This window comes from Monomorium pharaonis, chromosome 7 (assembly GCF_013373865.1).
Source record: "Monomorium pharaonis isolate MP-MQ-018 chromosome 7, ASM1337386v2, whole genome shotgun sequence".
Lineage (NCBI taxonomy): Eukaryota > Metazoa > Arthropoda > Insecta > Hymenoptera > Formicidae > Monomorium > Monomorium pharaonis.
This window is the reverse complement of record NC_050473.1, coordinates 19,082,823-19,227,001: the sequence shown is the minus strand read 5'-3', so window position 1 is coordinate 19,227,001 and position 144,179 is coordinate 19,082,823. Positions and strand designations below refer to the sequence as shown.

Genomic DNA, 144,179 nt, shown 5'->3' with positions numbered 1-144,179 from the left:
TCTTCAATGATTCTTAAGTGTGGTCTATAATACATGGAGTAAGCACAAAGTAAGAAGTAAGAGTAGGAGCAACGATTTGCCATATAATTTTCTACAATTTGATGAAACTAACGACATTGTTTACACTGTTCGTAGCTATTCCTGTGCTCTGATTGGCCGAGCGTAAGCATAAAATATGGAGTAGGAGTAGGAAATGAAATTAATTTATTTCATTTATGCCCTTATGTCTACTGTTACTTTTTACTTCATATATACTCCATGTATTGTAGATCACTCTTCACTACTTTAACATCTCTACCCCCGCTCCTCTCTTGGAAATATTTTTAATGATTTTATTGAAAATCTTAATTGACTCATTTCATTGAAATTTATTAAGACTTATTAAAATTTAATAGTTTTACTACAACTTTTCAAAATTTATTTTTTTATAACAATACAATTTAATTTTAATGAATTTTAATAAATTATACTTTAATTAATCTTATTGAATTTTAATAAAAAATGGCCAATTGAGAGAAATTTTTAGTAAAGATTTTAATAATATATATTTTCATTGGAATAGAAAGTATTTGCATATTGTTTATTTAAAAAAATTGTATATAAATGTTATAACCAGTTACAATGCTCTTCAAAGTTTTTCAAAGAAAAGAATTACACTTGGTTATTCGTATCAAATCGTGTGTAGAGAGATGGTTAACATTGAATTTAATGCAACAAAAGCTTTGAGCTTGAATTATTGAAAAGATGAAGCCTGCCCGCGATTTGCTTCCTTCAATCTACCTTTTTTTACAACTGCACTACATTATACCTTCTACATTTAGGGTGAATAAATGTTCTTTTTTGTACTTTTCATCTTTCCTGTCTTTTCCTCCAATGTCTAAAATTATGTACTTATTTCAATTTAAATAAATAAAAACAATGTGTTGAATCTACACAAAAACAAGCCACGTTTTCACTTAAATTTAAAATAATGTCCTGTTATCTGTTTTCTAATCTTTGCCATTGCGTTAATGTTGATGAGACTGTTGTTATGCAAGAATTTTTTAATTTATCGATTAATCAGTTTATAATTCAAAGAGTGCAAGCAAAAACAAAATGGCATATTATTACGAATTATCCTAAAATAAGAAACATTTACATATAAAAATGTTATTTTATGTAACAAAATTAATTTTTATTGGATAATTCTTTCATTATTTATGTTAAGTTATGATTGTATGCATGAAAGAATTATGCAGTGTAAAAGAAAAAAGATATATTTATTAATCAAATTTATATATATATATATATATATATATATATATATATATACATACATACATAAATGCATTAACTTGGTGGATGTTTTTGTTTCAGATGGTTCCATCTAATCAGCCGGTAAGATCACATAAACAATTATATATGTACATTTTGTCGAGGAATAAAAGATTAACAATTAAGATTCTAAATTACAATGCCAACAATTTAATTGGTTTACGGTTGCGTTAATAATAATACGCTCAGTGCATTTTACATTATCGTAGTTTCATACATTCTGTAAAATTATGTTCCAACATAACTGAGCAATAGCAAGTGTGTCTCGAACAGACACCATACTTTCTGTGAGGAATGTATGGTCGATTTCTGAGATACAAGTCTCACGTTAAACCTTTGAAGCACCAAAATATATATCGAACCGATTCTTTTAAAACTGTGTATTCAAAGGTTTTTTGGAACGCTGATTATGAATTTAAAAAATTAAATATTTAAAAATTAAAAAAAGATTTATAATCAGCAATAAAAAAAATCTGGAAATTATTTTCACAAAAATCAATATTTTTTCTTGTCCGCCATACTGCATCCACTATTTTGAATTTAAAATTACAGTGGAATTGTATTGTTAGACTTCAGAAATACAGACAAATTTTTATTATATTTTGCATAAAACATTTTCTTCACAAATGCTAAATTGGAGATGGAGACGTCATTTGAAATACAAAATGTAAAACTTTTGAATCACTGATTTCAAATTTGGATTTAGCGCATTCTTATTTTATTAGTAAAATGCTGTTGGCACAATAGAAATAAGTTTTATATTTTTTATCGACTAATATTGTCGTGTACCTCCAAAGTCGTGTTTCAGAGAGTTAAATTGCATATTCTCTTATAGTCCCGTTTTATTTATAACAATCAACGCATACGATTCTCGAGAGCGCGATCGATATCTAATGACTTAATGATAATGTGCATGGTTTTTTTCCTCATGTCTCGCAGAGGAAGACAAAGATCTTTGTCGGCCGACTCCCGGAGAATTGCCGCAACGATGAGCTGCGACAATTGTTCTTGCGCTTCGGCGAGGTGACCGAGTGCGACGTGATGAATCGATACGGCTTCGTCCACATGGCGCGGGAGGAAGACGCGGCAGCGGCAATCAAGGCGCTCCACAATTCCAACTTCAAGGGGGCAACGATCAACGTGGAACAGTCAACCGGAAAGTCACGCGGTGGCGGAGGTGGTCGCCGAGACGACCGAAGAGGTGGACCAATGAGAGGTGGTAGAGGGGGACGAGACGGTGGTAGAGACGCTCGTCCTGGACCTTACAATGATAGAAGAGGTTGGTATCGTTTTGTGCATTTTAATATTGCAAGAGCTGTGGCACACACGAAAAATTTAAGCGATTAAATAGTCAATCAGTCGAGAACTGAAGACAGCAATGTAAACGACAGCAGATCCGAACTGTTGATTTCCTTACGGTTTTAAGTTTTATTGCTTAAGTTTTGTTTGTGTCATGGTTTTAAATTCCGACAAGACTATTTTCTCATTTAATTTTTCTCAATCATATATGTACACTTGTTTCATACACAGGAAAAGATCTCCACAACTTGGAAATTAAAAAAATCTAAACTTGGATAATACTATTTATAAGTTTGAAAATATTGTATAAAGATATGTAATATAAAAAAAGGCATCGCACAGGACATTGCCATGAATATCTATAAAACGTAGTTTTTAAATTTATGGAAGGTACATAGAGGCTCCTGATTTGTAATAAACATTTTTTTTTAGTGTCTGAATTTAATCTAAAAAAGTAAAACTAATTCCTGAAAATTGCTATATTTTTGTTTTTGTTTTATTATAAAACAATTACATTTTGATAAGTTTTCTAATCGTTAAATTTTATTTTAAAAAGTAAATTTTTTTTCTATGAAATTATGTTTTATCTTTTTGTTAGTGAATAACTTGTTTCTTTCCACCCCTCCTATCCTGCATAAGCGTAAAAAAATATAAGATTTATCTTACCTAAAGACCAAATTCTGCAAGAATACATTTTGGTAGAATAGAATTTGAGAAAATAGTATGTTGGAATAAAAAATGACTTTAAAAAAATCTGAACACATTGTACTCAAAAACCAATTTTATATCTCGACGTGCTTTGCAGTTCTTCCGATCCAACTCGTTGGTTACGATGGATCTGCTGCAGGTGGCGTCGCGACCGGGTACACCGATTACAATCGCGGAGCTGGCGACTTTAGCGGCCGTGGGACAGACTTCGGTGCCGGCTACGCCGATCGCGGGGGTTACGGTCAGAACGTGGGTGGCGCGGCGATGGGTTACACTTCGACGGCACCAGGGATGGGCGGCGGATATGGACCAGCTGCCGGCGCCGTGGGAGGATACGGGCCGACCGGTGCGGCGGATTACGGACGAACGGCCGATTACGGTCGCGCTGACTTTGGCGCCAGAACAGACTATGGTAATCACGGTGGTGAGTGGTGTTTGTGGAGCTTCAACAGTATGTGACCCCGTCTTGAGCCACACACTCTGTTTGCGTTTCGACAATTGTGGAGCGTAAACTAAAGTTTTTCCTTAACCCGCGAGATGTTTAATATATATACTTGGTTCAGCGAGCGATAAGGTCAGAGTGGGGAAGGCGTACCGTCTTACTTGATACTGTATGGCGCACTCGGCTCACGGCTATTATCTCACTACAGAATTGTCAAATTATTAATATTATTTTATTTATAATATTTATTAATATTATATCATTAATATTCCAGGCTTCTGCCATTGTTAATTTAACTAAGTGTTTTAATAAAAATGTACTCATAATATGAAATTGAGCCGTTTGACAGTATTTAACTATCAACATGCCAAATATTCCGGTGGCCCTGTGTATTTGTTGCTAGCAATGGCAGAATATTAAGACGCGAATAGTAAGATGATGTGGTGGGGATTGCCCCTGCGTGAACCGGATGAAAATTCGTCTACTCCAAACGGCGTCTCTCGCTGAACCAAGTACAGACGAGTATAATCCTAGCCTCGTGATGAGAGATCGCTCTCAGCTCGTATGAATTTGTCGTTTACATTTTACACTGTAACACTACAGGTATTATTCTGCTTACGATTATTAATTGTATAATACTTAATATTATATTAAGAATTACATTTAAAAAAATAGTATATATTATTTTTAATTAGTGTTTAAGCTAAATATTAATTTTATAATAGCAAATATTAAGGATTATAACTTAAAGAAAAATGTTTTGTTATTTCCTAAACAGAGGTCTGTAGTCGTAATAATTATTTTAGCAATAAAATTATAAGTATTCTTTATGCAAAATAATTATTTTCCGTAAACTGACTTCAATCAATTTGATTTGGTCAGTCCTGATACGTCGTAAGTAGAGAGATACCTGTGTATGAATCATTAAAAATATTCTGTTGTATACATCCTACTGAGATTTCCAGTTTTTTGCATTTCTCATTTGACACACATGTTACTTTGTTGACTTTGTTAGTTTTTGATGGTAAAAGTTCCGTGAGACGAAAGGGATGCACAAACTTGCCAAGTGAAACAAACGCGAAGAATCAATATAATTCAGAATCTTAATACGCACGTTGTTTACAGTAGTTGGTGGCGGCATGGCCGGTGATTTTAATCGTGGCGCACCTGGTCCCGTAGATTACGGTCGCACTGATAATTTCGGTGCTACCCGCACGGTTGATTATACAGCGAGAAATGATTATGATCGAAGTGCAGCTGGGCCAATGAGAAACGGTGGTGGCGCTGTTGCTACTACTGGGTATGGGACTGGTTACACTGATGTCGGATATGATGAGAGCCACTGGTAATGTAGCTGTTATATATAATTTTCATTTGCTCCTTTCTTAAATCTAGCAGATTATAATTTTCGAATCTGTTGCATTTTTAATCTGCGCTAATAGTTGCCTCTCAAACCAAAATAGATCTGCAAGAATATTACAAGAGGGAGGGATCTAGGTTTTTTTTATTTATACTTTAAAAATCATCAAGTTGTGAATGGGGTTATTCAATTTTGGTTTGTGAAGTTGCAACATTAATCAAGTTTTTTCAAGTATAAAATTTATATAACGTTTAATTGAATTTCTTGCATATATGTAAATATAATATTAGAAATTTATTATATTATTCTTTTATTTGTGAGAAACAATTTTCACATTTAATATAATAAATTTTATTACGATATTAATTTTTTAATATAATTTAGATTTAATTAAGTTTAGAACTAATTTTTAAGTGCAGTGAAATGTAGATTATTTATTTCAATAATTTATTGGCGTCTCCTTATTATTATTAAGTACTTATTTTAGAAATTAATGATAGTATTATACATTAATCCATAATTATTGAAAATAGGAAATTAAAAATAAAATTATATAAAAAGAATTTTATTGGTAGCGCTTGTTGGAGGCAACAATTTTAATAATTATCTACATTATACTGTACGATTTTATTTTACCTTTTTTTATTACAACAGCCCAATACATGTGAGAAAATCTTTTATTATTTAAATTAAACATCTTTTACTATATATAAGATTTGAATGTCAACCCTGAAAAGAGCCACTTTTTTCATTATACATATTTATAATTGCGTATAGATGTGGATCGTGCAATTTTCAGTGTTTAGACAACCAAATCTTTTCCTATTTTTAAGAATCTAAATTTAAGTTTTATATTATTATATTGTTATATAAAAAATAATTATTTAGATTTTTAATTTTAATGCAGTTTAATTATTATTAATACATTAGATCTACTAAAAATATTAGTATATAGGTACAACTTCATCTATAATTGGCAAAACGATAGTTTAACGCAATTTGCAGAGCACACAATTGAGTTTTGTTTAAACTGCCGTTAGTTAAGTTTTAGTATTATTTGAAAAGCTTTTTTAAACGCAAAAATTTTGAAGCAATTAAAATATTACATATTGCAGAAAATTGTTGCTTCTGTAACAAAATAAAAAATAAATTTTATATTAATGAATAATATAAAACAAAAATATCAAACTTTGCCCCTTTGATAGTATGAAAATAATAGAATTAAATTGTGTACGACAGGGGTTATCCGGGCGGGCCAGGGGATATGATGGGTGGGCCTGGGGGGGTAAATCAGGGAGCTTCAATGGTCTACGAAAGGAGAGATGGTCTACCTGGTAATGATATGCATCCATTTGACAGGCCAATGAGCACTGGACCTAGCTACAGCACAGGGGCACCTAGTTACAGCACTGGCCCAGGACCACAAGCTGATATGTTTAGTAGAAGACCTGGCAGTGCCGTGCCCAGTGGCGGATATCCACCGGTTGCTGGCGGGTGAGTTAAATTTACAAATCGTAATATTTCTAAGAAGAACTTTTTTTTCCCGGGGTGTTTATCACCAAAAACGGCTAAATAATGGATTTTTATATGATTTTATTTATACTAGGCAAAAAATTTCTAATCTTGCCATTTTAAATAGAAATTTTTTTTACAAAACTAGATTAAACACTTTTTACTGACATCTAATGGTGTCTCGTCTATTGTATTGCAGTTATGCCGAGGGTTACGATAGACCAGACGCATATGGTCCTCCACGTGGCGGCGGACGGTAAGTTGCACTTTTGTTATCTCGTAATACTAATCTGTTTTATTGACAAAACTGTGCGGCTAACTGAAAAAAGTTAACACACGTTGACGTTTGAAAAGCGAAAGAGAATCCATAATAATGCGTACGCTTGTCAATCTGGCGTCTTCAACTCTTCTTTGCGCCTATATTACGCCACCCTCGTTCTTGCCTCGATTATATATGTAACACACATGCAATTTCTATATATGCGGATTCGACGCGCAGGTTGAATATATTTCTGTAAAAGTATAAGGTGTGACACTTAGCGCGACATTCTCGGCTATTACACGGAGGCGTTCACCCGTCCTTACGCCATGCACCCGTCGTTTTTTTTGCGTATACGTATCGTTGCTTCCGTCGTCAGTACCCGCGTAGGAAGCCGACGTTTTTGTCTTTTATGAGTGTAAAAGAGAACAGAGGTTGAACAATATCACCGAAAGTCCCATAGGTCTACTCATGCAATTAACATGCGTACTGCATTTTTAAATACTACGTATTTATTTGTCATGTATGAAATTTTCCAGTGTTCTTCATGTATTCGACAAGTTACATTTGTTTCAATTAATTGCAATAATGCTTTGATATTTACATGTTTAATAAAAACGGTAAGTTTTGTAAAGAATTACGAAAGGAAAAGAAAAATTATTTGAGAAACACTCAAATTTTCGTGGAATCTTCCAGTTTATTAGAATAGAATATTATAGACTAGAATAGATTATTACGTAATTTTATATGCAGCAGGTTTGCATTGATTTGGGGACTTTTCGCCGTTATGACGGGGTACGTACCCCTGATATATCACCTCTCTTCTTTTACGTACTCCGCGTTCTCGAGCACGACGTTCGTTCAAGATGCGCTCCATGCGATCAGCCTGCGGCAATTCCGTAAAGGCGAGATGCGCTCGGTAAGGCGGAAACTTCTCCCGCAAACACGAGAAAGAAAAAAAAAAGATACATCTCCGGTTACGCGACTGGCTTCTGCGAGCAATTCCGCTGCAGCGTGAGTTTCTGCAATCCGTGAAGACACATCTCCGAAGGAGACGGGATCTTCGACATCCTCGCACACCTCTCGCACACTTTCGTCGCGAACACAAACCGACTATCGCGACACCCTGCGCCTCTGCGCACCGCAAAGTTGCAGCCTGCGAAGCCTACAAACGCACACGTCCTTCGCATTTGTTCTCCGCCTCCTCCCCCCTCCACTCTCTAAGAGCTTTCTGAGACGCGATCCGAAACGCTTTCCTCAATTCTACCTTCGAAAAAAAAAAAGAAATGCGTTGCGTTGTAGCTTGTCCTGCGTCCAACGGCGAACGTCTGACAAAGGTCTTTTGACGTCGCGAGACTTGAAACTCTTCTGTTCTCTACGGAGTTCGAGTCGATTTTCAAATGCACTTGCGACGGTGCACGATTGCGACGTGTCGACCAGCTTCTTACATGTATGACAGCTAGCTAGAACTGGGTGTAAGCTTCAGTTTGATTGACTTTCTTGAGTTTTAAGAATTTATACGTCATTCCCACGTTCATACAAATCGGATTGTTCACAAATTTTTACACAAAATACGCCGCCATAACGTGCTAAATAATTATGATGCGCGTATATGTTGTAAAAATTCGTGTTCGTCATCTGTGGGCGATAAAAATCCAGCATTGTTCCTCCTGAAAAAAAAATGTAGCAGGAATAAATTCGATAACGGGTAACGATGATAAAACACCCAGATCTGGTGAGCTGTGGCTCTCGACAAATCTGCGTTATATGCGCTGCGACGTGGAACGAGAAAAAAGAAACCAAGAAACATCCACAAGGCTTCCTTAACACCATACCTGTGCCGAAATTTGTAATTTCGAATCGAAACTTTCAAACTCCCGCATCTCTGGACGCGTCTCGTGATGATCGCGCACGCCAGTGTTACATCTTATACTTTCCTTCTTGCTCCTTGCGCACAGCAAGGCGATCACGTGATTAATTCTGCGATTTTTCATTTTCTGACCTTTTAGCTTCCCAGGTCCGGCAGACGCGATGCCACCGAGGTACTAAGCGTGTACTAAACGCACTAGCGCATGCGAAAGGCGACCGAAAAACGAAAAAAACCGTAAAAAAAAACATCGCCGCCTTTCAGCAGCGATCATTCGCTTATCGGACTCGATTACCTAGGAATTGCCCTCTGCGTCCGTCGTTGAGTCCACAATTAATTATAATGAAAACTATATAAAACTTACAATAGAACTTAATAACGTTTAATTATATCGTAAAGTAAACGGTAAGGCTAAGAAGATAATCAATAGATGATATATAAACTATTAATTGAATCTAAACCCAGTTTTTTTAATACACTATGAATTATTAGTTTATACATAAACTGATTAATCAATTTATTATTGATTAAACTCGTTGTGCTAGCTCATTATATGTTTGAAGAGAATTTTTCGACATTACATTATTCGTACAGTTTGTTCAAGATTTTATTTCCTTGCTCTTTTTTTCTATGAATAAGATAAAGTCCGGTGTGTGAGTCTAACATTTTCCTCAATTTAATTCTCTCAACACCCACATTATAGAGTATAGATGATTTTCTCATACCGTTAATTCTACAAAAGATGACTTGTATACTACAATAATGATGCTGTATATTCTTTTTTTACACATAAGAACTTGATCAATGTTTTCAAATGTTCATTCATGAAACAGAGAATAATTAATTATCACAATGTATCTTTATATAAAACGAATAAAGTGCAAATGTGAATGCCCCAAAGCAATCTTTATAAAAAAGTTCTCTATGTAATGATTATACATGATTTATCGCTTCCTTTTGCAGTCGTTTTGCACGTAGTAAAATCGTCACTAAGTTTAATCATTTGCTAATTACAACATTCATAATACAATTAGAATGTTATTTCAGCAAATAATATCTATTTAATTCACATTCTTAATAATGTAAAAAATTTTACTCTTAAAATATTTTTTCGCTACCTGTGCGATGAAAGTGGTTCTTTTCTCACCTGTCAATTCACACTCAAAAGTCACACTTCGACGCATAGGTAAAAAAAATATATTGCGTGCAGCATGTGCGGATTGGCTACTACTCACTTGTGCGAATGAGCGCACTCGCTTTCGGCTCATGCGTCCACTTCCCGCACTTGCGGGCAATAGCCGACTCACCGCACTTGTTATACAATATGTTATTATTCTTCTTTATCATCTCTTTATAGATTATTTCCTTACAAGTATTAAAATATAATCTTTATTTTGACATTACGTGACGCTGATTTAATTACTTCATAGAAGAGGCCATCAAGTTACAGCAGAGCGACATCGATAGAATGCTAGTTATTCATCTAATACATCAATTCGTGTCATTTATAGGAGCGAACAGAACAAGCCAATTAGTAATAATCAGCGTGCGTGCAGCTATGTTACCTAATGTTAATTCTTAATTCGACGACGTTATGCATTGTATAATCTGGAATTAGTCAAACGATAACGTAAGATGACGTACGCGAGAATTATTATGTTAAAATACATAACATCTAATATCTCGAAATATGGAAATTTTTGTAAGATGTCAGAAAATGCAGGTATCCCTCTATTTACAAGAGTGTTACTTTGGTTATAAATCAAATTTATTAGAAAATTGAATAGAATACATATATCTTATATAAATAGAATAATTATTAATGCAAATAAAATTAAATTTATATAAACAAAACAATTATTTTATGCAAAATAATTTTTTTTTACTAAAAACGATCTGTATTTACGAAATGACAAAAACAAAATTTTAAATTATAATTCTAGGTATAATATAGTATAATATTTGCTATTATAAATTTAATATTTAACTTAAATACAGATTAATCAAATTTTTAATAAGTGATTAAAAAACTATTTTTTCTTAAAAATATAATATTTAATATTATAAAATTAATAGCTAATTTGTTTAATAAATGCTTAATGTTCAACCTTGTTATAATTTATTAATTATTAGTTTAGTTAATAACATGTCGGTTGCATGTCCGAAAATTCGTAAGTCGTGATATAGAGGGATACCCGTAAAAGGATCGTATAAAAAATATTCGACAATGCAAAACGCCAGATCAATCTCCAGCTGGTGCAGTTTACTTAGTTAGGTACTGTACTGTGAAACGCCGGTATGTGAACGTGCGGTGAACGCGTTGCCGAAACCACGTTACCCTGGTGGCGGCGGCTTGTCGACCTGCGATTATTGAAGAAACCGATTACGACGATTACACTCGCTATGCGTGGCTACCCGTAGATGCGACGGTCGGCGAATAAAGCAACCTGCGATATGTGGATAATGCGCCACAAATTGCGTTTGCGTTCAAAGCTTGGCGTGCTTTGAATTTAACCAAAGGAAAAGGTATGTTCAACGCGTGCGAACCTTTATACTTTATCTGTTGAAACAAAAACCCAAGAGCGCTTCTTATATCAGTGGGGGGAAAAAACAGGGGTTCTACCACCCATACATATCACATCTATATCAATGTTTACATAAGTGCGAATGGAGAATGTCCGGTCGAACAAAACGTTAAAGAACTGTCAAAAGAAAAAGAACCGTCGAAGCGCGTGTAAAAGAAAGCGGCCGTATATTTTCTTCTTGATGATCTCTCAGCGTGCGACTCAAATGCATCGATTCTAATTCCATCTCTGCCACGTGTTCTCATTAAGAAGTCCCAGACCATCTGTCAAAAACACATCTACATTGTTTATTTAATTCCTCTTACTCCATACTTTTCCATTCCTTACCTTAATTGTTCGAAATTCAAAAAATTTATTTCTCTTGATTTAATAGCTCGTAAAAAATTTTACTATTATACAACTTAATAACTTATAAAAATATTGTACAAAATTAATATTTATTAATAATGTAAATGCTAAATATTGTTTAATTACAACATTAAATATATTTGGATCAACACTCTGTAATTCGCGAAATCTGAAAAAGTTTGTAATCTAATTTTTTTTCAACACACTATAATTGGATTGATATATTGCATCTTACGACATATATTCACACACATCCTTTAACTTAAATTTAACGCGTTTTATTGGTGTTTTGTGAGATGGAATTGGAATGCAAAATGAAAAACGAATGCGATGCGTGAATTGAAAAGAATACTGATTTCTTGTTAACTTTGCCGCAATTTGCGAATTGTTCGTTTTTTATATTGTTATTATCGCCGAATCTCATTCCGCAGATTAAATTCTTAAAATTCCGCTCGCGAAGAAACTAAGTACCACGTTGTAAGACGAGCTGTTTGTCTTCGGAACAGCTCGTATATCTTGATGCTGATGTGGAAGAACGTTGCAGAAAATTTTTTTTATTCAAATTTTCGACCTGTACAGCGCTCCTATTAACTGTTCAATCGAAATACATTACGTCTTGTATACCTATATTCCAAAAAAGTGCACTCTCTCATTTTACATTTATCAGTAGAAGGATATATGTGCACTTTCTTTATTTCATATCGCGCTCAATTTTATAAGTTAGAATCATAAAAATTCGTAAAAAGAAATAATATTTAACATCTACTTCACTAATTGTCAAAATAGCTTTTGAGTATCGACTTTATCAAGCGTTTATACGATAATACATTAAGTTAGTTTTGTTACTCATTAAATCCCACGATTCAGTGGGATACCTCATGTACGTGCAATATAATAAGAAAATTTTTTTAATAGATTACAAACGGGATGAGGACAAACCGATGGATATTGAGATGAACTCAATGGGAACCGCTAATAATCTTCAGAAGCATTCACTGTCAGTGAACGCGCTTGCTCGTCGGGGAGACGAGAGACGATGGATAATAATGCCTGACCACTTGTAACGAGCAGTAAGAAAGCATACAGGAGTGTGAAGTATGGCATTATCATCAATTATATACATTCTTTTCACGTAATGTATAAACATAGCGTTACGCGTTATCGGTAACATCGTATAACGCGATAAAAGGTAATTCATTTTTTTACGATAATAAAATTTTCTAGCAATATATGAGTTTTTCATTTTTAATCCCTTCTTTAAGCTTGCCAAGTAATAGAATGAATTATTCTGTTAATTCATAGTATTCTATTGTTTATTGTATCTTTCCCCTGAAAAAAAAGTATACGTAATAATGACGTCGCGAGGTTTACTTGATAAGAGATTAAATCTGAATATTTTAAATATAATTTTTATTATAAAATATAAAAATACATTAAATATAAAACTAGAATACACATTTTTTATCTCATTTAAACTTTAAAGCAGACCAGCAGAAAATATCTATTAAACATATATAATATGCAAAGTTAATTTCTATTTCACCACTTTATTGTAAAACTGGCGCTAGACTATACAATTTATGAGATCGTCTGACGTCAGTTTTAGGACAAACTGCTATACGTAAATAAGTAACAATGTAAAATTAAAGAACAAAGCTATAATCTGTCTACAATATATACTTAAATCACAATATGGCACAATAAAAGAATCTAATTCTTAATAATCAACTTCAGTCATTGCTTTAGTGTATCTGATGAGATATTTCTAGTATTTTTCACAAGATACTTTTCTATACATTAGAGTTCGAATGATGTGCAGACAAAACTTATAGCCAGTTCAATCACTTGCACTGTTTTATATTGGGAGCGTTCAGCAGACGGAGCGGATTAGTGAGCGCTCAGTGATTCTTTACTATAATTGGTTCTTGCCTTTAGTTTTTCATTGGATTTAGAAGCAGAAACCAATCATAGTAAAGAATCACTGAGCGCTCTCTGATCTGCTCCGTCTGCTGAACGCGCCCATTGACGTATACTAAAGGCTATAATGTCTAAAGTTATTTAATGATGAAATTAATATGATAATTAACCAATGAAATATTTTAATATTACATTTAACCAAATATATATTAGATATCGGTCCAAGTACTCGGGATTCCTTTATCTATAGCATTTTTTTTTAATAACATTGAAACAAAGTCAGTTTTGTTAAAATAAAGTTGTTAAAACAGAATATGTACGATAACTTTAAATAATATTTTCTCATATATAACTGATTATTAATTTTATCACAATAAGCTGGGTTCTGGTCCAACACCGCCTGCGAGTCTGTATACAAGTGAAGCTACTTCCACGGCTAATTTGTCAACGTTCGACGAATTCTCACATTCAGCATAGACCCGCACGATGTCTTCAGTTCCGGAAGGTCTGAAAAAAAAAAAACGCTTAGTCAATTGAACTTGACCTGGTAATTTTATGTGTTTAACATATTTTAAAGAGGTTTCTTCAATCTTTCCACATAATATAAAAACTGGATTCAATTCTGAGAGTAAGTTTATGATTAATAAATAAACATTCCTGAGTTTTTAAATTTTGATCATATAGTTTTTTTTTACATTTTGACATTATAGTATTTTGAAACTTAAAATATAACTTTAAAGTAGTAGTGAATCTTAGAAAGAGATCGTGGAAAAGAAAATTCAAATAATTTGTTCACAAACAAAATATAAGAATTTAAAAAACTATTCAAGAAGAAATGGAGAGTTTGTGAAGACTATTTTAGAATTATAAAATTTCACTATATTATTTTTGTGTAAGAATATGAAATATTCATATTTGAAGTATAGAATTCTTTTTAAATGTAATGTCTTAGTGAAAATACAATGACATGTTATTACATTTAAATTATTATAAATAACTTTTTGTTTCCATATCAATATTTATCAATATTATAAAATATATTTTTAAGTAACAAATTATCTTATTGCTTAAATTTCGTTTATTATCTATTATTATGACAATGCCAAAAGCTCTTTTGTTAAAAGATATATGAATACAAAATCGCGTGATTCTCTTTAACTTTTTACATCTGTAGAACCTTCTGATGACAAGTTTTTCAAAAACCTCCAACAATTTCATACATTAAGATATAAAGATATATTGTACCTGACAAAAGATCGGCCTCTTGGATACTTCGAGACAATCTTGTCGATGTCTTCTTGCAAACCAACTGGAGTCAGGCAATGTCTCTCCGCGTTCGTAGTCGTTATAACATTTCTGTCTTTCACTTTGACCTTAAGCTGTCTGTTCGGCAGATCGTCATAACTCCTCTCCCACTCCACAACGTCCCAGCCCTTGGCGTGTAATATAGTCTCGACTAGCAGCATGTCGCTCAACGCATCGCCGACCGTTTCGTTTATTAAATCGGTCACGTCCTTCAGCTTCGCGGAGCCCAACCTTTGCGCTGCTGAAAACGTTTCGTTCCTAGCATGCATCTCGATAGCTTTTTTTGCGGTATCCTTAAAGATGACGGTTCCGTGCCCGTTCGCTTCGAAGTAAACCCCAATGTCGAACTCTAGCGCTCTCTTATGCAGATGCTTCACGCCGGTCGGCACACACGCCACGGGGACTCTCAACACGTTCGAAATATAATCGGTCGAACCGCCATTGGCATACGCAGTTTGTACCAGGCCCAACTGCAGAGACAAACCACTCGTCTCGAGCAGCTCCTTGAGGTAAGCGGCCACCAGCGTCGCTATTCGGTCTCCGTCCAAGAGATGAAACTTGTTATTCCCGTCTATATAAAAATACACCACTCTATCGGCGTCCCCGTCTATGCTAACGCATCTAACGTTTGTTTCAGACGGAACGTTCAGAGGCAACGTCTGTTGCACCTTGACATAATCCGCGCCGCACATGTGATTCAAACTGCCGCTTCCGTCGTTAAACAATCTGATGTTCAGCACACCGTCTAGGTATCTCTGGAACTCCCTCGCCGCAATCGCGCCGACGCCATTTGCGACGTCCAGCTGCAGCACATTTGTGTACCTTCCGTTGTTCACCTCGGCGCCTCGTATGCTTTTGAACACGGCCGTCAGCTTCGAGTAGTATCCCTCCAGCGTGGGTTCACCATAGGCGCCATTAGTGTTTACACACACCACGACGTAGTGCAGCTGCGGCGTCGTGACCAGTCCCAAATCCGTGACGTTGCCGCGTAAAGCTCTGATTCCCGCCAGCGCGGCTCTTAACAAGCCGGGACTGCTTCTGCGAGTGTCCCTTCCTGTTATTACCATAGCTGGTGCTGACAGATCAATATTCTCTGTCGTGCATATATGCGTTAGCATTGATATCAAGTCACAGTCCTGCACGTTAGCCAAATTCGTCGCTATCTTTTCCCAGGAAGCCTCGAGCATCTCGCCAGCTGGATCGACGAGCTTGATACCATTGTCAGGCTCCAAATTGTGGCTCGCGGTAATCATCAAACCTATGGCGGCTGTAAAAATATCATATTTATTGAGAAAAATAGTTAAAAAAGGACTTAAAGCAAGCTCTTACATGTTAATGATAGAAAATAATAAATTTTAAATAAAAGTTTCCCATTTTTCGATTAACATTGCATGGTAAACAGTTAAAATGATTGGACTGACATTTATATAACTAAACATACAAATATTTAAAAAATATATTAGAATTTCTTTTCTTTTTTGTTTGTGATTACATTTATTAAGAAAAATAATTTTATTAAGAAACATAATTAAGAAATACTTAATACTAGAAGTATAGGAACCTAGGACAAGAAGTATAAGAACAAAAAACCTAGAAAAAGATTGCCTACTGATTATCTATTAAAAACACATTAAATTTGTGAATAAATGTTATTAGCTTAGTTATTTAACTATATATTTTGCACATTAAATATTTTATTAGACGTATACTTCTTGCATAAAGTATTCTGAAAAATAGAAACTGTAAAAAATGGCCATTTGATACTTCTAGTGTTAAAATATTAGTCTTACTGTGTTATTCATTGAAATTGGAATAACAAGTTCTATATATGACAGTATATAAAACAACAGTTTTTAGATAAAAAATAACAATCCCAATTTGATTATAATAGTACACAATATGAAATTAAAATAACTGAACTGACAAATATTTAATAATAGGTATGTATTTTCTTTTCTTTTTTGTTTGTGATTACATTCATTAAAAAAATAGTTAAAAAAGAAAACTTAAAACTTTACTGTTATGTTATATTATGTCATACCCTAGATCCTTACCTCTTTTTGATTTGGAACGTAGCACTGCTAGGAGACCCATCCTGTACAAAACATGCTCTAAGATATCCGACCTAAAATTGATATATATAATAATTATTTTTAATATATTTCAGATATCTTTTTGTAACATATCTTGTATCGTATACAAAGCAGTCGTTAAGTATTCTAAAAGATTGTAAATTATTTTCATATTCTTCAAAGTATACTTATTTATCGAAATAAACCAAATAATTTTCGAAAATTTTGAAAAAAAACAATTTTTCTTCAACTTTGACCGCCAACTTTGAAACTATTAAGTTTGTTTGGACATTGATTTCATATATATTCATCTTGATTAATGTGAGAATCGTCCCTTGAAATCTTTTTTAAAATACTTAGTATGATCACTCTCTACATTTAAAAATAAATTACTGAGTTCATTCTTTACGTAAAACATTTAGCCAAGAGTTTTAGCAAGATAAAGAGTAAACGTTTTCTAATTTGGTATTTTATTTACGGTGGAATCAACAAGTGTGTGCTGATAATTCCCGTACTTACTTCGTTCTGAAACCAGCCGTTCCGTATTCGATACGCCCATCATATTTACGGATGTACTCCGCGTTTACGACATCCTGAAAATAACTCGATTCCATTGTACTAATAATACACTTCAACAACAAATAACGAGATTGATATTAGAGTGATAGTTCCGCGCGTGAAAACATGTATACTGCCATATGGCGAGTATTTACCCACAGTGCAACGGTCTAATAGGTTATCTTTTGTAGCCGTATATCTGTAAACGTTCTACACTTAAAATAAGATGGATAGATACAATTAACCAAATGGAAAAAAAAAGATAAAAATTCAACGAATGGGTCAACGAACTGCAGATTTATTGTTTGAAAGCTAACAATCTGTTAAAAGTGCATTGCTGGCACTTTTTGCACTCAACACTTTCATCCTATTTCTCTCTCTATCTCTATACTATACGTGTCAGGGTTGGTTAGTAATTAGTTAAAAAGTTGAAAGTTAATAAAGTTAGAAAAAGTTAATAACTTTTTTAATTTAATTTAGTTAATTTTAAGTGATTTAATTTTTATTAGTGATTTTCAAAACGTATAAACTTTTTTAATTTATTAATTTTTTTCCTAAATTAAAAATTTTATCTGGGCGAAAGAAAAAAATTATAAAATAAAAATATATTTCTGCACAAAAACAATATTTTTTTTGTTATTTTATATAATTGATATTATTAACTTAATTTACAAATAAAATATTAAATATATTTGATGATCGATTATGTTGGTAATCTGATAAAAATAAATTATACGGCTCTTTAATTTAATTTAAATAAAGCTTCTCAAAATTAACTTTTACTTTAACTTGAGTTAAATTAATCTTAACGTAACTATTAGTGAGTTAGTTTTTTTATTTATGTAACTTTTAATTTAATTAAATTAATTTTATAATCTATTAACTTTAATTTAATTTAGCTAAAAAAATATATTAATTTATCCGACTTTGATACATGTTATACATACAATTTGGAAGGAGAAAACATATAAAAAGTATATAAAATATTAAGTTAAAATATTTCGCATTATATGTATGTAATTCATTTGTAAAATAGATTATGACAAATCGGCATATATACATATGTAATAAAATAATTATAATGATTTATGATTTGTTACAGATGCTTAAAAGTTAACAAAAATTTTTACAATGTCATAATATATCCTTATACATAAATAACATTTGTAGAAAAATTTACAAAATATTTGTATTTGAATATTTTATAAATATTTTGTGAATTAATGAAAAAGGTTATAAATATTTATCATAAATATTATAAAATATAAAATATGCAGAAAATATTACTATATATATAAATATTTAATTTTTACTTATTATATAAATATTGTGAAGAATGTTCAGTATTATATATAATAACATATAATATATACTGAATATTTTAATTTTAATAATTTAATAGTTTTTAATCATTGTTTTCTTTTATATACATGTATAAGACATGTATAAAATACGTATTTTATACATATCTTATATTTTCAAAATATAATAAATATTTACTAATATTTATCACAAATATTATGTATTCCTTAGAATGCATGTTGCTACTAATTACTATATACATATTAAACTAATTAGTATCTTATCTCGGTGTTTAAAATTATACATATGTGATATAATATCATGTTTACATAATATGTAAATGAAAGAAAGAAATAGTAAAATTATATATATAATTTTTAAAATTAAAATGCTTTGAATCATGATTTGCTTCATCCTACCTCGTATGATTGTAGAATTGTAGATTTAAGCTCGACACGTTTCGAATTATTAAAATTTCAATATTTCAATCACCATTCTTGCAATTCTTATAAAATTCTAGAAATTTAAAATAATGCAATCTCTTTGTCAATAATTATTTTTTTCTAATTTATTTTTATTGATTTCCATGAATTCTTTTAGATTTTCGGCAAAATCTCCTGCAAACTTGAAATTTTAGAAATTGCAATTCTTAAAATTTGTGTGGAAACAAATGTAAACATTTTCATGCTCATTTACGAAACAAGTGTTTTATAATCAATAATGTATTTATTTTATTATATATCCATATATAAATTTAAAAAAATAATATTATTTATTAAGTAAAATAAATTTTATTTTAATAGGATTCACAACATTAAAAATCAATGATTAAAAAAGGCTAATAAGAGAAAGAGAATCAATGCGGTTCTAAGCGCAAACATATATGTAACAAATTAAATCGATTTAGAAGATATACGATAGAATATGTCTGATTTAACCTTTTATTTATATGTATATAGGATATATTTATTATATTAAATCAGACATATCTCTTATATTTTTAAAATAAATTTGATTTGTTACACATCAATACGCGCTGTGATATCATGTTGATTCTCTTTAATCTTTCTGTAATTGTTATTTATTAAATAAAATATAATATTCTTAAACACACACACACACACACACACACACACACACAGTTACGCGTAATTTTCGTAATTACATTCACTACAAATCTAAGTGTGCGTCTCTCGTGTCTATAACTTAATTTTTTGCGTAAAAATAACAACAAAACGCGTTAAGTTACATCATTAAAAAAATGTAAATTTGACTTGTTTATGCAGTAGTGTAGTGTGTCATTTCTAGTATTTCTACACGAAAAACTGAATCGCAAACACGCACGCACACGCACGCGCACATACATCAACGAGAAATTTTTTACACGTGTATTTACATACATTTTTATATTTGTTTTTAGACTATTTTAGAGTGTATTTGCCAGTCTCCCTCCATTTCTCCCTTTTTTTATTCCTTCCCTCAGAATCCTGCGCTTTCGCGAGTTCACGCGTTTGTTATTATCACCTCAGTTTCTGCTGCAATTCAATGTCGCGTGCAGTCCGGAGATGCAGCACGGTTCTCTGCACGGGGGAGAGATCTCGGAGCAGAGCATGCCGATCAGTTCCCTCCGAGTGGTCGGCGCGCCTAGGTCTCTCGCGTAGAAAATACGATGAACGGCAACAAGTGCAATTTGCCCGTCGAGATCGGCGCCGTGACGAACACCAATGAGGGCACCAGACGATTCGTCAAGAAAGAAACGATGCGGAAGATCAAGTCGATTGGCGGTCACGTGGGCCTGCTGATCACCCTGATGCTTTACACCGCGATCGGCGGACTGGTGAGTCTCTCTCGAGGCGAAGACGGCAATTATGTCTCAGGATTGATTGAAGTCTTTTCGCCGCACGGCAATAAGACAGGGGCAATAAACGGGATTCGATGGTGATCTCGTTCGGTAATGAATGGGAATTCTCTATAAAAATGGCATCCACGAAGATGGACATTGTGATTTTCAAATATCTTCCTTTCGGGTATAAGGGAAGATATTTGAGCTCGCCCGATAGCTTCGTGAACAAATCCGCTTGTTCTTCGCTTTCCAAGTTGCTCGTCTATTCGCGTCCGATTGACCGCAATTGCGTGCGCGCGATCAAAAATGTTCGATTTCCGTTTCGATTTCAATTTTGAGGAAAACTCGTAGGATTACATAAGACGCGCGACGGAACGAAGTTGAGAGCCGAGAGGTATATATGCGGCTCTTCGAGCGGTATTTCGAATTTTCACGGGTCCACGGCGAGTTCTCGTCACGTCGTGCGCATACGGATTCTATACGGGTCTGAGAAACATCGAGATTTCCAGCGTGAAGTTAAATGTATTCGATGTTCCATAAATATTTACATTTCTGTACAATAACGAACGGACTTATAGCATGCCGAATCGAAACCTTTATTTTTAGCGATCCGCGGGCCAATCGCGCGGTTTTAGTAGGAAGTATATTACTACTGATGCTTTCAATGAAGTCTGGTAAAAATACCGGTGCGTTGAAATTCACGATGGTTATGATTTTTTAAGTGTGCCATAAAATGGCCGCGAAAATAGCGGCTTACCTCCAAACCGACGCTTCTCGGTAATGTAAACGAATCAATGAACTCGATTCATTTACATTTCACAGCCGCGAGAACGGCTCAAAAGACAATAATTTCGACTTATGTGTAACGCAAAAATTGATGAATAATGAATTAAAAGAAATAAATTATTCATGAATTATTTGAGATAATTCACGTGTAATAATAATAAAAAATAATATTTTTTCCTTTTTTTAAAGTATTTATATAGGCGATACATTTAAGAGAAGCTAGCGGTAAATATTTCTAGCGTTGCGAGATGATTTAAGAAGAAATAGAGATAAAGCGAAATGTTTAGTTCATCAATCGCGCAAATGCAACTTTGTTCTGCAAAGGCTGCATTTCAGCACAATGCGATTGATCGATAAATTTAAGAATTCGCCTATGTTTTACATTTTGTCGTAATTCAACAAGTCAGGGATCAATATCAGCACGCACTGATGGCAACAACGCATCAGTGAGCCGTTTTCAATAAACAGCATCAACGGCCCTCGTAAACAGTGCAGATGGATGTGCATTTGCTCGACAAATACGCAAATATCGGTTGATTATCTTCATTAGTCTGAAATAGCATTCGTAGCTCGAGAGCACTCCCTGCGGTTTAAAGAACCTATCGATTTATCATTGACTTCGATCGTCAATTATATTGCTATAATAAAAAGGAGATAAAGATACGTCGATGTTTCAACATGTAACCGTCTTCTTTAACATCTTCAGTTTAACACGTTGGCGTGACAAAGATCGTCAGTAAATTGTTTAAAACGCTTACAAAAAATATGTGCTGTCTAATATAAACTTTTGTATAACATGAATAATAATTTGATAACAATAGATCTGTTTTTCTCAATTAAATTTCCCTAGTAGCAAAATACATTGGCAGTATATTGAATAATATTGGCTAATATGGATTATATTTGGAAGGCATTGACAATGTTTTTCCAATGTTTCCTAACGTAACGTCAATATTGGTCTTAATAAAATCTTTCCTCCAAATTAGATTGCAATTAATATCCAATACACTGAGAAAAAAAAAGTAATTGATTCAACAAAATTTTTTAGTTGCGGGCTGCCAACAAAAGATATATTCAATGCAACAATATATGGTATTGCAATATAAATATATAGTCCAATCAACGTTATTGCACTTGCATTAACAGCAAATATTATTGTATTAAGTATATCTTTTGTTGGCAGCCCGCAACTAAACGTTTTGTTGAATCAGTTACTTTTTTCCTCAGTGTATAAAAAATCAATTGGTTCAATATTGGTCCAATCCTGAACCATTATTGAACAAATATTGTTGCTTTGACAAATTAGCAAAATAAGATGAAGCGTCCACTTTACAATATTGGTCCAATATTAGGAATATTGTCTTTACATTCTCAATATTGCGCCAATGTTTTTTGCTACTAGGATTCTTACTAAATCTTCAAAGTAAAGAGAGAAAAGAAACGGAAGGCTATGGAAGAAGTCCAGCTGAGAATAACAGATCAAATGTAAAAGCAGGCTTAATCTTATGCGACCCTTCAGGTTTTCCGGCAGATCGAACTCCCGGCGGAGCTCAAACGGCTCGAGCGTCTGCGCGCAAGATTACGCACTCAACGGTATCGCTTCGTGGAGTCCGTTGCCAACAACACAGACGTCTACAATCTGCATACCTTGGTGAGAGATCGGCGACATCGGAACGCGGGTATTCCCCGCCGTTCGTCCGTGACACTTTTGGTTATCTTTCAGGTAAGCGTGAAATTGCGCGCCTATGAAGAAGCGGTTCAGGAGGCGGCCGAGGCGGGTCTCCTGGTCAGCTTCGTGACGGACATCACCAATCAGGACGATTGTTCCGAGTTACCGCCTGTTGTAACAGAGAGATGGAACGTCCTCCAAGCGGTTTTCTTCGCCAGCACCGTTCTCACGACGATCGGTATTCAGATCTCTAATTAGAAAAGAATCCATTAGCAAAGAGTTTGTTAATTAATGATATGGAATCAGTTTCTCTTTAAAAAAAAAAAATTGTCTCAGTCTACAAAAATTTATCTCTAGGATTGAACAAAGTTGGGAACTTCTTTAGAACTACATTCTACCGTGCAGCCTTTTGATTTGATATACACGATGATTTGCATTTGACAGGATATGGCAATGTTGTGCCGTCGACCAACTGGGGAAGGATCTTCTGCATCCTCTTTGCTTTCGTCGGTATACCGCTCACCCTGATAGTAATCGCCGACTGGGGAAAACTGTTCGCGAGTGCGGTGGTGCACATTGGATTGATGATGAAGTCGAAACTTCCGTTTTACGCGAAGCTTTCATGCGTCCCAGCAAACGTGATCGGCGTGACGCGACGGTCGCTTGGTGAGTTTAAATAATTTAATTGTCCAAACACTAATAATAAGTTGCTTTTTGACGTCACACTAAATTATTATATTGTACTTAGATCTTGGCCGTTTTTTAATGACAATTTGGCAACCAGTATATCATCAAGTTTTGCTAGTTATATTTCTATTGACAAGTTGTCGACATCATCTTGTACAATAGAATTTGTGTACAATTTGATGCCATTTTGCTTACCAAACTTTCTAACAAATATTTCGATATTAATTTGCTTTAGCAAATTTGCTTATTTGAGATTTCCGATTAGTCTCTTTTACAGGTGCCTGTGCCACCATCATGCTGCTTTTCTTATATCTCGCCTGCGGCGCCGGTATGTTTATGCTGTGGGAGGATGATTGGAATTTTTTTGATGGATTTTATTTCTGCTTTGTGACTATGACCACTATAGGTTTCGGCGATCTTGTTCCGAGTAAGTAAAAAATCTCCGTGTAGATCTATTCATCTATATTGTTATACATTATTGTTACACAGGTTTTTTCTTGCCGTATATAATTTATAACAATGACACTAAAACGATATCACATTTGTTAGGAATTATAAAATAGACTTACTGAACTGCATAAGTCTTTATTATTATTATTATTTTATTAAATATTTTATTTTTATATTTTAACTTCTAATTTTGTTAAAAGTTTAGTATTCTAAATTTAGAACCAATAAATAAAAAAAACGAAAAATTATTTTTATTAAATAATAAATGAAAATAAAGTATCAAATGAAACCTAATTTCAATAAACATAAAAAAATATTAATTTTACCGCTAAGAAAAGTATTTACTCAATTTACTTTTTTAAAATAACAATTATTTTAATAAAAGATATTTTCTTGATAATCAAAATAATATATTTGTCACAAATGTCAGAAAGATTTAATATTAAGAACAGAAATTGACATTATACTAAAGGGATTTAAATGAGATTGATTTAATATTTTATAAAAAATGAGTTTTTAAATAAAAAATAAAATACAAAAAATTATTGCTCTTTAAAATACGCATTTGAAAACTTTTCTAGAATTTGTTTTCATTGATGTTTAACGTTTCATAAGATTTCGGAAAAAATCCAAACTTTTGGTTTACAATACATGAACTCTTGTGAAATACATGAAACTATATATTACTTAATTTAAGTAATGTATTTGTAATATTTTTTATGTGCAAATACTTTGTTAATATTTTTATTGTGGCGCAAATTTTTTAAAATCCATATTAACTACACAATGCCTATTAATTTCATTCAGAAAAGCCAAAGTACACGTTATTGTGTACTTTGTATATCTTGGTCGGTTTGGCGCTGACCAGCACCATCATCGAACTCGTCAGACGACAATATGCTCAGTCCTGGAGGACGCTGCAAAGATTAAGTGGTCCATTGGCTGACACTCTCAGGAAACTCGGCGAACAAGCGGGCGGCGATATGTCAGCGCTACACTCTGATCTAAGGTATGTATCTTTTCATCATTTTTTACACACTGAAAAAGTTATGTTAAAGAATCTAAATATAGTTAGATGCAAATATGAAAATAATTTTGTTTGACCATTAAAATAATTATGTGAAATATTCAATCTGATTGCTACACAAAGAAAAATATAAATTTTAGTTCTAAAAAACCTATTATTTTTTTTTTGTAATAAGGAATGGTAATCTTTAACAAAGAATTTTTTAAATAATAATCTTAAAATATATTGTAAATTATAATTTATAACATATATATTATAAATTATACAATTTTATCGAAAAAGGTCAAAATAATATGCAAATCAAATTTTTATTTTAACTTATTTTAACTTAATATTAATTGAAATATTATATTACCGGAATTTGAATATTTTGAACAAATTTGATATTTATAATTGTTCTGAGTAATCTAACTTTAAAAATTAAATTAAAATTTTTTATTTTAATATAAATAATACTTTTTAAATTTAATTTTTAACTTAATTTAATCGTAATACAACTTTTAGCCGTTAGTTTTTCATTTATGTAACTTTTAACGTAAACTAAATTAATTATATAATCTATTAATTTTAAGTTATTTAAAATATACAATATTAACTTATTCAACCATGATTTTTACTTCAGCAAAACTTTTTGTGTACAATTAACTATAAAATGTCATTATATTAAAATATAAATAATTTTCTCTATTGCATTCTATAATTTCAAAGAAGTTGATGATTAACAATGACATCACGTTAATTCCAGGAAAGTCTTGACGATTATATCTATGCCGCGTCTGAAGCGGTCCGCGTCTATCGGTCGGGGTGTCACGAAGGATCAGGACTGGGAGGAAGCTGTGGAGGCAGTGTTACGAGACATCGCGGCATCCGCGACGGCGCCGCCGCCCAAGAAGCCGATCGTACAGATCGTCGTTTACGAATCCAGCGTCTAGTTTATTGTTTAACAATTAACTTGAAAGGATCCGTCGCACCGCGAGTTTCGTGAGTGTTTCTAACAGACTATCGGATCTCGGCGTGCGAAAAAGGATCTACATCAAACTATATCGGGGATGAATAAACATCACGAACAAACATTTATGAACGATGCAGCATACTCGTCCACGTAAATTTTATATTATTCATAATCATTCAAGTAAATTCGTTCTTGCTCTCGCTTTCGCCTCGAATTTTTCATATTTAATCTCTGGTGAAAATTGTCTTCAGAATTGGAACACTTTTTTAAAATACTAAGAAAGTATATTTTTTCATAGGAATTTCTTTTTCATAAGAATAATTTTCCTAAAAATATTTAACGAGATCCCTAAGATTTCTTATTCTATAATATTTTCTAAATTATTCTAATTAATTGCCAAATGTTATTAGGTTAATCAAAAATAGAATATAGAATAAACAATTAAAGAAAACCTACTCACATAAACAAAAGAAATATCTTTTAAAAATTTGAAAGATATCGAAAAGTTATCTTTTAGCAATTTGAAAAACCTAAGCAATATTTTGAGACATTATTTTATAGATCTGTGGAGATGTTTTGAAAATATCTTTTAAAAATTTAAAAGACATTAATAAGTCATGAGTGAATATCTTAAAATGTTTTAAACATTTCAAAGATATCTTTGATAAGATGTCTTTTTATTAATATCTACAATAAATATCCACAAACCTTGATATTTTCAGAGGATTTTAGAATTCATACAAAAAAGTCGCCAATGCTGACATAGACCTCTAAAGTAGTAACCCCTTATTTTTTAAACCCATAATCCACACATCCATAGCTTTTTTCTATAAAATCTATTAAAGATAAATTTAATCTATATATATAATCGCGCACGATTAAATATTTTGTACAAATAACTCATATTACAGAAAAAAAATTACAGGAAAATTTATTTCTTTTTAATTATGTTAAAAAAACGTTAATTATTATCAAAAAAACAAGTATCATAAAAAGAGAGAATTCTTTTTTAATTTTTTAAAATTATAATAATTGTAGAGAACAACATAAATTTCATAGGAAGAATTTTGCTATAATAAAATTTGATCGACTATTTTATATTATAATCAGGTAAAATTTTATGAAATTATCAAAAAAAACAAGTATCATAAAAACTATAACAATATTATCTGATAGAAAAACTTTCTCGTTTATATTTACGGTTTCGAAGTTTCACTTTTAGTTTTCATTAAGAAATAACACTATCCAAAAACAAAGTAGTATATATTAGCAACCTTTCTCTATGTTTGAGAAATTCTAAACGCAATCCGGACATTCTCAACACCTTTGAAAAGTATTCCAAACGGTGCTCCAATATAAAAATACAAATCTGACAGATTTTCCTACAAGTTATAAAATAAATAACAATTCTGTGAGAAAAAATTTTCACCGGGGATGCTTCGTATTTCGCGCGCGCGTCGTTCGGCGCCGCGTGAGCGTCGACGCGACGCGGTCGATGAGGAGGCACCGGGAGGCGCATGAAGAACTTGCATCTTGCCCCGATCGACGCGACACACGAAGTACTTCCCCCGGGGTGACGGGGGTTGGCGGCCTCGTGTCTCTCCCGCCGGTCTCCCGGACAAGTTTATTTTAGAAGTCGCGAACGACGGCGCGCGAACCTCGACCTCTCGCACACCCGCAGGTCACCGGCGGTCGACCTCCTCCTCTTTCGTCGTCGTCGTCGTTGTCATCATCGCGAGGTATCCGGCCGGAGCGATGGCGGATTCCGAGGCTCCGTCGTCGCGCGAGATCAGCGAGAGATCACCCTCGGCTATCGTGCGCATCGCATACCATGTGCGTATTAACGATAGCTATTGCGGTTCATCGGCCGCCGTCCTGTTCGTTCAATAAATCCCTTTATCGACTCGCGGCTTTTTTTTTTAAGCGTGGTGCGTTGCGAAAAACTTCCGTGCGATTGAAACGGGAAAATTCATTTTCCGTGAAATCGCCATAAATGTCAGGCAATTACCGTGTCAGGCGCAACCCCCCGACCACGACAATTTCCACGTTGACGTCACCAAGACCTTATGCGCGATGGCGTAATATAGCTTTTGTCGTATTCAAGGTGCGAAAAGAAACGTGGGGAAAAAGTGATTTTACATACAAGCGATCGAGATGTATGGATATTAAAAGAAACACAAATGGATGACAAACGGATAAAAAATGTATATTGAAATAAGTATATGGCATTAAAAGTTGAAATTCTATTTATGATATTATGTATACGTACGTATTTTACATCCGTAAAATTATGAGTAAAATGTACAAACTTGAGTCTATAAAAAATTATACACGTGCAGCCCTGGTCGAAAATATTAGGCACCTACATATATTTCTTTTATTTATCTAGAATTCTTTTACCTGTATTACTTCCTACTGTGGTCGGCGGCATTATAAGTTTAACGTTCATGAACATTTAGTAATAATAAGTTCTATAAGAGAAAATTTTCTCTTGGAATTTACCCTTAAAATCATAATAATAATGGGACAACATAAATTTTGAATTTTACAATAATAATTTCGATAAAATTTAATAAATTTTTATAACATAAGAATTTTTCAAAAAATTTTACCTAATTATATATATAAAATAGTCGATTAAATTTTATTATAGCAAAATCCTTCGAAATTTATGTTGTCCTCTACAATTATTATAATTTTAAAAAATTTAAAAGAAAATTATCTCCGTGTGAAATAAACTTATCCAAACGGCGCAAAATATTTATAAGAAAAATTTATATTAAAAGAATTCTAATTAAATATATATTATATTAATAAAGATATATATTATATATTTTATATATATATTAAATATGTATACATAAAAGTTTTATATATGTTGTTATATAAGAATATTTTTTAATATATATTCATATATTTTTATATCCCTGCAGTAACGATTTTTATACCAAGATCTTAAAAAATTTCTATGAAATTTTGGATACATATTAAAAAAAAAATTTGTCAAAGTATCTAAATTATTTGTGACAAATATGTGTTTCGTGTCTGCCAATCTCACGTCCGCTATGCCGTTTTGTTCCGCAGCAACTGAGCATCATGCGCGGCACGCGCGATCCCGTCGCGCCGAAGGCTACGAAGCCCCGCAACGTGGACGCGCGCGGCATGGTGTGCACGCGTCGTTTGCTGGGCCTGCCGGTGCTCGCCACGGTAACGTCGGCGTTCTGCGGCGCGTACGCGGCCGCGCGGGGCTCCCACGAGTCGATCGCGGCGGTGCTGGGCTACGCGGAGAACGGGATGCGCGCGGGTCTGGAGTTCGCCGGCCCCGTCACCGGCAGGATCGCCGGCCTCCTGGAAACGCCGCTCAAGACCGTCGACAACGCGGTGTGCGTCGGGCTGGACTTCGTGGAGGAGAAGGTGCCCTCCGTGAAGCTGCCACCCGGTCAGATCTACGTCAACATGAGGGATAGCGTCAGGTGATAACTCAACTGGGGTCCTCGTCGTTTTCGGGCGACGTGAAAGCCCTCCTCTTGCTTGAATGTCCATGTGTACCAATGTGAATTAACTTTTTGATTTCATTTTACCTTTTAGCGATTTTTTTTCTAGCTCTAAAAATTAAAGCTACCAACTAAAGTTATATCTGTTACACACTGAGAAATGAAATGTTAATTTGACAACATTTTCAAACTAAATTAAAACTTTGTCAGTTCAAGAATTTATGCATTTAACTTAAATGTACAAATTTTAATTCAAGTATTTATATTTAATTGGAACATATAAATACTTGAATAGACAAAATTTAATTTAGTTGGAAAATTTAGTCAAATTAACATTTTTTCTCAGTGTACATATAACTATTAATTATAATTTCCTGCTAAACAATATAACTGTTATACAACTTGGTGTTTCCTAAGTACATTAATGGAAATGGACATTAGAGTCTCATCATCTTATTTTTATTTATTAAGATTGCGTTTTTAAAATAAAATAATTTTAAAATAAAATTTATTTTAAATTAGCTGATAAGTATTTTTCTTTTGCTTGTTTGACAAGTCTTTTACTTTTCTGGGGATTTGCAAGGTCATTAATACCTTAACGCATAAATTTATGCATTTATCGATTTTGCTTTTTGCGTTGTAGAAACATATTCACGTCGGCGTTAGAGACCCTCAGGCTTCTGTTTGGCGGACCGAAGGATCGAATAGAGGACTCGTCGGTTGCAAGCGAGATCGCACCACAAAAAATCCGGAAAGTGTCCAGTTGAATAGTGAAAATGCAAAGGGTGATTCGCACTCGGACCTTCGTCGTGGAGTGCACCGTGATGTTTCGAGACACGATTCAAGCACCGTGCATCATATATTCACGCCAAAACGAATCGCAAATCCATTTCAAACGATCGGCGATTCGTGTAGAATTCAGGACAGAATATCATTTAATACACAGGGATAAATTTCTATAAAAAGAATTATATATTATATATATTACATATAATTGTGTAAATATAATTCTACAAAAATAGAATTCTATCCCGAAATCAAGCGTGAATCGTAGGTCGTCTAAAGTAGATTAAAAAAAAACCCAAGATCAAATTGCGATATAAAAAATATAGTCAATTGGGTAATACTTTCAAAATTCATTGCTAGTACTAAAAATCTATAATTCACGTTACGTATATTATAGATTTTTAGTGAATTTTGGAACGCAGCCATCGTCTCGATGACAAATGACACTTGAGAGAGCACGTGCCATAAAATGAGCGTGCCGTAAATTTCGCAAAACTAATGACAAAAGTGAATGAACGGGTTGTCCGGAATAAGAGACCTTTCAATAAGAATCTCTCTAGTCCGATTAAGCACGCACCCGACTGCGAAGTATTATCTTTGTACGGTAGCTGTTTTGTTCAAATGAAATAAATTTCGTTTTCGTTTTTACATCTTCTGTATAATCAAGTACAATTTGCATTACTTACCGTTAGCGTTCAGTGTCACATGACCTAGACCCTAATTTGAATTCAAAGGCAATCACGCGCACCGGACGATCGATATATCGAGTCGCGCGCCAGCGCCGATGATTGCGTCTGAATCGCGCGGTCGAGCTCAGATTCTCGGATCGATTTCTGGACTCTCCAGTCTCTCCATTCACGTGAGACGACAAAAACCGATCACAAAAACGATCGATTCCAACGGAAAAGATAAGCTCAGAGAAATCGTTATTGGCAAAACTGACGCGAGAAAAAACTACGAAATATCAACAGTTGAGCGCGGCGCAGAGGAGGGGGAGGGGGAGAGCGAAGTCCGAGAGTCGCTCGATATTATCGTTCGATGTATCGTACGATGGCGTCGTCCGCCATGTTGGCACGCGCGTACTAGTAGGGCAGAATTACCGCCAATTCTCTCTGTAACGTAACGTGCCGAGGGTGCCACGCCGCGACGCTCCTCTATGCGAGAGACGAAAACTACGTTGAGTTTAGTGCACGGCAAGAAAAAATTCTGTACAATCGCGAAAGTCCGGGGAGGGGGGTCTCGTCTCGTCCCCTGCGACATCTCCGACGGTGGTCGTCCTCGTCGTCGTCGTGGTGATGCTGTCCTGATTACGTCACTCCCCGCGCGTTACTATGCCTGGCCACTATTGCTGTGTATGTGCGAGCAACGAGGGTGTTTTCCTGGATATCACGCCGGATAATCAGGATGCGTTCGGCGATCAGGTCGAAGCGTGCCTCTCCACCAAGGTATTACGCATGCGTATATATATGTGTGTGTGTGTATGTGTGTGTGTGTGTGAGGGAAGCGAGCAGTGTCCCCCTCCGAGGTGAATTTCGGCGAGAATTCCCGCGTCTTCTCACGGGGTGTTTTCCACCGCGTGTTTCTTACAAGCTGAACCCACGGGAGGGAGGGTAGATTCGATCGCTCTTTCTTCCTGTCGCGATGTTGACGCGCCGCGTCAGCATTCGGCATTTTCGTAAACAAATCTCGAGGAACAAAAAAAAATTTCGCCCGAAATCCCCCGACGAGGGGACGGAGAGAGAAGATACGATCTACGGATAGGTTTACGTGGAGATGTGCACTTTTCTTGTCCCGGGAGCTCGACAAGTTTCATCGGGAGGAGGTTAGGAGCGAGAAGCGTGACCTCGAGGCTCCCTCGCCCGGTTCGGAGGTTAGGATCGTTGAGGTTAGGTTACGGAGTCCACGGTCCCCCCTCTCCCTCCCCCGGTCTTAACCTGACTATGCCTAGCGGCCTGGGCACGCGAGATATCTCGCGATCGGAACTCTCGAGATTCCCCATTTCATGAAAAAGTAAATGTCCCCCCCGCGGGACACGCGCGTGACCACACACGCGTGCCCCTAAAGCGTGATCTACAATACATCGAGTAAGAGTAGGAGTAACGATTTACCATATAATTTTCCACGATTTTATGAAACTAAACGGCATTGTTTGCACGGCTCGCAGCTATTTCTGCGCTTTAATTGACCGAGCGGAAGCGTAAAAGATGGAAGAGTGGGAAATAAAATTAATTTATTTCGCCTATATCGTTACTTTTTACTTCACGCGCTTGCTCCATGTATCGACTAAGGCCCGGTCTACAATAGGTGTAGTAAACGTTCGGCCGTAAGAAACTGACGAATCATAATTGAATGCGAGAAGAATGATCAAATATAATTGGCCAATTCCTTAGGGCTTAAGACTTACTTACACCTATTGCAGATTCAGCCTAAGGACCATGACGCGCCGCGCCATCTGCCGTTAGATACCCTTTCCTTCCCCTTCCTCGAGCTTTCTCCGTCGAATTTGGGTTTTGTTGTTTATCGTCGGGAGTTTCGGTTTTTCCAGGGGGAGGACAAAGAGAATAGCTGCGAGAGGGAGATCTTTCGGGGGAGGGAAACGCAGAGAGCCACAGTATTTTTTTTCTGACACTTCATTAATTTACAATGTATTGATTTCACCGGTTGCAATTGATGTAAATATTTACGACTCGACGACAGGCAACCGGACCGCCGGGAGGCTGTCCGCGTGCGACGGCGCGGACGCGCGCGACTTGCTGCGGAACGAGGGGCGTAGAGGGGGGGGGGTGGAAGGACGGGTGCGTTAAATGTTACTACGCCGCGACAAATAAGTTCCGAGCCTCGGAGCGAATGTCGTCGCGAGGGACGACGGAGGAGGAGACGACGTGTGAAGCGAGCGGTCGCTCGGTGGAGCCGCGTTCAGCATCGATTTCCTCACTCGGCGAAGCGAATAAGTAATTTTTTTTTTTGTTTTTGTGAAGGTACGAAGAAAGAGGCGCAGATCGTGTCGGTTCCTCCCTCATGCCTCGGTTTCACCGACATTTTGCCGTACGCGATGCGCGCGCGCGCGTGTGTGTATGTGTGTGTGTGTGTGTGTGTGTGTGTATATATACATGTGTAGCCGCAGAGAGTACAAATAATATTATGCACTTCGCTCCGATTCCGTGCCGACTTGTATAATTCCCCAATTCTCCTTATCTTTCTTACATATTTATCGGGTGCAATCGCTCGCGAATACCCTCTGTTATTGTCGGACATTTCATGTTTTGTTGGATCCTATTCGATATTTGTCCCGCACTCTGTGTCTCGTTTCATCATTTATTAATGAAAATTATGCGCACGCGCGTGTGTACGTGAGTATAAAAACAATCAGTTTTTTTGTGATCTTCAATCTACAGATATAGATACAAATTGAGAGGATCGTGCGTCAGCTGTACGATCTCTGCAAGAGCTGACTCGTATTATTGAGAACGTATAACGATTTTGGAGGTTTTATGCTTTTAGTTTTTTTTTTTTGAGGGGATTCCAGATTCGCACTGTGGGTTTTTTTACCGCGCAAAATTTAATTGGCGACTATTAATGAGATTTAACATGGTGTTTGTGTGCGCTGTCAGGTTTGTTAAAAATGTCACAATCTGTGCAGCTGGACGGCTAACCTAAGCGGTGTCCACGCTCACCACAGTCTAAATAGCCACAAATACGAGAAGTAAACGGAAGACACACAAAATACTCCCCCTCCCCCCCCCAAAAAAAACGCTCACCACATATCACCATATTTCGGTCCTTCTTGAAACAGCAGAATCTGAATTGATATCTTTGCGACAACTTTTTTATTCCTTTTCGTTTATTTGCGATTAAATTTGATGCTCTCTCAATTTTTTCGAGAATCTTCGTAAAGGATGACAGTAACTAGTTAGAGTAACATTTTGAAAGAGGCTTGCATACTGTTTTTAAAGCGATCCTACATGTTTATATGACATTAAAAAACCCATCTTCTGAATAAATTTCGCTAACACAGCATCTCTTTCATCTACAGCCAATACAATCTCCTACGCTAAAAGTGAATATGATGATTGAAATGTGAAATAACGATTGGACAATTTTGGAGTAACAACACTCAAAAAGATGTAATACGTTCTCCTGTTCTAGATCAACGACATCATTGATCTGTCAAACAAGATATGTTACAAGTGCGCGTACGAGTTAGACCATTGCACGAAATTCGTGCAGAAGTATAAGAAGTCTCACGGACCGGAAACAAAGAAGGTCAACCGTCAAAAGGCGTCGACGCCATGCTGCTTCTTGTGTTACGAATTAGTAAAGAGTGATCGTATCTTCGATCTCGCAAAAGACAATAACGTGTTATTCAATCCTTTACGGAAGATTCGCAGCATTTTCAATGACGAGGTGAGTTCAAGAGACTTGCTTTTTGTCTTGAAGGGAACTATGTAACTTGCAGCTGCAACTACATGCAATTGACATCCCGTTTTTGCAGGTCTGTAAGAATGGCGAATCGAAGCTAATATGCCTGACGTGTCGATACAACTTGGACGTGTTGTATGATTTAAAGAGAGTATATCAGGAAACAATCATCAATTTAAAAGCTCTGATTAATAAAGAGATAAACTATTCAAATATTCCAAAGGTAGTAACATGTTGCAAATTATGCCGTTATGAGTTATATATATCTTTTGCGTGCTCTTTTCTGCTTGTTTTTTTTATTTTTCTGTATTTTTTATATTTTACTATTTTTATTATATTTGTTATTTTATTAACAATAGCACTTTTTCTATTACAGGTACACACAGAAGTTGTAAATCGCAAAACGACTATCACCACATTTCCAGACGTTACATTTTATGGTTCAATAAATTCCGATAGCGACAGTAACGAAGAAAGCATGGCGCGTAGCAGCAAGCGACGCGGCAAGGGTCGCAGGAGCAGCGCGCAAACCAAATTACAAGACGTCAAGTTGAAAGTTAGAAATTGTGACAAGTGTCATAGTACGGTTGCGAACGGTATCGACATGTACAGATTTCATCGCACGGGTTTAACCGTATGTAAAAATTGTTGGATAACGATGGATCCGAATGACAAACCGCAGCGTCGTAAGCGTCAGTCTAATCTGGCGGAAACGAAATTATGCGCGGTTTTTTTGACGGACGTCAAGTTGACGGACATCAAGGAATTGTGTAAAGAGAAGACGCATGAGGAGGATAAGAGTAAGGACAGTACATTGTATGACAGTTCGCAGGACGAGACAAAATCCTCCGGAAGTAGTCCTCGAAGTGTCTCTCCCAGGACGAAGAATCACATAGTTAACGGTAAAGCGAGACAAGGAAAAAAGCGACGAATTGACGTGGAGAAACCGAAAGACGATGACGTCGAGCGTACGCCCCCGAAGATGACGAGAATGAATAGAGAGAGTGCGAATGCGAGCGAGACGAAATCGATAACGGTATCAGTCGATTCGGGACCATCCAGTAGTACTCAGTCTGTGAGAACACGAGGACACAAAAAGAAAATAACTGCAGACAAAAGTTCGGATTCGGACGGTTCTCTCAAGCAAAAGGAAACGCATAATAATATCAAATTGAATGACCATGTAAATAAGACGAGTAGTAAAAAAAGACAGAAAGTTGAAGAGAAAAGTTTGAATATACGTACAGACTCCAGCGACGAGACATCCAATGAAGAGAGTATGAGTTTAAAGAGCAGGATGAAAGGTATGACACGCCTTCCATCGTCTGCGTCTACGAAAAGTGAGAAAGAACGAAGCGCCGAGGTTAGGATGAGGTCGTCTTCTAGATCTAGTACCGAAATGGCACCATCGACGGAATTTAAGAACCCGCAATCTTCAACACAGTCGGAAACTAAAACAGAGTACACTTGTGATTTGTGCAACAAGAAATTCGACACAAAGTTGTCCAATTCGCAACACAAATTGACGCATCTCAAGCAAGCCTCGTTAAAGCTGAAAAAGATAACTGTTCCAATTGTTAAAGAGAAGTCGGAAGCGGAAGTCAATTTGCAAGACGACAAAAGTTCCAAAAAAGCGACGTCGCATCGTTCCAAGAGAACTGCATCCGACAGACACATCAACGATCCGTCGGAGGACATCGCTATCAATATCGAGGATGATACCGATGACGAGGAGCTCGTTAGTTTATCCAGAAGAAAAGAGAAAATAGAACTGAGAAAAAATGCATGTGATGAAGACAGTGACAAACCGGATGTATCAAAGAGTGAGTCGCGTGTAGAGAAAGAATCTGCGGACGATGGAAACTCTGAAACGAAAGAGTTTGAACAATGCGAAGAATCGACAGTCGTGACAGACGAAACGATAAATATAGAAGACGAAGGTAGTAGAAATAAAGAAGTAAGGGATAAACGTACGACGAACGAAGATGAGATATCGACAAGTAGGGACAATGATAATTCCAAGAACAAAGACACGGAAACAACTGTTGCTGTATCGGAGGAGAGAAATGTAGATAAGGCGGATGATAAAGATATAGAGAATGAAACGGAAAGTTCTTTTGTAGAAAAAGAAAAGACTATTAGTAAATGCAATAGCAGAGACAATCTTCAGGAGGAAATAACGCTGGATAGAGAAACTAGTAGATCTCCAATTTTATTAATTCATAAAAGAAGCAAAGATAATAAAAATTATAGTGAAAGTTGCAAGAATAATTTAGAAAAAAACTCAAATGATAACGAAGAGATAATAGAAGAGCCAGAGATAATACAAAACGATTCAACAGATGAGTCTTTGAAGAAAGATACAAAAGCGTTAGAAGAAAACATCCAAAAAGATTTGCCGAATAACGTAACGGAAGCGTTGAGCGACAGCAAAAGAGATTCGGATGATGACATAATAATAAACGAAGATATAATAATGAATGAAGTAAATGAAATTGAGGAATTAAAGGAAAATCAACAAGATAGGTCTAATGAAGAAAGTATGGAAGTCGAAATGATTGTGGACAAATTTAGCAGTGTAGAAGACATTGTTAATGCAGATATTTCAAATGGTGAAAGACATGATGATATACTAGATGATAATGACGAAGCCGACGTCACGGTAGTAGTAAATAGCGATAGCTTTGACGACAAAGTGAAACATAAAATCACAGATAAAACGATCCTAACAGACGACTCGAAAGAGGAAAACCAATTGGATGAAGAAATAAAGGAGCTTGAGGAATTGGTTGATGATAATATAGTGAATAACAAGCATGAGGCACATGAGAATTTCACTTGTGTCTCGGACAACAACTCAGTGGATGTGGCAACCGAGATATTGAAGGAAGTGTTTGATCTCGCTGCTGCCGAGGTGCAGCATCGAGAGGATACTACTAACGTGAAGAACCTGACCGAAATCGAAATGGAGACGCTGGAGAACATATCACGCGAGATACGAAAGAGCGCCGATATGCCGTCTTTAGATCCGATCAACATGATGGACATAGATGACGACAATGACATCACGTTGAACTAATTGTGCCTGTGGCGAACAATCACTATTGTACATTCTGTCCTATTTTTTATGCGAGAAATTTTATTTTCATCGCGTATCTATTTGCAGTCACGTGGGATGAACTATATTGATTGAAATCGAAAAAAGTCCCGTATCGCTGGATATTTATGGACGTATATATTTTTTCGCAAACTTTTCAATAAGCTGAAGTTTGTAAGGTAATTCGCACTTCATATTCCTTATATTAGACGAAGAAAGTTGTAGAAACTGCAACAATTAGGTGGTTCCGAGTCAAATTTGCAAAATTTTTGTTAACTTATATTGTTTAAGAATAGCTTCGTTAAGTATTAAAGATAGTTGGATATTATAGTAGCATTGACTTCACAGTTTTTCATATGACAGATAAACCATAAAGCTATGCTGTAGAATTTTCTTGCATTGAATGCAAAAACAACTAATTTGTTGTAAAATTAAGACTTAAAATTAAACTTGTGTTTTAATTATACATATATATAGTGTGATAATATATATATATATTAAGATAATATAATTTTATATATATATATATTAAGATACAGGACAAATATAGATTAATACTATAAAGATGTGTATAATAATTTGTCAAAAATCGATGTAACACATTTTGTTTATATACTGCATGTAATAACAAGTTTCTGTCGATCAAGTTTTAGTATAAAGGCGTGAATAATCGTAAGTAATCACGTAAATAAATTAAAAAAAATTTTGAATGGAACTGTAAAAAGGTTTTGAAGAACAAATGTTAACACTAATTATCAATACTGTTATATAATGAACACAAAATTCTGTAAAGTTTTAATGATAAATTGCAAAGTGTCAATGTAGTAATAACTATTTGTGTAACTTTTTAGAGAAAGTCTAAGTTTTTTCGCCACATTAATTAATGTCAAAATGATTAACATACATAATTATTTTGACAAATCTTCTAAATTCATATGAGATACATTATTCGTTTATATTGTTCTTTTAAAATCCGGATTTTAAAAGATATAAAATTTATATACATACACACACGCACACACACACACACATACATACATATATACATACATATATATATATATATATGTATATGTATGTATGTCTGTATGTATGTATGTATGTGTATATATAATAGTTTTTGGGAATAATATAATTCTATGCCTAAATGTAATAAGTTTAGAAGGAAATGCGCGCACTTTACATAAGGAAATAATTATATATACATATGTATAAATTAAAAAAAATAACATAATAGTAATATAACATTTAAAATTATAAAAATTTTCTTATTTACATTCTAGGTATATTTCATCGATAGTGAAATATCTATCTTGTAATTATACAATGAATATAGAAAATATTCGTACAGAGGGGATATTTTTGAAAACATTTTTAGAAACGACAGGCAAACATCAAATTATTTGTAATTATTTGATTAATTTTAACAAATTCAATTTTTTTATTTAATCAAAGATTGATTTGTACGAATTCAGTCAAAGATGGTTAATTGATATTTTTCAGTGAAATCAATCGAAAATTGTTTAATTAAATATGAATTTGGGCAAATTTAATTGAAAAATATTTGATTGACGATTGATATGAGCAAATTTAATCGGTAATTGTTTAATTACAGATTAATTATTAATAAATTATGAATAAATATAATTTACTTGATTTAATTGAAGATTGTTTGAACGAATTTAATAGAAGATTGTTTAATTGATGAATAAATTCAGCGAAATTGAAGATGATTTACGAATAATTCAAGTGAATTTAATCGAAAATTGTGTAATTGACAATTTTAACGAATGCAATGAAAGATCATTTAATTAATGATTGATTGATGATCTTTAAGCAAGAATAATTAAGTGATAAACTGAATACAAAAGTAACAAAAATAATTAAGTAATAAAATTGAATGTATTCTTTATTATAATAAATAAAAAAGCTCATTATTATTATATTTTACTATTGAGTAAGGAAATGTAACGATGGTGATCTAGAAATTGTGATATCAAAAGAACATGTTTATTGTATTTCTGTAAATATGTTTTACATATTTACAATATTTTCTATCAATATTTTTGTATACATTTACATCTCTTAATTTTTTACGTATATTTCTTTTTTACATTTGCAGCGGCTGGAATTATTTGTCAATTAAACAATCTTTGATTGAACTTATTCAAATCAGTCTTCAATGAAATCAAACAAATTATATTTATTCGTATATTAATCCGTAATTAACAATTGTCAATTAACTTCGCTTGAGTTACTCGTTAATTAAATCTTAAATTAAATTTGCCCAAATTATTATTTCATGAAGCAATTTTCGATTAATTTTGCTAAATTTATTCGTCAATTAAACCATATTCGATTGAATTTATTGAAATCAATCTTTAATTAAATAGTATTAGATTAAATCTATTTAAATTAATTGTTATTAAAAAGGAATTATTTTACTCAAATCAATGATTAATTAAAATTAAACAATTTATTAACGAATGTATACACACGCGCACATTTACGTGTATGTTTATTTTTTCTAAAAATAAGATTTTGAAAATCTCTGTACAAATTTTTTTTTAACCGTATACGATAAAAATAATAAAAATGCATGATATATCTTTTAATTAGATAACAATGATAATAATGCATGTTAATTATATATTATTAATTATGTTTGATAATATAACAAATTTACATTTTTTTAAAGTTTCTACTGATTTTTCTTACAAATAGTATACTTTTTTTATTATAGAAATAAATGATTCATCCCGTCATCACGTTTGGCATGTAAAAAATTACGTGGCTACATAAAAGCGTTGTTAATACATTTTTTTATATTTTTAATATGTATATTATTATTAAGATTAAATTTGTAGTTATTGAATATTAATATTTATCATAATAGAATGTTATTACAGATATAAAATTATAAAGTATAATATTTGAACGTTTATTGATATACTACGCTTTATCTGATTCTACAAAAATAAGGGCACATTTATTGTAAATAATTTGTTGACGCAAGATGAAAAATATTGCATTAATTATTGTGCATTTGTGTATCGAATCAAAATTTTCATTGCTATTTTATGACATTTGTGATATTGCTAAATTTTTTTTTTCCGGTACCAAGTTCTTTTGTATTTAAAATAATATCGCATAGTTATTTGTAATGTAAATTGCGATAATTGAGATGTTTCAAAATTGCAAAAGACGGATTTTTTGTAAGATTTAACTTAATTTTTATCAATTGATTTCTGAACATTTTCATACCAGCGCGCAGCTTCTTCTGTTCTTTTTCAATCAAAAAAACATTTCTACGATTTTTCCAATATCAGAGCGCCGTAATCGCCTTCGGATCAGCGGCTCCATACTACTGCACAAGATGGACGCATTGATCGATGATTATTTGCCCTCGAAAAGATGAAGACATTTTAAATGCGTCACATGGTTACAATTAACGTTTTGAAGGAGCATATAACTCGCCTTTCGAGACTCCAGCAAAGTCTCGCACTTTATCAGCGTCATTGTGCAAGCCAAGTTGGTTGTACAGCTCAAAAGATTTTTTCAAATGAAGCGTTGCGATATCTGGCCTTTTCTAAAAGAAAATACGAGTTGGCTTTCACATTGTTAATTTAAATAAATGTTAATGTTATTAATGCCACAAACTATTTTTCAAATATTGCTAAACAACGCGGTAAATATATTTAAATTAGGTATAGTTTATTCCACGTGTGTGTGTATGTGTATAAGAATTCGAGGAAAGGTAATAATTTCTATCTCCATAAGATTTCTCAATAATCTTGTAATTTTTGTTTATCAATCACATTTCGAAGTGACGATTCTGTGATACCTTACTCAAAAAATGCTCGCCAGTGCAGTAGTGTGCCTGTGCGACTTTTGTCGTGAGTCCGAACTCTACTGCATTTACCATGAACAGGTGGAGATGCTTCTCTGTGTTCGCGTCGTCGCCCAGTTCCTGTAAACGTGAATCGCCCGTAAAGTCGCGTCAAGAATTAACATTTTTCCCGAGATCAAGATAGCACATTATAAGGCCCATTTCTACCAACGTAGATTAACTTTAATCTTGATTGAACTTACTATTTATCTTTTTGTAATTTTTGGAATTAGAATCAGATAACAACTAAAAGTTGAACCGAGATTAAGGTTAATTTATGTTGGTAGAAACGGGAGTAAGAGCGCGATGGTAAAGAGGAGGTGAAAAGGAGGTTCGAAATTATTATCCGTTTCCTTTTCACCTGCCGTCTTGATCTATCTTCATTATTCTAACACATTCTTATTGTTCTACCGTGACACGGTTAAAGGATGCGTTTCACGCATAATGCTCTTCATTCTTATTCACAAAATGTTAATTATATGATAAATGATGCATCACGTGCATCGTGCATGAAACGGAATGCACTCCATGTTACACACGTAACTTATACGCAAATGCCATCGCCATATGCGCGTTGCAGATCCCCTCTGGGTCCGAAATCCTCTTGGCCAACGCCAGGAACTTGGAAAAGTTTCGGAACGCGTATTTCACATCGCCCGATCGTAACTGACTCATCCCCAGCTCGTACAAAGCGTTCGCCATGTACTCATAGTGCCCAGCTACGGATGCGAAGACAACTGATAATATCAGGAATGAGTTTTTTTTTTTTTTTTAATTTCAAGAATATGTTATGAATGTTTCATTGAGAGACGAGCTGATGCGGTAAAGACTAGGCTTTGAAGGATAATTTTCGAGACAAACAAATATAAAAATAATAGGATATTTTAACAAAATTATGAAATGGCTCAACGATTAAGAAGTTTTTTTTTTCCCCGACTCACAGTCCGTCGCTCGTGCGAGAGCTTCGGTGTACATTTTCGCGGCGACATCCGGTTGATCGGGATCAACTTGTTGCGCGTGCATCAGCAGCGTTTTGTAGAGAAGCACGTTACATTCTCGAAAGACAGTCTCCTCCTTACGACCGATTATCTTCGACGCGTTCCACGATTTATTCTGAGACGCTTCACGAGCGACTTTTAAATGATTCAACGATTCCATCGTATCCTGTACTAATTGCATTACACAAAACATTTTATCTTAATATTATTAATTTATATTATGTAATTAATTTGCATTCAGTTTTACATATACAACGTCTATAAATATTTCATGATTAAATAGGTGCGAATTCGCAACAATAGTAGATAATTATGCGAAAGGAAATTATTGCGTGCTGCCGTTTAGGGCAAAAAGTCGACAGGAAGTCGCGACTTGCGGTTTACTTTACATGTATAATGTGTCTCGCTAACTTTTCTCGAACAGAAATCGACCGTAAAGATAATGCGCTAAGGTGCTCATCTCCTGGTCGTCATCCTCGACTGATTTAGCGTTCTCCAGAGCGCTGCGATGAAGCCGCTCCGCTATCCACCACCATTCCCAAGTCATCGCTTGGAAGAACAGCGCCAGGTTCAGAAATCCCGCGACCGTGGAAACGTGGTCCCCTACGTCCAGGAAAAAAAATTTTTACGTACGTAAAACTTTGATGTTCGCATACTTGCGCTCTCGTACTTTGCATTTCCTTCGAGCGTGTCAAAGTTCGACGGTAAGAATGACGAAATCATGGATATGAACAATTGCCGTGAAGAATCTATTGCAATTCTATAAATTGGAATTGTATTCCCCGCTTAAAAGATTCGATAGAATTATATAAGGAAAAAATTATACAATCCTATCGTATTCTTGGTTCGTAATATCAGATTTTTTTTTAATTTAACATTTATTTAACATTTAATAATAATCTGTAATGGATGTCTGAAACTATTTTGTCGAGATTAATGTTCTGTTTTCAATTTATGTATGCAGAAAAAAAATGTAGTATAGCCAATATATGTGATATAACATATGTGATTGCGGGCTGTCAACTACATAAAATACTCAATACAATAATATTTGTTATCAATGTAAGTACAATGTTGATACTGCGATAGCATATATTATTGTATTGAGTATATCTGTAGTTGACCGCAATAACATATCTTATTGAATTATATTACTTTTTTTTCAGTGTATGATGTATTATGTAATATTTTCAAGTTTTTTTATATGTAATTTTAATATTTCTTGTACATATAAATCAAATTTTTAACTTTCAGGATCAACATGACAAATTGGATAAGAAAAATATACACGTTCAGATTAGTATTGAATTGATAAATTTTCAATAAAGTTAAAGTTTTATCATTTTCTATTGATCTTTTAAACAGGGTTCGTGCTTCTCGCGAATAAACATGAACATTGGACAGCTTTTATTTCGATTTTCTTTCGCCAGTACCAGCGTTTTTAGCTCGTTCGATGTTGATCAAGCCCTCCTTGAGGCGTAACAATCCGTTCCTGTTGTCTTTCAAGCGTGGCTTCTCCCACGTTAGAGTACCAGGACCGGTCTCCTTGCGAGTCTCCTCGTCGAGCTCGAATAACTCTCTCAAGTAACTAACCGATTCTCCGTAATTTCTCTCCTCGAGCTCGTCAATAATCGCTTCGTGAAGCGGTAAACGAAATCTATTTGGAAATGTGGATCGATTACGAAGGGGCGAGTTTTTGATGGCGCATTTGTATTACAAAATGGACAGAATGAAAAAGAGATTTGAGGGAGACAAGACAGGTGATGTAAACGTTTGTGAAGAACGTAGGAGGATATACACTTGTCTCATTTAAGGCAAGGCAACCTTCTCACTTCCGAAGGTGTCAATGTCGGAAGCATCGCCTTCAGCTCCTCCTTAACCCTCCCCATTTCCCCGAGGCGAGCCGCCGCGAGAGTTTTGATCGGCTTCGTGTCCTCCGTGATCTCGGACGGAACGTCGAAGGAGTCCTCCGGTCTCGCGAGCTTCCGTAGGTCCTGTCTTCTCGTCCCGCGTGCCCTATGCATCGTTCCGCGCGGTCGTACGGCAAGGGATTTATTTCGAGATTTCTTATTAAGAGATTTCGTGGCGCGCGGGGGATACACGCGCCGCATTTATTGAGATAAATATCAACATAAGAGCGATAATGAGCATAAATGTGCGTCATACAACAATCTCGCGTACAAAGTATATAATATACGACATTTACAATTTACATGCAACTTCGCGCGGTGGCGTTTGTTTTTCGCGCGCATGCGCACGGGGGTGCGAGAGGGGGAGCGAGATTCGAAATTTCGCCAAATTCGTTTCCCCCGTCCTCCCCCCCCTCCCCGTGTTCCTTTTACGACTCTACTGCTGGACGCAAAGCGGGAGGATGTCCCGCTTCAGACGGTGGCGGCGGCGGCCGGCCGTTTCCTCGGCTCCAACCGGATCTTGAAACCCTCCGCGCGCTTGAGGATGATGTCGGCCTGGAGTCTGAAGTCCGACTCCTTGATGTCCGACCTGACGCGGTAGTTTCTCATGATCGTGGACAGGATGATCTTCAGCTTGAGCATGGCGTATTTGCGGCCCACGCAGGAACGCGGTCCGGCGGAGAACGGCACGAAGGCGTAGTAGTGCCGATTGGCGGTCCTCTCGGGCAGAAAATTGTCGGGGTTGAAGACCTCCGGGTTCTGGTAGATGTACGGCTGTCGGTGCATCTTGAAGGTCGTCACTACCACCGTGGTCCCAGCTGGAATCGTGTAGTCTCCCGACGCTGGAAATGGCAATCGTCAACAAATTGTTCAACCAAAGAAGCTGAACGCGTCACAGCTAAAGATATCTTGTTGAAGATATATCTACAAAATATTTCTTGAAGATGATGTCTAAAAGATATATGTCTCTTAGCTTTCTAAAAGATGTCTTAAGATATTTCGGTAATATATCAAAATGTTTACTGAAAAAAAAGAGTATTGTTGCAACATTAATTGGAAACGGAGAAATTCGACCGGAATGTCTGTATAAAAATAAACCGGTCAGAAATCTTGTAAAAATAGTAGAGTAAAATCAATTAAAACTGATTATAAAAATCTCGAATCCTATTACGATAGCCAAAAACTTTGCTTAGTTCCATCAAATGTCTTGCACTCGATATGTCTTGTCGATGTAATCAGACTCCATTTTTTTTTCAGTTTTGCATAAGGTATCTTCTAGATATCTTTTTTTTACACGCGGAAAGATATCTAGGAGCTGCGTGACATATGAGGTTTGTTTTTTATTCCTACACTGGTGCAATAAGTTAGAATAAGACAAATATATTTTTTCTCATTCTAACTAGTGCAGCAGTGCAGGAATAAAAAACAAACCTATGATTTGACGAATCATAATGTAATGATAATTTCCCGAGTATCAAAGTTTAGAATCTCTAATTAATTATGTACGAATATGCATGCACGTATCTTTGTTTCGAAAACTCACCGAGCTTCAAGTCGGTATTAATTGTACGCGCAATGACTGGCACAGGTGGATACAAGCGAAGGGTCTCCATGAGGCATCGCTCGAGATACTTCATCTCCAACGTGTCCTGGAAGGTCGCGGGCCTGTCGCTGTCGGCGAAGATTTCGTCGAGTTCCTGAATGACTTTTTCCTGAATGTCCGGGTGGCAGCCCATCATCGACAGGAAGAAGCTGGATGCAGCGGCGGTCGTGTCGTGTCCCTGCGAAAATCAAGGGAAATGGCATGATAAACAAGCGGTTCATTAAGAATCAGTCCTCTCGTGAATTCCGCGTAGTCTGGCTACCTCGAACATGATAGTGTCGACCTGTTCCTTAACCTCCTCGTCCGACAGGATGGAACCGTTCTCACCAGCCTCCATCAACAGATCGAGGAAAGCTTGCCTCTTCTTCTCGCCAACATCATTGTCGTCCACGTCGAGATCGTCTTTCAGACCGGCTGCCTGCCCAAAGGAAAGTCCCTCCACGGAAATGGACTTCTAAAGATAATATTATATAATATTATAATAATGGTCTGTCGTTCGCGACGCTCCTTTAAAGAGAATTTGAAAATTATCTAATTACTTCGGTGGTTTTAGCATTGCTGTTTTCCGTGATAGCATCATCGACGGTTTTGCGCGGGTCGTTCTTGAATTCTTGCTTCTTGCGCGCGATGACCTTCTTCGTGAGCCCATGGATGATCTCCAACAAACGGATCTGATCTTTCCCGTATTTCGTGAGTTTAAACAGCCAGTCTGGTCTGAGCCAGAGCTTTGTGTGACGTAGGTGGAGAATGTCGCACATCCTAGGAGACGATTAGACACAATAATGATACTTGTCCTACATGCTCCAACGTGAAAATGTTTGAATGTGTTACACATGAAAAATTTTTGCTACACAGTAAAAAACATTTTGTATTTATGATGAAAACAGTTCTCGTAAAAATCTTTGTGTTGAATTTCTAACATATCCAAATGTTAATTTTATATAATTTTATATAATGCGATTATTTTGTATTAAATAAATATTTAAGGTTTCTTAGTATTAAAATAATTTATAGATAAATGCATGAATAATATAAAAATAGGAAAAGTTAGTCTGTCCGTATTCAATTAAAATGACACCCAATTAAGCGTATCAATTGAATAAAACGACTATTTCTTAGCCTTTGAATACAAAATCTGTGGATACTTGCTTCATAACAGCCATAGCGTATTCAAAGCCGCTTCGATCCTGCGTGGATTTGGAGACACCCATGGCGGTCTCGAGGAGGATCTCGACGGTGCACTCGGACATATAATCGTGACAGTCGAATTCTTTGTCGCCCTCCTGACGCATTTTTTCCACGACCGCACGTGAATTCGCGTTAAAGAGGTCGATGAAGGTCTTGAGCACGTTTAAATGAAACGTCGGCGCGATCAATTTGCGGTGGGCGCGCCATTTCGAACCTGCAACGAGACATCCATTGCTTTTTTTTTTTTTTTTTTTATTTGTAAATTCCCCAATTTTTTCGCTGCGATCGAGTGCAAAAGAAATTGTTCTTTATCTGTTCAATGAATTGTGATTACGAATCGAATTTATTAATATCCTCGATAGGCACAAATATTGCACAATAACGGCAAATGGGCAAAAATTCCACAATAATTGCGTTAAGTTGATGCGTCATAACGCAACAGCTCTGTCGAAATAAAATTTATAAATATTGGATTGTCGGAAAAGTCATAACGACAAGGTGCTGATTTATAGCTTTATCTGAATTAAATGTTATATTACGTAAGGAGTTTTGAAAAGAGTGAAATAAGTGGAAGTCTGACGGCGCAAGGTCAGGTGAATATGGTGGGTGTGGCAACACATCCCATCCAAGCTCCAATAATTTTTGCATATCACAAATGCTTATATGTGCCGTCAAATGAACTTCTTTAAGTTCATGAGAAACCCAAGTATCGAGCTTGCTTACGTATTCCAGCTTCTTGATGTGGTCGTGAACGCTTGAATGATGGATGTTCAATGTTTTTGCAATCTCTCGTGTCGTGTAATGTTGGTTTGACTCGATCAATGCCTTTATTTTATCGTCATCAACCTTAGTGGGCTTTCCTGACTAAGGAACATCGTTGAGATCAAAATCACCAGTACAGAATTTCGTGAACCATCGTTGGCACTGATGTTCTTGTAGAGCATTGTCACCGTAAACTTTACGCAACTTTTTACAAGCTTGACGCGCGTTCTTCCCTTTACGGAAGTAAAGTAGTAAAATATGGCGAAAATGCACAGTTTGGTCTTCCATCTTCAACTTGTAAAATCTTCAAAACTCAAAATCATTTAATTTTTTTTTTTTAGAATGAAGCTAAAATTGTCAACTGTCAAATGACATAGCAATAACATAGATGCAAATGAGTACTTGCATAAATAAACTAACTTCCATCTAGTACTTGCATAAATAAACTAACGCTATCTGTTGCAAAAAAATGCGTCATGACTTTTCCGACAACCCAATATTTGCCAAGAATTCGACAAATTCATATTTGAAGTATAAATATTTTACAAGTATTTCAAAAATTTACAATTATAAGTACTTCATTTCTTATTACAAATTTTATTACACTGAATATATGTATATAATATTTTCATTAATATGTATTTTATTAAATACTATTATTTTTTTAGAGAACATTTTATTGGATTGAAAACATCTTGCCAATAATACATTTTTATCAGAAATATATTTTTGATTTATAGCAAAAAATAAACTTAATACTTTCTGTGCCAAATTACTTGTGATTGTATTACAAAATTATGTTGTTTATTTCGGCCCGTTTCTACCAATGTAGATTAACTTTAATCTCGGTTTAATTTACTTGTTATCTCATTCTAGTTCCAAAAATTAAAAAGAGATAAAGAGTAAGTTAATCCAAGATTAAAGTTAATCTACGCTGGTAGAAATGGGCCTTAATATAATTCTTTCACTATCTTTTACACACATTTTTAGAGTTAAATAAAAAAATTGAAGACAAGAGATAAAATAGAATCGGTGCTTTGCTGCAATTTTATTTAAATACATGTCGATCTGATTTTATTAACAATAGATCGGTGAATCTTTTCAGTTTGAACACGAGCATACTTTTAATGTAACACTGGCAAAGGTTTTCACTTCCAATCGAGTTTTCCTTAAAAAAATTATAATATTCGCTGGATATATAGCAAAAATAAACAAACTTTCGTGTCCAGGCAACTAGTTACGTAACTGTATGTACGATACTGAAACTTCTATCGTGACGAGAACACGGTAAAATACACAAAAAAGTTGCTGAGCAACTATTACTATTAACAGAAATGGAAAATCCGAAGGATAGAAAGGGAAAAAGTTATCTCGAAGGAGCATGTTAAATACATCGCAGAAATATATTTAAATGCAAACTTAAAATGTAAATTTCTATTCCCTATCCCCGTTGTGCTCGGTGCCCGATATTCGCGGACTTTCTATCGAACACGCGGAAGTAGGAAGGATAGGAAGCAAGAGAGAGAGAGAGAAGGATAATAAATTGCAACGCACGAGACAGAGAAAGAAGAGAGAGAGAGAGAGAGAGAGAGAACCATAGTAATTGTGCAACGAGATGCACGGAAAGAGCGCGATGCGCGGGCACGGGGAACGGAATCATGCTGGAGAAAGCACCGCGCGCGAGTGCAAATTTCCTTCCTGTTCTATGTCCTCGCGAATTACTCGCGCACTGATTGCATTTCACTCTCCCTTCCTCCCTCGCTCCTCTCCCTCTCCGCCGCGCTCGTTTATTTTTCCGCTCTTTCTAACAGTACAGGCGCGCCGTGTTGTCTCACACCGCTCCTTCCTGACCTATGCATTAATAATACACGGGACGACAAATTTAAGGCGTCGACCTTCCGAAGTCTTCTTCATCCTCCTCCTTCGTTTCCCAGTGAGAAATAGTACATCGAATCGACATCGATTCGACATCGAAATCATCATTTCGATATCGATTAATGTCGAATTCATTATCGTTCCTCGTTGGGTTCCTCGGAGGAGCAGGAGATATCGAACGCAATTTGTTTTTCCGACTTCCGTCTCGTAGAGTCGAGATGTAAATTCTCGCGACGTATGAAGAGGGGAAGAAAGAGGCGGTTAAGCCACCCGGCTCGTTACCCCAGGTTTACTTTTGAGCGGGTCGAGAAAACCGGCAGGTCGTGTTTGGTTTACGTCCAGTTTCGGCGCGCGCCGCCCGTTTTGTTACGTAAAAGTTCGCTACGGATCCGTCGATCGTAAAAAGTCTCGCGGTTCTTAGGATACAGCGCGATTTGCCCCAGCTTTCCTTCGTGCGCGCTCGCCTGCAACTCTCCACCTCCGGGGAAAGAAGTCTTCATCGATAAAAAAATATATGACATTTGCGACTATAATTGCATAGTAATTTATTGTCAAGAATATCATTTCTATTGCTATAATATTGGTAATAATAACTATATGCTTATAGTGATTGTTTTATGATACAATAATTTACTATTAAAATCCCCATTTTGATTGTGGTAACCATGCTGATAGAAAAATGTATTGTATTTGTAACCATATAATTGCATAGTAAAATAATTGTATAGTTAGGAATATCATTTTTATAGTAATTACTACTATAACATTGATAATAATAACTATATATATTTATAGTAAATGCTTATGATAATTTTATGGTACAGCACACTAACTATATCACAATCTCCATTTTGATTATAGCAACCATATCATAAATTGTATAGACCACTCTTATAATTATGAGAACTTTAATATAGTTTAAACAAACTATAATTTATATTGTTGAATGACTATAAAGATATGGTTGGATCAAAAAATGACTATAATTAATAGTAATATTGTGGTTACACACTGCAACTATTTCTTTCTTTCGATTCTCATATCTAATTTTACAAACCGATTGATAAAATTACATCTGCTCTGTTATTATTTGATCTATTTTGACTATGAAGATTTTTTTCCGCCGTTAATTCATCTGTTAACTCAGAATTCAGAAACGATTGGGAGGAGGGGAGAAGGAGAAGAAAAGGAGGAAAATCTTCAAAATTACGAATCGAATACCAGTTTCTTAATCGAATTGAACGTGTCATATTCACCGCTTGCGCACCCTATTTTTTATCTCTCTCCTGAAATTATTTATGCGTAAGGGGACACTATAAGCTCTCGCAACATTTACCGTTCGATCTACAATTCTTTATTCGACCAGTCCCCGCTCTCTCATTTCATCGAATTGCAAAACTGCTTTTGCAGCGTGCGTGATCCAGGTGCAGTCGAGTGCAATTACGATAACAGGTGAATTATGTGACCGTTGATTATACAACTAGCCGTCACCGTAAAACAAACTCGCGCGCCCGCGAGAGGGAGATCGCGAGGGAGAAAAAGGGAGGAAGAAGGAAAGTAAAAAGAAGAAAAGAGAGAGATAGAGGCAGAAAAGTGCCGTGCTGCTGACGCCCTTCCCGGCGGATGTCGCGCGACGAGGCGCGCGAAATTGAGCTATAAGGCGGTAACGCGCGTTACGTGCACGCGTACGCCGCGCTATTACGCGAGGCCTATGGCGAGAGAGTTTCGTCTACGAGAAAAAGGACCCACTGTTCGAGAAAGTGCGCCGATAAAAGTCGCCGCGTAAGTCGCCTATGCGCTATCGTCATCCCGTCGCTTGCCTGCATTTGCGTTCCGTTAGGCCATTAGTATATACTTGTCCCAGTGGCTTAACTTTAAACTCGATTCGAGGGGGAACTCGCTTTCTATCTTTTGCCAATTCGTAAAACTAGAAACGGGTAATGAGTCGAGCCGAGTTTAAAGTTAGGCATCGAACAAGCCGCAGTCTTCTATATTTAAATTATTATATCAATAGTAATTTAAATGTCTACCCAAAATCCCGTGGGCAGCTGCGCTTTCTTTCCACAAAATTTAATTAAGAAGCGTAGGCTAATGAAAACAGTGATTCCTTCCCCCTCCCCTCCCCAGCCCCCGAAAACAGAAGTGGGGAAAAAAATGAAACGGAAATACTTATTTCAAGTACCTTTTTTATTGATATACTTTTAAATAAATATTTCGATTACTGTTTTCTATTTCAATTGACTATTTTTTCCCACGCTGCCCGAGAAAAAACACAAAAAGTTTCAACAAAAAAGAAGTAATAATCGATATTGAAAAAAAAAAAATTGTAGATGAATGGTTTCAGTTTAAAAATTATTGGTTTGAAAATGAAATAATTTAAATGAGATTAGTTACAATTAATAGCATTTAAAATAAAGTTATAAGCTTTGTTTTAATAGAATTGTTTAATCTCATATACACGTATGTGCCATATGTACCATTTATAACATAAAATTAATAAGCTTTGGAAATTACTTGTAATGCGTTACTTTACCGTTATAGTTATTTTTCTTTTTTTAGTAACTGTAACGATAAAGTAAAGAAAAGTAATTGTAACGGTGACGTAGTTATATTTTTTCAGAGAGAACACAACAAATTTAATAGTTATTTTTATCATTACTTGTTGCATTTTAAACCTTTATGTGACAATTGTTTATATTTATGATAATTGTTATGAATATGTTATGATAATTGTTACATTTAAAGTATAGTTTAAAGATGCCATAAAAATCAGTCATGTTGTCGCGTATATTTTAAAAACAATTTTGAGTTTAAAATAATAATGTTAAAATTTTTTAATAAAAATTATGGATCTAAAAAAGAGTGAATTTCGATGTGTTTATAAATGTAAAAATCACAATTTGTAATGTATTTGCATTTTAAACATTTTTTAATCTTTCTCTTTAAATTTGTATAGTCTTGCAAATGTGAGTTACAAAATAATATTTGTTTTTATCAATATTTTTACATTTAAACATTTAAAAAGTATTTTATGTTTAATTTTATCTTGTTTTGGCATTTAAAAAATTATAGAAAAAGTAGCAAATTATTATTTTTTAAGTAACCTTTTAATAGTAACAAGTTTTTTTTAACTACGCACATACATACGTAAATGTATTCCAAATGAGTAGATCTACCATATAGATCTTATGTTAATGGATACAATGGATATGTCTTTTCCTTTAAATTTTAAGAGGAAAGAAATATATCGTATCTTCTCCGTTCTACTTTTTTTTTAATGTGCATTCGAAATACAACAGGTACAAGAAAACAGAATTTATTAAGCTTTTTCTTATTAATCTTATTTTGTTCGGACAACTCGAACCTTAATTTTAGTCAGAAGGTATATCCATATAGACCTACAAACTAGCGATATTAGTAGATACCGGACATTTTTTCCGAACATAATATGTATGGAGAAAGAAAAATATGCGGGACTTGTTGTTTATTGCCTTTCTCGTGACCGACGGAAAAAGTTACATGGCAGCCGGGACTAATGTTGTCGCATTTTATGAGTATATTACGAGGAGGAGGTTTTTGAGAAACACGTTAATAAAGTACTAGACATTTACGCGTTTACGGCTTCAAATTGACTTTGCGTAAGACTTATTTCACTTATATCTCCCGCTTTTACACAACTTAAAAAAAAAGACTTGCGAATTGATAATATTTAGCAAGGTTCTCACTGCACACAATGCTAGATTAAATTATCATTACGTTGATTTGTTTAAATAATTAAAACGAAAATAAATATCGATCCGCGTAAACGTCACAACGGGAAGTGTACTTCCGCGTGTTAAAGATAGTATTTTTCTAGTAAAACATTCTGTTTTCCAGCAAAATCACATAACGCACGTGACGAAGAACTACGGAAGCCGTTTACGTTTAACGGAGAAATTTAACGGTGATTGACTTTCATTTAATCGCATCGCGCGCTTTAATAATGGTTAATGATAGTTTAATGATGATTGCCAAGTCGGGGGGGGGGGGATTCTTACGTAGATAGACGGAAATTTCACCAGGAGATCATATACCGATCATGACTAATACGCACCGGTGGAGATGAGAAGGCCGTTTCCGAGCCAGGGTTGGAAGAACCGGTACTCGGACGACTTGTCGATGTAGACGTGGCTGGACAGGACGATCTCGACGTCGCGCGGATCCATCAGGAAGACCAGCAACTTCGGTCCGAGCCAGATCTTGATGACTTGGTCGAATTCGAAGGACTTTCTGTACAAGTTACGAAACATGGCTGCAACAGACAGAGACACCAGGGGGATGCGTGATCGACTTGATTAGCTACGGATGTTACGTGACCACGTGCGTACGTATATAGTAAATACAGTAAACGTGATCCCGCGCCGCAAAATCCACTCGGTTATCCAATCCGGGTGTGATAATAGGTAACACGTGAAACATATACGTAATCGTCAAATTAATCCAATCTCGGAGTCGCGGTTGGCGCGATGGGAAACCGCGATCTAAATTACTTTTCGGTCGCACGAAGAACTTCCTGCATTAACAGGGATTATTGCAATACGAATGAGGAAATCTCTGAAGAGTTTATCCCGGCGAAAACGTAAAGCTGCTTAAACTCGCCGCGGACAGTTTTAAGGTAGATCTGAGATACGCAACGTTTCTGTGTCCCTGCTGGCACGTTGCTCGTAACTATAATCAACAAGTGTTTTGCTAGAATCGCAAAGCAGCTAAGGTCTCTCCTAAGGCAACGTTTGCATCTTCACGGTATGACAACTTTACTAGGAATTTGCGACTTGTGTTATGGCTTAATAGACTCACAAAATGTTGCCGTTAAATTGCTGGCTATATACATGTATAAAATTTATTGCCCGAATGTACGGCAAGAGAGTTGTCAGCGTCACGAGCAACGGAAATGCGCGACTGACGAAATTGAAAAATTGATTTAAAACGTTGAGCTTAATGAGTCGATTATATATGTTTGCCCCGTCGTTATGTTTTAATTTATGCTACCGCCTTACTGTCGGAACTTCCTATGAGCAGAAATAAGTTTCCAATTATTGGCAGGCCTTCCGGACCCGGTATTTTTTCCGCCAGCTCGAGCATATGACGACGTGAAATCTTGAAGTAGACGTAGTATAGAATCAAAGCCGGTAAGAAGAGAAACAGGAAAACAGTGGACGACGATAGACCAGTGGACGCCACCGCTGCGGCGGACCCATTTATCATTTCCGGTTCGGCCGTCGACATGATTCCTTAAAAAAAAAAAAGTAATATTTGATCAAATATCCGCCGTTTATCTGATCGGTGACTTCTAGAGCGCGAAATAAAGAGGAAAAATATCGAATACGCGAATGGGGACATCAATTGATTAAGAATAATAATCAATTTAATTTTTTATTCTTTTTTCATTGGCAAACCAGAAAGAGTCAAGTTAATGCATGTCCGTATGTTTTTTAATTGTGATATATGGTAATGTAAAATTAATGTACATTAAATTACGCCTCAATATTGGATCTTTATATTAAATTAGTTTTTTAACTGACTTGAATAAATTTCTTTTTATATGAGAAACACTTTCAAGTAATTATAACGATGATAATAGTGTCTATGCAAATATTAAAGCATAAATAAGAAAACTGACAAATTTTCTAGATAATTCTATCAGTAAAATAATGTACAACAAGTATCTGTTAAAACAACGTCATCCAAATATATATTGGGTAAAAAAGCATATGTAATAATAACAAATATAGTACTCGACACAAGATATTTAATATAAATATTTATACATTATGACATTTTATATTGCAATATTTTTTATTATAATTTAGGAATATTTTAATTATGCATTTTTATATAAACATATATGTATAGATTTTATATAAAACACATTTAAAACTATAATTAATCTATATATATAGATTAAATATATATATATGTATAAATTATAGTTTTAAATGTTTTATATAAAATACAGTTAAACATTTTTTTCTTAATTATTGAATAATTATTAATATTTTATAAAAGATTGATACTTCTACATCTACTTTCGTAAGTATGGCTATATAATTCGAAATTATTATTTTTATTATTTATGATTCTTTTTTTAATATTTACAAGATTTCGTATGTCAAATTCTTGTAAATAAGATTGTAAATAAGATATTAAAAATAAGAATTATAAATAATAAAAATAATAATTTACAAGTAGATGTACATGTAATATAAAAACATTAATGTTGTTATATTAAGGTTTAAACTGCCCAGTTTTGCGAGAGCGTGTTTTAAAAGCGTGTCTCTTAGAATAATTTTATGATATAAAATCAGATGACAATTTTCAACAGAACAGAAGTCACTTTTTTCGCAAAACGACAAACTTTTTATTCAACGACAAACTTTGAACTTTCGAGATATGTTTTAAATTTTAATTAGGATCTCTTCCATCTATCACTAAATGGATTTACTGTGTTAGAACACTGTAAACTCTTAAAGGGCATTCTCCTTTAAAAAATAAAAAATTGATTTTTTTTTATTTAATATTACTTGATAGAACCATATTTTGCATTTCAAATTTTATGATCATGTACTAGTTGAAACAAATAAGTACGTGCAGTATAATATAATTATGAAGAGTGTATGATAATGATCTACATGCTTATAACCTCCTTCTTATATTAAAAAAACAAACAATAAACAATAATAATAAATACCGTACTAAATTAAGACTTCAATTTTGCGTTTTGATCTACGCAATCTTGGAAATGTTTTAAAAATAAAATAATAAGAGTTAAATTAAAACTAAAAATATTTACCGATAAAAAAAGATAAAATTTATTCACTAACGTATGTAATAAGTGATAAAGATAACAATGAGAATATTTAAAAACGTGAGAAACAAAAATTAATTAAGGAAGCAATAGGTCATGATCTGGAATTACTGAACTTAATTGTGAAGAATAGAAATCGCTGCAAAAGATGTACTTGAAACTTTAAAACCATTTTTTTCGAAGCCGTGTTTTTTGATACTGTGAGATAATTTCTTGGAAATTAATTAAGAATATTGACATGAATCTTTTGCAAGTACATTATATGTCTTTCTTTCATTGAAGCTAGAATTATTCTTATGCACATATTATTTTTGTGTTTATAAAAAGAAACAATTACGAGATTTTTACAATAAATAAAAAAATTTACAAAGACTGCCATTTTATCAAATTTGGATATTTTTATTTAATTCTAGTTTTAATGCGCGCCTTTCTTGAATAAGAAAAGTTTTGGTTTTCTATTTGTTTTAGGTGTTCAGAAGAGCTACTCCATCACCTTTATGCATTTTTTGTAAGCTATTAGTGATCAACATATAATATGAAAAAGTAGCATATTTTTAACTTACAAACATTTTTTAAATATTGAAGTAGTAATATATAAAAAATTTATAAAATTTGTTATTAATTTATTTCTATGTCTCTCCTAGAAAATTCCCGGAAAACACCATTTTTTCGAACTTTAAAAAGAAAATACTCCCTTATTCTTCTCCATGGACTAAGGGAACATTATATATATTCGTATACCACTATTATCACAAGCACGAAAAAAAATCTGGATTTTGTTAGACATCTTCTTAATCCAATGGTCATTACGAAAACTAGAGACTGTCTTTTTTAATTGTCTCTTTCTAACACCCACCTATAGATATATGTTGTTCACAAATATACGATCGAATCTTTTCGACGTACCAGCATCGGACTGGTCTGCTTGCCTTCCTGCAATCCTTTATAAGCGGTGCTTCTAACCACCACCATCGACGCTGAATATTATGCGATGCTAATAAACCGCTGTCTAAGTCTGAAATAAATATTTTTTATACCTAACTTTTATCCATATTTGTTTTTTGCATGGTCATCTTGTAAGCTTAATTAAAATACATTCATTTAACAATCAGACTTTGTATCTGCGGAAACTTTTCGATGTACACAAAAGAATAATTATCATTCCAATTACAAACAGAACATGTATTGTATCCAGAAATAAATTTAATCGTCGTTTCGTTAAAAGACGTTTTATTTACAAGCAAAACGTTCCTCTGATTCAATTATTTTCGTCGCGTTTGTCAAAATTTTTTAATCGTGACTTTTCCTTAATGTAAATTAGAAATAAGGATCCTTAATGTAAATTAGAAATAAGGAAACCAGTTCAAGGCTTTTTTTAAAACTCTGCTATCAAATAATTTAACAATCAAAATTTCTTTGCAGGTTATTTTTTATCTGGTTGAAATACAAGATATTTATTAAATGTTTTATACATAATACAACTAAAATATTTTTCTCAGTTATTAAACAATTTCTTTTTAAATTTAATTTTGCAAATATATATCATTAAAATAATTTGCTATATCATTATAATTTTACCAAAATACTATTTCAAAATTAATTGCCAAATTTTAGTTATTGAAATAATTCTTTTTGTATATTCACTCTACGCATTTAATATGATATATGGTTACATTTACATTTTGTATAATAACTTTTTAATAATTAAGATTTTTAATATTTATAAATTTTTAATTAAAAACTTGACATTTTTATTTGCCAGTTTTGATGATTTTAGATTTAAAATTATACAATATCTAATATCTAGAATGTTATTTATGAATATATAACGACACTATATAATGAATAAAAAAAATAATAGATGTAGGCCATCCTCTAAAATAGATTTAAAAAATTGGCTTTGTTTAAATAACACAATGTTTTATTATAAAATTATAAATTTAATCAAAGTAAAGAAATATTGCAGAATTTAAAATATGCAAATATATTATATATATATATATGTGTTTATATATAATTTCTTTTAGTATATAAACTGCAATATTAAAAATCTATAATATATGTGAAATATAGATTAGCAATAAAACTATAATAAACTTATCAAATAACATCGATAAAAATTTCAGAAAAGAGGCTATATTATTAGACAGGTCAAGACGTTTAAATGGCTGCTCTCACAAAATTCCATATTGTTGTTTAACTTTATAAATCATCATCAAAAATATTTTAAGACATTTTCATGTAATACGAGATTTATACATGTAATACGATTAGCAGTTATATTAATTTAACATAATGTCTCCGATAAAACAACATTTCTTAAATTATATAATATATTTTCTAACATGCGGGACCCACTTCGGCAACAGAATACTTAAATATTGGAAAAAGTTTATATAATTATGTATTTTTTCGTCATTCAGAATTATAGACATTTTTGTTCTCTATAATAATGTATAACTGTTTACTTTTATAGGAGATATTTGAAAGATTCACCATTGGTCTCTATTTGTAAATAATCGATATTTTAGATGTTTCCTATCTTGTTGATTTCACATATTCAATTCATTGACTTATTTTCTTGATAAGCAACATTTGCACAATACACATTATGCAAATATTTAATGATTATTATTTATCGTAAATCGATGAAAATTTTGCAATAACTCTACTGAAATAATACATAACGCAGCACTTTTGTTGAAATAAAATTTCTAAATAATATTAAAATATCAAAAATGATACACATTTAAATTTGCTATATCAATACTTTAGAATTATTTAAGAAATCGTTTAATTACTTTTTAGTTAAATTGCCATATTAAATAAGTAATATTTAATGCTGCAATATTTCTACATTATATTTTAGAAATAATTTTTCAATTTTATACATATGTCTATAAATTAATTCTAAATGTTTTATGCATAATACAGCTCGATAGGCAACATTCGCATAATACGCACAATACACATTATGCAAATATTCAATCATCATCATTTATCATGAGTCGGCAAAAATTTTGCAGTAATTTTGCTAAAATAAGCAGCAGTTTTATCAAAATAAAATTTCTAAGTAATATTAGAATATAAAAAATTAAAGAAAATTCAGATTTAATATATCAATATTTTACAATTATTTAAAAAACTGATTACTTCTTATTTAAATTGTTATCTTATAATATTTTATCTTACAATACTTCTATATTATAATTTAGGAATAATTATCCATTTTTATTAATATATATATGTATAAATTAATTCTAAATGTTTTATGCATATAATACAGCTAAAATATTTTTTCAATTATTGAACAATTTGTTTCAAATTTAATTTTGCAAATGTATTATTAAAATATTTTCGTTTTCCTGTAATATTATTTTGAAACTAATCGTACAAATAATTGTCAAAGTTTTACAAAAAGTCAATATTTCAACATCTATTTTTATAAACAGTAATGTATATTTACATAATTGCAAATTATAATTTTTGTGCAAGTTTTTTCATACAATTATTAAATGTTATTTTCTATCCGGATCAATTCGCTCTTTTATTGGTGCGCCAGAAAAGACAAGAAATAAGTAGATTCAAATCAGGAAATGGAAGACATGCATTTGACGTATAGACTTTCGGAATATAATTGAGCCCAAGCAAGTTTATAAGCAGATCGTTTCACTCTAACAGACCTCTACTATATAAAAAGACATTTCAACGATTACATAAACATCTATGTACGAGACACAAATTCGTATAAAAAACGAGTCAGATGTTTGTTAAACCAATACTTAATATCAGAACTGCTAATCTTTTTTAAAAACTTAAACCTATTAAAAAAAAATAATCGCAAGTAAGTAAAAAAATAGCAGCAATACACTGGAGAACAAAAAATGATTGTAACTCTGAAACAAGATCGAATAAAATACTTGTAGGAAGTTTTTTTCTTTATTTAGATGTCTTTATTCGCGGCCGAAATGAGTTTAACCCTCGGAGAACACGTAGGGTCAATTTGACCCTTACCTCGAATTTGATTGTAAATATCTTAAAAGCATTTTGAAAATTGGCGGGCTTGAGGCCATCTACCCGTACTTTGGCGTATTAACTATAATAGCGTTTTCTACTGGGAAAACTAGTGCAACACTGGTGCACACTGAGTGCAATTTTATTGTTCCACTGTAAAAATCAGTTCACATATTTTCAGTGTTTAATGTTCTACTGACAAAATTGATGCAAAAAAATTGCACCGAGTGCAACTTTTGCTCCACCGTCTTTCGAGACGATGGAAGGTGCCAGTGCAAATTAAATAGATGTTATGTTCGTGCTTTAAGGTATTACATTAAAGTATATGTTATTACATTATTTTAGTAAACTTTATAACAATGAAATTGTTTAATTTTTAAACCTGTCTAATGATGTGTTCCACTGAACCCCACTAAACCTGCACTATTATTGCGCTAATGGAGTTTTCAAATGGAGTTTCGAAATCTACCGCAGCGTTGTTGCTGCGCCAGTTTTCCCAGTAGAAAACGCTATAAAAGATGCTTCTTTTGTACAGCGCAACATTTAATAGGTGTTGGGCATTATTCGAAGTCGATGCAGAGTCATTCTGACCTTGTTGTGTACTAAGCGTCGGTTTTCAATAGTGAAGCCGACTCCGACGATAAATAAGTTAACTTTTATCACAAGTCGTATTTTTTAACTTAAAAGTTGTTCCACAAAAGGTATGTCATATCCGGGGCATGTGGTATTCTTCATAACTTTCAACGGTTGCCCAAAGCAAACTGACGCTCTCCCTGGAAGCGAAATAATTTTAACGCCAAGAGGATGCTTCAGTCTCTCAAGAAATAGCCACTCCACAAATACTATTTTCTACCTTTCACAAAAAATATTATTAAAGTGAAATGCAGGGTCTACTGGACTCTTGTGTGACAATGTAGGGTTAAACAATTTAAGATATTTATACTTTAATTTTAAATTTATCTAATTTTTTAAAAATATTATTTGGAAATTTTGTCAAAATTGATCCACATTATCTTATTGTTAGCACATTTAATTGTAAAATTTTTATCCATTTATGATATAATATTGTGCATTACTTGTATTGATGCGTAACGTTGTTACATGAAAAAAATTGTAAGTTGATTAATTTCATTTATTTATGATTATATTATTAAGCTTATTTTTATATTTGTCTTTACTTTGTCTAGACGGGTAATCATTCCATTTTATTTTATAACAGTTTTAATCTAATGTGTAAACAAAGACAATCATTTTAATCTTTTTTTGAATATTTATCATTAATTATACGTTATAAATGTAACAAATTTATTATAAATGTAACATTTATTTAAAATTTATTAAATACTTATTTTATATTAATCTTTTATTAAAAATTATAATTTAGGTAAAATATTCATTTAATATTTATTAAACGTTTGTTTGATATTTATTCAAAGCATTAACTTAATATTTATTTTATATTAATTTTATACTTTATATTAATTATTTATTTGAAATAATATAATAAATAATACGTTCAGAAAATATTGCCGATAGAAGCCAGTACTAGATATTCGTATGTAAATCTTTATTTCGGATGACGTTAAATGCGCGTTGCAGTGCGAACGCAATTCACATTTTTATACATATAACTGTAATGTACTGTTTGTAATTGGTATTCACAATCAATTCTTATTTTAACACTATCTTAAGATGCCAATAATGCTTTAACAATTAAGTTATGACATTGACTTCGATGTAAGATGGTAAACACTGTTAAGAACTAACACAGAGAGAAAGCTGTGTACATAAATTTGTTGTAGATACTAAATGAAATAATTTAGATTTTAATATTTTTATCGTCAAAAAATTAGATTTAATTGAAATGTAGGTAATTTCTTAGTAATTAAATAATATATTACATTATTTCAATGTTTGCAGATTCCTAAAACCGTTTTATTTTTCTCTTTTTCGTACTTTTTCGTAATGCAGTATGAAACACAAAATCATCGGAGCGTATAAAAGCTGCACAATATAATTATAAATTTAATACTTAATGATAATCTAATTATTTCGATATCGATAATCGAAATGTTGTAACGTCTATACCTTTCAATTTTTTTTTTATATTATCTCTAAGCTTTTAACACGTTCATTCAACAGTCTCGAAAATTTACGTAGAACTTTAATAAATATCTTGATGTTATAAAATTAATAAAAAATTGAATCTCCCGCCAGCAACGCAAAAGCAAATTGTTGCTGCAAGATGGCAGCACGGGGACTCTCGGTGTGAGCTACGAATCTACGATTGCTACGAATACTCCGAACAGTCCGAACTCTCCGATCTCTATCAGTTACGCAGAGCGACAAACGCCGTGAGGACGGTGAGGAATCAGTGGCGCGGGTTCTGGATCTCCCTCAGTTGACTTTACGCACGCGTTCGCACTCGTTTCACGGTACGTGAGATCGAAAGTGGAGAAGGAGCATGCGCTGCGTCGCACCAATTCCCAAACGGACGTCCGGATCATCGTAAGTAATTGTTGTTCTTTAAGCCTCGTCTAGAGCAACTGATCGCCCGAAGCAATTCGCGTCCGAGCATCCGGCGAAAAACGCTCGACGACATGGAACGGAAAAGGGAGAGAGGGAAGGGGGGAGAGGGTCACGCGACAATTCCGCAGACGATAACGATCTCGAGATGACGGACAAGCCGAGCCACGCGACAGTCGATCGTGCGGGCCACGTGACCGCCCCTGGTGGTCCGGCCGCCGGCGGCCGCGTGAATTGTTTACGTCGCCATGGTGACGTCGCACCGTCGGAACCGCGAGCACGTGGTGCAACTCTCTCGGCGCATGTCAATCGGGATCTCTGCCAAAAATTCGAATGGGAAATATAATTGAAGTAAAAATAGCAATGGAAATATTTATTTAAGAATGTTACATTTAGGAATTTAAGAATTATGTGTCACATTTCAAAGTGTTATTACCAAAAGTTTTTTAAAATTAACAGATTGTTCTATTATTACATTTTTGTAGAATTTTGAACAATTCTCTTATTAAGTTAAGTTATAAGTTGTATAATTTTTGGTTTGAAGAAGATATCTATGAAGTATCAAGAAAAAATACTATTTAAAATAAGTATTTTAAAATAATAAGCAAACGAATTGTAAAATAAACATCTTATTTCAATTTTAAACGTGTATATAAATGTTAAATATTATTTACTTTTATTTTATTATTTATCCACTACACAAAATACTTATTTTAGTGTAGTATTTTTATATTAGTATAAGTAATATTTTTATAGATATTTATTTAAATAAGTTTTCTATTGAATCTATTTTAATTTTTGTCCTCGGAATTGCCGAAAGTGCAGTACGGCTAAGTTAAGATCGATATTTTTCTTGAGCTTATGGGCAGTGATTGACACGATTTATTCATCTCTACTCAATGCAAATTAATTTTAATTTTGGTTTAACTTATTTTTTTTTCAAATTCTACAAATTAAAGAAAAATAATAAAAAGTAAGTTAAACCAAGATTAAAGTTAATCTACATTAATTGAAATGTACACTATAACATCTGTCAGTTGAAATAATTAATTCAAGTTAATCAGAATTTATAAAGTCTTTCATTGCGATTAATTCTTCGAGTATTATTGGCGCGTATACGCACTCGGAGAAAGAAGTTTATTCTGGTTTGCACGTGCACATATTATGCACGTAGAATAAGAAATCTATTATTTTTTGTTCCAATCATATAAAGTGTTTCTTCGTTATGCTATTTCGTATCAAAAGAGTTGGCTTAATCGACAGTTAGCTCATTAATGATACCAGCACTATTTTGTTAATGTGAATTTTATTCTTCGACACACACTTGGAATGAATAATGAGATTAGACTAGAAAGAAAGAGCGAGTTACATACAACTACAAATTTTGCCGCAGATAACTTTGCTGATAGAATTAATGATCGATTAAGTTAACCGGAATTTCAACGATGAAAATCGTTAACGTCCTTGGGCCCGATTCTTGAAGTCATTCGCAAGAGAAACGTATACGCAAATACTCGCTCTAACAGAAAGTTGTAAGTTTATTGGTTAATAGCCATACGATAGCCAATAAATTTCCAACTTTTCTGTAAGAACAGAATTTGCGAATACGTTTCTCTTGCGAATGAATTCAAGAATCGAGCCCCTTATCTACAATTAATCTCGTCTGGCAGAAGTGAGTCGTAAAAATTATAATTTAAATATTTACACATTTATGTACTCATACGAGTACAATATTACGTTCCCGTTTAAATCGCAGATACTTATTGCAGTGCTTATATTAATAATATAATTGTGTTATTGTGTATCTCGACTACTTAATAGTATTGAACAATAGTAATAATAATTGTTCACATTTACGAGATACTTTGAATTAATTAATTAATTAATCTTGTCTTAAGATTCAAAAAATTCCACATGTTTATCAATAGAAAAATTTTACGAAAAAATACGACAAGAAAATCATCTTTTTTCAAATAGAAGACAACGGAAGAATACTAATTGAGCGTCTTTTACTCTTTTCCCTTTTAAGCTTTATGAAAATTGCAATCTGTAGTAGATTTAGAATAAATGTAATATGTAAAAAGTAAATTAATTTTTTTGGTACAAGATATTAAATATAGTATATATTCAAAATAAATAGATACCTATACAGAAAATTTCTAAGTTTGTGAGAGAATATATACATATATATTCTTCATAAAATTAAAAATTAATGTAAAATTTAGTAATATTTACTTTTTCAAAATTTTTAAAATATTTTAAGGTTTTGTTATTAATTCATTATTGTTGGTTGATTTTATTTTCTTCAAACTATAGTGATTTACTAGTTAAATAAAAAATTGTTTTTTACATAAAGTTATATAATATTTTGGTAATAGATATTAATAATTTTTATTAATTTTGCCATTCTTTTATTTCATTGCCAATTTATTATATTACTATTTTGATAAAATTTGGAACAATAGAATTTGGAATTTACCACGTTTTTTTTTTGTATCCACTAAACTTTTCCGGTCAGTTCTTATGCCCCATCTCAGTTATTTACAAGGCTGTTTTTATTTTGCATAAAAAAATTGCTATAATTGCGCCCCTCCCCCCCCCCGTACTTATGATGTTGTTATAGACCCAACAGATCATATCTATGATTTTTTAAAGCAATTTCTCAGATCAATTTTTTTATATAATAATAATATCGAGGCTATTATTTTTTTAATTTTCATAGTTATTCATTAGATATCTCTCTAAAAAAAATGACGTTTCGAAGGAGATTGCGAGTTATTTTTTCTTCACACTTTCAAAGGGAGATAAATCTTGATAAATTCTTTATCTCATTGCCGCAAGCTGATAATTTTCATGCTGAGACTCTCTTCTCATGAATTTTTATCAACATGTCGGTGATTTATAATCTATTTTCTAGATTCTAAATAAAACCTCACGTTGAAATATTATTGTTCTATATCGATTGTAGCTACTACAATTTTTGAATGGCACATATATATTGTTCGAATAAAGTCTTGCCACTCGGCTTGCAATTTAACAAGGACGTAGATTTTATCATCCATCAGTGAAATTTTAGTTTCTAAAACACCCTTGATTTCCAGTAAACGCAATTAAGTTAAGAAAATGCCTGTGTGGTTAACAAACGAGCAAGTAAAATTATGAAAAAGAATGATAATATTAATTCTTTTAATTTCTTGGGAAAATTTGGAGAAATTTGAGAATAGTTGATTGACATGTACTTTTCGGACTTGACTTTTCGGACTTTATTTGTCTTTCTTCGGCATAAATCATCATTAAAAATATTAGTCAAAGATAGGATAAATCGAATGAAACATAATTAAAGATTGCGTAGCGAATTAAAGATAATATTAAAAATCTTAGAAACATAAATGTAATAAATTTCTACAAAGGGTTTTCACAAAAAGCTATGATCAAAGTCAGAAAATATTATCTGTTATGCAAGATACGTTTGAATTGGTCACGGTTATATAACTTTAAAATTGTTATCCGTTAAATAGGAAAATAACAAGTAATTTATTTCCCACGTTAGGAAGCGAGAATGTGTCGACTCTATGATTTAATCCGAACGTGTCGTCGGAGGACATGAGATTAAAAAGATCAAGATGTTATCTAAATAATTGTTCCGTCCTTGTATGTAAAAATCGTCGCAACATTAATAAAATATTAAAGAGAGTTAACTATTCTCGAGTTTTTTTTTTAAATTCTTATCGAATTGAAAGAATAAATCTAATTCATCTTTTTTCGTCCCTTAATTCGCTCATTTATTAGCTCCTTAACTTCCCTAGTAACAAAATACATTGGCAATATATTGGCTAATATTGGCTAAATATTGGTTATATTGGGAATGAATTGGTCATAAAATTATTAGTTCTTAATTAGAATGCAATTAATGTCCAATATAAAAAATTGATTGGTTCAATATTGGCCCGATGCTGAACCAATATTGAACCAATATTGCTGCTTAGACAAACCGGCTAAATAAGATAAAGCGTACACTTCACAATATTGGACCAATATTGGCAATATTGTCTTTACTTCTCAATATTGCGCCAATGTTTTTTGCTACTATAGAGTTCAGTCCTTGATTATTTCTCAATCTTTCCATTTAAAAGATTTCTTTCGAGACCTCGAGAAATCTCGCCAGGGATAATGATACGTTTATCCCGTAGCCTCGAAAGATAAAAATTCTCAGACATTGTTACGCGAGGTCTTCGCGCTGCTGCAGACGCGCTTGCTCTGCTCCGTTCCTCTGCTCGGTTTCCTCGGCTGTTGCTGCTGCTGCTGCTTCTTCTTCTTCTGCTTCTTCTTCACGACCTTCGGCTTGCCCGAGTCCGACGAGGCGTCGTCCGACGTCGTGCTCTCGCAGAAGGCGTCGCGACGGCACGCTCTCGACCTCGTCGGCTTCGCGGCGCACGTTCGCTTCGCCCCGGCGACGCCGACGCCGCAGGTGGACGCCACCGCGACCCCAACGCCGCGGAACTTCCGGCGCGGCTCGAGCTTCCGTGGCGATCGCTGCGGCTGCTTGGACGACGACGAGGACGACGACGACGACGCGGCCAGCAGCTTCAACGAGTCCGCCTCGATCGCCAGGAGAGAGGAGGCCCGCGCGATTCTCACGTCCTTGCCCCGGGAATTCAGTGTCACCACCCGCTGCCAGTCGAGCCTCGCGTTCTTCCTCCTGGAGGACGGCTTCTGCGCGTCCGTTCGCGCGGCCGCCTGCGCCGCATTCCGCCGCGACTTCTTCCGCGTCTTCCTCGCGTCGTCCTTGTCCGCGTCGTAGACCGGCGACTGCGCCGGCTTCTTCGACCGCGGCCTGAAAGACGCGCATATATATTTTCCTTCCTCCTTTTTTTTTCTCGAATCTCTCTTAATCGCGTGCACGACGAAACGAACGAACGAAGAGGATTCCAACGCGCGCACCTGCACGACCGCAACGAAACGTCGCGCGCACGCAACGCGCATATTTTACGCGGGGCGCGCCATATGCCGCGCGATAAGTCGAGTACACCGAAGTATATTACATACTCACTTCAGCGTGACCTCGCCGTCCGTGGGATAGTGCGCCAGAGCGTGTCTGGAGATACCCCAGCTCAACGGCGTCCTCGCGAATGCCGCGTCGGCGAGACGTTCCGCGTCGTTGCCCTCGGCGGCCGCGGTCGAAACGCCCGTCCAGATCTGTCTTCTCAATGACGTCAGCTTGAGCCTCACCTCTCGGCTCGTCGACACCGGCGACTGATTTCTCAGCGTTCTGCGGAAATCGCGATTTTATGAATTAATGCATGACTATAATTATAATCGCAATTATTTCGCGGCCACGGTCGGAAGGCAGAGGCTAAACGACTATTAGGGTAAGTTAGGGTATGACGGCTATACGGAAAAGATGGCCAATGGCTATAATTTCTCCAATAATTGCTAAATAATGTGTTCTCGTAATTATTTTCAAAGATAATCAATATTTACTGTAGTTTATGTGCGTATACTATTCGGAAATAACGATGTTGTGAATGTCATATCATGTTTTTACTTTTGACTGCCTGCAAAATTTTTCACATGTTATAGAAATTGTCACAATGTTGAATAAATTACAGTTGTGCTGTCGCAATGAACGTTACCCACGTAACAAAAGTATGTAAATTGTAATGTGTAATTATATTTCTTATTTCCTTTTCTATTTCTTAAATAAATAAATTAGATTTTTGTTACAAATTATTAAATTGCGAATTAACCAGATTTGTACTCGAAAAAATTTTAATTTTTAGTATTATGTTTATTTTTCTATTATATTACTATTTATAGTAATTTATTATATTATATAGTTATTTATAATATTATATACCTGCTTTTATTATATATGATGTTTTCTTATTAAACAAAAAATTAATATAAAATTTAGAATTTAGCTAATACATATCTCTTTTTTATATATCGTCTTTTTTCTCGCAGATATTTGTGTACAGGAGTATTATGTATTGCGTACAGGAGTATGTAAGATTATAACGATATATCTAGGATACCGCTTGTGAATTAAGATTGATAAAATATGGATAAAAAGATTTTTTATTTATTGTAATTGTATGTTTTTATAGACGAGATCAATTTTTGTCAGTTTTTGTCGGTTTTTTCCGGAAAATACTAGTTTTTATTGGCATGGGCTTCATCCAAAAAAGTGGAATTTTGCCAACCCTGTGATTACTCAATTTACTTTTTTTCTTATAATAAGTAATAATTATCATTAATAAATGTTTTTTTGATAATTGTTTTAAAATATACTTGTCACAAATTTCAAAAAACTCATTATCACTTAAAAAAAATAATTTATACTTTTTTCGGAGAATATTATAAAATTGAATTGAAGAAAGGTCAAAGTAATAAATTTTTATTTTGATATGAATATTTTTAATTAAGTACTAAATTATTAGGATTCAGAATATATTTTGAATGAATGTATTACTTAGACTTGTGGATATATAAACTTATGATATATTTAAAACAAGAGTAATACTTATTTAATTCAAGTACACATTTTTCTGTGTGTACACAAATTTATTTTAAATAAATTTTACTTTTTTCAAGTAAACAATGAGCGTATTTTAAAATTCAAGGACATATTCTTTATTTAAATAAAGAATATGTTAAATTTTAAGATAACCATTACTTAAAAGAAAAAAAGTAAAAAATAAGAAACTGCTTTATTTTGATATGAATATTTTTAATTAAGTACTAAATTATTGGGATTCAGAATATATTTTGAATGAATGTATTACTTAGATTTGTGGATATATAAACTTATGATATATTTAAAACAAGAGAGTAATACTTATTTAATTCAAGTACACATTTTTCTGTGTGTACACAAATTTATTTTAAATAAATTTTACTTTTTTCAAGTAAACAATGAGCGTATTTTAAAATTCAAGGACATATTCTTTATTTAAATAAAAAATATGTTAAATTTTAAGATAACCATTACTTAAAAGAAAAAAAAGTAAAAAATAAGAAACTGCTTTTCTTAACATGAAAATAAATTTTTCAGTGTGTATACGTTTCTTTTTGCGCTCGAATCAATTTTGCTGATAATGGCTCAAAGTTAACCCGAAACATATCACATTTTTATATATAATTTCTATTAATTTCTGAAATATAATTGCACATATAATTGTCATCCTAACTTTCATTTGTCATTTTCTATTTGAATTTAAAGTATAAATTCAAGGAATAAATTAAATATTGCAGAAGAAATATATTATTTATACGTGAAAATTTTGAGCAACTGTCTCGTGACTCTTTATGATTGTCATTACCGTATAACCAAGTTATAAATTATTGTTATTTTTTATGCATATATATTAGCTTTATATGCATACGATATCATGATTCTTAAGGCTGCTATTTACGATTTCGATTATTCAGAGCTTCAAAAAATTTTCACAGTTAAGCTTGGAAGCTTCGAATATTCAAAATTATCAAAAGTAACAGCTCTGCAATTTATCCCTAATTTAGGACAGCTATCGAAGAATTCCTCTCATTTTATTAGTAAAGAAACGATCGATCTGTACCGAAGGCATCGTTGACGAGTCTTCCGGTGTTCCTTACGCGGCAATAGCTCGCCGAAGGACACGCTGCGAGGTCTCACGATTTCCGGCAGGATCAGCGTCTTCTCCTGCTGCTCCCCTTTCTCCGCCGTCTCCCTTTCGGAAAGCTCGATTATCTCCTCGCGGTACTCTTGCGCGGTACTTCCCCATGCAGCTACAAGACACAGCATAACTGCAGGCACAAGTATAACACATAACAATTACGTGTAGAAAGTCATTTCGATGTTGTACCGTCGTATTCTCGTCCCTCGCTTCTGACGAAACCCTCGTCGGCCGAATCGGTCAGGTCGCACAGGTCGCTACCTGGATCCGTGGTCGGCAAGTCCATCACCGCTCGTCGCGTCTGTCGACAATGCAATATGATTTACATCAGTGAGCATAGTGAATTGTTCCTACAAGTGAATGAAAAAAAGCAAGAAAATTTATGGACTTTAGAGAAATATTATGGACATAATAGCATAGAGATACCAGATTTCTCCTGCGCTCCAAATAAATTCTCCCCGCGACGTCCCTTCGCGCCCTCCTTCTGTAAAGACCGACGCTTCTCGGCGGGACGAAGGTCGGCGACGGCGGTGGCACGCAAAGATACCGGCGGCGACTCGCCAGGAACTCGCCGCCCTCGCTGGACCACGCAGCATCCGTGTAGCACTCGATCCTTTCCTCTTCCGACGAGAAGCTCCCCTGCGAGACGCCCCCCTCGTCGCTGGAAAAAATTCGGGGACAGCGCTGGTGAGACGGATTTCGAAATGCGAATTATTGCATACACTGATAGAAAAATGTGTTGTATTTGTAACTATAATTGCATAGTAAAATAACTCTAGTTAGGAATATCATTTTTATAATAATTATTACTATAATATTGGTAATAATAACTATGTATTTATGGTAAATGCTTATGATCATTTTATGGTACAACTAACTGTGTAAAAATCTCCATTTTGGTTATAGCAACATAAATTTATGTTGGTTTCAACTATATTACGGTTCTCATAATCATAGTATTAGTTTATGCAACTTATGATATGGTTGCTATAACCAAAATGGAGATTTTTACACAGTTAGTTGTACCATAAAATGATCATTATAAGCACTTACCATAAATATATAGTTATTATTACCAATATTATAGTAATAATTACTATAAAAATGATATTCCTAACTATAATTATTTTACTATGCAATTATAGTTACAAATACAACATATTTTTTCTATCAGTGTAGGTAATGTACGTGCTTAGAAAGGATATACCTCGAATAGTCGGTCAAGTCGATATTGGTAGGCTCCTCAGCATTGGAACCCTCCTTCGTCAGTCTAGCTATAATCTTATTTCGGAGTCTTTCCTATCGAGCCACGTTTGCCAGATTCATCGTGATTCATTCTGATATATAATTGAAATTATCCAAATTAAAACAGTCTTTTATCTTGGGAGATATAATTTTCAAATTGTCTTGAAATTCACAGCAAAACGATGAGACTTTATTTACGGTATTAATCTGATATTACTTACCGTGATGCCCATCCGAGAAAATACGTGCGCAAAAATGGAATAATTTCGTGATGAACAGATTTCGATAAATAAATTTAGTTTTGAATGTTAATGCTTTGAATGTCATAAATAATGCCATAAACGAAAAGGTAAAAAAATACAGTCAAAACTAATAATGCAATATATCTAATTAATATTTAACACTAAAATTTATGTGTAAAATTATATATGTAAATTATATATTACACATATAATAAAGATAAATTTACTTTTGCAACACAATTAACTATAAAATAATGTGTCAGATATTGTCTCATTGCAAAAAGTCTCATTGCAGATAAATTAAAAAATCTATTAGAGAAAATGCTAAATTATATAAAAATATTTAGTTGAAATTCAAGAATATTCTTAATTTTAGTCTTCACAGAATACTTACTTAAAAACACTAACAAGAAGGCCTTCACAGAAAACTAAAAATTTAGAAATTCAATCCGGTTTTTATCTCTTTTTCACACAGTACTTTAGTAGCTTCTTTAATAAATTTTTCACATTTAATCTGCATTTTATGCAATTAAATAATATATTTTATGCATTCTTAATTTTATCGTTAGTGATATTTATTTTGTTATATTTTTATTATATATTTATTTATATATTTAATTTACACATATTATATATAACTTACATATGCGTTTTATTTTATTTTATGATTAAACATTAATTGGATAATAATATATGTAAGATTAATTTTGACTGTGTTTTTTTTTATTTTTCTCTCTCTAAATAATATCTGTATTTCCTTGAGACTTACTTGAATATGAATAACATTATAATTTTGTTCTGCATTTGAGTCTCGTTGTTTTCGTTGTTTATAAAAGAAGAAAACGAGAAATTAAATCGCTATTCGAATGCTATCGTATTCCCTATCAAAAAATCCAAGAAATGTGTACGTGATTGAATTATTAATAATCTGACCGTGCTACCTTCATGGGATCTTGATCAGAAAAATCAAGTAGAGTCTCGCAGAATGCCTTGCCGATCTGTTCGTAGTCCTGAGTGGAAAAATGCGTTCCACATCTGGAGCCCATTTTGGAGCCGCCCATAGAAGCTTCCATGGTGTAACTATTCTGCACACCCATTGACCATACAACCACTCTGCCCGTGCCTTCTTTTCCCTTTTCCACGTGGAATTTGCAATTCTCGAAAGAAAACTGGAATCACGGAATCAAAGAATAGAATTGCTGATATAACTCGGGTGACAATAATTTGTTTCTGAAAATTGAGCTTGTGCAATTTTTCCATTGATTTTTCACTCTGCAAGATTTAAAAGACTAGCATTAATAAAAAAAAAAGAAATAATTGTATCGCGGCAAATCCCCTGAGAATTATCATTTTATTTTAATACATCATCAACAGATTAAAATTGACAAATTGAATATTGAAATTTTCGTGACCACGTTACCTTATCGGCTGCATTTTTGTGAAGCATCAGCGGAAATACTTGTTCGGACAGTCTTCCGTTGCATCCGGTTCTCTTGCTCTCGCAACCGTAGGCGAATATGTTGTGCTTCCTCGAGTGAGCGTGGAGATCACAGTATATCGCCACCCCGCATTCCTCGAGGAGCCTCCGTATCATTAGCTTCGTATGCCAGACGGACGGGTAACTCTCCCGCATCACGGTCCTGTACTGCCGATTCAAGTCCTTCCCGGACAAGGAACACCGATTGTTGCCCACTATGACCCCGTCCGGGTTCAGCATTGGCACTAACTTGAAGACGAATCTCTCTCTGAGTTCCTGCGATAATCGGGCGGCTTTAGAGTTAAAATCAATCGTTAAAATCTCGTAGCACAAATCTTCCCAATGTCAAGCAAATCCGGTTTCAATACGCGATACTTTAATCCAATTCAAATTGAGAAAATAGAATCATAGTGGAAATCTCTTAATAACGGAATAATATTTCTTACGATTCTATATACATTTTTTTAGTTCTTTAAACTGTGCACCGTTACTTTCTCGATTTTTAAATACAGTATCACATTAAATTGCTAATTTAATAATGTGATGCTGATCCCGATGCTGAGGTTGAGACTGATTGTGAGATTGAAACTGAGACTGGGACTGGGACTGCGATTGAAACTGATGCTGATGCTGAAGCTGATGCTGAAGCTGATGCTAGTATTAATGCTGATACTGATATACATTAATCTCCCGTTAAACAGCGTTTGCGCGCAGCTGTTTCTATCCCGGAGAGACTGGTACTCGTCTCGGAGATGCAAAAAAAAAAATTACGTCTTACCCTAGCCCGGTTCGTGTCGCCGGTAAGGAAGTCGATAATGCCCTTCATCGTCCAGCTCGACGGCGTCTCGCCAGGATGCACTCGGGCCGTGATGACGACGCCGCGCTTCCTGCGCACCTCCTCATCGTTGGTCGGCGCGGTGATCGTCAGGTAATACACGCTGTTTCCGGCCAGGCTGCGGCACAGCAGGCGCAGCTTGGCGAACCTCGTTTTCGCGGGGTCGGCCGCGATCCTGCCGAGATACTCCTACGGCAGTGTTTATGCGGGCAATTAGAGACCGAGGCAGGTAGATCGAGATCGAATCTACCGACCGGAGAACGCACAATAAACACAATCGCCGAGAGTTGGAAATCGTTCGCGATGGTAATCGCGATAGTAGGCGGAATGTGAAACAAATACCTCGTCCCTCAAGCAATACGCATTCATTGTGGGAACATTCCACGTGGTAATTACGGAAAGTATTTCTTGTTTATTCGCCTGTTTGGTTTCTTGAACGGCGAGGAAACGAGAATTGAAATAAAACGAAATACCAGCGTTACTTTCAGTTACTTAATCAACTGTTAGGAAAGTGGCCGAATGTGTACCACTTATATAAGTTTTTTTTATTTCCTATTTGATAAAGATTCGTACACACCAAAGACCTTTAGTTTTATTATTATTATTTATCAGTATTGTATTAATATTATTTATTATGTAATAAAATTTATAATGATTTAGAAAAAGGATTTTATAAAAATATAGTACAAAATTGTATTTTACATTATTATTATCAGCTATATAAAATGTTTTATTTTATATTATTTATTTCTCATTCATTTTATTTTTTTAAATGTTTTTTTTTTTATTTTTGTAAGTAAAAGTGAAAATTTCGAATTTGTGAAATACGATGATGCGGAAACCCTCTCCTCTTTTTACAGCGAAAGAGCGATTTTTTAAATATAGTTTTACCTGTAGATCAGTATAGGTATACGGATAGCAATGTGCCAAGTAAACGATGTCATGATCGTGAGGAAACGAGATGTTGAACGTCAACGTGTGTTTCTCCTTCTCCTCGTCGCTTCTGCAATTATCCCGTGCTAATTTCTTTTTTCCTTTACCACGTTAGCCCTGGTCTACAATAGCTGGAGTTAAGAAGTAAGAGTAAGGTAATTTTCTTCTGCGCTGTGCTTGATCGAGCGTTAAGAAAAGCAGGAGTAGGAGTAAGACGAAATGAAAATAATTTATTTCTTAGAAGTCTTACTTCTTACTCCAGCTATTGTAGACCAGGCCTTACTGCATTATCATTGAAACAAGAAATTCTCTTACGATGAGTCATTGTTTCGATAATACGCGATATTGTCGCCGCATCTTCTCCATCCTACGGATCGGGTTCGAGCGTCTTCGGTGGAATAAAGAAGTGGCTTGAGGCCTTCGTTATAAAGACTCTCTTCCTTGCACATATTTACGATTGAAAACCTGCAATCGGATACAATATACTTTTCGAAGAATGGCTCATTGGATCGTGTAGGTGGCCAGCTTTTAATTGTCAAAATTAAGGGAACTGAAAACCGGAGGTTAATTTGATTCGAGTGGAAAAATTATATACATTGCTAAGAATATCTTGAGAACAGATTACGTTTTATATGTTTAATTTTAACTTAAATCTAACTTAATAAGTCTGAACACGTAGAGACGTGCTAATAAAAATACAAGTTCCTTACATAACAATATCTCAATTGTGTATCCCACAATCTGAATTAAACTCATCCTTTTTTGATCTTCAATTTTAATTTAAATCAAACTTAATAAGCATTTAAATGAAGAGCTAATAAGAACAGAAGTTTTTTTTTTTACATCGTGATATCTCAATTGTGTATTTTATTAACGGATTTTTGAACGGAATTAAATCTTTTTTTAACTTTCCAACTTCCTGGAAAATCAAATCCCTCTTCCTATATCTTCGATCGTACCTGTACGTGATTCTACTTCTCGTGTTGGATACTCTGAAGTAGTACCACTGCGTGTGTCTCTGCGTGTAGAGATCTCTTCTCAGATAGAGCTGGTAATACGTGTCGGTTATTTTCACCACTTTGCCGAGATTACCGCACTCGAAACGCGACTCGAACCGTAGGTCCGTGCTCTCGTTCTTCGGGCGGGACGCTTCGGCGACGAAGAAGATATCGTTCCCGTCGACGGTTGACTCCTCAGGCAAATCCGTGGGGTACACCGTGCTACCGCCCACGCAAGATCGGCTAAACTGCAGAAATCACAAACTCCTATTCTTCAAACTCTACGTTTTCAAGAAATTTTTCAGTTGATCTTGCGTTTCAACGTAACTCTTGCTCAAATCGATCAGATGCGTCACTTTATGGGAAATAATCAGGTATCAAATTACATAGCATGACTTACGTAATTAGTAACGTTGGTCGGACAGTAACGGAATATCACCGTTCCAAGCTCGTCACCGATCGGCTTGGGCCTCGGCTCCTTTCCGGTGGTAACGTAGAAGGCTTCCGGTATGGCCGGGCTGTACTCTACATGGCGAACTCTTTCTTGGATCACCTGAGAGAGATCATTTATACATTTCGTGTAATTAAATATACATAATATTACACTATGTATCCTAAAAAAAAAAGATGTTGCAACTTCAACAAAAATTATAGGTGCGTAAAAATTAGCTGAGATAGATAAATAATTAGCAAATACTGCAATATGTATATGTATTGCACTTAATCAATCTAGCTGATAGAAAGAGAATTTTCAAATTCTATATCAAGAAATCTGTTTATATGAGCAAAAAAGTTTGGTGGGTGTGTTGAACAATATCTCCGTAAAAAAATTCAAAAGCACCTGTTAACAAAATCGCGATTCGCGTGTGACCAATTAACATTATTGCACGGCGCAGATTTTGTCTTCGGAGGAAGGCTGCTCGCGACCCCGAGGTAAAAGCGAGGAAGAAAGCGAAAAGTTGGGTGCAGGTGCGTTAATTTTCACCTGGCACTCGGTCGGCCACCTGGCCGCTTCCTGGATGCTTCCGTCGACGATGCAGCGCGCGTCGAGTACCGCTCGAAGGGCCTCCTTCGAGTACCGATGCCTGGACAGGCCCAAGGAGATCGTGAACAGCGCCGATTCCGCGTCTCGTCTCAGACCCGAGCTCTCGTAACGTTCCAGTTGGGACACTTGCAAATCCTGCGGCGTTAGATCAGAGAGTATGCCACCTATACCATTAAGGGAGAAAAAAATTCGTTTGTTAAAATATAGTTATACATTTTTTTAAATTTTCATTTACTCTTCAACTCGCTTCGTTTGTTAATGAGAAGAATAAGTCAAGGATTGGCTGGTATTTCGAATTAAGTTGATTAAGACAATGTTGAAACACAAGTTCTTTTTAAACATGGAAAAATTGCGGACGATTATACCTGTAAATTGATCTATAAATTAAATTGTCCGCGTGATAATGCGCATCATGATGGTAAGGTTCGGCGAATTGGTGTTGGGTTTCGAAACACTTAAACGCGATATCGTATGTTGCACACGATAGAAGATCGATGGTCGAGTACAATGTCCGTAGGTTCGCGACCTCGCCAACACTTCATATCATACGTTGTACGAACGCGTATCGTACTCTTCCCTCCATATTAGAATCAACTTAATAATCTGATTTTCATTTTTTTTTTTTTTTTTGGGGCAAGTTAAGAACTAAATTTCGAGAGCAATAACCAACACTAATAATTTAAAATTATAAGGATAAAATGATGTATGAAATTTACAAAAATTGTTATTGTAACCATAGTTCCACCCGAATCTTAACAGAAGGTCCAAATTTTAACCCATATAATACTGTATATAATATTAATTGTTATTTATTATATTTAGTATAAAAATTTATTTATTATAAAAAATTAACGAGCAAAATAATTCTTCTTGTTGCCAGTGATGATTAAAAGAAGATAAATAAGGCTCCTTGATTAGTCGATGACCCAACTGGCAAATTTTTGTCAATTACATTTTTATTTGTTATTTATTAATTAAATTCAATTTTTTCAAGAAGCCTTATTTACAAAAAATATATTGATTCGTATTGAATATAAACAACAATGATTTCTACATCATCCACCAATTGTCCTCGCATTGTTGGAGTGGGGACCCACCTGGGATGGGTTGAACCGGGAACAGCACGGCCTGGAGTTCTCTCACCCTGCTGCTCGACACCGCCCTCATCATCTTTCGTTATCTCTCGTCGTCGGTCTCGTTCTCGTCCCGCTCGTCGCGATCGTCAGCGTCGACGTCGAGCACCGGCACCGGCGGCAGGCGGCGGCGGCGAAGACGACCTGCCGCCCTTAGCATTCTCGTGCCAATCCGTGTATTCCTCCCTCGTCGGCACTTCCTCCCCGAGGAGGTACTTGACAATCGGATTCTTCATCCCCGCGTTCACGTGGACCGCATGTCGAGGGATCCGCAGGCGTTCTTTTACCGAACGATTTTAGATTCCCTTCTCTCACAATATATTGCTATTATATTAGCTGAAGATGCTGCTCTTGCCAAAACAGCGAACGCGAGTCTACACGATGCTGAGCTTTATCGATGATCTTGTCAGCACGAAAAGAACTTGACCTTTTTTTTTTCAAATGGAAATACATCTGCATACTTACGATTGTATGCCATTTGAAATTTATCAAAGAAAAAGAAAGAGAGAAAGAGAGAGGCAGACCTTGAAAAATCCGATCGCTTTGAGGCTTCTAGTTTAAAGATAAAACTGGTACTTCTCTTCCTTTCTTAATGTATCAACTTTCACTGAATGATGGAGGAATTATATAAATACCACAAATAAATGAATGAAGTCGGGGTGCCGAGGAACAAACGGGCGAGCGGGTACCGACTAACGAAAGGGTGCCAGCTACACTAGGAACGTCGCGGGACTTGGGGGGATGAGTTCGACCAGCTCGGCAAACGCGAAGAGGAACCTGGCACGTTGCTGAAGACATTCGGTGGAACGTGCCCCTGGATGATTGCCTGACAACCGTCGCGTATCGTGGGCGGAGCCACCCTCGGAACGATCATTCGTTAACCGTTTCCCCGTTTGAGAAGGCCGCCGGCGCGGCTCATCGACATAATACCCTCTTGCTGTGCCTCGATAGCTCGACTCCACTTGTATCGACGTTTCCGAGGTAAGCGACGCTCCGTGGGAGCTCGTCAATCGGAAATCGGCTGCGAGAGTTTCATTCGAGGCGCGACAATGTTGTACACAGTCGGGGGGAAAAAAACCCGATCGAGAAGGGCGGCATTGTCGATCCGAGTTTTCCTTTGTAGGTGTCACTTTTGGGGGCAAGGTTACACTAATTTTAACATGCCATGGTTCACTGCCACGGTGATCATTCGCGATTGCCGTCTGACTTTTCAGCGACGCTCTAGTGGTCGCTGATGACCGATACTATCATTGGCGAAACGTTTTTTAAACATTCGTAAAAGATAAATGCCGTACAATATGAGATTTTGAAGGATACACTGAGAACAAAGTTGTTAATTTAACTAAATTCTTCAACTTGTTTAAATATCTTTAATTCAAGTATTTATGTATTTTAATCAAATATATAAATACTTGAATTAAAGTTTGAATTAAGTATTTCATGTAAAATTATGTTTTTCATTTATTCGTGTTAACATTCAATTTCATTTAACTTAAATGCATAAATACTTGAACTGAAGAAATTTAATCAAGTTGAAAAATTTAAGCAAGTTAATACTTTTTTCTCAGTGTAACTAAACAATAATGTAAAGTAAAAAATATTATTAAATGCTATTTAATATGAAAAGATAGTTTTATTTTATTTAATTAATTATTTAATTAATAATATTAGATAACATATATATATATATAAACTATTTCTAAGATACATATATCTTTAAAAAAATAATTTCTTTAAATAAATATTGAATTATTTAGTTTAAATTTAGTTTTTTTTATTATCAATACTGAACAGAAATTTATAATAAAGAATATTGTTTTTGACCAGCAGTCATTTTGTTCAAACGTAATTTTGAAAAACGATTACATTAAGTACTAGATCTATATTTCATCTTTATAAAGTTTGTCATTTTGATTTTTTATAAGTTCAATATATATCAAAGAAACATATATATATTGTCTAAAAAAACATGATTTAGGAAAACTTGAATAGTAATACCATTTTATATTATTTTTTAGTCAAATTTAAGTAAAGAAAAGTGTAATTTTCAATTAAGTAAACACTTTTCTATCTTTATCCCCTCAAAACTCGCAAAATTAGATTTTATCTTAATCACTCTGGGTGTATATATTTTTTTGAGCAATAATTACCTTTACATTTCACCATTGTGACAATGAAATTGTAGGACTACTATTGTCACGTGTACGATAAGACATACAAAATTTGCTAGACAAACGACATGTTAATTGCTATTGTATAATAATAAAGGAGCGGCATTTCTCAACAAGAGTTTCAATAACAAAAGTTTAATGAATACATTATACTTAGAAAGCTATCATTATTCTATTGTCAATCAGAAATTATTTACTGCAACGATAGAACAAAGCGATTTGATCGTAAATATGTTAAATTTCCAATCATTGTGCATTATGTCTTCTTATATCTTCTTTTCATTTGAATGCCTCTTTTCTTTCTTCTTTCTTTCTTTCATTTAGACAGTTATCTTTTTAACGTTTGCAACGTCCTACGGCATTCAAATTTTAATAAACCTGCAAGAGTAATTTCTCAAAGAGAGATAAATATGCGAGAAACGTCTGTGCGTGGTAGATAACGATCTACAAGGGTTGCTACGTAAGGTGGTGCCTACCTGGTCGTGCCGGGTTTTCCGGATTATTGATCAATCAACGCGCGTCAGACTAAGGAGAACGGAACGTTTCCAGTTTATCATCTCGGTGGGCGATCGATGAGATTCCAATTGATGGAATTAGCTAGCAAACTGCCGGCCAGAACTTTGGTCGGACGCATAGCACGCAACCGCCGACTTTTAACAGTCACGATAACGATGGCGCCATAAATTACATACAAAATAGTAGCGTCGGGGCACCGATGCGATTCTCAAATTGAACTGTCAGACTTTTCTCGCGCTCCAGTTCCTTGCACCCTTTTGTTCGACCGATTCATTGTTTCTCTCACGTCGATAGTATTTGATGTCGATAGAATTTTTTAACGAGTATTGATATACTATTCTTAAAGTATAATGTAATATTTAATGTAATATTTATATATGAATGTAAATAGTTGTATCGTTGGAGTTGAATTACTCCGATATTATTTATTATTTTTTAATATAAAAATATATAAAAGGATTTTGTAACTGTTATTTGAAAAAGTACAACTCTGTATCTTGATAGCATTTACTTAATTATCTCTACTAACTCCGTTCGTTTTTCTCATGTATTAAATTGAAAGTAACACCTTTATTTGTTTCAGATAAGCCCGTTTGCGAATTTCGTTTAGAAAAAAACTCTGATTATCATTCAACATGGGGCGTACGGTGACGGTCGCCGTTTGCACGTTAAACCAATGGGCGATGGACTTCGACGGTAATACCAGGAGAATTCTGCAGAGTATACAAGAGGCGAAAGACGCTGGTGCCACTTACCGGAGCGGTCCCGAGCTAGAAGTCTGGTAATTAATTCGATTGAAGGAAAATTAGAATCTTGTTACTCGTAAAAGGATCGATCTGAAACATTATATTATCTACCGGCAGTTTAGCTTCAAAGCACATGTCTTTTATAATGGGAATTACATCTTTTTATTTTTATATTATATTATAATTGTGAAATTTATAATTGTTATTATTTTTGTTATTTGTATATGTTATTTTATCGCAATTGCATCCCATGTTTACAGCGGTTATAGCTGCGAGGACCATTTCTACGAATCGGACACACTACTCCATAGTTGGGAAGTTTTGATGACCCTCCTGAAGTCCAGCGTATGCGAGGACATACTGATTGACGTGGGGATGCCGGTGATGCACAAGAACGTGACCTACAACTGCAGGGTGGCCTTTCTGAATCGGCGGATCTTGCTGATCAGGCCGAAAATGCGGCTGTGCGAGGACGGCAACTACCGGGAGACCAGATGGTTTTCTCCTTGGACGAAAGTAATGAAACGACATGGGTAACAACATCGATCGCAGTGCGTGTTTTGGACGCGCAATAATCCCTGGTGTCTTGGTTTTGTTGCTAGGAGCGTACGGTCGAGGATTACTTCCTGCCGCGAATGATAGCACAAGTCACCGGTCAGACCGTAGTGCCGTTCGGTGACGCGGTCATCGCGACGAGAGACACGTGCGTGGGTTTTGAAATATGCGAGGAACTTTGGCACCCGGCCAGCAATCATATCCCGATGTCAATGGATGGCGTGGAAATTATCGCGAATGGTAATGCCATTATTACAACTGACATAGATTTTTACCTTCTGCCCGGATAGCCAAATGTCTCGATGTTGCAATCATGTTGCCAACAATCGTTGCAGTAACTAATTTAGGCTAACTCGAAACAAAATGAGACAGCATTATGTCTGCTAGGTTGAACTCGTGTATAAATTCTATTTTTAACAATAGTAAATTGATAGCAACGTGTTAGCATCAATTTGTTATCAATCATTCGTTGCTGTCATGTTATTGTTATATCGGAAACAATATAACGTATCATTATTCCTGAACGTTTCCTTTTTTAAATGTCCTCACTGATTGCACGTGTAAGTAATCATCCTAGACATAGCAAATCGTACAAAAACGGCAATTCCACGTTTACTCCATGACGTGAAGAACAACATAATTGATTAATTTTTAATCAAATATGACCTTAAGAAAAGTAAAACACCATACTAATTTTTAGTTATTGATTAATAAATAGGATCTAAAATCTAAAATATGAATGATCAATTATTGACCCTATAAACGGACATATCTCGAATAATTACCTTTTTGCAGAACTTAAAAATTTAATTCAATTATAGAAGCATATATATATATATATATATTATGTTTCTCCATTTAAATATCCTGTAATTAATACAGAATTGACATTTTAATATTGGATTACATTAAGCCATTATGGAGTTACAATTGATTTTAAGATTTCAGGTTAAAAATGTTCAATTTGATTGATGTGGAATTGGGCAATAATTGACAATTTTATATTCAGCTTTTAATTAATCTAAAATTGCTTTATTTTGTAGTTTCATACTTATACGAATAATTTACCAATATTCTCAATAGCGTTTATCAATTCTGCAGGAATTTTGGAAATATTTTGCTATCTGGGCATGTTACTGAATTCATAATGTGTTTTATTTCGATGTCAGCAAATGTATAGCAAATATATAACAACACATGTAATGCGTTAGTTTGCTCAAAATACTACATTACGCTTGATTATCTGGGTGTCTTTTCTCTTCATATTACTTTTTTATTCTTCAAAAAAAGATCAGAATTATATCATTTGTCAATGAAAAAATATAAAAAATTAAGGATTACATTCAATGATTATTTTACAATTGTTTCTTTATTTTTTTTTTTTTTTAAGGGAGCGGTTCGTACTTCGAGCTACGTAAAGCCTATGTCACCGTGGATCTCGTCAAGTCGGCTACCTTCAAGGCTGGCGGCTGCTACATGTTCAGTAACTTGCGCGGATGCGACGGCGGCAGGCTGTATTTCAACGGCGGCTCCAGCATCACGCTCAACGGCAACGTGTTAAATCGTGGACGACAATTTGCCCTCGAAGATGTGGAGGTGACCGTCGCTACGGTTGATCTCGAGGATGTAAGGTATATATAAAGGATTTTATCTTGACTAGATTATTTTAAGTGGTGCTGTACAAAGCACGGAAATCCAAGTATTAATGCAATTTATTTCGAGATTAACTGAATATCGCACACCTATTTAAGAAATATAACGTCAAATAAAAGACTTTATTATTATTAAGTTTCATTATTATTAATTCGTTACTATTAGCTTTTATTTTTTTGGAAACTTTCTAATGATTAAGTATGGTTTACTAATTGTAGCTAATAGTACGCACAGGACTTTTTTAGCCAACACTATATTATTCTATCCTTTTTTCAGGAATTACCGAAACAGCATCAGATCGCGATCGCATTCGGCTGCTGCGTCACCCAGTTATCCACGCGTGAAAATCGATTTTGCGCTCACGCCAGAGAATCTCGTCTCGAACCCACCGGATCGACCCATCGACGGAGTCCAGGATGTGTACGGCAATGATGACGGGCACTCGAGCCTCATCGATCACACCCCGGAAGAAGAGATCGCAATGGCACCCGCGTGCTGGCTGTGGGACTATCTGAGGTGTGCGCAATCATGGTCAAGATATTTATTTTTTATCACTGGAATGAGCCCCTTAATTATTATATATATTCGTTGAAAAATATTAATGTATGCATCGTTCTATATTACTTAATTATATTGCGCGTTTCAGACGATCCTGCCAAGGAGGATTTTTCTTACCACTGAGCGGCGGTGTCGATTCGGCGTCTTCAGCATGCATTGTATATTCGATGTGCGAAATGATCGTCGAATCGATCAATAGAGGAGGTAAGGATCAGCTTACCATCTGCCCTCAATCTGTGAGAACCTCTTTCAAATTTCAAAAATTTTATCTTGTACTTAGATGCACAGGTCTTAGCGGACACCAGGAAGATCGTCGGCGACTGCGAGTATGTTCCGGTCGACGCGAAGCAGTTGTGCAACACCATTCTGGTCACATGCTACATGGGAACGGAGAACTCGTCAGCGGAGACCAAGGCTCGAGCAGCCGAGCTAGCCAATCAAATAGGATCCTATCATCATGGGATAGTCATAGATACTGCGATATCTGCGATTTTAGGGATCTTCCAACAGGTCACGAAGCTGACACCGAGATTTAAAGCGCAAGGTGGTTCGCCTAGGGAGAACTTGGCCTTGCAAAATGTACAGGTAATTGCTCGACCACTTTGATCTCGATAAAACTAGTATCTTGATTGTCGAATCACATCTCTCTGTGCCTTACTTTCAGGCTCGATTACGAATGGTGATCGCTTACCTGTTCGCTCAATTAATGTTGTGGGTCAGAGGCCGTCCGGGTGGCCTCTTAGTGCTGGGGAGCGGTAACGTGGACGAATCCCTACGCGGTTATCTCACTAAGTACGATTGCAGCAGCGCCGACATCAATCCTATAGGTGGCATAGCAAAGAACGATTTAAAGAAATTTCTCGTGTACTTTAGGTGCGTATTGTGTATGTGAATAAATGATATACCGATTTTTAATATCAGTATTTGAATCTAGAATCAAAAACGAAAAGAAAATATCATCAGAGTTACAACTAATTAAAGGCAATGTTTAGAATCTTCTGCAATGCACGTAAAACTTACGTACTATTTTATTTCAAATAAAACAGCTTAAAATATTTAATATTTGTATCTTCGTATAATATTAAAAGTCACTCCTTGTATTCCATACAATGTCAGACGATACGTAAGAATACAGATTAGGTAAAAATCGTACTTGGATTCCAGACGCAAACACGGAATATCCGCTTTGGATAATATCCTGGAGGCACCACCCACCGCGGAACTGGAACCGCTGCAGGCGGGACAGCTTGCGCAATTAGACGAGGTGGACATGGGCATGACCTATAAGGAGCTGTCAGTTTTCGGGCGGTTAAGAAAGCAGAGTAAGGCCGGACCTTTTTCCATGTTCTGCAGACTCGTACACATGTGGGATCACTGTACCCCGAAAGAAGTGAGTACATGCCCTTACGTAAGATTCTAATAATTTAGTTTTCTCGGCATTGTATCATTATTTATTGGCATTAATTTTTGACATTATATCATTATTTCTTAATTTCTCTTTAATATTTCTGAAGTGTTTCTTAATTAAAATCTAATTTCAGATTGCCGATAAGGTGAAACACTTCTACAGATGTTACGCTATTAATCGTCACAAGATGACGATACTGACTCCGGCCTGCCACGCGGAGTCGTACAGCCCCGACGACAATCGATTCGATCACCGACCCTTCCTGTACAATCATTCGTGGAAATGGCAGTTTGCAGCGATCGACGAACAGGTGAGAATTATGCGGGAGAGAGTCGATGCTAATCTCGCTTCCTCAAGTTCCAAAGCGCCGGATTGCGAGAGAAAACGCCGAGTGTCCGAAGTAACACCGCGATTAGAACCCACGTGCGAAAGTACGACGCATCGAGAAAAGAAGTCTTGTATGCGTGGAAGTTACTGGCACGTCGTGCGCAGAATGGCTCGTAAAGCTTGAATTTTTCTCCGAGTCGAATCCAACTTACGTCCAACAACGCAAGTCAGCCGAATGAATTGTTAGACAGTACGTTTAAAATTTTCCAAATATTTCGACATAGAGTTAGCAAACGAGTAGTTTATATGCACATACAACACGGCAAGCAGCATAGAAAATACAATAGTAATATTACACGCTTTGCCATCGTTGGGAAATAATTTCCTATAATTTTACGCTTAATACGATTGAACTCTTTTTCTTTTTAGGTGAAACGACTCAGCAGCGAAGAGAAGCCGTCCAGACCGCGTAAGGGTGCTCCGAAAGTGCCTACCAAGCCCAGATATATGCCGTTCAGCTCCGTAATCAGCAGTGAGTAAACAAAACAAAGTGCGCGCGTTAACGAAGCACAGCGCCGAGCACAGCGCATCTCGGCCGATGAAATCGCCGAAGGTATATTCGGCGAATGCACCCACCGAAAAAACCCGACCTCCTCCGGGAGCCTGCACACAGGCCCAGATCCGAAATCACTGGGCCTCGAAAATTCCGTGCGCACTTGCACCGCGCCGCGCGCTTTCCCGCCGCTTTGACCGAGAAGTCATCACCGGCATCATTCTCTGTTGCAGATAAAACGCATCCTGGAGTAGTAGTTTAAGCCGTAGCCGTAGAGCACTCTCTTATCATTTTGATATTGCAGCGCTGCCATAAACGAGACGCTCTTCGAAGCGATTTATCATGGACTTTACGTTCGTTCCCGGTATTAATATTTAGGGAACTGCTCCGTAAGAGCAGGCAGCATTTTCAACAAAGATATTTTTTTGTGAAATCATAAATATGCGAAATCTGAAAGTAATAAAGAGTACGATATAAAGATACTAATGTGTATAAACCTTTATCTTCCTAGAGTTCAATTTGAAAATCCTCGGAAGATCTGAATTAATAAAATCTGACGCTTTGGATGAATAATACTTGCAATCACGTTATGTATAGGAATAATTGCAGTCTTTAATCGCAATTCTTATTTGAGAACCTTTGCGTTTAAAAGCACGAATTTGTAAAAGATAATAAAGCTATAAAAGGAAGTAACGGCTGCAATCTATTCGATAAATGTCGTTAAAAAATATTTAGATACCTATTACGTAAAAATGTAAAGTATAGCTGTTAAATACGCAATGTTTGGAATACATCAAGCAGGTACTTATGTGTGCATACATATTATTTTTTATTATATCTCGCAAACATATAAGAGCGCGTAACCACGTTTTACCGTTAGCTACAATTAATAACGATCTCTAATAAAGTAGACACCAATGTCCGGATAACGCAGTCGCGCTCTAATAGAATTTACAAATTCACCAACACATCACGGCACAGCGCATGAAACGGTAAGCCTGTTTCCATTTTAGCTGCCCTTTCTCCTCTCCAAAGCTTCAACATTTTTATTTATATTTTATCTAACAAATGCCGAAAGTATAGCTAAAAGCTGTGTTCCATAAAAATCCGCACGCATACACCCATACGAACAAGGATACTCATGCATGTCATCATACGCTCGGTTTACACAATCGCAACATTAAATAGCTTGCCCTATCTAGTGTAAAGCTTGCTCAATCTAGGAGAAAAAATATTTTATCCTGCCACATATAAATGTTTTCTACATTTCTTCAAGATTACATCATACCGATGAAAAAGAATTTTAAGAGGAAACATGTATTTTTCTTACAGAAATTTAATACTAGCACTATTACATTCGCCAGTGATTAATTTTGAGCAATAATAGAAGAACATAAATCGATATGTTAAAACACAACTAATTAAGATAAGCCGTCTGAATCTTGCTGTTTCTTGTGTGGTTTATATATTTTTTCAAGTTTAAACTGCGCACCAAATAAATTTTCGATCTTAAAACAGTTCTAAATTAAACGAGAAAAATAATGGTTGAGGTCCATGCTTCAAAACATTTAATTAACCAAAAGATGCAATCGAAAAGTGCAGTCGAAGTATTTGTAGCATTAAGTCGACCTCAACTAATATCACAATATTAAATTGATAATCAATTTAATAATACTGATGCTAACAATCATCTATTATTGCAATGATGCCAATAAGAATCTCCTTCTCTAACTTATCTAAACTTATTTTAAGTATTGAAAGCACTTGTTATTATTATTATTATTATTAAAGCACTAACAACAATACTTTGAATACTCAAAATTAGTAATTAATCTCTGAGCAATTTAAATACTGCCAGTATTAAATTTTTGTAAGGATTATTTGTGAAGGATCTTAAAGAGAATCGTGTATTATTCTTTGCATTTACATATTTATATTCAAAGAATCTTAAAGAAAAGGTTCTTTTAAATGTTTAAAATCATCAATAATCCTTAGATTGGGCAAACTGTACACTATGTCTGTCCCCTAGTCATAACGTCGTCTTTCGTTCTGCAAAGAAAATCGCTTCTGCAACCGGACAATCTGATATAAATATTATACAGACTAATTCTTAATTATACATCAATACTTCAATCAGTAAATACGAATATATTTCAAAATGCAACTCGAAATAAAATATACGTACATATTATAATTATATTACATTATTTCGAATAACACTTTAGAATATCTAATAATATAATCTTATTTTCCTTAACTTATTACAACCTCGAAGATAAAATCTAAACGATCTACGCTCATATATTATTCTTCTTATTTTCGATCTTAAGTTGAAGTATTCATATATAATTAAAAAACGCTCTGCATCGGGCTGATATATTTTGTATATGTGTATATAAGACTATTTATAATATTAATTTTTAAATCAATAATTAAATTTATCAGCGCATGTAATGATAATATATATAATGATATAATAAAATAATAATAATAAAATAATAATAATAATAATGACAAAATATTAAGTACTAGAATACTAGGTTGGAAAGTTAAACGCTTTAGAGAATTAATAGCGTTTAAAAATATTGAAATAATAACAGAGCACAAAGAAATAATAATTGAATTGAGTCAAATCGATAAATTTGCTGAAGATGTCTAGTGAAATTATTTGTGACAATACTGAGCGTAAATTAAATAGTAATAGAAATGTAAATATATAGCGTTATCGTTTAAAAATATAATGTTAATAATAATAATAAAATAATAATATTAAGATGATGATAATACACAAAGTATTAACTTATTATGATCGTCAGTGCGCGACAAGTACTGTTATCCTCGAGTATTTTGCAAGATGTAAGTACATAAAAATCGTGCTGGTTCCACTCTACCCAGGACGTTCTCGGGCGTACGTTATGCAAGTATGCTGCACGTACATTACTACCGTAAGCAAGATACTGACAATCGCGGACTAACCGGTACCCGTTTCCGCCGCCGGAGTGAAGATATTTCCTATTTACAACAGGGAGGTGAACGTTTCACGACGGTGGCGTCAGCACCCATGCACGAGAGGCGACCGCGGATTTAAGCATGAATACATGTGTATGAATATATGTGGGAATTAAATATATAGATCAGTGGTTTTGCTTAGAGTCCTATACGGCGCGTATTTACACATTCGATTGCGATTATCAAATTCTCCCTCGGCATGTTGATCATCGGGCGAACGCGTTTGACGAGCCAAGGGTGAATCTAATTTTAGTCTTGAGCGCAAGTAAATTTTCTTACACATTTTTAATTATATAAGAAATTTATGATTTTTACCGCAAGGACGTTTGTTGTATCATTTAGAACGCTATCAGATTATTCAACCAGAATATTCAAAAAATAAAACTTGCATTATTTTTTTACAAATTAAGTAATTTAAATAATAGTGAGTAGATTATTTTACATATTTGCAGCATCGCATGAATCTGTTCTACTTGTATTTTTCTCTTTCTTATTTTTTTCATAATACGGTTATAAACATAAAATTGGGATGCAGCGTAAGCCTGTCAATAAGACAGACTCTAAAGTTTTTTATTTTTATATTTTGTTTAAGAAATCCAACCCAAAAACAAAGTGGTATTGTCGATATCGGTGACATTCCTCTACATGTTACTATTATTTTCAATTTTCTAAAAGTTTTCGATGTAAAAATCATCTGATCCATGGGAAGCATGTACGAAGATACTTTTTCACGCTCGCCCGAGAAAATCGAAAAATTGTGCTTTTGAAGTCGTCGACGCGGCCCTTTTCAGTCCTTTGACAAGCGCATTTTGTGCCCCCGTGCATGCCACGAGGACAGCATAAACAAGCATATATACATATATACATCATTTACTCTAAAATAAAATATGTATGACGTATAGTACAAATAAATACAAAAGAGAGAACTCTAAAGTAATGAGACGTAGATAGCGTAGATCTAAAAGATATAATTCCTAGATTGCTTATGTGTCAACAAATGTAACGTAGATGATGGAAACAAGTAGGCAGAAAGTGCTGCTCAAAAAATTAAAAAAAGAAGAAAAAAAAGAGTTCGTATATATCGCGACCCCACCGCGTTTCGAAGGATTAATCTTCTGGTCCCGAGAGATTAGCTCGCGCCGGCCTAAACCATCCCTTGACGGCCCTAAAATATCAGGAACCCGCGAGCTATTTCCGCTGCGGGCGAAAGAAATCGAGCGGAATATACCGATCGCCCGATCCATGTATACTGCCACCTTAAAATTGCACGAATTCCCATTTTGTGTGTGTGTGTGTGTGTGTGTGTGTGTGTGTGTGTGTGTGTGTGGGTGTGTGTGTGTCCACGCATGTGTAGTTCAAGTGTGGGGTGTGTGTACGACAGTGCGTGCCCTCCGCCTACCCTTACCTAACCTCCCACCTAATCCTTAAAAAAAAAGGAAGAAAAAAGAAGAAAACCACAAGCGCACAAGAGAGAGAGCGGAAAAGCGAAAATCCGGTGCTTGAAGAAGCAAGTGGATTGTCTTGTTACTCTTATCATATCACAGATCACCCAAAGTGCACTTCGGTTGGGAACTTCCTACACATCTATCGTATGTATATATATGTGTGTATGTTACATATATTAACACTACCGGCATTTAGAAAAATAATGAAAAATGAGGATAATGAAAACCAAAGTTTTTCTTTTATCTAAAGTATCGTTTCACTGTGATAAATGTCGAAAATTCTTTCCGAAAATTGATTTTAACATCTCGAGTCTCGATAGTAAAATCGTTAACGAATAATAAATTCGCGTTAACGGCACGACGGAGAGTTTTTGTTTTAATTATCCTTCAACGCGACTATTTCGCTAGTCGATGCCGGTAGCGTCGGAGTAGTTTCTATTTCTACGATGGTACGGCGCGGAGTCACCCCGTCGGTGATCTCGCCTCGTTCTGCGGCGCCCGACGGCGCTTGAGCAACGCGGCGGGATGCCTTCTATTCCCTGGTGCCGCGATCAATCGAAGACAATGGGGGTTTCAGGACGAAGAAGCCGCGATCGAAGGAACTCCCCACCCCCTTGGCGATCGCGACGTCAAGATTTCCCCATTTCGCCCATCGAGTCGAAAAGCAACGTAACTCGCCGTACATCTCTGAGAAAAAAAAAGTCTTTCGTGTGATCCGCACTCCTCTCCCGCCTCGGCACGCTCGCCGAGGACGATCAGCATTCCTGAAACGTTCTATCCGAGTCTTTGGGTCTGCTCGATGTCGCGCGCGCCCCACGGCCCACGATTATTAATATCTATTCACCTAAGATCTACATATGCAATTGTCCTACGTGTGTATGTGTGTACATTGTGTATACATGCGCGCATACGTGCGTCTGTGTATCCCGTGTATCCTCCTGTAATCCATTATTATCAGTTCTAGGATTTCTTTTAAATTAATCTGTTACATATATAGTTAAAATTATAATTATAAGAAGAAATGCTCTAAGAACATTTAAGAAAGAAAATTCGAGACGCTATGCCCGATAGAATTGGGTAAAGGCGAGATTCTATAGCGCCGCAACGTGCAAGTCGGATATTCCTGGCAGAACGATCGTTGAAGTTTCATTAAACTTTCTGACACGTTGCCGTCGTTAGAACCCCCCCGAAGCGAATTATTAATAAAGTTTTATGAAGCAGCGTATCTTGTAATTAACGAGACAACAGTGTTCCTCTCTTCGAACATCTGTCTTTCCTCTTCAATCTCTTTCTTACCGACAACGAGAAGAAAGAAACTATAACGCGCAAGCTTAATTATACTTCACTTCCGCATCTATCGAGAAGTTATAAGAGAAATACCGTGTGCGCGACTTTGCGGTTGTTGTAGCTGCAAAGATTCTTCTCTTACTCTTCTTTCGCCCCTTCCTCTCCTCCTCTATCCGTGAATTTAAAGGCGGCAGGAATCAATTGATCACAGATCCCATGCGACTCCTCAATCGGAACCTGTCGCCGGACTTCGATGTTTGTTGTGTTCCAGTGTCACCACAATGGGAGCCACCTGCAGGTACTTTACGCGCGAAACGTCACTCCTTTTAGCCCGACTGAAGAACGAATGCGCGATCAATCAGCATTTTTTCTCTTTTTCTCTATCTTTCTTTCTTCCGCCCATGGATTCTCATTCTCGACGGATTTAGAAGCTGGTCTGTTGGTGCGCCGAGTCGCTGCTTTTCGAGGCTGTCTCTCGTCGCTCTGCGAGGCCGCAGCTGTCCGTATTCCGCGAGTCCCGTTGTAACAGGCCACCCTGAAGTTACATCAACAAGAACAATTTCGTGTTCTTGTATACCGCGCTGTGTATTTTGTTTTGATCGTTCGAGTATCGAAGCCGCCCTACATCAGACTGTCGGTTAATCAACGCGCTCTATCTTATATGCTACCTAACGAGTCTCTAATATCGTCTCTAATAACATATTCTAATATCGTGTCTACGAGGAGTCTGTGCCCACCTGGAGCAACATATTGGCGAAGTTACTATTGGTGAACTTGAAGTGCCGCTTGTCGTAGAACTTCAGTAACGCTGGGCTGTAAGGATGTTGGTCCTTCAGGTGAATGTAGTGCACCTCCGGCTCGTGCGTCGTATGCCCGCATTCCTCGCAGACGTACATCTATCGGACAGACATGCGATTAACAAATCACATACGGTTAATTTCAAATTATATATATTCACATAATTTAGAAAATAAAATTACAAATCACATTAAAAATAGATTAACACAAAATATTGCTTTGATGTTTCAGTCTTACAAAGTTAAATTTTTTTTTTAAGCAAGGAAACTTATACATATTTTCGAGATGTTACTCTTTAAGATTTTCAATGAATGGTTTACCTTAGCTCGTCGCTCCTTATACGCGTACTGATGCTGAACGCCATGAACCTTCTGGCCATGACTCTCCAGCGAGCACCGTTGCGTGAAGCTCTTCTCGCATAGGAAGCACTTGTAGGGTCGTACACCCGTGTGCGTTCGGGTATGCCTCTTAAGGTCGAACGTGTCGTTGAAGCCCTTCCCACAGAATGTACACAAGTAACGCTTTACGTCACTGTGACACTTCATATGACGATTGAGAAGCCGCTGAAGGCTGAAATTCTTGCTGCACACGCGGCAAGTGAAGCGATTGGGATCGTCGTCCTATTGACAAAAGGATTGAGAAGTAATTACTAAGCTATAACGACTCCCTGCAATCTCATGGCTCGTCGGCTTTGCGATTCGACACGATTGGATTCGTTATGTCGTAGCCACGTCTCTCTAGTAATGACGCTTACGCGGATGTTTAACGCAATGTTTGCAAACCAACGTTACCTTGCTACTAGGCGGAGTGCGATTAGTTCTCTCTTCGTCTCGAGTAGTTGTCGCCTGCCTCTGACCCTCGATGGCTAGAGGATTCTTTATGCCATGACCCCCGTTAACAAATTCTAGCTGACAGTCACTCGGTAAACCCAGCTACGAATCGATGAAAGGACACATTAATACTCGCCGCATTTCAATGACGATCGGTGGGAAGATGACATCGGATTAAGCACTCAAATTGACTGAGCATTGCATAATACGCGTGGCAGTGGGCCAATCCACTCCTTATCGTCTCTACATGTACCGATCTAACGCAGATGACATTGGAACTGATCTACGAACTTGCTCGAATACAATTCGATCGAATCGAAGGCTTCGAGAAATTCGTGGATAATGTTTCGCGGACGACACCCTTCCGAGGGAGGCGTCGTCGATCGCGCTTCCGTACGGTTTAATTTAATGTCGAGCAACGAAGATGTATGCCTTTGCCTGAATCAATTTGGGTCGCTTACCCTTTGATGAAGTGCACCGACCCGTTGCGAGAGCGGCGGTTCGCCTACCGATCCAGCTGCCTGTGCTGCGACTGTACTGGGTGATACAACTGGGCTATGCGCGTGTTCTCCCAGTCCGCATGACGGCGAGGTACCGGTCGAAGCGCCGTCCAGAGAGCAGCTCGCGGTCCCCGGGCTAGGTAAACTTCCGCCTACGCTGCTGCCAGAGTCTATCTCTAAACCTTCAAGATTAAGGAACCGAAGCGTTAATGCAATGTCAATCCTAAATCCCATTACCTTAGATCGATAAATTAAAAATATATTAACTGTAAATTGCACTACCTTTTACAGGTTTCTTTACCTTCAATTAAATATTTCAAAAGTATTACAAAAAAACGATCAAGTTAACATTTTAAAACTCATAATTTTAAAACCAGGTCTAGCTTTCGAATGTCAGTGTTCGGTGATGGTTACACAAGAATGCAAGGGCAATCGTGATACTTTACCGTTATTGAAATTCAATCCGGGACTCAGAAGACTTTGATGCTGTTGCTGTTGCTGCTGCTGCTGGTGTGGCGACGTAGCCTGTTGCTTCTGCTGCTGCAACTGCACTTGAATCTGCAACTGTTGTTCCTGCTGATGATTCTGATTGACATGCAACGCGATCTCGGGACGTTCCTTCTGAAGCGATTGGTAGCTCGTCTCGCCGGCCGAGTAATTCAATCCCGCGAGCTTGGACGCGTTGAAGTGTTGCGGGGTCGTGTAGTGTCTGAGGAAAAAAAAAAGGGTTCGTGCGATCTGTCATAAACACGTCACTTTATCTTAGCGATCAAAATTCACGATCGGCTTTCAAACGCCTCGACCGCAATTATGATGAAAGTAAACGGCGAACGGCGGAGATAGCATTAATGTTAATCGGCGAGCGTTTCTCACGGCGCGGCGGCGCGAGTTGAACGTGAGTTTTCTCACCTCGTGTCGAAGCCTCTGGTCAAGGCCATGCTGTGCTCGGGGAAAGGATCGACGCTAGGTTCGACGGGAGTGGTCATCTGGCCGTCCTGGCCGATTCCACTGCTGCCGGTCGAGGCGGGCGAGTGCAGCGACTCCTCGAGGAGATCGCTGCCGCCATCCTCGGTCTGTAGCCTGGGCAGGGACAAGAGATCCGCCGCGTCGTTGAGAGTCTCGAGGAGCGCCGTGTGGTCGGACGGCGAGTTGAAGGTCAGAGTCGCCGCGGTGAACTGCAGCGGGTCCACCACCATGGTACCGGTCACCATGTCCACCATCATCCCCGTATCGGTGACGTCGTAGGTGCCGTACTGGGCGGACAGCAGGTCGTTCGGCTGTATCTTGTAACCCGCTAGTTCCTCCTCCTCCTCCTTGAACGTGAGCCCGTAGGAGGCACAAACGTTCGCGCAGACATTCTGAAGAAGGGAGTACTGCTTGCCCTCCTGAGCGTTGTACTGCGCGTGCTGGGAATTGTCCTGCTGACCGGTATCGCAATCGATCCCCACGGCCGTCAGCGGCGTGAGATACGCGTTTCCTGGAAGAAAATGGCCACGGACGAGATTTAAATTCAACAGTTTCAACTCAACAAGCTTACACATTCAACATATTCTTTCTCAGATTTACTATAGGATCCAGATTTCCGATGGTGAGTATCACTTGTGATTCAATTATTTGAAGACGTATGATTGTGCTATATCTTACGGTGTCCAATTCTACGTCGCGGAGTTTCAAAAACATCCAGAGACAAGTGTGTCGCAATAATTTAATTCGTGAAAACGCGACGTAAAGTCTTGCACAGATAACAGCAGAGACAAAAGCAAATATATAGGAAAGAAACGAAGAGGAAGTAGCAGAAGAAAACCGTGTACGAGATAATTTCAAAGGCGACGCGTCTCGACGTAGGACGTACGATTACAAGTCCTCGATGAGGACACGGCATGATCGAGTAACAGGAGCTATTGAACCGCACGCTAAACACTCGAGTCGGAACTGACCACGACCGACCTCGCGCGCGAATTGATTGAAGGAAGAATAGAAAATGTAAACAATATTCCGAGCCATTGAAACGTCCCGCTTTGTTGTCTGCTCCGACGACTACACAAGATAATTACACCAACATCGCCAACTGAGCTCAAACGTGTGATTGAAACAGTGCGAATATCCCCAGACTACCAGTATTCGCGAAGAGTTATGGTAATAAAATATAGTAACATATTACGACAAAGAAATTTAATTCTATTCTCAGTTGATTTGGTTTATAAATCAAATAAATTAAAATTAACAAGGAGCCAGTCCGCATCTATCCTTTGTTAACTTAATTAGTCAATTAATAAATACTCAATTGGACAAATTTAAAAAAGCGTTATGTCAGAAGTGCAATCGTCAATATATCATTAGACTCGGCGTAGCAATTAATACTGACGAACCGCGTGCCACTGAAGAATCAAATGCGGCAAGGGTCGAAAACTAGAAATCAGTCGGGCAAAGATAAAAAAAAAAAACAAACAAACAATGCGGTACCTTGAGAGCTGTTGTACTGATTGGCGAAGTTCGCGAGATTGTTGCCGCCCTTCAGGGACTCGTAGAACGGCGGCAGGGACCCCGTCGGCGGCGAGCTCGGCCCGTAGTTGCCGCGGCCCCCGTTACCACCGGGGGGCATGCCGCCGGCGCCCGCACCCCCGCCCAGGGCGCCGCCGCCACCGCCGCCGCCGCCGCCGCCCCCGAGCATCGCCCCGTTACCGCATCCGCCGCCGAGCATGGCGCCGCCGCCACCGCCGCTGTTCGAGGGCGAGGAGTTGCCGCCGTTACCGCCGCCGCCGCCGCCACCGCCGCCGGAGGAACCGCCGCCCGAGTTCGAGGATCTGCCGTGTCCCGCGGCCGCCTGCACCACGTGGGACCCGGACAGTTTGACAGCCAGGAGCGACATCGCGATCGCGTTGCTGGGGCTGCGCGACACCATCGCGCCATCGCGGCACTTCTCCTCGTCCTCCTCCTTGCGTTTCGGTACCGCGTAGTCTATAGGATGCTCCTGAAATTGTTGTTATAACGCACTCCGTAAAAAAAGGGAATTACTTAAATAAAACACAAAATACTTGGTTTATACATTAATATTGATTTTGTCGTTTTCAAAATAGGCCCCATGCAATGCACATGTGCCAACGTTTAACTCGAGGTACAATTCATTTGACGCTACAAATGCTTCGATGCGTTTGATTGATCAATTAGAACCAAGAATTTTATAAATTGACCAATCGAAGAATCCTTTGAAGCGTTTGTAGCGTCAAGCGGTCGCATCCTTAGTCCTCAAAACACTTTTCAAACGCTAATTGCCTTGAGATCCTTCTTTGAATTTTCTTTTATGGCTTCAATGGATTGAAAACGTCTTCCTCGAAGTGGCAACTTAAGTTTGAGAAAAAGGAAAAAGTCACAGAGCCATGTGGAGAATATTTGATCGATGACATTTGTTGAATTCTTGGCCAAAAATTCGTGTATACACGGAATTTTCTCTTAAAAATTACCCTGAAAATCGTGGTAATTGTGAGACAACGTAAACCTTGAAGAATTTTACCATACTATTAATAAAATTTACTAAAATTTAGTAAAATTTTAATAAAATTGGACAAAGTTTTAGTAAATTTTGTTAAAAGTATAGTAAAATTTACGAAATATTGCCAAATTTTATTAAAATTTTAGTAAATTTTGTCAAAAGTATAGTAAAATTCTTCAAGGTTTATGTTGTCCCATAATTACCACGATTTTCAGGATAATTTTTAAGAGAAATTCTTTCCGTGTAAGGATCGATGTGTATGATAACGATGCACATAATCACGTAAAATCCAAGACTGGTTTTTCCACAAATCTAACCTTTTCCGGCGAAAATTTCCTCGTAAATCCCTTATAACGTCCAATTAATATTCTTTATCTTTATTAACAATTTGTATATCTGGATATTTCCTCTCCTCTCATTATCCTTTTTTTCGTTTTTTTTTTTTCGTTACAAAAACGTTTAAGTCTGTCACTACATGTTCTTTTAATCTTCTTTCTACTACTTCTCTCTTTCTCTTTTATCGTTTCTTTCTTTCTCTTTCTTCTTTCTCTTCTCGCACCTTCTTTTAAAAGCACACAATAAAATGTCAAGCTCGGTTAGAAGAAAAAAATTTTTGTTAAAACTAGATATACAGATAAAAAAATCTAATTAGAAAATGTAGGCAACACTTAAGAATAATAAGTACATTGTTATAAATCATAGAGCATATTCTTGTCGAGATGAATATTTTATATTTTATTTTTCCTTTTATTTTGCCTATGTATCGTTATATATTTTCACTTTATGTACATGTATTCATCCGTTAGTGCATATGTTTTGTTGCAATTAATAAAATTACGACAAAAAGAGAATTTAAGTATTTTGTATAATACGCAATGTTTCATTAAATACATGTAACAAAATGTAAAAAATAAATTTTGGAAAGACTATAATTCTTAATAACTTAAGTAATAAAACTCAATTAACTGTTGCTATCAAGTGTCTATCCAATTTTCTTTTATACATCTAATGCCAAAATTACAAAGAATATATTATAAAGGAAAAGAGAGCTACTTACTAACATTTATCATATAAAATCCGTGAATATAAAATAAGTACCGGTTTTCTGTCGACAAAAGCATAAAAAAGTGACATGTGTTGAGCGGCAACAAGCGATTTGTTAAGCGTTAGTAATGTTAGATGCGTCACATACAGTCGGAGATTAATAAATTACAGTCAGTGCCCTCGTCACTCATACACTTTTCTTCGCCGTCTTTCTTCCTATTCTTCCACATCTTCTTCCTTTTCCATCCTCGTCTCTTGCTCATTTTCCTCGCCTTCTCTTTCTGGCGTTAAAGTCTCTTCCCTCGTAATGATCATTTCTATCTCTCTCTCCCTCTCTCGCTCGGTTTCTTATGTTAATCGCTTCCTTTTCATTATACTTCGGACAACTACGCACAATTCCCCGTTCTTCGCCTGCTCTATCCTGAGTATTAATATTAAAGGCACTTTTTCCAACCGAAACATTCATTCGTCAAATATGACACAATTCTTAACTTTCGATACAAAATTGAATCATAACGTTTTTGTGTTACCACATTTCTCTTTTCTCCCCTCTCGTAAGATGTATATTCGCGAAATTACCGCGAATTACTGTGCACATTTTCATCCGATTTACAAGCTTTCGTCCGTATACTTCAATATGAAAAACGACAGCGTGCAAAATCGCAAGGAGCTGCTCGGCGGACCGCACGTTAAATGATGTTATACGCATAATACCGTGCAAAATTTTCCTCGCCCTTCCTTATCTGCTTTGTCGCTATACATAATGTATGAGGCAACGCGAGGAGGTTAACGAAATCCTGTCGAAATTAACGAAGCGTGACTGAATCGGCCTAATAACAGGCTCCCGCGTTTCCTCGGGCGTACTTAAATGCCTTAAGGATATTTCTGTCATTATTATTACCCCGCAATTCGTTACATTCAGTAACGGCGAGAATATACGAAAAGGCTTTAATTCGCTAGCAACGTGCAAAAATAAATACGCGATTATCCCCAGCTAGGATATATTATTGGATCGTGGAAATATTTTCAGATCTTCCACTAGAAGGGTAAGAATATTCGTAGAAACTTTTTTTAAGACGGAAACATTCCAATAATATTTCTTATGTTTTAAAAGTATATTTTAGGTATCCTAATAATATTGATATTTGCATCCTTTTCCTCAAGATTATCTAAAAAGTCAAATTTTGTAGAATATTCTATATTAAACATAAATAATATTATACAATTATGAATATGCGGCATTGCAAATTATAGAGAAGATTCATATGTTCCCATAACAATATTAGAATGTTCATTTAAAAATATTCGCGTAGAAAGAGCGCTACGGAATCCTCTCTGTGTCTGTGTTCACATGAAAAATGTTTCATCGAGCAGTTTTAAAGCCTCCCCTCCTTCGGGCGTCATTAATTTTCGTTTGTGATGCTTAGAGCCTTACCTGTTCCGGTTCGGGCGCCTGTATAGGATCGACTCTGTCGATCTCGAGCTTATTCTCGTCCTTCCTCGAGGTGCCTTGCGGTGGCACCCTCTGGATGACCGAAACCCTCGTTGGCGGCTCGACGCGGGGTGTTTTCGGCGGCGTCTGCGACCTCGGTAGCGCGATCCTCTCCGACTTGGACAGAAACTGCGGCGGATCGTCCGAGGCAATCGGCGGGCTGCTGTACTCCTTGCGCTCCGCCCGGGTCAGGACGTGACGTCTACTGCCGTACGGTACATCGCCGCCGAGGATGCTCGAGATGAACCGTCTCGGGGGTGGGCTGGTCGCGTTGGTCACCGGCGGCGACGGCGACGGGGCGGGACTGCTGCTGCGAAAGGATTCCGGAGTTGTCGCCCGATCATCGTCGGTCTTGTCACGATCTATTGTTGAGAAAGGGAAAAAGAAAATCCAATTTTTCCGTTACAATTCCCATGTGTCCCGGATTAACGAAACAATTGTCTATTGAAGTTCCTGAACCAATTGCAAGTCACAACGAGTTAAAAGGAAAAACTTATACAAATGCTTTTCTGCCTTGTTGCTCGTGCCGCACGGCAAAATGAAATATTTCATGTCATTGTTTAACCCCACGTAGACTGTCATTCTTCACTGTCAATCGGACTATGTGAGTCATTGATAAGTAAAGTTGTATTTTTCAAACAATTTTTGAGCTCTAAAGAATCGTCAAAAATTCTAATATAATCTTTTAATATTTAGAAATATAACTGTACAACTGTATAACTTAAAATGTTTCTGTTTTTTTTTTTGTCCGAATTTTAAGCAAAATCCGAAAAATTAGAAAAATCAATATGATCACAGCCAAGTCTGCGGAGAGTTAATTCAATTAAATAAATTGACATATTGTGTTAACTTCCTGCGTCATTAATGTAATTAATAACAATATTTTCTTGACAATATCACTCAATGTATATAGAATTACGTATCTATTTATTCATATCAGTTAACGGGAAGTTTTCGACTACACTATACAAGTACATTCTGAGAAAAGAACTATTATGTTATTTTTAGCATCTCTCTGCCGACAGAATAATCCATATTTATGAATTTAATGTAAATTTGTATTGACTAAGCTTGTAATGATTAAGAAGACATAGAAACTTTATAACGACGAAATCGGTAAACTTTTATGCACTATAAGCACAGAAATAAATTGATAAATTGAATACAAAATCCCTCTATGTGCTATTTTTACTATTTCAAAGTGCTCCAAAGTTTTACAAATATTACAGCAAAAATATTCTCAAAAAATCAAGTAAAAATATTATTTGTACATTTTTCTGTCAAACCGCAGTTTTTGAGATATAAAAGTTTGAAACTAGCTAATTACAAGCTAAATTTAGACAGTCACCTGTCCATGAGTTGCGTGTGTGATAGAATTAGTGGCCGCATGACAGGTGATCGTCTAAACGTAATGTGTGATTAACCAAATTTAAAACCTTACATCTTAAAAAAAAATTAATAATATTTTAATAGTGAATTTTAGGATCTCTGTACATTAACAACAAAAAGCTATTTTTAAATTTAAATATTAATATTATGAGAGCTGTGCCTAAAAACAATCTGGAAGTTATATTGGAACTCCTATTAAAACTTTAAATATAAGTAACACAGCCTAACTATATTAGCTGCGTTAGCAAAAAAGTGAATATAACATCCGGCCAGTTTCGATTACAGCTATTTGACAGCAAATACTATTTTGCTAAATTTTTAGTTGCAAAAGCGTTACAACAGCTAATAAAAAAAATCAAAATACAACAGCCACTTCAGCTATTTTGATAGCTGTGAAGTCGTTGTGACAGACACGATTTTGCCGTAAAGAAATTATTATAACTTTTTTATAGTAAAACAGATGGACAGCCAAATAGCTGCAACAACATTTTAAAAACCTAAAAATGTTATCCTATTTTTACTGCTACATTGTCAAAATGTTGTAATGACGTTGTGGCAGTAACTGCGCTAGACAAAAATACACGGAGAGAATTTTCTCTTAAAATTTAGCCTCAAAATCTGGTAATTGTGGGATAATGTGTGACCTCGAGGAATTTTACTATACTTTCAGTAAATTTTACTAAAAAAGTGTAGTAAAATTCCTCACACATTATTCCACAATTAGTAGATTTTGAGGGTAAATTTTAAGAGAAAATTCTCTCCGTGTACCGTGATTTAAATTGCAACATTATCGCAGCCGTTTTACAACTTTACGTGCTACTTGGGAGGAAACTTAACGGGAGTCACAAAGAAACTCTTTTGATATACATGACATCTAGACACTGTTTCTATTATTACTATACTATTACTAATATATACCATAAATAACTTATAAAAAAAGATTTCGCATTTATTCCTATATATGTCTGTATTATATAATAATGAACCAAGTTCACGAGTTTTCTGCTACTGCAAGACTTTCTTAAACATTAGTATCTTTGGTCAGTATAAAGTAATTAAATTATTATCTATTCAATCTAAAAATCTATAACGGAAAATAGAAACGATCAGTGAGACCCGGAGACATTTCCACAGGCACACAAACTTGCTTCTCTTAGTTTTCTTCGATGTAACATACGACAAACCAAGGACCGTTGAAACCTGAATCGTATCTACGGTTTCGAGATTTTGCACGACTTAGGCATTTAACGCACGGATTTGCGGGGCGACGTGAGACAGGAATCAAATCTAGATACGTATGCACGATTGGGACACGGTATGCATGAACGGGATAACGACGGCGGCGATGACAGTCATAACCATCGGTTGGCGGTTGGCCCGCTGCCGCCCGTGCCTGAATTTACGAGCAGCCTTGAGGATTCGCAGGTACCGTATGGCGGCTTCGCCGTACGTTTGTCCTTCGCGCGCGTACGTGATCTCCCGCTTTTCTCCTCGGGCATCTCTCAGAGTGAGAAAGAAAGAGTATACTCGCCGAGTAACTGTCTTTAATTAGCGAACCACGACCAATTGCGATACCGACCGCGTCTCCTTCCTTCGCTGGTATTTTTTTTTTTTTTTTTTTCTGAGGCGAACGGATAGATCGAGGGGAACCGCTCGATATTCTCGATCATCTTCAGCTGTTATATCGAAATTAAAGGATCAGCAAGAAGAAACATAAAGCGATTGATACAAAAAAGTTTTAGCTTGCTGCGCAAGTTCAACTTTATATGTATAATTAAGCAGATTTAAACAAAGAAATTATGGTCTGAAACCAATTACAGTTCAAATAATTACAGACAGATTATATTTTTTACCATACCGTCAAATTGATTAAATTATATATGTTGAATTTGCTAAACCAAGTCACAACTTTGCTGTTTTTTTTTTCCACCACGATAATTTCGCATTAACGATAATATATCTTATTTAAAATTAAGATGAGAATTCGTCTTGCAATGTTGATTAATGTTTAATATTATAACGGTATTTTTTTCTAATTATTTTTCTTCCGTCGCAACAATTTCGACGGCATTATTATTTCTATTGCGATTCTAAGAGTGACATGCTACCGGACGTTCAGAGCGTACGATCTCCCGACTTTCGAAACTTATTGAGTGCTTTTCGTTGAGCACGAGGACACACCACGTAATAATCATGTCGTTGAAGCGGCACAACCAGGAAACTGTCTACGCGAGGACGCGCTGTTTCACTCTGAGGTCATTATGGAAAATACATTGAAGGAGAAGAAAGGACTCTTTGCCTAGTCTCTTCGAGAATATTAATATTGTGTACTCTTTCGTTCGCTAAAAAAAATCGTGTACACTAAGAAAAAAATGAGTGATATTTGCGACTATATTTACATAGTAAAATAATTATAAGAATATCAGTTTTATATGTGTTATAATTATTACTATAATATTACTATATTACTATAATATTGGTAATAATAACTATATGCGTATAATGGATGCTTACTGTGATTGTTTTGTGGTACAACTTACTATATTAAAATCTCCATTTCAATTATGGCAATCATACACATAGACCAATATTATAATTACAAAAATTTTAATGTAATTCAAGCAAACTATAATTTACATTGTTGAATAATTATAAAAATATAATTAGATCCGAAAATAACTTATAGTAAATTATAGTGATATTATAGTTAGTGCAACTATATCTTTCTGTCGGTGTATTAACCAGTAACTTCAATCGCAATTTATGCTTCTCTTTGTATTTAAAAAAAGTTAACGAAAGATTCTAATGTCAATTTTCTCAAGAATTTTTAAGAAATTAACAAAATCGCTGCACTCAGAAAAAAAATGGTTAATATCCAAAAATGTATAGCTGAAGACAAAGCTGAAAATAATTTTTCGCTGCCGGTGCAAGAAAAATGATCCTTTTCTCACGTGTCACTTCACACAAAAGGACCAATATTTCGACGCACAGGTAACAAAAAATATTTTGTGCGGATCGGCTATTGCCGCTCGCCTTCGACTCGTGTGTTCATATCCCGCACTTACGGGCAATCAGCTGATTTATCGCACTAGTTGCATAAATATCTATTGTCAGATCATCGAAGTAATTGTTATCGCATGGCATACGCAAACTGGTTGACAAAATGTCAAAACTTTCGACGTTCTTCATAACCATTTTCAGACCTGCATCTATATAAATATTTTTTTAGATACTTTTCGGCGAAAAAAAGCGTGTCCCTCCGCGTGGATGAAACTCCCCGTAGGGAAAACCCCTCCCTCCCCGTCGATTTTAAATTTAAAGCGTATAGGTCAAAGAGTAGGCGAGAAATTTAAATCCCCGTGGCCCCTTTTCTCGATCTTCTCTCGTCGCGAGAGAGAGAGAGAGAGAGACTCGGTCCCATCTCGAAGGGAGCTCGAAATCGACCGGCGGCGATTCCGACCTCGAAATTACGAGTTAGACGAGAAAGAGGCGCCTAACGACATCTTTTGCGCAATCGCTTGCGTCACGGTGTCCGAACCCCCGAAGGTAGCGGCCGCGGCAGCGGCAGTCACCAAAATGGCGGTTCCGTTCGTCGGGCAACCTTCGGTGGCGAGAACTCGCGTGCGTGCGTGCGTGAGTTCCTCTGACCAAATCCCCCTAACAGGTTCGGCCGCGCTATAAATACCTGCGGCGCAATCATCGTGACCGGGGTACCGATGTACGCCTCTGCCTCTATCTTCGGCCCCTCTCGCCCTCTCCCTCCTCACCGCCATCATCCCGGGTCTCCGCCGTGCTCGTTGTCTGTCCGGTCCCTCCTCCCCCCCCCTGTTCCCCCCGCGCTATCTCTCTTTCTCATTTTTCCTTTCGCTTCTCTTTCCCCTTCGGACAGGACGAGAAAGAGGGAGAGAGAAAGAGAGAAAGAGAGAGAGAGAGAGAAAATGAAATGAGAACCGGTACATCGAGTCGGAATCGAGAGGAACGGGCTTGCTCGCGGAGCGACGAAGAAGAAGAAGAAGAAGAAGGAGACGAGGAGGAGGAGAAATCGACCGAGGGGATCTCGGGACGGCGAGAAAATTCCTGTAAATCGAGACCCGAGACTCATCGGCCCACCGCGATCCGAGTTAGTAGTCGGCATTGTAATTAACGATAAATTCACCCCTTCGTGTTTCTTAATTATATCCGGCCAGAAGAATCGGCGGAAGGGACCGCAAGTGGGGCCTTCGCTTTATCTCGCAAGAAAATATAATTATTTTCCTCATCCCCCTTGTGGTCGACGAGCACTTTTTTCGATGCTGAAATATTAAAATACCCGATCGAGTAAGCGTATAAAGTGAATAAAACACGGGGCAAAACGCAATAAAATTTTGAAGACGCTGGACTCTCTCGGCCTCTCTCGGACGACGACGCGGTTGCAGTTGCCAAGCCAGAACGAAAGGGTTGTTGAGACGAATGCGCTCGCCCGCTTCGAACGAGCGGAGTGCCTCGAGAGCGATCGAGCGGAGAAGATCGATGCCCGCGGAGCTCGGGAGACGCAACGGATGAATCCACGCCAATTCCCCAACGCGAAACGTACCCGGGGAGCGCGTGCTGGAACGAGCGGAGTACACTTCCTGGATCTATACGAGCCCCCCTCCCTCCTTCTCCCCCAGGGGGTCGTTGCCATTGCGCGCGGCGGGTGAGGAGCACTTGTCGAACTGTCTGTCGCGGGGCCGCGTTTACCGTGACTCCTGCTGCTGCCGCATCCCGCAACGACGCGACGCGCGAGGAATTCGTTTACTCGAGTTAAAGTGAAAGAAAAAAAAAAGGTTCACGTTTCGTCTAATCCGACTCGCTATCGTGGAATATTAATCGGGATACAATTACGGTGGCCATATTTCCTTAAAGAAAATAAAGAGCAAACTTGAAAATTTTTAGGGTTTGAAACTTTTTCTTTACATAAAAACACATTTTTACTAAGTTGGCTCTCAAACGATGTTGCATTAAAATAATCTAAATAAAGGTAAGATAAATTGTATGTAGACTAATCTTAGATGAGATAAACATGATTTAATTTTAAATTTACCTAGGTAAACTACATATTGTTTCACGAAGATCATTTTAAGATAATATTTAAACAACAAAAATGCCAATAACAGTCTACTGTATCGGAACGTTCCGTCCTTCCCCGTCTTCTGAGGCAAGTTGTGTTTATTTCTCACGTTGGAAACCGTAATTTAATCACCGACTAACTCAATCAGAAATCGATGAACGAAGCCCTGATCAGACAACAATACAGACAACACTCTCACTGGTAGCGCCGAACAACTGATATAACCCCTGCGTAAATTTATCATTCGTCTTTATAAAAATTCGCTCATTGATACGACATTAAGCATTCTAATTAAAAAAGTCTAGTACAAAACCATCTAATTGGAAAAACATGTAATAAAAAAATAACTTTCTGCAATATCGTTGGAATAAAGGACCCAAAATAGAGATGTAAGAAAATAAATAAATCCAAATAGACGGACACCTCAAATAAATGTAATGGACGTAAGATCACCGCGTAGATGTAATACGAGTCCGAGTCTTTAGCTATCAACGTTTACCGGCGGTTTCTCAAGAACCGACGGCGATAAAATACCCGCTTTATGACGTTTACGGCGACCCGTAAATCCCGTGCGAGATGTGTTTATATATATATATATATAATGCAACGCGTCGATTACTTCATCATCCGACACATTGTTTCTGGTCTCTGCATGCAGATAAGCAATGCGATAAACGCGGCGGCGTAAATGGCGCGAAAAGGCGCGCGTCGTGTATGTGTGTATGCATGCCAGCCGAAAGGAAAGGAAAAACCTGAAAAAAGGACTCGAGAGCCAGGGAGCGGTCGGCCATAAGTAGGTCGGCTAAGCCGCGCCGCTGCCGTTTCGTTCGATCGGGCCGATATTACAACGGGCTACGACGATGCTGAGACGATGCACCGGAGAGCGCGGCGGAGGGAACTCGCAACAGGATCTCCGCCTGAACCCGGTCGCGACCCAGGCTGCTTTACGTGCCGCACGGCAAGCAGCCAAGGCGGGCGGGCAGGCAGGCAGGCAGGCAGGCAGGTTTTCTCGAATCACGCGCTTCGATCTCGTCCGAGATCTCCTCTCAAACGTCTCTCGATTTATTTTTCTCTTTCCACTTGAACCCCGCGGAAGATCTGTTGCCGTCAACGTTCGCCAATGCTTGCTACATCCTTGTTCTACAAGAGATCTCCCTTGATAAAGGTTTTCATCGCGCTCCCCTTTTCGTTCTCCGAAACCGCTTGTCCCTTCACCCCCTCGTGGATCGTCCGCGTCACCGCGAAGACGTAGTCACGACACCTTTACGCGCAGGAGGGAAATTCCCGGACGAGGACGGGAGAAATATGGGTATCGCCCTCCCCTCCCACCCCTCACCCCGACGTTTCGCGCTCGCGAGAAAGTGCGACATCTCGTGTGCGCGATCTCGCGCGCGCGGGCTTCCACGCGCGCGGTATCTGCGTAGCGTTTGCGTAGCGGTACCGTGCGTGGGTCGAGTCGTGTCGCGCGGACAGCAAGGTGACACCGTATACGCGGCCACTTGATCGCTTTACGTAATGGGCACGTGCGGTGCGCGCGCGTATCACCTCCACCCTGCGCACGAAACTCCGCGCGCGCTTCCATGTTCGGAATCTGCAATCTGCGTCTCACACACGCGGCGATTTTTAAGTGGCACGATGTGTACGCGCGTCGTTTCCGGCGTGGATTACACGGTGAGAAAAACATATTTATCTTTAGTCAAAAATAATTTTCATGGAGGGGAAGAATAGAAAATAGAAAATAACAATATCAATTTAACACTGTTGTTATTAAAAATCGCATGCTCTCTTTAGATGACGATTACAACATTGAAAAAAAAATATAATGTTTTACTGAAATATAAAATAATCGAATTCTTTAAAGAAAACAAAATTATATAATTTCTTGCTTATAATAAAACAATGACCCTTGTAAATAGAATATATTAATTTTAATTTCATACTAATGCTTGACATTGCAAAAAAGTATGTAAGATTGTGCAAATTATATGATTTGTGACGTAATTATCGTATACATTTTTGTATACGATTTTACTTACTGTTTATGTAGTTTTACATATTTTTTTTTACACTATTCTTACGCTTTTTCTCACATTCACAAAGAAAGTCCGTAAAATTGCGCAGGCAAGGCAAAAAATCGCACGATTTACATTTGGAATGAATATGTACGACATTTTCCCACGTACGATATTGTTCACGTAACTTTACGTACTTTTCTTACGGCGCGTGTAACTTACTGTTAGAATAAAATCTAAACAGTATACAATATAAGACGATAGATCGCTGTTATTTACTGTTAGAACATGCGCAGCGAAAAAGAAGTTATTTTATAAATAAACCGGCACTTTATCTCGGATCAACATTTCCGTCGAGTCTCTCAATATCAACGGTGTTCAGATTTTCATTGAACCATAAAATACACGTTAGCAACGCAGCCGTACATACGCGTGACTTAATTTCTCCTATCTCCTCGAGATCGGGGGGGGGGGGGGAATCTTTTAGCGCGACGCTACGCGGACTTAATTTTCGGGGCAAATTATCGGGGCCGGCTTGTAATTTGTTGTCCCTCCCCCCCCCCCGAAATTACACGCGCGTCATTCCGCTTTTATCAGTTTCGATAATCGCAAAACCGAATATCACTCGCCACCGATCGCACGCGCGATCGCGCCGTCACCCTTCGCCGGCACGACGCGTTGCATTTATGCCAGCAGCGAATGCAACACGCGTATACAAGTTCCGCGCTTCCTAGAAGATACGAGAACGCACACGCGCGCACGCATACACGTATACACATTTACATACATTTGCGGCCTAGTAATGCCACGCTTCATAGGAAATCTTCTCTACGGTCGAGCGAGAGATCGAGACGCTCGACAACGACGACGTTTCTCGCTCGGCCTTGGCACTCGGTGAAAAGTCGCGGACGAAAAAAAAAAATCGCCGGTCGCTGCATTTTACGCCGGCGGCGGCGGGTCAGGAACAGAAGGAGAGGTAAAGGGAGGAGATCGGTGCAGTGGGGGAAGACCGGTGCAACTCCGGCCGTGGCCGGTCGAGCGTGTCGTCGTGACGCCAGAGATCGCACAATAACGCCGAGACCTGCTCTCAGGAATTGAAGGAAAGTGCCGATATTCCGGTTAAGTATCGATAACACGATACACCGGTGGATTGCCGCGAAATGTGACGAAGTGAATGACGCGGCTGCCTGATATACTTCTCGATCGCGTCGCTTCCATTCATAGAAAAAAATTGTATCTCAACTTGGAAAAAAAATTCTCCTATTATTTTCATAACGGTCTCTTCTGAAATAAACCGAAGTATTTGCTTTTAGCAGAGTTGGATAAGTTAATATACATTTTTTTTAACTAAATTAAATTAAAGTTGATGGATTATAAAATTAATTCAGTTAAGTTAAAAGTTACGTAAATAAGAAACTAACAGTTAAAGTTAATTTAACTCAAATTAAAGTAAAAGTTAATTTTGAGAAGCTTTATTTATATTAAATTAAAAAGCTATATAATTTATTTACGTCCGATTGCCAACATAATTACAGTATCGATCATTAAATATATTTAATTTTATTTGTAAATTCAGTTATAACATTAATTATATGAAATAACAAAAAATATTGCTTTCGGGTAGAAATGTATTTTTATTTTATAATTTTTTTTTCTTTCACCCAGATAACATTTTTAATTAAGAAAAAAGTTAATAAGTTAAAGTTTATACGTTTTAAAAATTAACTAGTTAAAGTTAAAAATTAAATCATTTAAAATTAACTAAATTAAGTCAAAAGTTATTAACTTTTTAACTTTATTATTAACTTTCAACTTTTTAACTAGTTATTACCAAACCCTGTAAGGATTCTTCTAAAGGATACAGATTAGTAAGAGAGATTTTTATTTTTTATAGGGATATATAAATGAGATAAGATTTATAGAATTCACCCTAAGATTGATTCTATACAAATATATGAAACACGCTTTGTTTCTTTTCTTTTGTTTTCTGCCAAACATGAAAATCAAATGTAGTAATAAGGATTATAAATACTTATTTTAAAAATACGCATGTTGGCTGAAGTGATTATCTCTTCGAGCCACTTCTTATTATCGTCTCATCCGTTGTTTAAATGCCATTTAAGACTTTGAGCAGCTACAATGTAGCTTACTATGCTAAAATATAATATAATTGTTTAAAGAGTGAAGCATGGTCTGCGCAGAATGGCATTGTCCAGAAGTTCGTTAAAGAAAATGTACTTCTCATCCATTAAGAAAATATATTAAGAAAGTTTACAAAATATTGTAGTCTTATTTCGAGAACACAATTTTTTTTCAAGCAGATACGGGCGAATAAATATACGGTCTTACGTAATTTACAATTTTTCTGACGCAGGTTTTTTGCAGCAATCGAGAAAATTTGTACAAAAAATACCGGCACTATTGGTAATTTAGAAAATGTTTCCGACTACCAGGAAATATCTCGGCGTCCGATAAGCGCGAATTAAATTTTTTACAGCGTATCTCGAGGCAGAGGGAATCGCTGTGTGATGTCGACGAAATTATAAGTCGCGTTCATCGGGGACCTTTGTGTGCCGCAATTATGCTTACACAATGAAATTGTTTATGTTATCTGGCGATTCCCAGAGAAATCTCATAACCGATAACCGTTTTTGTGCGAGGACGATGAAAAAAAAAAAAAAACACCAGTCAGTCCCGTGTCATGGGACACTATTACTGTACACGCGTCACCATTATCGTGCGATTTTCAAGTGAATATACGCAACTACTCGCATAATTCAACGTACGGTTGTATAACGTCGGTTTTACGTCCGTATTGCATAATGAGCGTCCAATTATCTCTGGAAATTATAAATCGATTTAAGTCTCATCGCGGAGAAGCGTGAAAAATCGAAGATTAATAAACGCGATAAATCTAATTAAATGCACATAAAACGATGCGAGCGTTACCGCGGCTCGTACTTATCGAGGAAAGCAATTAAATCGATGATCTTGTTAATCGTATCGGCGATCGGTTTCGTTCGATCCAGTATTAATTTACAAGGCACAGCGGCCAGTAATTTCATTCCCCCTTTAATTAGAATAGCAGCAGAGAAAATGGCAGCCGATAAAACTACCTTGGCGGTCTGATTCGTAGTATTTCATGGGATTTTTTATTCTCCAAACGAACAGAGAGAGAAAGAGAGAGAGAGAGAGAGACGGGATCAGAGACCGTGGCAGAGATCGTCGCGACTGAGCGGTGTCATGAGCGGTTACCTGTTGCCGGAACGCTAGACCACAAACTACGCCATCATTTCGAAACAATAGCGCGCTCGTGCAATTATGCAGGAACCAAGTTCGAAATTGTTTATCGGGTTGGCGCGAATAAACTCGCCGTTCCTTCACATCGAGCGTTAAATAATGTTGAAAAAGAATTAAAATGTATTGAGAGAGAGAAAATAATCAATTTTTTTTCCTCTGTGTAAAAAAATAAAAACAAATTCGATTGCCTTTCGGTTTCATTGGAGTTTTGCATTCGACTTTAGTATGAATCCGTCGCGCCAATTCGAATAGAAAGACAAAAATCTTTGAACTTGAGAACTCAGACGAGAATAAAAATCACGATTCTCGTAACAAATAAGAAGAGGCTTGAAAAAGCACACGGGAAAAAGAATATTCTTAGTTTTAGCAGTCATCTTCATTTTCGAATTGTTGAATACTAAAATGAGATTATTACACACACAGGACATAATTTACTTACGTAGAATTTTATACAGATATTTTATTGGAAAAAATATATTCTAAGTTAAGAAAAAAGATATCGAATAGAAAATAACCATATAAATAAAAATATAATATTCTAACATTAAAGATCATCAAATTCTTCAAAAAGGATTAAATTATACGTAAGCAAAATTATTACTGTTTCATATACATATATTCTCGTTTTGTTTTGATAATAATAGGGTTAAATTTATATTTTTTTCTTAACTTCTGAAAATCTATTTTTTTCGATGGGGCAAAAAAATTTCATTATTAAGCGAGAAAGTTGTGTCCATCTAACAGCTTCGGCATTTAAATTTCGACATAAGAAGAATACTCTCGAAACGGGATTGTCTTCCCAAGGTTGCGGGCAGCGACAATTAGAGAGGGAGCGCGGGGACTGCGCGCGATCGGGGACACCGCGGGATTGAAATTAAATTTCGCCATCGTCACATCGCGCCGGGCGAGAAGGGAACTTTCGCGCTCGCGCATTCTACCCACGCTTGGCGATCGACGCAAACAACACACAGCGCACATGGGACCGATTACAACGGTGACGGTCTCCACGGCGGCGAGGACGGCGCGCGGGCTATTATCCGTAATAGTCGCGCGCTCGCGATAATTCACCGTCGCGAAACGATCGCGCCGATAGGCCAGCTAGCGAGATTTATCGCGCAGAACGTTCTTTTCTTCTGCACTTGGCCCCCTTGCTCGGAAAGAATTTCGGTCACGGCCCTCTTGCGCCACCGCCGCCGCCGCCGCCGCCGTACACTCATCGTCTTTATACGAGGCGTGTGTGTATGTGTGCACCACCAGCTACGACACAACGATGACGATGGCGTACGCAACCTAGAGGTGTACCTGCTCGCGGCGCTTTCAACGACGATGAGTCGAACCTGTTCCCCCCCCCTCTCCCCCCTCCCCCGTGTATGCGCGCGACGAGAGAAGTCCGGTGGATCTCGGCGTACGTGTCTGCGGGGTGTTCCGCAAGATTTGCGTTGAGCCCCGCAGCAGGGACGTATTCACATTAGGGAAACGTGAATTTAAAATCCCACGCGATTTAAGCCTCATTTTCCTACCGTTTTCGCGTGGAAAGACGAATTTATGTTCGAACGATGAGAATTACAATTCGAAAATTGTGAGAAACACACTGAGAATACAAAATACAATCAATTGGATACTATTAATATTATTAATAAACTTTGTATTAATTAAACATTTAATTGAAATTATTTCATCGAAGCCTACACTAAGAAAAAATTAATGTTAATTTGACAAAATTTTCCAACTAAATTTAAATTTCGTCAGTTGACGAATTTATACATTTAACTTAAATGCACAAATTTACATTCAAGTATTTATAACCGTTACTTAATAGCTTTAAAGTAAATTAAAAGTTTTTCTGTAATAAAAGAAATTTCCGATTTTTTAAATAAAAATTATAATCGATCATAATCGAGAATATGCGTAATATAGTTAATTGAAATATATAAATACTTGAACAGACAAAATTTAATCCAATTGGAAAATTTAATCAAATTAACAAAATTTTTTTCTCAGTGTAATTATATTACACTGACAGAAAAATGTACGTTGTACTTGTAACTATAATTGCATACTAAAATAATTATAGTCAGGAATATCATTTCTATAGTAATTATTATTATAATATTAGCAATAATAACCATATGCTGCATTTTAAAGCTGTACAATTTATAGTACAATTTTTTTCCTAGTCGGCATCAATACAAGTATACGATGTTTATTATTACTAATATTAATATTATATATATTGTATATAATATATTATAATTTAATACACATATAATAATATGTATAATATAATATTATATTATATATTAATATTATTGTAATAGCTATTATATAAATAATATTCGTGACTATAATTATTTTTCAATCGCATATTTTCTATCGTACAAATCCTTTCTTTTTAGCCAGTGGCTCTTAAATCATTCTAAAATTGCGCAAGCTCAATGTTCACTCTTCTCGACGTTTCACTCGACGAGCCTTAGAGAGTGATTCAAATTAAAAAAAAAAAAAAAAATGTACCATCAATCGCGCTCTCCCTCGCGGATTGATGAAGTCTCAGCGGCCAAATCGGAATAAATTAGTTACGTTTCCGTGGCGTGCGATAATGTTTGGTAACTGTACGCGAAAAGGAACGTACGGGGAGTTCGTTCGGATATTTAATTTCACGCCTCCTTTTTCAACGTGGAAAACGTCACGGTGAACCGCGCGCGAGGAGCCCGGTACCCCTATGCGGCGAACGGACACGCACACGCACGCGCGCACGCAAACACGCACGTGCGCGCGCGTACGCGATTAGGCATGCATGCACGCATCGCGAGGCCTTACGGGCGATGCATTGTAATTCGTCGCGATGACTGCACATCCTGGTGTACCAGCCTTTGCAACAGGTGCGCGCGTCACCGAGCGCGATTACCTGCGTGTCAACGACAGTTAAAGCGTACGTATGTGCACTGGATGTAACAGTATTTATCTATATAGCGGGTGTAGCGACGTCGGCGTTTAACGGCGTCTCATTTGTGGCGCGAATGTTTCTTCCCCCCCTTTTTTTTTTCTTTACTTTTTTTTCACGCAACTGAAACGCGTGGAGATCTTGCTCACCGTAGCCCGAGTCCTTATTCTTGAAGTCGCGAAGTTGCGATCCGACTTAACTTCAGCTCGCTCGTCGCTTTCGTGCGAATCTATTGCTACCCAATTAACGCTTTTCGCAGGTACCAAAATGTCAAGGCTAAAGAACTTTTAATTTACTTTTACGTGAAAGCCATACTACGTAACGCGATTGGTGCCACTTGGAAAGTATTGACTCTGATATTGGAAGGTTAACAGAATGTGTTAGAATTGAGAAAATTTCAATTTTGAAAAATTAATTTTCCTCGATCGATTATAACTCTTATTTAAAAAATCAGAAATTTATTTGATTATAGAAAAACTTTTAATTTACTTTAAAGTTATTAAGTAACGGTTGCTCCAGTTTGGAAAGTGTTGATTTTGATGTTTAAAAAGTAATAAAATTTGTTAGAATTTCTGTGAAATTAAAAATTAAAATTGATATAAAAGCAGAATATTCTTTACTACATAAATTGAGGAAGTTTCAATTTTTTTATAAGAAAAATTGAAAAATAAAAATTAATTTTGATTAATTAAAGAGTCAAAAGAATTCTTTTCATGCAGTGTGCTATACGTTAGTTAATTTTACATTGAGAGTTGTAGCAGTGATTATTCCTTTAAATGAACATGTGTATAGTTTGAATAACACTGGAAACGTAGCGTGACTCTGACATTTTTTTAAACACACGATGATATAATGAACGAACATATTCGGCACAACATCCAGGGGAGAAAACAAATAAAAAAGAAATAAAAAAAGTGATGAAAATTAATATCGCAATGCATTATTAATTAATATTCAAGAATAAAATGAATACGCATGCAAATAGACATTTTTTTGACACTTTTATGTTTTATTTTATTTGTTAATAACATATGACATAAATTACATCAATTTGGAAATTTTTACAGAAACGTTAATGTCCGGTACGTCCGTGTCTACGAATTTTACACGCGCAAATCATAAAATACATGTAAATTATGTAAAATTTAAGCTATACTAATAAAAATCAATTTAGCACTAGCAATAAAATTAAAAATCACATGTCAAGCCGCAGATAAAGTTTGAAGAATCTGCTGGAGGAAATACTGAACTTGTGTATAAAAAAAAAAGATCAGGTTGAAATTCAAAAGTGTTCTTAATTTTTAAGCTTCGGAAATAACAGCAAGGCTTAAATTAAAATATTTTGAATACCTTTAAATTCCAACCTGATCCTCTTTTTTACAGTTATCGTCTCTTTTAATAAATTTTCAAATTTTATCTACGATAATTTTATCTACTTTATGCGTCTGTATTTGATACGCTCGTAATTTTATCGTGATAATTATTTTTATTAGCAGTTCTAATGTGAATTATACATTTTGTATAATTCATACGTGTATTTTAATTATATTTTTAAACACTTAGAGAATAATGCATTGCAGCAATTGTTTGTAATCGCGTTTGTTTTTTGTTTTTTTCTCGGTGCAGCGGTTGGCCGCAATTGTGTGACCATTCTACGAGTTCAATAAACGCCCAGTTTCACGCGACGGATCGCGCCGGCCCTGCCAGCTCCCTTCGTCGCGTCGAATTTAACGCATTCCACGCGCACGGCGACAGTGAGATCCTCTTTTGGCGCGGCCATCGGCTAAAGTGGAATGAGCGTGCGTCGCACCGCAATTGCATAAAACGCGCCGCGTCGCCGCAGGCTTCCATACGGAGTGACGTCGAGCGAGCGAGCGAGCGAGGAACGGCGCATTCTAAAATTCTAATGGTCTAGCCGAGGGGTCGTGTAAGCGCGGATAAGTAATCTGAGAAAGAGTTGACGTGAAACGCCCCGCTGAAAGTAGGTAGTACGCCGCTTGAAAAAAAAAAAAAATGAAAGATATGCGTATCCGGTCCGTGAGAATTATTAAATGTTTACGGAATCGTTCGATCTAAGAAGTGCAAATGGTTCTCAGAAGTCCTCATCCACAGCCCGTCTTGATCTTTTTGCCGAGTGTTCGGTAAATAAAGTGAAGTAAAAGACACCGATTGCATTATTAATTAGCATCCGCGCATACAGTCCGCATCTGCGCGCCGCGCTACGCGAGATACCAATTAATTTAATCGGAATCTTTATCTGAAATGATTAAATGAAAATGAAATGACGGCTTGACATCCTTCTTTCTTCAAGCGCGAAGAGTTGAAGTTAGCACATTGTGTACCGTATATTCAATATTAATGCATTAAAAAATTTACACAAGAAAATTCTTCTCAGAACAAAAGGAATAAATCTAACGTTTAGAATGTCCTTACACTTGGTTCCCATTCTAGAGGATTTTTCTAAAAGCGAGAATATAAATCTTTCGGTCTCATAACGGATTAATAAGATACTTTTCGGTCTAGGTGGCATACATTCAGGGGGAAAAAAAGTACAATGCACAGAAAAAAAAGCAACTGTTATATATTCATATGAACGCATTTGTTTATACATATAAGTATTTACCGAAAAAAATTGTATTCTAGGAACCAAGAGGATATTCTACAAATAAAAGGAAAAGTCTAAATTTGAGAAGAGCTACTTAATTTTATTTAACCTCTATTCTAAAAATTTTAATTTTTTTTTTTTAAGTATCTCCTTGGTTCCTAGAATACGATTTTATCAGTGTATATAATATGCAACAATGTATAATTTCAAATTCTTAAAAGAATTTGAAGGCCTCGAATTTCAACAATATTATCATTTTATTTCAATACCCACAATTATTAAATCGAGAATATAATATAATAGAAATTATTTCATTGTAAGAAAATTACAATCTTCGATTCGAGCATGTGGTATCTTCTATCCAATGGTTTTTCCTTTCAAGAAAATACCTCTTAAATAATAAGAATGTCAATGACAAGAATTCATTCAAATAAATTCTTTTTATTTTTAACGCAAGATTTCCACTTTGAAACTGAAGAAAACCTTTTTTTTCTGTGTGAAAGCAAAGGGCTCGAATAATTTAACAATATTTAAGCGCGTGAATCACTTTTCGACGAGATCGCCGAGGAGAGTTTCCGTACTCAGCATTGAATTTTTAGTCGACGGACTCTCTCGCGTCCTTCTGTCCGTTTCCCCACCCGTTCCATCCGCCGCTACATGTACGTGCCGTGCCACTACGACGGGATTCTAATGCCGGGGCACGGTTACCTTGCCTTGGCCGTCGCGCGGAGAGATCACTGACAGCAGCGATACAGCGGTCTCGAAGCTCGAGGCGCGCGCGCGCGCGCGCGCGTTTTGTTGCGCAACCAAGCTCGCGCGAAACCGAAGGTTCCTGCCGAAGGCTCTAACGGGAGGCGCGCTCGATTGCCTAACAGATACGCCAAATACCATCAGCTATTTCAGAAACTCATCGACGTGTTTCAAAGCGACGCGATAAGAAGAGTGGCGAGCACGTCGTCTCTAAGGCCGCGGCCATGAAAATCCATATAAGAGACGCGAGCTACAAGTTCGATTACATGGAGGACAGTTATGCCACTTGAGCCTCGGTTCTACGTACGCGCAGAAAAATATTGTCGAGAAGAGCGATTGCTCAATTACTCTTCTTTTTTTCTTCTTCTAGTGAGTAACGGTTGTCTTTAATAAAAAAAAAAATGTTTTCTTTCTCACTCTCGACGATTGTCTTAAAATGTACTTACCATAATTTAAAAAAAATTCATTATCATGTACTTAAAGAAAAGATTTGTACTCTTTATGAAGAATATTATGAAATTGCGTCGAAAGAAAGTCAGACTAATAAGTGAATTTTTGTTTTAGCTTAATATATTTTATTGAAGTATTAAAGTTTTAGGATTCAGAATGTATTTTGAATTAATTTGATGCTTTTACATATGAATCAATAATAATATTTAATTCAAGTTATATTTTCCGTGTGTGTACGGATATTATTGGTTTCAAGTATAAATAATAAGTATATTCTTAAGTTTATTATCAAAAGACATCTTTTCTAAAAGATACTTAAAACAAGAAAACTAAAAATTAATTGCCTTTTTAAACATGAGAATAATATTTTTCTATGCTTACACTGAAAAAAAATGTTAATTTGATTGAATTTTCCAACAGAATTGAATTTTGTCTATTCAAGTATTTATATATTTCAATTAACTATATAAATACTTGAATTGAAATTTGTGCATTTAAGTGCAATTGAGCTGACAAAATTTTAATTTAGTTGGAAAATTAACTTTTTTTTTTTCAGTGTACACTTCGTACTTATATTAAGTTTGCAATATGAGAAGAAACGAGAGAAACAAAATTATGATAAATGACATTTGTTTTGATCTTCCAAGAAAAGATATCCGCAATACTTCAAGTTAGACGCAAAAAAAACAATTACTAAATTTTAACGTTTTTCTTTGAAGTAACGTTTATCTTTACAAAAAGAATCGTTATAAAATTGTAATATTAAATTAAAACAAAAATTCGATTTGTTTATTATTCTGACTTTTCTTCGATACAATTTTACGTTCTTTACCTTTAGTAAATAATGAGTTTCTTTAAAATTTATATGACGAGTACATTTTAAGATAATAATTTTAAAAAATTGCTCGCAAAAGATAACTGTTACTTATTTTTTTAAAAAAGTAAACCAAGTACTTTTTGCTTTTCTTTGCAGTAGAACTGATACTTTTCTGCCTGTAAACTTGCATATAGCGATACAGAAAACTTGTACGTTTATATTTCTAGAAATCAAAGAAATCTCTCCCATTCAAAAACAGAAGAGAACGCGTTTCGAAGGATATCTAACACAAACACTAGATATCTCTTTGAAATCATATCGAATTGTGTTCACAGTGAATTGTAAAATGTTCAACAGGAAGAAAGACGGTGTAACGTTTCTTTCTGATATCGTCGCGCGGGAGAAGGAGAGAATCGTCGGGAGAAGAGAGAAAAATGTTTATCCCCGCCCGACGGTCGAAGCGCCGCGACTCATCGCTCAGGCGGGCATCGAAGTCTCCGGTCGACCGGCGCGCCGGAACGTAATATATTGCACGTGTCGACCCGTCGTCGTCGCCGTCGTACATCGCCGCTCGCTCGCTCGCGGGAAACGTTATATTATACGTGCCATCGTGATCTCACGTCAGTCGGGATGCCGTTTAATCGGCAACGCGGAAAATGCAAATAAAAACTAATGCGCAACGCGCTCAACGCAATAGATGCTTACGTAACGTATCGACGATCTCCTCCCTCCCTTCCTAGCCCCCGCGGGGACGATACTGCACGCGCGTCGCGATGAATCTTCTTCTTCTTCTTCTTCTTCTTCTCCTCAAAGATAACGATATTTATCATCGGCGGGCGCGCTCGCCGTGCGCGAACGAAAGGGCGCCCTGAGCGACGCGAGCGCGCCTAATGAGTCGATTTATACGGCTAGCGGCCGTTAAAATTCGAGGGCCGATGAATCACTTAATTGGACGCCGTCGCATTAATTGAACGGCTGCTGCGCCGGTCACGCGCCTCACGAGGCGGGACGAAGAGGAGAGAAGAAATAGCGATTGCAACGAAGTGCCGGCCGGGGCTCCGAGTGAGACGCTTCCGAAACGAATCGCTTCCGTGTAACATAAATGTTTAATTAACATGTATAATTAGTATACGCGCGCAGTATACTAGGCCGGCTGCAGGCGGGCGGGGAGGGGGAGGAAGAAGGAGAGTACAGCCCGTGCACCTGCGATACGGCGCGCACCGTGATCCGACGGTAACAGGCAGGCCATCGACACCGCGCGCGTTTTGCGCATCGCCCGTGTTATGCGCAAAGGCTCTCGTGAGCGGTCGGGGACGACCTGACGCAAAACGAGATTCGAGAATGCGGGGAGGGGGAGGAGAGCGGAGGATAAAGGAATAAAGGAGAGGAGAGACCGCCCCGGTCAGCTTCGCTAAACCAGTTTTAGGACTACGCATTCGGCTCCCACCTCCGCCTACTACTCACTATACCGTTGTAAAAGTACCACCACCCGTGATCGACCCCGAGAGAGAGAGAGAGAGAGATCGACTAGACCCGTCGCCCGAGGGTCTAATAGAGGCTCCGAGACGAAGAAAAAAAAAAAAAAGAAATCAGCGGTCGAATTATGCAACTGCAAGCTCACGTCGTCGGCGCAGCATATTCTCTTCCATTTTCCGCAATCCATTAGCCTGACGATCGGTTCATTATATCTTTACAGCCAGCCAGCCAGCCGTGGAGAAGAAGTGCATACGTAAAAACGACCCGCGCGATAACGATAAGCGCAACGACGCACCTGGGGCAGTGTTGCGAGACGCGAAAAATCCTCCTCGACGAGTGTGCAAGCTCGGTCGACCTTGGCGCAGCCGCGTGCAAACGGCGACAAATCGCAATTGTGCTTTACGGCCGTTCACTCACTCACTATACCGTTTCTCTCATCGGCGGCGGCGGCGGCAGGATGACCGTTGTTTTCGACGAAACCGTTCGTACCGGCGACGTAAACGTCATTATGCAATCGCTCGCGCGCGCGCGGCGTTCGTGCGCAAAGTGGCAGCTCATATAATTAACTGCACGTGGCGTGCGCGCGGATACAAGTTCGCCGTAAAGCACCGCCAAAGGTCAGCCGTTACTCGGCGCCGAGCAGCACGGCAGATCGGCGACGAGAAGCCTTCCTTCTTTCTTCTTCTTCTTTTTTTTCCCCCCTTTCCCGTCCATATTGCAACCTGATCGGCGCGCGTCAAGTTCGCGACGAAAAACGCGGGGGAACATTGACACGAGACGAGAAAAAGGGGTTGCAAACCTCGGGAAGGGTGCCGCGATGCATTAAGGGAGATGACGTCGGGCGATCGAAGGGATCGAGTCGAATAAAACGTACACGCGACTACTGATTAGCATAATGCGATTCACGAAGGTAAAAAAAGTTCCCGCGAATGCGTTTGCGCGCGCGATAACGCCCCGAGATATATATATACATATATATATATATACGAATTGCAATCGCACCTGTACCCCAAAATACGATCGCACCTGCGGCAAAGTGTAACATGTCAGGGCGCTCTCTCTCTCCCTTTTTGTTTGCTTTCCTGTTGGGCAGGTACATCGTAAAGGAGAAGGTACCCCGAGAGCACAAAGTTGCACTTGCGTCCTGATCGTTCCGCGTTATCGACAGTCCGCATATTACGGATTAAACTGTCGCGATCGCTATCTTAATTTTACACGGCAGCGGCTTACGCGACCCCGTAACGATCCGATAATCGGCGTATCAAATTGCCGTGCTGTGTGTGTATACATATATACGCACGCAGCACCGAAAAGATGAAGATAATTGTCTCGGGCCTCATTAATCGGTTCTCCATAATGAATGCGTCGCGGATATAGATACGCAAAAGTCGTAGCCGCGATTTAATACAAAGCCTCGTATAGATATTTATCTCTTTTTTTCTCTCTTTCTTTTACGATGCATGCGCAAAAAAATTCATAACGCGAGATCGCATTATGGTGATTGTATCGATAATTATAATGCAGAAGACATTACCCGTTCTCCGTAATATACGATTTGAATTAATTGCTTCAATTCGACGCTCCGACAGTGATATGTTAATTTTGTTGTTTTCTCTCTGCGTAGAGAGAGCTTAAACTCAAACTCAAATTTATTTTGCCAAAATTCTGTCTTTAAGTTCATTCACGCACTGACATGAGAAAAAAAATTCATTAATTTGAAATTTTTAAACTTGATTAAAATTCTTCAGTTCAAATATTTATTTATTGTAATTCATGGTAAATATATAAATTCTTGAATTGAAATTTAAGTATCTTATGTATTTAAGTTAAATATGTAATGCTTCAACTGAAGAAATTCAATCAAATTGAAAAATTTTGTCCAGAACTTTTTTTCTCAGTGCAGACCTATTTTAAAATTTTAAGAAAAAACGCTTTAAAAATGTACTTTAAACTGACCAAAGAACTTGTGAAATATCAATACGAAAAAAAATACGATAGATTCATTAATAGCGGAGAAGGTGATATTATAGTCCCATTTACATACAATGACTTAAATAATCATTTTGAGTTGGAAACTTAAAATTTTCATTCGCGCCAATATGTTGTTGAATCAATTCTAGATTCAAAATTAGAAAATATCTTAATACTTAGGATGTTATTTATAAAAACAGAAGTGATAATGAAAACTCCTCCACTAAGATAGACTTGAAAATTTTGTTTTGTTAAAAAAACAGTGTTTTTTCCGTTATAAAGTTATATATTTAATCTAAATAAAGAGAAAATATTACTAACTTCCTATAACAAATATCGACGCCCATTACATAACTACGGGTTACTAAACAAACGAGTCCACAGGTAATCAGAAGAATTCCTAACCACTAGTCATAACATCATCTTCTCCTCTACTACTACTAACTAATATCTCAAATATTAGAAAAAAATTCCAAAAAAAGAAGTGATCTGAATCAGAGACTGGAACCGATATAATTTCGACGAGTTGCACTTTTCGCAAGGGTGGAAAAATGGATATCAACATATTGATATATTTAAGCCGCAGAGAAACCGATCTCGCCGAGATTACGCCGATTCCACTCCGTTTCGTAGTCATGGAAATCACTTTACATTGATCCTTGTTGACGATGAGGCTCAACGGCTCAGAGCTGCCGAGCGGGCTGTCCTTGCCGCTACCGGGCGGCGGGCTCTTGCTCGGGTGTTGCGACTCCAGCCGCAACTGCTGCTGATGCAGCCGGTTCTTGATCAGAAAGATCTTTGGCATCGTGACCTGCCCACTTAGGCCGTTTAGGTCGGGTGCGATGCACTAGCGCGCGCGGGTGCGTTATCACTTTGTCACCGCCGCACTACATCGAAGTGATAAGCGTTGCCGCCCCTCTGCCCCGTGCTGCCCAGCCACCAACAACAGCTAGACAACTGCGGGGGACACACTGGTGTCTGGAGCGAGGCGAAGCACCGATCAGTGGTACCGTCTCGCGCGCGACAGTGTCATACTCGAGAGTACCTGGGGCGACGGTCACAGACGCGAACTTCAGCGGATCCACCTGTCGCGCGGTCTAGGTCACGGTGATTCACCACTACCTTGTGTCTTTGTCTCGCGCCGACTCCGATTCGCCGACTATATCCGCGAGGGTTGGAGGACCCAGCGCGGGGACCAACAAGCGTGCTCCGAAAAAATGAGACTTACGCGGGCAAAGACTCTCTCAATTTGATCATTCGAAAGTAGGTTCACTGATCACGATCAGGTGCGAGAGAAGAACGATTCTCTCGTGGACACCTCTCGGGAAAAAAAAAAAGAAAAAACCGGTAATCGCGCGCGGTCCTCAGGTACAGCACACAGTATTTGTTATCGCTGGCGCGACCAAAAAAACACTGAACCGCACCGGTCCCCTCGTGCTCCGGCGCGCTGAGGTCCATACGCGTCTTGTCACTTCCCTCGCTCTCGGCGGATTTACAGTTATGTCACAGAGAAAGAGAGAGAGCGACTCCGACGACCGAACGGGCATCGAGGAAACTCAACCGTGCGGCCTCTCGTGAGCTACTGAGTCCGCAAGTAAGTGAACTCAGTAGTCAGGGCCCCGTAAGCGGCCCCCTCTCCGCCCCGCTCTCCTCCCATCGGTCCCCATCCCCGCTCCTCGTCTGGCCTATCGGCTGGGCAAAACGCGCGCGCGGACCCCGTTGACTGTCTTCAAGTCTCCCCTACCCCATCGTCCACCGGCCCACCTCCTCCGTCCCACCATAGGACCTCACGAGTCAGCCAGCGGGACTACTTGATCGCAACACAGGCCTGCAGTCCTCGGAGATCAGGACTGTTCCCTGACGCATGCGCATAACGGAGCATCGTACGTGTGTGTATCCCGAGAGCACTGTGCGCGCGCGCGCACCTCGCACTCCCCGTTTTCCTTCTAGTTAAGGGACCGCATTGTTTTCTCCCATCTTCCACCTCTTCTAGAGGAAGAGACTAGTTGTTCCTGTCGTCGGTTGCACCTTCTGATCGAATTAACGTTCTGCTGTTGAACGCGGTTTCCGGGTAATCAACTCTCTTCCTCCCGTTGAGCGCGCCTTTCCTCCTCACGGCTTTCGGCCTTCCACATTCTTGCCGAAAGCCGTGAATCAAGCAACCGGAACTTGTATTGTTTTTACTGGCTTATCTTGTTACGCTTTAAAGTAAGTTTGCCTTTTTTGTAACAAAATGTATTCAAGGATAAACTATAAAGCATAAATTGAGAGAGAGAGAGAGAGAGAGAGTGTGTGTGTTGAGATTTCTCGGAGAGATCAAATTTTTTTTCAATCCGAACGGCGACATTGAGTTATGTGCACGGGTCAAGCACGAATTATCTTTCAATCTTTACTGATCTTTACCAAAAGAAAATTTCGAGAGCGAAAACGTTTTACGATGTTACAACCCTCTTCACGAGAGAAAAAGTATTCACCAGATGAAATCTCGAAACGCAATCGAGGAGTCGTCTCCTAATTTTTTTTTCACAATTTCGTACCATATGAATAAAACAAACAATCCATTTTTTTCAATTTATAGAAATTATATCTAAATATGCACTGAAAAAAGATGTTTATAATAATAAGACCTATAAATGATTACTAAGCTTTGTTGAAATAATTTCAACTAAATATTCAGTTGAATCAAAATTTGATTAAACATTTTGTTATCTGATTATCATAATTATGTTCAGTCACCGTAACTATAATTCAATAATTAATTTAATAATTATTAAATATTACTAAATTATATAACTCTTTCTCTTTTTCTTTCTCTGTTGATCTACCGATCATTAAACATAACCCTTGCATATTGCAACGCTAGACATGCTAAACACGAATCCTCAGCCGATTTGAATACCTGTTAGCCACAAACGCAAGTACGCCAACAGGAAAAATAACGCCATGTTTTCACACAATTATTTTTTTATACACAACTCATTTGTAATTTTCTATTTACGAAAAATTTCCTTTTTTAATCATTATGTTACACTGATTTTCTAACAGTATTTAAAGTCCGTCATTCGTTAATGCTGGGATCGTTAATGAGGATGACTGGTAATCCTCACCGACATTGAACAAAACATTCCAACAGCTCTGAATGATGTGATCAAGAACGGCGACACGTGCAAAATAAATTATGTAATAAATTTACATAAGATTATATACGTATACATTTTTTTTAATTCCCTGAGGTGCAATACGTATTTTCAAATAATTGATTTGTATTTCTCTCGACGTGTATATATTATTATATAGAAGAATGATGCTCTGTGACAAGATTATACTTCCCGATGCGTTTCCCCGAATTAATAATTATCAATTACTTTTTTCTATCAATTAACTTTTTTGTTGCAATTTAAATTAATTATAAATACAATTGTAGAAATAAGTTAAACGGTCACGAAGTGTCAAACGTACTTTTAATCAACCTTTTCTCTCGTTTGTTCTTTTATTAGAATCTTGCGTTTGTTATGTTTGTTAAAATATAGTGCTGTTGTATATTTAAGAATTCTTGTTATATACGTTACAATTATATCCTGTCATCAAAAATTGTGAAATATCCTCAAAAAAATTAAATTTTCAGTTTTTAAAATGTTCTTTATTTATTAATGTACGTAATGAAGTGTAATATTTTCCTGCACAATAATTTTTTTTACAAAAAAATTAACTTTCTACGCTTAAAAATAGATATATAATTATAATATGATATAATTTTATTTTTATTAGTCAAATTTTACAAGTCTGAGAATCATATACAAACATGTAAAATAACAGCATATTCTTTTCAAACCTTAATATTGTTTTTACCCTTTTTATGTGATAATATTACAAAACATACCGAAATGAACGGACAGTACAGTTTGCTCTAAAAGTAGATAGAAAAAAATATGTGTCCCTTCAGGTAGGACAAGATCTACAAATCCCACAATCAAGAAGATTTCACAAGTCTGAAAACAACCTATCATGTATTGTCATCGTAACAAATAAAATTGCTTTTAAATGAACCATAAATTATTCGTCGATCTCTCTGTTATACAAATAAATTCCCTTCTCTAATGAAAAGTCTGAAACGAGAGAAAGATGATTAGAGCCACTTTTATGTTAATTTAACACAAGATAAATGCATTAAGAAGTAACACAAGAAATGTAACACTTTGATACAATTTGGAAACAAATTGTGTGGAAGCACAATTTTTTAGTAAAATTAACATTTACAGTATGTTAACGCGTACATTATATTCATTTATTCTGGAAAGTTAATTAAATTATAAATCTACATTATGTTTATGTTATTTGTTCATTTACTTACAACGTGATTATTTATTACACTAAAAGAAAAATGTGGCTCGTGGCAGTTTAACATAAAATAATCGAATAACATAATTACATTAACACTCAAATGTGTCGAAAAGTTTACACAAATTTTAACATAAATACAAAATGTCGTCTTGCGAATGTTAAAAGCTTGTGTTTATCTTTTCTCTCTCTTTCTCTCATCTCTCTGTCTCCCGGCCGGATTGGATTACATCCGCCGTATCCTATGCGAACTGGAATCACGACACTGCCGTCGACGTCTGCGGCTCGCGTGCACGACGGCCAGCGCGGACACGCAGTTTCGCAGTCACTCGAGCGCGATGCAACGCAGGTATCCGGCGAGGTGGAGAGGTATATCTATCCGCCCATACGCCGTCTTGCGAAACCATGTGTCGTACGTCGGCAGCCGCCGCTACTTGGTCGTGGTCGTGATCGTAATCAAGAGTCAAAGTCAAAGTCAAGGTCGAGATCGAGGCGAGGAGAGAAGCACTTATGCAACGCCGCCGCCGCCGCCGCCGCTTGCTCGCTCGCTCGCTCGCTCGTTCGCTCGCACGTTCGTGCGAACGTTTTACGGCCAGGTGGGGGAGAATTGTTGCAGAGCCCGCGAACGAGACGGGCTATCGCCACCGAACGGGGTACGGTGCGACTGTTACGTATCTCCCGATGAGTGGAGAAGCGGCGCGAGCGCCGATGATCCGATATCGCATTGTTCGCGTCGCATTTCATCCACAAGCTCCTATTACTTTTCGCAGCCCGCGGTTTATTCGCAACGTCGACCACGTCCCGACGAAAAAATCGCGGTGGCAGAACGTCCTTAGTGGAAAACAATTGTTATAATTGGAGATATAAACGAAATGCGTGCGATCGTTTCGAGAAACTGTAGCAGTAAGGGGAGAGAAAGGGTTTGATGGGAGGAAAAGCACCGAATTTGGGACACCACTTTGCTTTTGGATTACATTTCTTAAAATAATAGTTAGAAAGACAATTTTGAAAACAAGAATACAAATTAGAAAGTGTCTTCTCTCAAATGGTATAGTCATTATTATAATACTGACTACGTTCACACGACACCCTTAAACAGGTTTAATAACGTCGATACTTCTAGAGCTGACCAATCGTAACCATTCTATTCTTCCGAGGAATGGCTGTAGTTGGTCAGTTTTATAACTTTAATGTTGTTAAATTTGACGTGTAAACGTAGTTAACGTTCGTAGTTTTTTTAATAATTAATTTTCTGACAAGAAGACACCTTTATGAATACGTTGGCACGAGCTTATGAACTGTCGCTGTCTTGCATATATTTTATCTTTGTAAGCAATTAATGCACTTGAGGACCAAATCTTATGGTCGAAACGTTGTGAGACTTTAATGTACAATAAATATTGCCAGTTCGTTGACTTATATCGTTTTGTTCTTTCCTTGATTAATAATTAATGTTTTCGTAACGCATGTCAAAAAGTGTAACTAACGAAATGGGCGCTTAATTTGGAAATTCGTATAAATTCGAAATACTAATGTTATATTTTGTTGATTTATACATTTTACTTGAATTATGTAATCCTATATACTCAATGTTGCTCCGTTAGGGTTGTCAAAGAGGCATAATCGTACAAATATAATTCTTGCTTTGACGAATTCATTTTTAGGAAATTTCATGTAGAAAAGGATATGAACTATGAAATATGGGTTTTATTTCTTTAATTAACTGAGCAATATATTTCATATTTTTATCGATATTCGTATAATTCGATGTTTAGTTTCCAAGAAATAAAAGGGGTTTCAATTTAGGAAACTGTTTCAAATTCGGTTCCTTTCCTCTAATAACTATCAATGAAAACCCGAGTGCAATTTTACTTCTCTAAACATTCGTCATACACCATAACACTAATACCCGCCACAAATTTGGAGAACTAAAATCATCTTGTAGGTTTACATTAACCGAACATTGCCGTTATTTTGCTCGACGTTTGGTAGCTTTTGAATAACTCCTTTCAAGGTTCGGAGACGGTCTTCCACGCGTCGAAATCCTTTTTTTTTTTTCATAGCCGCTCGCCCAACACACGCATATAGCTACCTGGGTCAGTGTACCGCCATATTGTACGGAATTATTCCGAACTATCGAGGTCTCGCCAATTCAATTGTTTGTCATCGGGGTCGAAACATGGTGGTGCGGACCTGTAAATGCCTCGGGCATTCCTAGCCGATTCTAGGGTGCCGGCCCAGCGTGACGCCAACCCGGAAGAAGAGCGAGCCAATAAATCCTTTACGTCTGCCAAATGAAAATGACGACGTAATCGAGGGACGCAGCACGGACTGCAAGAGAGCGGCGGCTTCGGTGATGGGCGATACGAATCTGTTTCCATTTTGTCCAGAGTCGAAAAAGGGTCTATATACGCTTTTAATTGTCACCGTGAGGTTTCGCTCAACGTAGATTCCACGGGACGTAATTTTTCTTTGTGGCTCGCATCGGGTTACGTCAGGCAGTTAAACAGCGGGATTACACATAATGTTAGATGCTCCCTCTCCCCCTCCCCCCGCCCCCTTCTTCTCTCCTCCTCTGGCCCGCGATCTTCTTATAGCGAAGAGAAGAGAAGCTCGGGCGAACCCGACCGTCTCGCGCACAGGGTTGGCCGTCGTTATTACAACCATTATTATCATTATCGTCATTACACGTATTGCAGCTGATGCTACGAGCCACTAAAATCCAGACTATCATTAGTCTCGGAAGGCGATCTCTCCTCTCTTCCCCCCGCGACGAGCTTCAACACGGCGTCCACGTCCTCGTCGCCGCCATCGTCGTCGCCGTCGTTATCGTTGACGTCTCTCGTCTTCGTCCTCGCTCGCTTCTTCTTCTTCCTCCTCGAGTTCGGTGGCACTGGCCATAGTTCCGGTCGTTGCTCGTCGCTCATGTGCCCGTCCGCCTGGACTCGCTCGAAGCTGACTCGCCATACGGGGCCACCTTACGTAATCTCTCCGGGGAGATTTTTTTTCCTCTCCCGCGCCACGTACAACCCGGGCCGGGGACCGATCGAGTCGGAAGAAAGGAGCAGAGAGAAGGTCTCTCCGCGAGAGCGCTTCTCTCTCTTTCTCTCTCTTTCTCTCGTGGAGGTGAAAGGGGCATCGAACGTTTCCGACGCGATGGAACGCGCGTATAAGACTTTCTTCGGCGGACCGCGGGATTAAACCTCCGTCCGATGCTGAGGCAACTTAACTTTGCACTTGGCGATACGTTATTCTCCACGCACAGATAAATTTGTTCTCGTGTTAAAAAAAGCAGTTTCTCATTTGTTAAATTTTCTTTTTTTTTTTTTTAAGTAACAGTTATCTTTGCAAAGAATATCTCCTTGATAAATAGTCTTAAGATACACTCATCATTTACTTGAAACAAGATAAGATTTACTTAAAATAAATTTTTGCGTGCCCACAGAGAAACGTGCACTCGAATTAAGTATCACTTATTTTTAATAATTCAAAAGTTGGAAAATTCATATCCATGTAAATCTATCGTAAGTTTGTCATGAGTAATAAATTTATTGAAAATAAATCCTACTTCAATTAAAAATATTAAATTAAAATAAAAATTTGATTTATTTTTATTAAATAGACTTTTCTTCGATGATTCAGTTTCATAATATTGTTCGCAAAAGTATAAATTCTTTTTCCAAATATAATATATAATAATAAGTTTTTCTAAAATTTGTGATAAGTATATTTTAAGACTACTATCAAGAAAATATTCTTTATTGAAGATGATTGTCACTCATTAGAAAGAAAAAAATTAATTGAGTAATCGCTTTTCTTGGCAGTGGAATAAATTTTTCTGTGTAAATATAATAATTTTTCTTTCAAATTTCTACGTTGCTATTTACAATTAAAAAAAATTTTTAACATTCCTCTCTCTCAATCCGATTCTCTATTTCTGATAAATTCCAATGAGCACACTCATGAGAAAAATGTGGTTTGATTATATCAACCAAGACATATATGTTTCTGAGTGTGTTTTGGTGAAAGCAGAATTTACAGTCACTGTAGTAGGACTTAAAATTTTGTACTAATTGTAAAACATTCAATAGACTTTATAAATCGATAATCCCTACAATTCTGATTCGTCCGTTTTTGAACAGTTTATACGTTGAATCTATCAGATTAGTGCAACAAAAAACATTATAATAACATTTCAAAAAGAATATTTAAAATTGTTTAAAAATCATTATCTCCGTACTGAAAAGAAATATTGTTGGTTTGACTAAATTTTCCAAGTAAATTAAAATATATTTTGCATTTAATGTTGAACATAACATCAATACCAACAAACTTTGGCGTCATAACTTGCACTGAGAAAAAAAAAAGCTAATTTGACTAAATTTTCCACATTTAAATTGTCTATTCAAGTATTTATGTATTTCAATTAACTATATAAATACTAGAATTGAATGTGAATTTAAGTTAATAACGCATAAATTCTTGAGCTAACAAAATTTTAATTTAGTTGGAAAATGTTGTCAAATCAACAATATTTTTTTTCTCAGTGTACTTATTATTGAACATCGTCGTAATAACATATAACGATAATAACGATTTTACGCTTACTGGAATAAATCAAGCGTGTTTTTCTTATTACTTTTCACCCTTGATTTCCAAGTAGAACGCCCTTTACCCGAAGTGTCGTAATAACAGCCAGTTAGAAATGTTATTCGTCGTGAGAAAACGCCGCAGCGTCTGTCTGCTCTTGCAGCCGGCGACGACGGCGGCGGCGGTGCGCAAGAAAGGTACGTCGAAATTCCGGCGCTCGCTCTTACGCGAATAATTGGGAGACGATTACGACGGGCCGGTTCGCTCGAGAGGTACCACGCGATTTCCGAGTAACGCCGAGTCGCAAGATCGGTATACCGTTAGCGTAACTCGCTCGCGCGCGCTAGACGGAAAGAAGACATCGCCGTCGTCGAGGAAGAGACGACAGCAGGTGCGCGCCGCCGCCGCCGTCTTTACCTCAAATCACTCACACTGCTGCACGTCACACGGCACTCGGTTCAACTGTCCGCGTATGTATAATATATAATATCGCCGTCAGATACATGCGCGCACATGACGCCGCGTTGAACTCTCCACAGGGAAGCCGGTGCCGCGGCGACGCGACGCTTCCGACGGCGCACGTTACGTTATCAATCTGCGATTTGTAAGTCCTAATGAGGTAACAGTTGCTGTAATCGCGTTACTCGCACCCGGCCGCTTCATCATACCCGTGCACGCTCGGCAGAGGCAGAAAAATAATTAATAATCCCCTTCCCGACGACCGCCGCGCTTAATTTCTCAGGTAAAATCGATTGTCTTCCACGTGTAACTCGATTGACGTGTACGCGAACGGTAAAGAGAGCAGCCCAATCGGTTTACTGATTTATCCGTTTCACGATAAATGTAAGCTTTATTTATGGTATTCTTGATAAATCGTAAAAAAGAGGAACCAAGAGGATACTATAAAAATAAAGGGAAATTCTAAAATTGAGGTTAAAATTATTATTATTTTCAACTTTAGAATTTTCCTTTTATTTTTAAAATAATCCTCTTGTAGAATACAACTTTTTCGGTATAGAAAGGAATCGGTTAAATGCGTCGCTCGCGCGCGTTTAAAATCGTACCCTATCAATACTTAATTTTTATTTACTTAATATAAGAAACATAGAGTAACAAAAATATAAACTAAACGAAATATAAATAATATAGGCAAAAAGTCTTCGTCAATTTGTACACAGCTGACAATGTAATCATGCAATGTTATATTGAATTTTTACGCTTTGCACAAAGAAAGGATTTGTCAAAATATTTTTATAACACTCGTTATAAATACATATTTGCAATTATTTTCGTAAAATCTGTGAGATTAAATCGCACCATCAGAAATTTTAATTATATAGAACAGAATTTAAAAAAAATACATGTAACATATATTTAATAATTAAAATAATTAATTTTAATAATCAAAAATATACATTTGAGAAGCTCGATCAAAATAACAATCGAACGGATGCATCATTCGATCGATTTACCCGATGGAACTTCTTCTCACAGTGCGCATTTAACAATTTATACTAAATTTTACCAAACGCCAAGATCCGGCTTTGGCCTAAAAAAAATCACTTCTTGCATTTAATTCGCATTCTATCGCGTTATAACACCAAGCACAAATTTTGGCGTAGAGCTCGAGCCCCGGAGGCTGAAAACACGCGAGGAAAAAACGCTCCTTGCGCTCTCTGTACGAGACGGGGAGAGGGGGGGAACGGGATGTGCTCGGGGACGCGTGCATGCGTGCCTGAATTTCCCCGACTCGGCACGATGCACACGGCGCCCGCGGTATATGCGTGCACGCCGCGCGGAGACCACGTCTCTAGGTCCCGTAACGCTTCCCGGCGTGGCGGCGGCGGCGGCTTGACCAATTAAGGGCCTCTTCCTCCCGGCGGGGCCGTGGGAGGACAGGGGGTGGGAGAAAGAAGGGACTTTTCTTTCACCCGCGCTCGTGATGTGTGCAGGTCCGCGTGTCGCGCTCCGTGCGCGCGCGCGCGCGCGAAGATTCTCCCCCGTAACGATGCAATTTTCCCACCCCTCGCCCTTCTCTTCCCCCCTCCTTATGTTTCATCATGTCTATCTAAGCGCCGGCTCTATTATGTCCCAATTATGCGTAACTCCGTCGTCGAGCGCCTGATGCGTCAGAGAAAAAAAGAGAGAGCAAATTAAAGGCAAAACACTTGCAAAAGTCTTTATTAACATATACATTGTTTGCAGAATTTATATTAATTTATATCCTATATATATATATATATGTCAACACGTCTTTTAAAATATTATTTGTAAAAAGTCGGTAACTCATCTAGTTTTAATCAAATTAGCTTCGCATCCTCGCGCTCGGTCGGAAGGCGCGCCGCTGGAAGATTCAGTTTTTGCGTCTATGTTAATCAAACGGATTTCCTACGAAACGTCAATCGGGAATATTCATGTGGGTGTCGCATGACGTATCCGTACGATCGATCACGCTCGGAGGAAAAAGGAAGAGAGGAAAAAAGAAAAGACCAGTGTGTTACGTACAACACACCGCCGACGACGTCGACGTTCGATTACACCTTGAGAATGCAATCGGGCGCGTAATCACATATTGTCGCTCTCAGCTCTCTTCCCGCTCAACCTTCGCACGCGAGAGATTTGATAACCTCGTATTGAAAAAAAAAAAAAAAAACATCATCCGAGAGACTCGCTAGGCGAGGAGGAGAGCCTGAGAAGCTTCGGATTTCTCGCGTATATGCGCGCGTACACGCAGGGAGGATGCTAGGATTCCCCGGGGCCCCCCGGCAAAACCCCGCTAAATCGCCGCCCGTCGTCGCTCGTGAAATAATAAAATTGAATGTTATTGTATCCGGGACGACGCGCGAGATTATTTATTAACCCGGGCTATCCGCGCCAGGTAGCCGCGCATAATTCCAGCTGGTTACCCGGACGCGCGGATTGACTCGTCTACCGGCGAAGAAAAAAAAAACAGGATATCCGCGAATGCCGGAGTTCTGTCTGGAGAACAAAATAAAGTGACGCGACGTACAAGGCGTGAAATGTTAGAATCGTCGATGAGATGTAATTCTACCGCAAACGAAAGTATTTCCTTCGTTTGTGATCAACGAGCAAAGCAAGCGAATTTGGTGCTATTAAGCATCCGACAGTTATGACCGTTTTTCAAGAAAAGAGAAATTCCGTTGAAATTTTAAAAATTATTTGCCCGGCGCAACGGCAGAAGATTATTTACATGGCATGGCCCTTGAAACATTACTGTAGATCTCAATATTAAGTTACTTTGAAAAAAATATCGTCGCATAATTTTTTAAATTTCGTTAACTCGATTGAATTGATCTTCTTCGCTTTATCCATAATTTCTTCTCTTCTTTTTATATAACTATAGTTTAATATTACTTTTTTCATAATATTTAGTAATGTTTCTTATACCGAATGCCTTTCTGCATTTTCTGGATTCTATTCTTTTTCAAATGATGAATATTTGGTATGTAATAAAAATAATAATATAATATTAAAGAACTTCATATTTCGTCTTTCTTAGTGAAAATATTTTTCAAAACTTTTTCATTAAAAAGCTTTAAATAACTGGTGAAAATTTTTCTCTGAATTGTTAAAACAATTTTATAACTTTTTAGAAAAATTTCTTAATTTTTTATACGAATCTTAAAATATTTCAGAATTCATGTATATAAAAAATTCTAAGAAAAACAAATATATTTTTTATCAGTATTTCTGTTTCTATTAATATACATAAAAACTCCGAGAAAAATTGTCTCTAAGGTTATCACTGACTTATCCGCGATCTCGAGTGTCCGAGTACTCGCGGTTCTCATCTTACACTCTTCGTTCGTTCATCTCGAGATTTTCTCAATTTCCCGCTTCCCTTTAGGATCATCCTTACGAGTCACGTTTCGCCGCTCGTCGTCGGTCCTGTGAGAGCGCGTATTCCCGCAGCGAGGAGAAGAAAAAGGCAAGAAAACCACGCGGAGTCCTCGGCTTCGTGCACGTATGCTGGATCCGCGCCAGACCGTTGTCGGAGGGGGGCAGGATTGTCCCTCTACTCCTCTCGCGAAGGCAAGTCCTCCTCCTCGGTCCTCCTCTCCCCTCGCCCCACCTCGTCGCACCCTCACGCCGGTTTCTTGAGGTCAGAAGCGTGTGTACGCGTCTCGCCTTCCTTCCCGTTCATCGCCGCGCATTCATCGGCCTCGCCTTCGCGGGTTCTTGGGGTTACGGCGTGTTTTCTCCCGCGCAACATCCACCGTCATCGCCGAGAGATCGCGACACGATCCGAAAAGGATCTATTCGCTCGTTCCTCTCTCTCTCTCTTTCTTTCTCTTTCACGTCTTTTCGAAGAAGGAAGAGAAGGACGCGACGATAATACTAGACCCGCGAGTCATGCTCAAAAAGATTAGGCAAACGCGCTACATCATTCATTAAACGTAAAGCAGGAACAGCTTGACTCAATAGCAATGTTAACGCGCTCCTCGAACGCAGCTTAAATCTAACAATAACCATTTAACGCGAAACTTTTTATTATCATTTCTACTGTCTTATCTTTTGCTATATATTGTTATTGAATCGCAGCGATGCAATCAGAATTAAAATAATATTTTGATCTCTCTCTCTCTCTCTCTCTCTCTCTCTCTCTCTCTCTCTCTCTCTCTCTCTCTCTCTCTTTGTTCTCTTCGCATGATGCGAATCTCGGTCCACGTCTACTTTTATTTTATCCGTTGAAAGCGTGCAGAAGAGCACAGCCGGGGAAAAGCACGGAGCTATTACGCGATAACTGTGCCGCTCGTCTCTTTCCTCCTCTCGAGAAGAAGGAGGAGGAGGAAACCTCACGTACGTACGTGCGGGAGCGCGCCGAGTGCGACGGTGTGTGCCGCTTACATTAAATAAATTACCGTGGCGGCCGTGGACCGGTAACACGGGAACGCTGTTACCTGGTCCCCGGCGCGCGCGTGTGTGTGTACGTGCGTACGTGCGTGCATGCGTGCGTGCGCGGCCGTGCGCGAGTGCGCGTCCGCGCGCGGCGAACTTGACTCGCTTCTTGCGCGCCGCGCCGGAGGAAGTCGCGGCCGCTCGCCTCGCGCGCGCGCGGCTCCTCTCTTCCCATGACCGTGCGCTTCACCTTCTCTATCTCTAAAGCGATTTCCACGTCGACGGCGAAATTAACGTCGCGAGCGCGCCGCCGTAAAACCGCGCCCTTTTGTTTCCCCTCCCACCTCCCCACCCCGAAACCGCGGGATTCTCCAGACTATCCTGACCGAGATGGACACACGGAGTCTGAAGAGAAGTCTCGACTAATTTTTCGTCGAAATGTTTATACTTTCGAAAAAGTGGCGGCTCCGTGCCACTGAAATTGTTTCGACCGACGAATGCCGAACAAATGTGTGCTACGCGCGCGTATTTTTTGAGGAAGTGTGAAAAGAGAAAACACCATCGTGTTCGATGTGGGATTCGCGACTCTCCCGCGGCGTCGCCTGTCGTAGTTGTCGGTCCCGGTATTTAAAAAAAAAAAAAAAAAAAAAAAAAACCCGCAACGAGGCCGACCCCTTTTCTTCGATCGCTCGGCGACAATTATCGGCCGGCTCGGCCACCATGTCGAGACAAGGAATAGGAAGCCAGCGGGTACCAGCATACGGCGACCTGTGTTTTGCCTATTTGTTCTCCGCCCGACAACGCGAAACGTCTCTGCGATTCTCTCTCTTTCCTCCTCTTTTCCCCCTCCCTCCCGCCCCGGGAAACCCTCGTTCTACACCGTTACGCACTTTCCTATCCGCCGCGCGCATTCGCGAATTCCACGAACGGTTGAATTCCTCTCCTCCTGCTCCTTCCTCTCCACTTGTCCCCACACCTCTCCTCCGTCCTCCTCCCTCGTCCGGAATTCACGGCGGTTTTGTTGCACCGGTTTATCGCCGCGCGGAACGTTTTGCTTCCAGATGCTGTTTCGCATTCGTCTCGGAAAATTGCACGGGGCGCGAGGTTCCCTCGGCGATGAGCGAACGGTGCTCGCGCGAAGCGGGAGCTACGTAAAAAGCGGATTCAATGTCTCCTGAAAGTTCGCACAACCGCGCGCGAAGCGATGTCGGCGCTGATACCGGCGACTAGAATTATACGGGCTGACGCGAGACCAACGCATTCCCAGCCGATCGGCAGGAAAACGCGAGCGAGACGATAATATCCCCGTAGTTTTCAACAATTCAGAGCACATATATCGAGAATTATTATATAAATTAAAAAAAAACGAGGCACAAAGTCGACTAATAATTTTTTAAGCAAGGTTACGTCTAGATTATTTATGTTAAATGAATCTTTCTCATCCAGACGATACAAGCGATTATAAATTACACAATATAGAAAAAAAAAGGTAATTGAATTATAAGATTGATAATATGCCTGACCTCGGGGAGAGATCAATTTAATAATTATACATTAAAATGTACGACATTATAAATAAAAGGTGGAATATAATTTTCATAGTTTCCGATAAAATTTACATCCTCTACGATCCATTAATTACACTGTCTACACAAATAATTTATAAAACATAGTTTACGCTGTACACGTGTGACGATTATTTGTATTTTTTATACGCGTGAACTCTCAATTCTGATTCCCGTGCCATTTTTTTTATATATTTTGTAAATTTCTGCTACACCGGGTATGCTGACGTAGACAATTTACTATTGGATTCCTCGTATGCGCGCGTATAAACGATATACACGTATGTACGATGCGTAAAAGAGAAAAGGAGCGAGTCTCATTCTCGGAGAGAAGATCCCGATCCCGTTCGGAATGACCGGTTTCACTCTCAAACGTATCGGACAAGCCGATACCGATCGTACAGGGCGTGTGGTACGCTAGAAAATCCGACCGTCAAGAAGCGCACGATGCGCACGGAGAAGCCTCTTCAGGGTCAGGTTTAATGCGGTAGGAGCGGAAGTGACGGCGAAACGGGCTAATAACATGCGAGGAGGCAGCGTGACAGGAGGGACGCGGGAAACGCGCTGGTGGAGGGAGGGTAGGGAAGGGGGAGGGGGAAAACGCTCGGTGAGCGCCGGAACCCTAACCTGACGTAAGTTGACCTCCGCACCTGGATTCGCGATCGCGTCGGCGACGGCGTTCGGCGTGGGGTATTTAACGGAACCGCGAAGAAAGTAAAGTAGAAGGCGGTGAACGCGCGCGCAGGTGGCCTTTGCCACGCGGTGGGAAAAATGCGGACCTCGCCCACCTGCTGAATGACTGCCGATCTGTTTTCAAATAAGGGGAGGCTGAACCGGAGAGATCGGGGTTATCGTCCTCCGCGTGATAAGAATCGTATTATATTATCTACATATCTCGGATGCAGAAAGAATCGATGGCTACGCGCAGAGAAATTCATCATTTTCGTGATAAGAAACGCGATTACTCGATATCGATTTGATTCTCTTGTTTTCAATTCACGCTCTAAGATTTTGTGTTAAATTTAAATCGTATTTCGCATCCCCCAATTTGTCCATTCAAATTTTTGTGTCGATTTAACACGTAAAAAATGTGTTAAAAGGTAACGTAATGATATATGAGAAATTAACACAAAAATTTTTAATTTAGACGGTGTCAGGAATCAAAGTTTATTTTAAATTGACATATACATAGTATTAAACTTAACTAAATAAAATTTTATTTTAACATTTAAAAGAAATATTTATGGTTTTGATGAAATTAAAATTTTAAATTAACATAATTTATTGAAAATTTTTGGTGGAAACCAAACAACAGAAGACAACGATTTTTTTATGATTAATAACACAAGAAATATATCCATTTAATAATCATCTACGTGATAATTGTTATAAAGAACAAAGTAACACAATTTATCTGTTAACTTTAATACATAAAATATATCATCAAAATTTTATGGATTTACATATAAATTATGTTATTATATCTCTTAAAAATAGTTAATATTAATTTAACATATAAAAACTCCAGTAACATAACAATGTTATGTTAAATTAATACACAACTGTGTTAAAAAATTAATGCAAAAGAATCATAATAGTTTTAAAATATATATGTTTTTTATTTATTTAAGTAATTAATACATTACTTTAATTAAAGTTATATTTGCCTAACATTTTTCTACATATACTTACAGAAAAATACGTTCTGTAAATTACTTGAATTAAATAAATATTGCTGATATTATTTCAAGTATTTAATAAGTTCATATGCCTGCAAACAATAGATAATCATAAGTTTATCAGCATCAAATTTGTGCCAAATCCATCCTGAATCCTAATTAATATTACAATCAAGAAGAATATTAAGAAAAGAGTATACTTTTTTTATATGTTAATGAATTTAAAAAAAAATTGTACCAAGTATAAATTTTACCAAGTATATTTTAAATTAAAAAGAAATTATTTTTTATTACAGATAACCGTTACATGCTAAAAAATAAGTAATCGTTTAGTAGTAGAATTATTATTTTTCTAACTAAGTTTTGGTCTACAAAATCGAAACAAAATTGCCACTGTATGTCTCGACGTATTCTTTTCCTTTTATTTTTATCTAAACAAAAATTTGTCAATCTCCTATCAAAAGACTTCATTAGTTTTCTCTTTACTTAATATAAAGCTTGACAAATCTTCACAGAATCTTCATAGCTAAATGGAATGACTGCAAGAAAACAAGAGCTATTAGAAAAGCATCTCAATATTAATACTAAAAATGTGAGGCTGCGCCCGATATCAAAATGCATAATAAGATATCTTGACAATCGGGCTTCAAACTAGATTTTTATCGATCAGAATACGCTTTAGATTACAAATGACGTATAACAATGTCAGGGTCACGCAGTCGCGCGAGAGGCAAAAAAAAAAGCACTCGGCGGGAAAGAACCGCGTCGGCTTCATTCCACGCGTATATCGTACGAGTGCTCTTCGACGTAATTTGCATTTGAATGTAATTTGCAGCCAGCCGCTAAGTGTAGAGATTGTTTTGCACGAGCTTATGCTATTCATCAATCGAGAACGGCATAGCTGGTTCCGTACGGCTGGCTGTAAGGAAAAAAAAACAGACAGAGAGGGAGAGAGAGAGAGATAAGCGATTGATCATCGCGATGAATTTATAAGTCCGCTCGTCGCATGTAGATCGAAAAAGATATCATCGCGGAGCGTATCGCGGAGATTTGAGAAGCATATGAACAGGCGTCGCGTTTTTTTTTTCCCCTCGCGATGCAGGAAAAATCTGCGTGGAAATGTGAATATACACACAAGCGGTTCGCCTTGACCATGACACCAAGACAGGTTCTATAAATATTGCTAAAACAGCTATGGCATATATTGTTTCATATATATCTTTGCCTCGGCGCCTCTAAATGTTATATATGTACGTATAAATAATATTCGCATGCGACTCCTTCGTGCGGTACTAAGCCCGTATCCGCGAGTATATATTTAAACGTATGCAGAATCCACCTTTATTGACGATGACAGTCCGTCACGCGCTCAGCAGAATCCGCCACATTCCTCTCCGCGCGATGTATATGCAATGCGGATTTGCTGATCGATCATCATCATTCCGAGAACGCGTCTTCCGCGTGCATCTTACAAAGTGACGTGCCATCGACGTAGATACGCGCCGCGTTGGTGACATCGCGGCTAGATTAATCAATGATTCTCGGTCTCGGTTGAATTTATTAACACGGACCGATTGCCTCCTCTCTTGTTTCGACTCGACCGCAAGTGTCGCTCTTAATCGAGAGAATTCTACATAAACTGTAATTGTTGCCGTAACATTAACGATTCGACCGCAAAAGTGTCACTCTTAATCAAAAAATTCTGCATAAATTTTAATAAAATCAGTTGCAAAAAAAAACTTATAAGAATCAACACAACAAAAATTAATTAATTTTTAAACCAATAAGATTACCAAATTTTACACAGATATCTTAAACGTAATGATGTAACAATCTATGAAAATTTAAAACTTTTGATAATATTTTGAGATGTGACAAATATATTTTGGTTTTTTTTTTGAGGGAATGATTATTTTTTACTAATTTTGATGCGCTAAACACGAATCCGGCCTTGAAAATACTAAATTGGTTTTAGTTTTTTAAATAAATGGAATCAAAGATGCAAAAAACGTGTTTTAGATCATTTTTTAATACCTGTAGAAAAACAACGGATAACGTACGAAGATGACGGTTAATTAAGAGCTGCGATGAAAAACCGGAACAGCACGAGAAGGCAAGGAAAATCTTTCGAAGCCCGTGAATGAGAACCTCTCTCTCTTTCCTAATTCTCTTATATGTATGTACACATACGTACACGTAAAAATATTAATGAAAATTGATTTACATAAATATTATTGCCAAGTCCTCTCTAAATTAACGATACCTAATATTTCAACCTAGTCTAAAAGGGCAAGGTTTACACTTTCATTTCCCAATTGAAAGGCTCTAAGATCTCCTATTATTTTTCTACAGGTGTTCAAAAACGGCCTAAGACACGTTTCTTTGCATCTTCGACCTCGTTTTGTTTAAAAACTAAAGTCAATTCGCTACTTCTGTTTTCAGATTCAAATTCTACGGGGGGAAAAAAACTCAGATCAGTTGCAATTAGTCCGACAATTTTTTCCCAGGGTAATCCCAATTTAATTTATACAAATTGAATTTGCAAGTTTCAGCATATATAAATATTGATTTGATCATTCCATGTCTTCGTGCCTCCACAATCACATTCCAGAGTAATGAGATCGCGAGCTGATTCTCAATTCGAAGAATTCTGAATGACACACGCTTACGCATCGCGGCGTCGTCGCCGAGAAAAGGAAACGATCAATTTCATCTCGCGGTGATGAAATCGTCAC

General features: G+C 36.9%; 10 protein-coding genes across 20 annotated transcripts in view; 5 read left to right on the top strand and 5 right to left on the bottom strand.

Moving 5' to 3' along the window:
* Positions 1-12,923, top strand: part of LOC105830595 (glycine-rich cell wall structural protein 1.8) — a 14,420-nt gene extending 1,497 nt beyond the window's left edge. Inside the window, exons 2-8 of one of the 6 annotated variants that reach the window (XM_036290035.1) lie at positions 1,357-1,377; positions 2,254-2,593; positions 3,419-3,733; positions 4,889-5,108; positions 6,363-6,617; positions 6,835-6,891; positions 12,610-12,923. In XM_036290035.1, the coding sequence (XP_036145928.1) occupies positions 1,357-1,377; positions 2,254-2,593; positions 3,419-3,733; positions 4,889-5,108; positions 6,363-6,617; positions 6,835-6,891; positions 12,610-12,625 (1,224 nt within the window). In that variant the 3' untranslated portion in view covers positions 12,626-12,923. Of the gene's footprint in view, positions 1-1,356; positions 1,378-2,253; positions 2,594-3,418; positions 3,734-4,888; positions 5,109-6,362; positions 6,618-6,834; positions 6,892-8,903; positions 9,673-12,609 lie in introns of those variants that run through there. The other 5 variants (XM_036290036.1, XM_036290034.1, XM_036290033.1 and 2 more) reach the window with 5 other exon arrangements.
* A 557-nt stretch (positions 12,924-13,480) lies between these two features.
* Positions 13,481-17,983, bottom strand: LOC105830596 (phosphoacetylglucosamine mutase). The gene is made up of 4 exons (XM_012670010.3): positions 17,508-17,983; positions 16,971-17,041; positions 14,857-16,183; positions 13,481-14,118 (listed from the first exon to the last, which is right to left on the bottom strand). The coding sequence occupies exons 1-4, from the start codon at positions 17,600-17,602 to the stop codon at positions 13,980-13,982; spliced, it is 1,632 nt and encodes a 543-aa protein (XP_012525464.1). The 5' UTR covers positions 17,603-17,983; the 3' UTR covers positions 13,481-13,979.
* A 1,044-nt stretch (positions 17,984-19,027) lies between these two features.
* Positions 19,028-27,149, top strand: LOC105839075 (TWiK family of potassium channels protein 7). The gene is given in 8 exon segments (XM_036290015.1): positions 19,028-20,503; positions 20,506-20,685; positions 22,997-23,128; positions 23,201-23,384; positions 23,591-23,812; positions 24,111-24,260; positions 25,091-25,292; positions 26,056-27,149. Coding segments are annotated over 8 exon segments (1,347 nt in total). The 5' UTR covers positions 19,028-20,413; the 3' UTR covers positions 26,243-27,149.
* A 617-nt stretch (positions 27,150-27,766) lies between these two features.
* Positions 27,767-31,190, top strand: LOC105839101 (perilipin-1). Of its 2 annotated transcripts, XM_036289308.1 has the most exons (4): positions 27,767-28,095; positions 28,367-28,466; positions 29,347-29,735; positions 30,400-31,190. In XM_036289308.1, coding segments are annotated over exons 1-4 (615 nt in total). In that variant the 5' UTR covers positions 27,767-28,093; the 3' UTR covers positions 30,524-31,190. The 2 variants fall into 2 exon arrangements, with proteins under 2 accessions (XP_036145201.1, XP_012540611.2); XM_012685157.3 differs by lacking the exon at positions 28,367-28,466 and having other exon boundaries at positions 27,790-28,095.
* A 151-nt stretch (positions 31,191-31,341) lies between these two features.
* On the top strand, positions 31,342-38,890 carry LOC105839092 (COPII coat assembly protein SEC16). Its single transcript, XM_012685145.3, has 4 exons — positions 31,342-31,987; positions 34,689-34,946; positions 35,035-35,184; positions 35,338-38,890. The coding sequence occupies exons 1-4, from the start codon at positions 31,874-31,876 to the stop codon at positions 38,038-38,040; spliced, it is 3,225 nt and encodes a 1,074-aa protein (XP_012540599.1). The 5' UTR covers positions 31,342-31,873; the 3' UTR covers positions 38,041-38,890.
* A 38-nt stretch (positions 38,891-38,928) lies between these two features.
* LOC105839066 lies at positions 38,929-45,084 on the bottom strand. The gene is made up of 7 exons (XM_036289636.1): positions 44,770-45,084; positions 44,356-44,602; positions 43,357-43,567; positions 42,869-43,116; positions 42,485-42,715; positions 41,903-42,028; positions 38,929-41,647 (listed from the first exon to the last, which is right to left on the bottom strand). Exons 1-7 carry the CDS (start codon positions 45,054-45,056, stop codon positions 41,507-41,509), a joined length of 1,491 nt encoding a protein of 496 aa, XP_036145529.1. The 5' UTR covers positions 45,057-45,084; the 3' UTR covers positions 38,929-41,506.
* LOC105839084 (cytochrome P450 4g15) lies at positions 45,016-58,076 on the bottom strand. The gene is made up of 8 exons (XM_012685134.2): positions 57,984-58,076; positions 55,320-55,553; positions 54,377-54,574; positions 47,608-47,860; positions 46,998-47,217; positions 46,721-46,912; positions 46,399-46,636; positions 45,016-45,697 (listed from the first exon to the last, which is right to left on the bottom strand). Exons 2-8 carry the CDS (start codon positions 55,546-55,548, stop codon positions 45,327-45,329), a joined length of 1,701 nt encoding a protein of 566 aa, XP_012540588.1. The 5' UTR covers positions 55,549-55,553; positions 57,984-58,076; the 3' UTR covers positions 45,016-45,326.
* Positions 58,077-63,414: 5,338 nt separating this feature from the next.
* LOC105828870 (glutamine-dependent NAD(+) synthetase) lies at positions 63,415-88,199 on the top strand. 2 transcript variants are annotated; one of them, XM_028194928.2, is made up of 13 exons: positions 63,415-63,649; positions 82,501-82,698; positions 82,924-83,179; positions 83,266-83,458; positions 84,609-84,849; positions 85,148-85,387; positions 85,518-85,633; positions 85,710-86,014; positions 86,094-86,302; positions 86,594-86,819; positions 86,971-87,147; positions 87,594-87,696; positions 87,951-87,979. In XM_028194928.2, the coding sequence occupies exons 2-13, from the start codon at positions 82,553-82,555 to the stop codon at positions 87,977-87,979; spliced, it is 2,241 nt and encodes a 746-aa protein (XP_028050729.1). In that variant the 5' UTR covers positions 63,415-63,649; positions 82,501-82,552. The 2 variants fall into 2 exon arrangements, with proteins under 2 accessions (XP_028050729.1, XP_036145316.1); XM_036289423.1 differs by lacking the exon at positions 63,415-63,649 and having other exon boundaries at positions 82,553-82,698; positions 87,951-88,199.
* On the bottom strand, positions 66,381-80,641 carry LOC105828869 (cytosolic carboxypeptidase 2). The gene is made up of 15 exons (XM_036289424.1): positions 79,195-80,641; positions 78,038-78,261; positions 77,453-77,605; positions 77,014-77,300; positions 76,370-76,519; positions 76,013-76,124; positions 75,065-75,310; positions 74,230-74,562; positions 73,751-73,978; positions 72,530-72,621; positions 71,749-71,983; positions 71,512-71,623; positions 71,245-71,434; positions 68,718-68,936; positions 66,381-68,501 (listed from the first exon to the last, which is right to left on the bottom strand). The coding sequence occupies exons 1-15, from the start codon at positions 79,265-79,267 to the stop codon at positions 67,877-67,879; spliced, it is 3,279 nt and encodes a 1,092-aa protein (XP_036145317.1). The 5' UTR covers positions 79,268-80,641; the 3' UTR covers positions 66,381-67,876.
* Positions 88,200-88,522: 323 nt separating the features above from the next.
* LOC105828871 (transcriptional regulator ovo) lies at positions 88,523-126,068 on the bottom strand. Of its 4 annotated transcripts, none has more exons than XM_036289420.1 (10): positions 125,064-126,068; positions 101,556-101,974; positions 98,050-98,557; positions 96,496-97,063; positions 96,033-96,295; positions 95,548-95,768; positions 95,048-95,188; positions 94,577-94,876; positions 94,196-94,354; positions 88,523-94,079 (listed from the first exon to the last, which is right to left on the bottom strand). In XM_036289420.1, exons 1-10 carry the CDS (start codon positions 125,215-125,217, stop codon positions 94,005-94,007), a joined length of 2,808 nt encoding a protein of 935 aa, XP_036145313.1. In that variant the 5' UTR covers positions 125,218-126,068; the 3' UTR covers positions 88,523-94,004. The 4 variants fall into 4 exon arrangements, with proteins under 4 accessions (XP_036145313.1, XP_036145311.1, XP_036145312.1 ...); XM_036289418.1 differs by having other exon boundaries at positions 88,523-93,993; XM_036289419.1 differs by having other exon boundaries at positions 88,523-93,993; positions 95,569-95,768.
* Positions 126,069-144,179: the final 18,111 nt, after the last annotated feature.

What these genes read in the sequence shown, in the direction of transcription:
- LOC105830596 (XM_012670010.3), bottom strand. Translation starts at nt 17,602, where the DNA reads ATGGAATCGAGTTATTTTCAGGATGTCGTAAACGCGGAGTACATCCGT. An exon ending in ACGGCTGGTTTCAGAACGAA is followed by an intron (nt 17,042 to 17,507) that starts GTAAGTACGGGA and finishes TATCAATTTTAG; the next exon opens with GTCGGATATCTTAGAGCATG. An exon ending in ACGTTCCAAATCAAAAAGAG is followed by an intron (nt 16,184 to 16,970) that starts GTAAGGATCTAG and finishes ATATTTTTACAG; the next exon opens with CCGCCATAGGTTTGATGATT.
- LOC105839101 (XM_036289308.1), top strand. An exon ending in ATGACAAACGGATAAAAAAT is followed by an intron (nt 28,467 to 29,346) that starts GTATATTGAAAT and finishes TTTGTTCCGCAG; the next exon opens with CAACTGAGCATCATGCGCGG. An exon ending in AACATGAGGGATAGCGTCAG is followed by an intron (nt 29,736 to 30,399) that starts GTGATAACTCAA and finishes TTTGCGTTGTAG; the next exon opens with AAACATATTCACGTCGGCGT.
- LOC105839092 (XM_012685145.3), top strand. Translation starts at nt 31,874, where the DNA reads ATGCCTGGCCACTATTGCTGTGTATGTGCGAGCAACGAGGGTGTTTTC. An exon ending in AAGCGTGCCTCTCCACCAAG is followed by an intron (nt 31,988 to 34,688) that starts GTATTACGCATG and finishes CTCCTGTTCTAG; the next exon opens with ATCAACGACATCATTGATCT. An exon ending in GCAGCATTTTCAATGACGAG is followed by an intron (nt 34,947 to 35,034) that starts GTGAGTTCAAGA and finishes CCGTTTTTGCAG; the next exon opens with GTCTGTAAGAATGGCGAATC.
- LOC105839066 (XM_036289636.1), bottom strand. Translation starts at nt 45,056, where the DNA reads ATGCGGCGCGTGTATCCCCCGCGCGCCACGAAATCTCTTAATAAGAAA. An exon ending in GTGAGTCGGGGAAAAAAAAA is followed by an intron (nt 42,716 to 42,868) that starts ACTTCTTAATCG and finishes TGAAATTAAAAA; the next exon opens with AAAAAAAAAAACTCATTCCT. An exon ending in GCGAGCATTTTTTGAGTAAG is followed by an intron (nt 41,648 to 41,902) that starts GTATCACAGAAT and finishes ATTTTCTTTTAG; the next exon opens with AAAAGGCCAGATATCGCAAC.
- LOC105839084 (XM_012685134.2), bottom strand. Translation starts at nt 55,548, where the DNA reads ATGTCGACGGCCGAACCGGAAATGATAAATGGGTCCGCCGCAGCGGTG. An exon ending in CGGCCTTCTCATCTCCACCG is followed by an intron (nt 47,861 to 54,376) that starts GTGCGTATTAGT and finishes GTCTCGTTGCAG; the next exon opens with GTTCGAAATGGCGCGCCCAC. An exon ending in TAATACCGACTTGAAGCTCG is followed by an intron (nt 45,698 to 46,398) that starts GTGAGTTTTCGA and finishes TGCCATTTCCAG; the next exon opens with CGTCGGGAGACTACACGATT.
- LOC105828869 (XM_036289424.1), bottom strand. Translation starts at nt 79,267, where the DNA reads ATGATGAGGGCGGTGTCGAGCAGCAGGGTGAGAGAACTCCAGGCCGTG. An exon ending in CTGATCAAGATCCCATGAAG is followed by an intron (nt 72,622 to 73,750) that starts GTAGCACGGTCA and finishes GTGGCTCGATAG; the next exon opens with GAAAGACTCCGAAATAAGAT. An exon ending in TGGAGCGCAGGAGAAATCTG is followed by an intron (nt 71,624 to 71,748) that starts GTATCTCTATGC and finishes CATTGTCGACAG; the next exon opens with ACGCGACGAGCGGTGATGGA.
- LOC105828870 (XM_036289423.1), top strand. Translation starts at nt 82,553, where the DNA reads ATGGGGCGTACGGTGACGGTCGCCGTTTGCACGTTAAACCAATGGGCG. An exon ending in CGAATCGATCAATAGAGGAG is followed by an intron (nt 85,634 to 85,709) that starts GTAAGGATCAGC and finishes TCTTGTACTTAG; the next exon opens with ATGCACAGGTCTTAGCGGAC. An exon ending in GTTCAGCTCCGTAATCAGCA is followed by an intron (nt 87,697 to 87,950) that starts GTGAGTAAACAA and finishes TCTCTGTTGCAG; the next exon opens with ATAAAACGCATCCTGGAGTA.
- LOC105828871 (XM_036289418.1), bottom strand. Translation starts at nt 125,217, where the DNA reads ATGCCAAAGATCTTTCTGATCAAGAACCGGCTGCATCAGCAGCAGTTG. An exon ending in CATCGTCAACAAGGATCAAT is followed by an intron (nt 101,975 to 125,063) that starts GTAAAGTGATTT and finishes TCTCAACAATAG; the next exon opens with ATCGTGACAAGACCGACGAT. An exon ending in GCACTCCGCCTAGTAGCAAG is followed by an intron (nt 94,877 to 95,047) that starts GTAACGTTGGTT and finishes TTTTGTCAATAG; the next exon opens with GACGACGATCCCAATCGCTT.